Source organism: Pipistrellus hanaki (genome assembly GCF_964339955.1).
Source record: "Pipistrellus hanaki genome assembly, chromosome: 16".
Taxonomy (NCBI): domain Eukaryota; kingdom Metazoa; phylum Chordata; class Mammalia; order Chiroptera; family Vespertilionidae; genus Pipistrellus; species Pipistrellus hanaki.
Genome location: NC_140518.1, coordinates 18,374,671 through 18,489,777, shown reverse-complemented (window position 1 = coordinate 18,489,777; position 115,107 = coordinate 18,374,671). Strand labels below are relative to the sequence as shown.

The following is a 115,107-nucleotide window of genomic DNA, read 5'->3' as shown; positions in this document are numbered from 1 at the left end:
GCAGAACTGTCATTCCTCAGCTCCATTGTTTAGTCCCTTCCCTGCCTGTTTCCTTTTTTATTTTTTAAAAAAATATATTTTATTGATTTTTTTTTACATAGAGGAAGGGAAAAGGATAGAGTCAGAAACATGGGATGAGAGAGAAACATCGATCAGCTGCCTCCTGCACACCCCCTACTGGGGATGTGCCTGCAACCAAGCTACATGCCCTTGACCAGAATCGAACCCGGGACCTTTGAGTCTGCAGGCTGACGCTCTATCCACTGAGCCAAGCCAGTCAGGGCCTGTTTCCTTTTTTAGTTGTTTGCCGTTCTGCTGTGAGCACCAGCCGTTCCTCTGGTGACTGGACCAGAGATTCTTTACCCTGAAGACCCTTGTGGGAACATTTATGCTCTTTTTCCAAGGAGAGGGTTTTCATGTTATTTCCAAAGGGGTCAGAGACTCCACAAAGGGTAAGAACCGCTGTGTCAGAGCCTTTGTGGGATCCTGTTTATCTTTCCCCTGAGAGTTTTGACATTGCATCTGCTGTGGCCAGCCTTCCTTCCGGGCAGCCATGTGCTCTAAGATAGTTCGCCTCCTTCTCCCCGCCCTCTCCTCACTTCCACCTCTCCCCCGGCCATTCCTTGGGTCACACTTAGGTTTAGAGAGGAAGTTCCACCTTTTACTTCTTTCGAGGCCTCGAGGCCTGCTCTTCGCTGAATGAGGATTCCCACCAAGTTCCTCTGATCTTGCCTCAGACTCTGTGGGATCTGCCCCGGGGCATTCCTCCCCTCAGCGAGAGCCCAGCGCCCACAGGCATCCCTGTGGTCACTTTGCTCCTCTGTCCCTTTATCGGGTTTCCACGGCCTCCACCGGGCTTCCTCCCTCAGACATGTGGGCTCCTTGTGGATGTAACTCTTCTTGAAGGTCAGCCCTCACATGCCCACTGTCCCACCCGTTTAATTGTTCTTGTAACAGAGCCCAACGTCCAATGGAGATGCTTCCCACCTCACACACTTTCGGTTATTTTGCATCTGCATAACTCCTGTATGGTGTTACGAGGGATAGACATGCCATTTTGTAACCCAGGGCCATGGTCAGCGTGGGAACAAAGTTAACGATGTCCTTGCCTCGGTGTTCTCTGTGGCGTGTGAGCTCTGCTCTCTGCTTCTGAGGACTGGAAACAGTCTCACAGCGCTGGCCTCAGGGCTCCCTCGACTTCCACCCCCCGGGGTTCACAGCAGAGTCCAAAGGAAGGTTGCCTTGGCCCTACCCTTGTTCCCATTCCATTTCCACCCACACTTCAGCTCTCAGCTCGCCCCCCCTGTGCTTTGCATGCTAAGGAGAAGCCAGAGGTCAAAGACCAAGCATTCAAAAGCTTGGTCACCAGCGAGAATGTGGAGAGAGCTCTTTGGTGTGGCAGTTCGTTTCACAATCGTTTTACTTGCTGCATTTGATGGCTGGCACGGAGAGATTGGGATTTGATTCAGAATCGAGTCTTTGTGATATTTGGTCAGGGTCTAATTTCTTACCATGGCCGCTGGCATTTTGCCAGGCCTTTGGAGTTTATCAAATCACACAGGACCTGGTTCTTGCCCTCAAGGAATAGCAATACTGAGAGGTAAGCTAAGCCATGTACTGGGCACAAATACAGAAACATATCAAGTAGAAGGCAAAGGCTCTCAGTTACTAACAAAGAAGTGGCGGGATTTTAAAGGGAGAAGCAACATTATTTCCTGTTGGGGGATGAGAGAAGGCTCTTTGGAGGAGGAGAAGCTGGCACTGACACGGTAGAGGGTGATTTTGACACACAGAGGCAGTAGGCAGCAGTTAAGAGTGTCTTCTCAGGTCAGGATGGGTCTACAGGAGCTGTGTGAACCTTGGGCAAGTTTCTCAACCTCACCAAACCTCCATTTCCTGGTCTCTAACACCCGGAGAATACCAGTCCTGACCCCATTGGGTTACTATAAACGAGTTAATACCTGTAAAGCACTTAAAACAGTGTCTGTAACATATTACTAAGAACTCAATACATATTAGCTCTGGCGGGGAGAAGGGTATTCTAGGCAGAGGAATAGCTCTAGCGGAAGGAGGAAAAGAAAGCAACTATCATTCTTTTGAGAAACCCTCAAATAATAGAAATACCTGGGGGACAAATGGAGAGAGAATCAGTGCTCATCATTGTTGACCCTTCTGCCTTCATGCATACTTACCCGTGCTTCCGGGGCATTGCCCCAATACTCTTCCTGGGGCAGGTGCAATTACCCGCATTCTACAAGCTAGGAAACTGAGGCTGACAAAGGCTAACTAGCCCTCACAGGGGCACTCAGCGAGTGAGTGTGTTGGAAGCTTCAGGAATCAGACCCAAGTCCTCTCAAGTCCTCTGGCTGCCTAAGCCTGTGTTCTTAGCCCAGCTATAAGCCCTTGCACTGGCTGCCCCTCAGCCCCATGCTGTGCAGTTTGTCATCCTTCAAGCCACTTTCCCATTCCAGGCTTCAGTTTCCTTTTGAAGTAAAAGGAGTCAAAGATGCTCTGGAAGTCCCTTCCAGCTCTAAGGAGTCTGCTTTCTTTTTCTCCCCTCTCCTCAAACCTTGACTTTATTCAGCTCCCGTGGCCCAATGTTTTCAAACTTTTGACATATGTGTACCCCTTCTATAATTTTCGTAACGCTGAGTACCCTTCGTACTCATGAGAACGTAGAATTAGGCGCAGCTAAGCACGGTGCAGTGCATATCCCCACCAAACTCCGGTGCAACGCGTACCCCCACCAAACTCTTCCCGTACCCCTGGGGGTCCGCATACCACACTTTGGGAAACACTGCCTAGCCCAATGGTCGGCAAACTCATTAGTCACCAGAGCCAAATATCAACAGTACAACGATTGACATTTCTTTTGAGAGCCGAATTTTTTAAACGTAAACTTCTCCTAATGCCACTTCTCCAAAATAGACTCGCCCAGGCTGTGGTATTTTGTGGAAGAGCCACACTCAAGGGGCCGAAGAGCCTCAGGTGGCTCGCGAGCCGCAGTTTGCCTACCACGGCTCTAGCCTGATCACAGGCATGCACAGAAACTAGAGGGCAAAGCGCTGTGGTTCCTTTGGTACAAACTTGCCAGGTTAAAAAGAAAATCAGACGGACCTGTAACAAAATCTGAGCAGACGTGCCTAGGTGATTTGGAAAAGAAGGAACCAGCTGTCGGATGTGAGTCAGATCCTTCCCAGGAGCAGGAGTTTAAAAATCCATCTCAAAGGAGAGGGAGGATTCTGCTTTGGGTTCCAGCTGGGAAGGAGGGGCCCGCCTCCCTGGGGACCCATCTCTCTGGTTTCTTCTTTGTGGCATCTAGGCAACTGGTTGAGATGCATCTCGTGGGTCACTGGGTGGGGTTTTGGGGGAGAGGATGGAGCAGGAAGAGTTTTTGAAGTAGAGAGGGGAGGCAGTGAGTCACTTGCTTGATTTGATTTGCTGCTTCGGTGGACATGTTACAGCACTGCTTTTTTCCTGAGCATTTGGATTTGTTGGGTCTTGCTACATAATCACTGCCATATTTTTTACTTTGGCTTTCTAGCTTGATAAAAGACACAACTAAAAAACTACCACAGATAAAAAGGGCTGGGATTATGTCATACCTATGTAGCTAATTTCATGTACTTTCAGCAATTCCATCATGTATATCTCCCATCTTTTAACATGCTACGATTAGTTTTTGTTTTTTTTTAAAATGTATTTCTTTTTGTTGTTGTTAATCCTCACCTGAGGATATTTCCCCATTGATTTTTAGAAAGAGTGGAAGGGAGAATGAGAGACACACAGAGAGGAACATCAATGTGAGAGAGACACATAGATTGGTTGCCTTCTGCACGTGCCCTGACCAGGACCAAGGATGGAGCCTGCAACCGAGGTATGAGGTACGTGCCCTTGATCAGAATCAGGCTGAGGCTCTATCAGCTAGGGCTACCATTCGTTTTTAAGGGATTTTGAGAGTTATGTCCCCCTACCTCAGAGGGTGTCCATGGTCACCTGCTACAGTGTCCCAAGTGCCACTATGAATCCCCTGTTTCGGGGAGGCAGTGAAGGCTCCTGGGTAGGAGAACGCCAGGGTTTGAAACTTAGGACTACGATTTAACAGTGACCTTTGTGGACCTCAGTGTCCTCACCTATGAAACGAGGATAAAAGCAATTTCTATCTTAAGGAAGTCGTGAAGGTTCTTCAAGGTGACGTGTATGAAACATTTAGCACAGTGTCCGGCATATAATAAGCCCTCAGTAAGTGCTAGTTGCAAAGTTGTCACCACTTTGCCAACTTCGATGAAATCTTAGTAGGTTGCCCAGTCAAATTTGGAAGCAAGAGGAAACACCTTCATTTTGAGACCAGGGCAAAGGAAAACTCTAGAAAAATAGGGCGTTTATGAAGTAGGATGACCCCGGTCTGAAGGTTTTACCACATACAAAATCCTCTGTGTAGGGGATGGGTGTGAGGGCTCCTTGGAAAGAACCAAAGACAGAGTGGGTCAGGAAGGTGGATGAATGGCAGTTGCGAGTGACTGCCCAGGTGTAGACACAGGTGTCTGAGGCCCGAGGGAAGGAGAGTGGAGCAAGAGGGTGGAGAAGAGAGAAGGAGAAGGGCCAGCAAGGTGGAGGTGCTCTCGCGCCAGGGTTCCTGGGCGGAGTGAAGTACGTGTGGGTCTTCCACTCCTCCCCGCTCAGTCCTCACTGCCTCCAGGTCAGGGTCAAGGACCGCAGGTCTTCTTGGGTCAGAAACATCCAGAGCCGTGGGGAAGTGAGGCATACTGCCGATCAGGTGCTCAGTTCACAGTCACCCCACTCTTTGTCATTCTTTCGGGGGAAAAACCGAGTCCCAGGGGCCCTTTGTTTGGCCCAGACCTTGGTCTAATGCCCAGGTTTTTCCAGTGTGGCTGTCATATCTCAGGAGTCAGCTGGCTATGGCTGGCAACTTCTTGTCATAGTCAAGACAGGAAGTGGTCAAGACTTGAAAATAGAGCAACTCTGTGGGGGAAAGGGTGGGGGGAAGCTTTTCTTGAGAAAGGGGGCCCCAGGTGCCTTGACCTTGGGTTCTGAAGGGATCAGGGACCTGATGCTTTTAGGTCTTGGCAAGAAAAGGAGTCCATGAACTTCGGACAAGGCGAGACTTGTCCCAGCAGCACTAATCATGCCAAGGATCAGCATGGGTCAGGGAACCTGAGCCAGGAGCTGTCAGAGGGTGGTCAGTTTGACTAGCCAGGACCCTGGCCATTGCCTGTAATATCTTTCTGCCTCAATTTGACCAACATGGCCCAGGGAAGAAGTGGGTATTATGTCTTGTAGGCAGAATTTGGGTATAAACTGAAATCCAGAATAGATGAGTCGATCCTAAAGGGGAGAAATAGCTCACGTTTATTTAATTCTTAGACCCTGTGCTCAATGATGTGCATTAACTTTTCCCATCCAATCCCCATTTTACAGATGGGGAAAACGAAAAGTAGTGCAGTTAAGTAACTTGCCCAGGATCATGGAAATAGCAAATGGTGGATGTAGGATTCAAATCCTGGCCACCTAATGACTGTGCCTACAACCCTTATGTTCCTCTGTCTCTGAGCCCAGCTGCAAATTTGGATCCACAGAAGCAGGGCCCCAAGGAGGGTCACTGGGGATTTAGAAACAACAGGAATCTGGGGCCAGAATCCAAGCAGCAGCTCTGGTATCAGCATGATGCATCTTCCTGGCTTGGGGTTTGGGTGGGGAAAGGGTCTGGTTTGGTCTGACTGGGTGAGAGCAGTCATGTGATACCCTCTGTGGGCACGGAGCTTGAACCCAGGCTGGGCCCTGTGCTGAGCTGGGATGGAAGCCCCTTGGGCTCTCATGTTTTCTTCTCAGCAGAGGAAGGCCTGGCTCACGTGAGGAGGCATCCAAGACAGAACTGGATTGCCTCAGGCCCCTCTCTGGGCTCTGGTTCTCCGAGGGCAGGCTCTGGCATTCTTCACAGTTGTCTCCTCACTATGCTGAGAAGGACCGGCAGACAGGAAGTGCCCACTGAGTGCTTGTGAATGAATGCTAAATGCCAATGCTGAGCTCATCCCTCCACCACTGCCTTGATGGAAATCTAGGATTAGTTGCTAAGAGAGCTCCCCAAAGTACAGGGAAAGAAATTCCAAGTTATGACCCTTTTAGTCCGTGTGAACTCTGAAAAGCCCATTTTCTTCCAAGCCAAAGACACAGCTGGGTCATCCTCTCTCAATGGACAGAAGAGCTTCTGCCAGATGTGTAGGAGGAGGAGATTCTGAGCCAACACACTACTCCACACTCATTTTCCTTAACTGGTGGGATGGATCTGTACTGACAGGGCTACAGTCTCTCCATAAATAATAACAAAAATAATACATCCCTCTGTGCTTTTCAGATTCCAAAGACCTTTCGTATTCACGGTCTCACGGAACCCTATAACCAAGTGTGTTAGGAAGGTAGAGAGTGGGGCCTCACATGGGGAGAAGGGAAGGGAACAGATGATTATGTTTAACAGATAAGGGAAATGAATATGGAGAGGATTTGGAAACTTTTCCAAGACCATTTAACTAGTAAGAGGTAGGGCACGGACCTGAATCCTGAGACCTTCTGACCCTTAGTACAAAGGGGAATGAAGCATGGCCTTGAAGGCAAGAGGTCCAGGAAATGCCCACAAACTGGTTCCTCCAACTTATAGTGGTGACAATGAGGAACTGAGTAAAAGTGGCTTCCCCAAGGAGACAGAGTTAATGAGAGTACAGGGTAAGGATTCCTATTTTGGTGTCAGTCTGGGCAAGATTGGACAAGGAGCCAGAATAATATGACTTTTGCCCCTTAAATGAATCTTGGGAAAGGTTTGTTTTTGTTTTTGTTTTTGTTTTTTTTGTGTTTTTTTTTAACCTGTGATGCATTGGATACCCCTCCATGGTCCTGTTACCTGGAGAGTTTGACACTTGGGCAAACTCTAAAATAGATTTTTAGGTCCCCCAACATTTTTGCTTGATTAACATTTTATTTATTTATTTATTTTTAAAGTTTAAAAAATATATATATTTTATTGATTTTTTACAGAGAGGAAGAAAGAAGGATAGAGAGTTAGAAACATTGATGAGAGAGATACATCGACCAGCTGCCTCTTGCACACCCCCTAACTGGGGATGTGCCCACAACCAATGTACATGCCCTTGACAGGTATCGAACCTGGGACCTTTCAGTCCACAGGCTGACACTCTATCCACTGAGCCAAACCGGTTTTGGCTGATTAACATTTTATTAAAATTAACTATCAAAGTCTGCTAAGAAGGTAAAAAATGGAAAATGATTCTTTTGTTTACTGAGGGTCTATCAGGGATTATAAAGATAATAAGTTGCAGGAAGTAGGGGCCCATAATGTAAAAAGAGAGAAACAGACTCTGAGATGAGTCAGAATGAGCAGACTGGAACTTTATAATAGCTGCTGTGAACATGTTTAAGAACTTGATGGAAAATGTAAACATGATGATGGAACATAAGAGGAATCTCAGCAAAGAAACCGGAACTATGAAAAAGAATGAAGGGAAATTCTAGAATTTAAAAGCACAATGTCCAAAATATTCCCCAGATGGGTTTAACAGCACATTGGAGATTGCAAAAGACAGGATTGGGATATACAGAGAGAGATTAATGAACTACTTAATATGCAAAACCAAGAAATGATTTAAAAAAAAAATAACTAAGCCTCAGTGGCCTGTGTGATAATATGTAAATATTTATATAATTATAAACTTAGATATTTATATGATATCTAAAAACACCTATAATTATAGTTTCAGAGGGTAAGGAGAAAGCTAATGAAAAGAAAAAATATTTGAAGAAATAATGGCTAAACAGTTCCTATATTTGACCCTGTTTGGTGTACTAAGTGGTTGGAGCATTGGCCCTTGCACTGGAGGGTCACTGGTTTGATTCCTGGTCAAGGGCATGTACCTGGAGTGCAGATTCAACCCCCCCGACCCTGGTCAGGATGCATGAGGTTCTCTCACTTCCCCTACCCCCTTCCTTTCACTCTCTCTAAAAATCAATGGGAAAAAATATCCCCAGGTCAAGATTACCAAAAAAATTTCCTGCATTTGGTGAAAAATAAGCTACTTATATATCCAAGAGTCTCATCAACTCCAAGCAGGATAAATACAAAGAAAATAGTACTTATTCACCTTACAAGTCAAGCTGCTGAGAAACCAAAGCTAAAGAGAAAACTTAAAAGCAGAGACAAACCTGGGACAACTCGAGTAACAAAGTAAATAATGATAGTAATGGAATATAACTCAGAGAATAAAGTAAATATCCATGTATTTATACTGATATTTGCATAGAATTGGAGGATCTTGGGGATATCACGCTAAGCAAAATAAGTCAGACGGGAAAAGTTAAGAACCATATTATTTCACTCATATGTGGGTTATAAAAGTGAAAGCAACCAATGAATAAACAAGAAAAACAAACAAACAAAACAAACAAAAACTCATAGACACAGACAACAATATGGTGGTTACCAGAGGGAAGGGGGTGGGGGTAGAAAAAGGTAAAGGAGGTCAAATATATGATGATGGAAAAGGATTTGACTTTGGGTGGTGAGCATATCATGCCAATTACAGATGAATATATCATAGAATTGTGCACCCCAATAAATGTAATTAAAAATTAATTGTCATTCTAATTAATTTGATTAATTCTAATTAAAATGAGGATGAAAGAAAGTTGAACAGTGGATCATCATTACAAAATTTTCTAATGTAATTTCTTCAGATGGAAGGGAAATAATAGTTGGAAACCCAGAACTAGAGGATGAAATGAAGAGCACAAAAAATGATAAATATATGTTAAATTTAAATGTTATTGCTTATATCCTTATTTAATTTATGTAAAAGGCAACTCTTTAAAGCAAAAAATAATATATTGTGAGTTACTATGTATTTAGAAGTGAGATATATGACATTAATAGTACAGAGGATGGGGTTTGGTCAATGGGATTATACTCTTATAAGGTCCTTACATTTTTACATGAGATGGTGTAAAACTAATTCTAAGTAGACTATGCATGTTAAGTTCACGGTGCATATTGTAATCCGCACACACACACACACCACAAAGCAGAGATATAGCTAAAAAGCCAGTAAAAGTATAAAAAGAGAGAATTATCCCAGAAGAAGGCAGAAAGGGAGCAACAGTGAAACCAAAAAGATGGAACAAATAATGGATGGTTTAACAGCCATCAATTATGATACTAAATGCATATGGATATGTAAATGAACTAGCCCATGGTCGGCAAACTGCAGCTCTCGAGCCACATGCGGCTTTTTGGCCCCATGAGTATGGCTCTTCCACAAAATACCACAGCCTGGGCGAGTCTATTTTGAAGAAGTGGCGTTAGAAGTTTAAGTTGGAAAAAATTTGGCTCTCAAAAGAAATTTCAATCGTTGTACTGTTGATATTTGCCGGCCACTGGACTAGCCCCTTTCCTTCCCTGAGCTGGGAACTTGGCAGGACCCACTCGTATGGTCACTGAGGTTGGGAACAGAGCAACAAACTTGCTAGAGTCTTTGCCAGGGCTTAGACTAGGCTGGGGCTTGGGTAGCATGTTTGCTGGACCAGTGCCCACCCCAAGTGGTTGGTGCCAGCAGAGCGAGGTGGAGGAGACACGTAGGTGCCTGGTAGACTGAAAAAAAAAATTTTTTTTTTAATATGTAATAAGCAAATAAGTAAATACTTAGGCAGAGATGTAATCAGCTTGTGTGACTTGGATTTTGGTCCAGGGGCTATGACAATGCTGCTGAAATGGCTTCTGGCCGATGGTCTCTTCTAGTGAGGGGAGGTATATGGAGCTGGAGCCTCAAAGCCCAGGTTAGGAAGCCCAGGTATGCTCTGTGGGCTGGCTCCTCCCCTGTCCCCTTGCAAATTGCTAGTGACACTGCTGCTGACGTGTGTCACCACTATGTGTGTCCTAATGTTTGGGAGGTCTGAGGAGGTAGTGTCCACTTTACAGAGTGTGGGGCTGGAGGAGGGGCAGACAGCAGAGGAGATCACATGAAAGAGAAGGCATGTGAGAGGTTTTGAAAGATAAGTGGAATTTTCCAGGTGGCAAAAAGGAAGTTAAATTAGTCAGATAGAAAGGCAGGGAATGTTTGAGAATATTTAGGAAAGGTACATTCTTGGGGTAGGGCGGAAAATGAGGCAGAAAATTGAGTTAGGGCCAGTTTTTGTTTTTTTAAAAATAATTCTTTATTGTTGAAAGTATTACATATGTCCCCTTTTTTCCCCATTGACTCCCTCCAGCCCACCTCAACCTCCTCCCCCAGGCCTTTACACTCTATTGTCTGTGTCCATGGGTTATAAAGAACCAATTAAAAAAAAAAATCCTATCTAATAAAGGGAATATGCTAATTGACCCTCACACTGTTGCAAAGATGTTGGCACCCACATAGCCAATAAGAAGGAAGTATACCACCGGGACCGGTTTGGCTCAGTGGATAGAGCGTCGGCCTGCAGACTGAAAGGTCCTGGGTTCGATTCCAGTCAAGGGCATGTACCTTGTTGCGGGCACATCCCCAGTGGGGTGTGTGCAAGAGGCAGCTGATCGATGATTCTCTCTCATCGATGTTTCTAACTCTCTATCCCTCTCTCTTCCTCTCTGTGAAAAATCAATAAAATATATTAAAAAAAAGAAAAGAAGGGAGTATACTAATTGATTGCCCCACCCTCAAAGATGGTGACACTACAGCCAATAAGGAGGGAATATGCTAATTGACTGCCACACCCTCAAAGATGACGACACCCACAGCCACAGGATGGCAGTGCCCAGTCCCCTCAGCCCCACTGGGGTGGCAGGTGTGCGGCAAGGCCACTTTGTGCACCTGCCTCCAGAGTCCCCCAGTTCCCTCAGCCCCCCAGCCACCCAGGGCCGGCCCGAGGTGCAGGCAAGCCTTGGATGGCAGCTGCCCAGCCACCCAGGGCTGCTCGAGGCTCAGGTAACCAGGGCCGGCTGAGGCTTGCACTACAGGCAGTGGCAGCAGCAGAGGTGTGATGGGGCATCGCCTTTCCCTGATCATCAGGTCGCCTCCTGCCCCTGAGGGCTCCAGGACTGTAAGAGGGGCCAGGCTTGGCTGAGGGACCTCCCTTCATGCACTGGGCCTCTAGTTATTTCAGAGAGAAAGCAAGAGGGAGAGATAGAAGCATCAATGATGAGAGGGAATCATTGACCAACTGCCTCCTGCACACCATACTCCAGGGAATCTAGCCTGTAATCTAGCCTATAACCAGGGCATGTGTCCTGACTGGAAAATTGAACCGTGACCTCCTGGTTCATAGGTCAAAGTTCAACCACGAGCAAACAACGCCAACTTGGCCAGTCAGGGCCAGTTTTCAGGCATTTTGTGTCTCAGGAGATGGAGTAGGGGAAGCTTGAGGTGAGCCTGAAGGCCCTTAGGGAGCCCAGGAGCTGGAGAGATTTCCGGGTCCTCTCTGAGGCCTGAAGCCTTGTTTCAGAGCTCCCCATGCCACAGCCGGCCCCAGCCCCAGCCACTGCCTGGTGGCCTCCTGCTTCACGGTGCTGCTAACATTTTGCCCCTTTGAGCTTTCTGAGGTTTCTAATCCGGGGAAGACCCAGAGGCCAAAAGGAAAGACTTGAGGGGGAGGCCCTTTGAGGCAAGTACGATAAAACTCCAAAGCCTGTGAGTTTGGTTGGAGAGAGTACACAGTAGACCCTCTTTATCCATGGTTTAGCTTCTCATAGTTTCAGTTACCTGCCATCAAGTGTATAGTCTGATATTAACATTAAATGGGAAACTCAAAAAACAATTAATTTGTAAGTTTTAAATTGGGCTCAGTTTTGTGTAGAAACCCACCCCCTGTCCTGCCAGGAGTGTCAGTCATCCCTTTGTCCAGGTTGTATCGTGCTGTCTGCCCACGCTTGGTTATCAGACAGATGGTGACAGTGCTACAGTGCTTATGTTCAAGAAACCTTTATTTTTCTTCATCATGGTGCCAGCGTGCAAGAGCGGCGATGCTGGCAATTGTGATGTGTCCAAGAGAAGCTGTAAGGCCCTTCCTTTCACTGGAAAGGTGGATGTCTGTATAGGAAAAAGTTTGGTACTCTCTGCAGTTACAGGCATCCCCGTGGGGTCTTGGAAAGTATATCTGGTGGGTAAGTGTGTACGAGTGTGTGGAACTACCAGTCTGTGCCCTGAAATGTTTATCAGATACCTCTATGTGTGAGCAAGCCTTTTTTATTTTATTTTTTTTAATTTATTTTTTTTATTTTTTTAAATGTCTTTATTGATTAAGGTATCACATATTTGTCCTCAACCCCCCATTCCAATCCTCCCCCTCCCCACTCATGCCCTCAACCCCCTATTGTCCTTGACCACTGGTTAGGCTCATATGTGTGCACATAAGTCCTTTGGTTGATCTCTCCCTTTTATCCCCACCCTCCCTTTGAGGTCCAACAGCCTGACCCATGGCTCCTTATCTCTGGGTCTGTTCTTGTTCATCAGTCTATGTTGTTCACCATTTCCCCTAGATGAGTGAGATCATGTCCTACTGGAAATATAAGAATAAAAAAAGAGACAAGCAATAATCATTATGCCGAAAGGCATATGAATCAGTCTGTAGTGAAGCTTCTTTCTGGGCCACCAGGTCTTTCGGTGAGCAAATCTTTGTAGATACTTTATGGACACCATTGCTTATACACGCTTGAGATGTGGTTTTGTCCTCAAGAGACTTATAGTCTATCTGAAAACCAAACTAATTCAAGAGAGAGAGAGAAATAAAAGTGAATATTAAAGGACTAAACCAGTGCCCGACAGAGCAGGCAGTCAACAGATATGTGTCCATTAATTGAATGGAAGTGTGAATGAATGATACTCAAGGCACCGAGGGAGAGGGCAGTGCAGGTGAAAGAGAGAGACCTGTGGGCTGTCTGAGGAGGTGGGACTCCGTGAGGAGCGGGATTCGGTGCTACAGTGCTCCTGGCTCTCCTGAGCGAACCCAGGGCCCCGGTGTGGACGCTGGGACCAGGATGTCTGCGGGGATGTGCCGTGCCCCTGGTCCCCAACCGCGCCCTCGGGTGGAGGTTCTGCGAGGGAAGGCGCGGTTTTCCACCGCCCCCTCTCCGGCTCCCAGACCAGAAAAGGGCCCCAGGGGAGGAAGCGCAAGTCCACGGCCCGCCCCGTTGCGTCCCACCCACGGCGTCCCCTCCCCTCCCCTCCCCTCCGGCTGCGGGGCAAGCCGCCCGGGGCAAGCCGCTCGGTGTGGGGCGGGCGGAGCGGCGGCGGGCGGACGAGATGCGGGCGCAGCGGCTCTGGGCCGCGGTGCGGGTGCTGGTGCTGGGGGCGCTGGCGGGCGTCGGCGCCGCAGGTGAGTGAGCTCCGGCGCCGGACGCCGCTGCCCGGGGACCGCGCCGGGCGCCCCGGAGTCTGCAGCTTTGAGCGGGGAAGCCCGGCGGCTCCCGGCGTGCGCGGGGCCAGGCTGGGGTCGGCGCAGCCCGGAGCCCCCGTGGGGACCGTCCCGGCCGCGGAGGGCCAGGGTGATGGGCTACGTCGGGGACGGTCCTCCGGACGCGGGAGGCTTTAGCCGGGAGAGGCGCCGCTCCGGGCGGCCTCGGGTGCGCGATGCGCGTGGAGCCCCGCGGGCAGCCGGGCCGCGCTCCTCGCAGGTGACCGGCCCGCGGGGCGGGGGCTGCGGCTGCCCCGGCGGTTCCCGCGCGTCGGCGGGTCCGGAGGTTACGGTTTCTCCGAGGAGAGGATGAGCGCGCGGGTTTGCCAGTTACTCGGCATTCCTCTTTTTCCTTGTGTTGGACTTCTCCCAAGTTTTACTTTTCTTTTTTCTTTCTTTCCTTTTTTTTTTTTTTTTTTTTTTTTTAAATTTGGTGGCTCCCCGCGGGAGCGATTCGGAGGGATGAAGACTCTGCCTCCTACAGTTCCCGGGGTGGCAGCGATGGGACAGAACCCGCTGCTCCGGGACAGACCGCGCATCCGAAGTGTCTCCAGTGCAGGCGGGAGCCACGCCAAGGGTCCCTGCCGCTGGCCTGGCTCCCCGGCTTTGTCTCTCCTGCTGCCGCACACACCAAAGGCGGCCAAGGCAGCTGGCATGGGGCGGCATCGGTGCTGGGGAGCCGATGGGGAGGTGCGGAGGGCGGGGGCGGCGAGCACAGCGCAGCCTCCGGTGCTGCCCTCGGTTCTGCCAGAGCCCCGCTGACCTTCACAGAGAAAACTCTGGCTCCTAGTCCTCTGGGTGTTCCCGTGCAGAGGAGTTACAAGTGTTCGTTTATGTGCTTTCAATGAAGGGAGTGGTACTTCTTGTAACAATTTAGATCCTGCAGAAAGTACTGTGTGTTTTTAAATACTCACCCAAGGATATTCCTCTCCCCCCTCCCCCCAATTGATTTTAGAGAGAGTGGAAGGGAGAGGGAAAGTCAGAGAGAAATACTGATGTGAGAGATACACATTACATTAACCTGCATACACATACGCCCTTGACCAGGGCCTGGGCCATTGACCGAAATCAACCCAGGACCCTTTGGTCTGCAGGCCGACCCTCTATCCACTGAGCCAAACGGCTAGGGCAAAAGTACTTATTTTTTTAAGTAAGATTTATTGATAAGTTCATTTAAAAAAATAGCTATTCAAAAATACTTTGATGGAAAAAAAATGCTTTGATGACTACCTTCAAGAAGTGTGTGTATAGCCCTAGCTGGTATGGCTCAGTGGATAGAGCATCAGCCTGCAGGGTCCCAGGTTAGATTCCTGTCAAGGGCATATGCTGGGTTGCAGGTTCGGTCCTCAGTAGGGGGCGTGCAGGAGGAAGCCAATCAATGATTCTCTCATCATTGATGTTTCTCTCTCTCTCTCTCTCTCTCTCTCTCTCTCTCTCTCTCTCTCTTCCTCTCTGAAATCAATACAAATATATTTAAAAAAAAAAAAAAGAGAAGTATGTGTATAAAAGGTTATACAGGACAAGGCATCAATATCTTTTTAAAAAATTACATATGATTGACAGACACAAGTACCTATATCCTATATAATAAAATCCTAATATGCAAATCGACCAAACAGCAGAACAAACTGTCATTATGACACACACTGACCACTGTGGGGCAGGTGCTCAACACAGAAGCTCAGCCAGAAGCCAGGCTCACAGCTGGCGAGCCCAGCGGCAGTGGCAGGAGCCTTTTCTGTCTCTTGGCAGTGCTAAGGACACCTCGGGTTCTGTCGAGGGGAGCAGGCCTAAGCCGGCAATCAGACATCCCGGAGGGGTCCCGGACTGCAAGAGGGCACAGGCCCGGCTGAGGGACCCCCTTTCCCCCAGTGCACGAATGTCGTGCACCAGGCCTCTAGTAACATATAAGACTAGATATGTTTGGAGAAAAGTATACACCCATGACACCATCACCACATTCGGTGAATGATAATCTTCATGGAAGAGTTACAGATAATACAGAGGGGCCTAAGTTGTTACTGCTGAAGCTTCCCATGTGATGGAAGCACAAACAGGTCAACTGATATCTTCAGTCTGCAATGAGCAGCCTGCTGGCCATGGCACAGAGCTGTGATTCTCCAGGCTCTGCCCTGGGAGTTCTGAGAGCCGCTGGGAGTGGCTCAGATGCGGCCTGCTGTTGATGGGAGCAGTGGAGACATACAGAAGGGCAGCTCAGCTGTCTTTTATGGAGAACCTGCTTCTGTGAACTTAAACCATTTTTTCCTTTCTTTTCTTTTCACATCCGCAGCTTTCTGAATTTCTGGATGACTTCTGAGTCTAATCATTATATATATTTTTTAGTTTTAGAAGTAAGGTACCATAAGATAGAGAGAGCCTGGTGTGCTTCTTGGTTCGATGTTAGTGAAGATGAAAAGTGTATATGTTCTTCTGGTGTTTTTCTCTCCACCCCTCAACCTTAGTATGTCTTTTGTTGATCTGGTTTACACATTGTAATGATTCATATAGGATTCCACTGCATTGACATACCTACGTTTGCATTCAATATCCTGTAGGAGATCTGTTCGCAGATTTGTTATAATTTGGGTGATTTCAGCAGTGGTGACTGGTTGTGCCAATATAGTCCCAGACCCCCTTGGAGGCAGAGTAGAATAGTATTTAAAAGCATGGGTTCTAGAAGAAGATCTTCAAGTAATCGGCCCCCAGTGAAAGCAGATATTTTATATTTGGAACCCCTATGCTCTTAGTAGTAAACACTATCTGTGGCCAGGTTGCAGGCATCATCAGATCCTGGGGAAGCAGGTGGTGGGGTGAGAATAGGAGAGTTATGTTGGGACACACATTTTTGAAGGGACACGAAAGAGCTGGGTGTGGGTGGCAAAGAGACGCTCCAGAATAGTAGGGTCTTGTTTGAGGGTAGAATTGAACTTTGGAACTTATGTTCAGAAGTGACCTTTTCAGCATCACCCAAGAAGTATTGGGTTTTGTGGCTTCGCCATATGTAGGTCTTTATTCTAATTTGGGATCCCATGGGTAAGTTTTATTTGCTATCATCATCTAAACTTATTGGTTCTGAGCTGGGGTGCTGATTTCTCCTTCTAATCTTGTATCTTGGAAACTCTACAATGGAGCCCTGTGCAGCAATTCTCAGGGCCCGGAGAGACATGGGAGGAAAGCTTGTTGGCTGCGGAAAGGGACAGCTATGCTTAAAGCCAGTCAGATGTGGGTTTAATTCTTGATTTCAACTCTTGTTGGCTGTGTGACCTTGGGCAAGTCACTTAATCTCTTGAATCCTCAGTTTCCTCATCTGTAAACTGGAGGAAACAGTATTTCTATGATTGTGCCAATTAAATGAGAAAAGGCACAAAATAAGCATTTAATAAATGGCAGCTACTGTTGTCATTGTTCTTGCTATCCATGCTATCTACTATGTACTGGAGGCAAGAGCTGTCACTGCTTCATGAGTGTGTGCAATCCAAGCTCCCAGAATGAGACCGATGGGGTCCTCCCCCCACACTTATGGAGCAAGGGATCCCTTTTGATTTCAACCCATTCGCTGTTGGTGGCTTGGCATATCTCAGCCATTCCGTCTCAACAAGAACCCGCCGAAGAGGCTAAGAAAGAGAGAGGCTTATTCATTTGCTTTGTCCATGAGAAAACCTTAAATTCTGTCTCTGGGTGAAGAGAACAGGAAAGGTTTTCCATGAGATTTCAGGTTCCATGAGGAGGAGGACATGTCTGTTTGGTCAACTTATTTTTGGTCCAATGCCTGGCACTTAGGCAGCAACATAAATACCATGAATGCTAGGAAAAGGCATCTAGTGATGTGCCTCACTTTCAGAAACTCAATATTTGCGTATCTGCATTCGTTCACAGAAGACCCTCAAGTGCTCCATCTGGACATTTGTCGAATACAGCCAAGACCATGAATTCTTGGCACATTTGAACCTTTGCACTCTTGCACCATTTAGACCTCTGATCTGAGGGTGCTGGAAAGTCAGGGGACCCTCTGAGAAGTGTCTGTTTCTCCCCCCAACCCCCACCTCCCTGGAGGAGACACATAAGAGGATGCCACTCTTCTTTATCTTTCTCAAAATTGTGAGTGTGGGTGACAGAGGTCTCCTGGGGACAACATAAGAGAGAGGCAGGGGGCAACAGTGAGGAGGGGAGTCTGGACATGACTTGGGAATTTCCTAATAGAAATTCCTCCTCTGCCACTCCCCATCCCGCTCGGGATCTCTGGTTATCATCCTCTTCAGCCCGAAGCATCTTCCGGGCCTCGCTGGCAGGAATAGTGAGAAAGCATGGCCACAGGAACCACAGCTCATGAATCAGCAGACAGATAATTAACTGGGGGAATGACGGAGCAGCTTTAGGGAGAAACCACTGGACTTGACCCAGCCCCCTCTGCTGCCCACAGAGCTGTCCTGCTGCTTTACCCCTTCACTCCTTCTCCCTTCTGAACCCTAACCCTTCCTGAGCGGGAAGATCACTGTGCCTGATGGAGCTTAGGTCACAAATGGACATGCAGGTGGGAGCAGGGAAATCACACTGACTATTCTCCTGGTGTAAAACGTCAGTATTTGTTTAAATGTGCAACTCTCCATGCACACAGCATCTCCAGGAACACTCATTTGTAAAATTTGAGTTTATTAAGGAATAATTTACATATATTAAAATTTATTCTTTTTAAGGTATAGCGTTCTATGAATTTTGACAAATGCACATTTAGGTAACCATCAGCATCATCGAGATATAGAATATTTCCATCACTCTAAACCAGTGATTTTCAACCTTTTTTATCTCATGGCACATATAAACTAATTATTAAAATTCTGCACCACACACAAAAAAAGTTATGTTTTTTTACCAACCTGAGGGGGGAAAAAAAAAAGGAATACATATTGACTCATTCACACTGAACAGCTGTTGTGTTGGTGGTTGTCATTTTTTTATACCTGAGGATATAAGTCAGTGCTCCTGACTAAGTAGTCAGGTATGGCATGTTTTAACAATTCTTGCGGCACACCAGTGTATCTGCCACAACACACCGGTTGAAAATTGCTGCCCTAAACAGTTCCCTTGAGTCCATTTGTCATCAGTTCCCTTTCCCCATCTTTAGTTCCTGGCAACCACTGATCTGTTTCCTGTCCTTATAATCCTGCTATTTGCAACACACACACACACACACACACACACACACACACACACACACACATATATATGCCTAAGCAACCATTACGACTCGCTGGTAGCTATGAGGTGCACTGACCACCAGGGTGGCAGACATTCAATGCAGGAGCTGCCCCTGGTGGTCCCACAGCCAACCTCCCATGGTCGGCCAACCTCCCACGGTCCCTCCCCACAGCTGGCTGGCCAACCTCCTGAAGTCCCTCCCCCCAGCCAGCCAACCTCCATGGTCCTTTCCCCTGGCCTGCTGGCCAGCCCTGATTGGGACTGGGCAAGATGGCCCCAATCACTGTCTGAGGGACCCCACCCATGCACAAATTCATGCACCGGGCCTCTAGCATCATATAAATGAAATCATACAGTATGTAGCCTTCCAAGTCTGGCTTCCTCGCTTATTAGTAGTGTGATAACATTTGAGTTTTCTTGGTTGGTGTTGCATGTATCAAAATGCTAAGAGTTTATCTGAGGCTACTTCATTTTCCTCAGGTGTTGAGATGGTTACCCTGAAAGCAGGAGAGTATATCCATCAAACCTGGATCCAATTTCCGATTTTTAAATTTTCTAATTGGGTAGATGCGTTTGGGCCATATAGATTAAGCCATTAGATTTCCCAAGTGCTAAGTAGTAATTCTTCAGGATATTGGAGAGAGTTTTGCAGCAACCAGCACTTTTATTATTCTTGGTCCTAAAAGCATTGGATAGTTTATGGCCAAATATGGTATTTCACAATCCTAGGATCCAGAAACTGTTAAGGTAAGCCTGGGGATATTCTACCTTAAAAAAAATTTTTTTTTTTTTTTTTTTGGTAGCATCTTTGAAAAATATTCCACTGTAAGTCTTCCTTCCTGCTTTCTGTCATGTTTCCACAAAAAGACTACTTTCCCTCCCTCTCAGCGTTTCTTAGTTCAGTTAGTAAAGATATTCGAACATTCAAGGAGAGAATGAGAGATATGTCCTCATTATAAGAAAGTCAAACATTGGAGAGTAAAATGGCTGCTTCCCATCTAATTCTATTCTCCCATAATGTCCACTATTTTTTTAAAAATATATTTTATTGATTTTGTACAGAGAGGAAGGGAGAGAGATACAGAGTTAGAAACATCGATGAGAGAGAGTCATCGATCAGCTGCCTCTTGCACACCCCCCACTGGGGACGTGCCCGCAACCAAGGTACATGCCCTTGACCGGAATAGAACCTGGGACCTTTCAGTCCCCAAGCCGAAGCTCTATCCATTGAGCCAAACCGGTTCCGGCCATAATGTCCACTATTGATAAGATGAGGTATTCAATTCAGATCTTTCCCTCTTGCACATATAATTCTCATGTGTATGTGTATTCCTTCATCTAAACTTGTGTTACTTTTTTTTTTTAACTTACAAAAGCTACTTCCTTTCATATAGAAAAAAATAACACTTCCATGTGAAAAGAACTGTGGGTCTGGAATTGAGAAATGTGTATTTGATTTGTGGCTCGGCAGGCTTTTTCATCATTTTGCTGTGTGACTTTGAACAAATCATCTTATCTCTGGGCCTCAGTCTTTTTTTTTTTTTTTTTTTTTTTAATCTTATTGATTTTTTACAGAGAGGAAGAGAGAGGGATAGAGAGTTAGAAACATCGATGAGAGAGAATCATCGATCAGCTGCCTCTTGCACACCCCTACTGGGGATGTGCCCGCAACCAAGGTACATGCCCTTGACCGGAATAGAACCCGGGACCTTTCAGTCCGCAGACCGACGCTCTATCCACTGAGCCAAACCGGTTTTGGCTGGGCCTCAGTCTTTTTGTGTCTCAGGAGCTGAAAAGTTGGCAAAGGAGATGAAGGGAGAGACTTTGGTTTGCTCTTGCCCCTCCCCACCATTAGCTGGAGAAGTTTTCCCTTTAATTGATTAATAATGTGGAATTCCATGTAAGAATTTTTGGAGGGAAAGAAGGAAGGTCTGCAGCTAAAAAACATGCTTGAAAAACTTCATTCTAAAAGAAAGCCGCAGATGTTTAGCAAAAGGCACATTTAGTAGCTATAAAAGTTCATGTGCTCAACTCTAATCCTCTTTGCTAGTGGAAGTCTTGAGTATATATAGTTATTTATCATTAATGTTATTTCTCAAACAGGATTGTCCATAATAGGATCATTGTCACTTAATAATATACACCAGGCATATTTTTATATCAGTTTATGGCTTGCCATTATTTATCCCAAGAGCTAAAATTCTAACCAGAAAGCATACCGTTACAGTGGTGCCTCGCATAAAGAACGCCTCGCACAGCGAACGCTGCACACAACGAACTTCATTTCATGATTCATACAACGAACTTCGTTTCACACAACGAAGTCGTCCGAGCTTCCACGACCGCTTTGCCCGAGCTTCCACGATCGCTGCCGATGTATTGCATCCTTCCGAGCAGGCACTGCAGGCAGTCATTAGTCACTGCGCTTAACTTAAGCACGTATCGCGGCAATCGTTCTTCATTACGAATTAAATCACGCACGTATCACGGCAGTCGTCCTTTTAAGTTAAACTCAATATTTTACCAATGCCCACTATCCGGATTCAGCTGAAGCAAACAGGATCAACGATCTTTACTCCGATACTCTTGTCCGTTATTTGCGGCAGATGTTGGAGAAAAGAGAAAAACAAACGACTTTGGACAGGTTTTTCATGAAACCATCGGCCAAAAAGCAGAAAATGGATGAAGATGTGCAAGATTCGGTAGACTCTACTTAGTCTGTCTTAAAATTAAAAAAATGTTTTTGTTTTTTTTTAAAATTATGTTTTTAGATGTATCTAAATAAAAATAATAACAAAAATTTATCTTTTTTTATGTCATCTTAGCATATTTTATGCTACAGAACGAATTATTTTTTTTAACATGTATTGTTATGGGAAAACGCGTTTCACATAACGAACTTTTCGCATAACAAACTTGCTCCTGGAACGAATTAAGTTCGTTGTGTGAGGCACCACTGTATATGGATATATCTGAATTTTTTTTTAAACCAATTCCCTGTTGGTAGACACTGAGATCATTCCCAATTATCTGCTACAACAAGTAAAACTGCAGGAGATATTCTTGTGCATTATTATGCCTTTTTGTTCATGTTTCTATAGGCTGATTTTTAAAAATAAAATCAATATATTTTATTGAATTTTTACAGAGAGCTAGAGAGAGGGAGAGAGAGCTAGAAACATTGATGAGAGAGAAACATCAATTAGCTGTCTTCTGCACACCCCCTATTGGGGATGTGCCCATAACCAAGGTACATGCCCTTGACTGGAATCGAACCTAGGACCCTTCAGTCTGCAGGCCAGTGCTCTATCCACTGAGCCAAACCAGTTAGGGCGGCTGATTTTCTTTTTTAACTAAAGCTGTTGGATCAAAGGACATGAATATTTTAGATTTTAATAGGTTCTGCCAAATTGTCCTCTCAATTTGCCTTCCTATCAAGACAGATTGGCAGCGAGGACTGGTGACAGCACCATTATCTGCTGTCCATACCCACAGATATGAGCTGGAGGAGAAAAAGTAGCGGAACCCGACAGCTGATTGCCAAGGTCACCAACAGGGCACTGCTGGGCTGGGTCTCAAATAGAGCTTGGTACAGGCTTGCCTCTTCTCTGTGCTGAGTGAATCAGATGGGAGGTGGGGCCTGTACTGATAAAATTTTCCAGAATTTGAGATGCAACATTTGAATCAAATATCAGAGTTAGACCACTGAGCATATGGAGAAAAGATAACCCTCATGCAGATTTGTGCAACCACTATGGGAAACAGTGTGGAGGTTCCTAAAAAAATTAAAAATAGAACGACCCAATGACCCAGTGATTCTACTTCTTGGGTATATATCCAAATAAACCCAAAACTCAAATTTGAAAGAATATATGCACCCCTATGTTCATTGCAGCATTATTACAATAGCCAAGCTATGTAAGAAAACCAAATGCCTACCAATAGACCAGTGAATAAGGAAGATGTGGTACATATATACAATGGAATATTACTAGACCATAAAAAGAACAAAATCTTACCATTTGCAACAGCCTGGATGGACTTAGTGGGTATTATGCTAAGTGAAATAAGTGAGTCAGAGAAAGACAAATACCATGATTTCACTTATTTGTGGAACCCAAAGAACAATATAAGTGAATAAACAAAACAGAAACAGACTCATAGATACAGAGGACAGACTGATGGTTGCCGGACACAGGGAGGATTGGGGGACTGGGTGAAAAAGGTGAAGGTATTGAGAAGTACAGATTGGGAGTTGCAAAATAGTCATGGTGATGAAACGTACAGCAAAGGGAATATAGTCAATAATTGTAATAACTTTATATGATGTCAGTTGGGTACTGGGAATACCAGGGGACCACTTTGTAAAGTATATGATTGTCTAACCACTATTGCTACCCACCTGAAACTAATACAAAATAATATTGAATGTAAACTGTAATTGGAAAAAAAGAAAGAAAAACTACAATCGTTAAGCCAGTAGGAAGAAATGGACACATGTGCATTGTCTGAGGGGTCTTGGGCCCTGGGAGGCTAGACCTCCTAGATTCCTAGTCACCCTGTTGATGCTTTCTGGATGGCAAATAAACTTAAAGAGCTGGCAGGACCTTGAAGATCATTGAATTGAACACCCTTTATTTTACCGAGAGGCAAAAAGGGAGGCCCTGCCCTAGCTGATTTGGCTAGGTGAGTAGAGCATTGGACTGTGGACTGAAGGGTCCCTGGTTCGATTCCAGCCAAGGGCACATGCTTGGGTAGCGAGCTGGATCCCCAGTGTGGGGCGTGCAGGAGGCAAACAATCAATGATTCTCTCTCATAATTGATGTTTCTCTCTCTCTCCCTCTCCCAAATAATTTAAAAAATTTATATATATATATATATATACTTTTTTTAAAGGGAGGCCCTGAGGGTGAAGTGACAATTAATTCAGTGGCATTGGTGTGGTCTATCTCTGGGGACTCCTGTCTTCTGACTAGTGATTTCTCCCCTATATCCTATTACAGACAAAGCACTTTTCTTTTGTCTGACCCTGAGATGGAGGGCAGTGGATGAGCAGGAAGTGATTATCATAAAGGCAAGGAGGAAAGAAACCAACACTTACTGAGCATCCACTTTATGTTATCTCATTTAAACCTAACCACTCATGACAGAAGTATTCTGCCCATATTTGGGAGCGTGGGGGGAAGGAAGCAGAGGCTTAGGGTCTCCAGTGCATTGCTGATATGGTGGGTTAGACTTGTTAAAGTCCAGGGAACAGTGATAAGTTCTTGAATAGGGATGTCACCAAGAATCAGAGCCCCTGGACTAGAGAGAGCGTGAAGGGGTGTGCCTGAGGTCACACAGCTTTCGATGGTAAAAGCGGCTTTAGGTCTGTCCTGCTTGCTGGTCTGCATGCTTTCTGCGCTGTTCCCACTGTCCCATGATAACAGTGTTTATTGTTTTACAACCCCTGCCCTTACAGTGTTTCCCAGAGGTTGGGTGTTAATTTAAATCACAGCCATCCAGAAGACAGGATGCTATCTGGGGGTGGGGTTCATGGAGTGTTAAGGACGATAACCAGACATGACCTGGCTTTACATGGGCAGGGTCTACTGGCTAAAGGGTCAGTGAAAAGGTATGACCAGTGGATCAAAACATTTGAAATTTGTCCAAAGGGAGCAAAATTCTTCCCATCTTTCCATCATGCCCTGCAAGCCATTCATCAGCAAGTCCCCAGAATACAGCTGGGATCTGACCACACTATCGACACCATACCATTCCAATCCAAACCCCTGCCATCTGTTGGCTGGATTATTGTAACAGCTTCCCAATGGTCTCTTTCTGTTCTTGCTCCCTCTCAGTAACCAGGATAATTGTTCTCTGCTCACCTCCTCCAATGGCTTCCCACCACATGGAGCATGAAAGCTGCACTCCCCACCACAGCAATAGTTTCCTGACTGCTTCTCCAACCACCTCTCTGCCTCTCTCCTCCTTCCTCTTTCCTTCTACTATTTCTTTTTGACGTATTCTTATTGATTTCAGAGAGGAAGGGAGAGGGAGAGAGAGAGATAGAAACATCAATGATGAGAGAGAATCATTGATTGGCTGCCTCCTGCACACCCCATACTGGGGATGGAGCCTGCAACCTGGGCATGTGCTTTGGCCGGGAATCGAACCCTGACCTCCTGGTTCATAGGTCGATGCTCAACAAATAAGCCATGCCAGCCAGGCCCTACTATTTCTTTAAGAAGCTGAAGTCCATCTAGCTCTTGTCATAGTTCTTTTTCTGTAATGCTCATCCCCTAGATCAGTGGTCAACAAACTGCAGCTCTTGAGCCACATGTGGCTCGCAAGCCACGGTTTGCCGCTCTGTTGACTAATGAGTTTGCCGACCACTGCCCTAGATTGTTCCATGGCTTCCTTCAGTATATCACCTTGAGATGTTAACTCAGAGAGGCCTTTCCCGACCACATTTTCTGAAGGAGGCTTCCTCCTCTCAATGTCACTGTTCCTCTGTCTGGCCTTATTTTCTAAAGCATTTACCACTGTTTGAAATTGTACTTGTAGTTGTATATGTTTTTTGTTTTCATCTTCCTCACTAAAGTTTACAAGAATAGGAAGTTTGTTTAGTTCATCAATGTATTTTCAATGCCTAGGAGTGTGCTGGGCACAGTTAGATGCTCAATAAAAATTTGTTGAGTAAACAAATGAATGAATGAATGAGTGCTGCCACCATGACATATATGAGAAGAAAGGTGCAAAACTAACCACTTTTCCATTGTCCATAGGTGGGTTCACCATAGCAAAGTTCTCATTCCAGGCTGACTTTTCTCAATTATGCAGAGTATTGCAGGGCAGTGTTCCTCAAAAGCATGTCACATTTGCTATGGAAATGCAAATCCATTTGGCATTAGGTTCTTGGGGCTGCCAAAACTGGGTGGCTTAAGACGACAGAAATATATTCTCTCTGGAATCTGGAAATCTGAAATCAAGGTGTCAGCAAGGCCCCGCTCCCTTTGAGACTCTGGAGAGAATCCTTCTCGCATCTTCCTGTCTCTGGTGGTGGCTGGCAGTCTTTGAGTTCCTTGCCTTCCAGTTGCAACACTCCAATCTCTGCCTCTGCCATCACATGGCCTTCTCTTTTTCTGTCTCTCTCTTCAGGTGGTGTTTTCCTTTTATAAGGACATTAGTCCTGTTGGATTAGGGCCTTCCCCAATGATTTCACCTTGGTTACATCTCCAAGGACCTTATTTCCAAAAAATGTCACAATCATAGGTACTTTCACACATCTTTTTGGGGGATACAGTTCAACCCATAACATATTTTAATATCAGTGAAGGCAAATTATACAAATGCCTTCTAATGTTGAAGACCATATTGAATTGGCTCTGATATACTTAAAAAAGACATTTAAAATCTCTAAAATGGGGACATCCTTCATGGTAGTTTGGATTTCCTACTGCTTTGAGCGATGTTTCCTGGAGAGCTTTCTGCTCAGAGCACGGAGGTCTGTGTCACCTGGAACTCCCCCTGCCTGTCTCCTTCTCCTTCCTTGTGTTACTGAGCTGCTGCTCCATTGAATGAAAGAACCAAAATAAAGTAATCTTTCGTAGCAAATTGCTCTAGAGAAGCCACTTGTGCACCCATAAGGCAGTTAGCATGAGATGCTTTGTTTTTGGATGACTCACCCAGCCAGGTGACTGCCCTGGAAGATCAGGCACTGCCTGAGTCACCCTGTGTCCCCATGGACCTAATCAGTGATGAGCCAAAAGTCAGTGGCAGGGCTGGGGACCCAGGCCAGAACTCTCTGGCAGACAGTAAGAGAGATATCCCTAGTGTTTACAGTACGAATCATCCTCCCTCCCCACTAACACGTCTCCCTCTGGCAGCCCTCTCCTCAAGTCCCTTGGCCCCACGAGGGTGGCCCGTTTCTGCATTCTGACATCCTGTCTGCCTCATTGGACAGCGTGTCCTCAAAATAGCTCTCATTGACGCATTATGACTTCCACCAGTTCCCACTCCCTTCCTTGTTTTTCTTTTTTTCTCCCTTTTTTTATCACCCTTTGTCTCTTCTCTAGTTCTGTGAATGGTGCTGAGGTGCCAAACCATACTTTTCTACTACTTTCCAGGCAAGCTTCTTGGCTTCCCCGAGTCTATTGTTTCTAACTGGCCTGCTCTGCTTGGCCATCTCTCCTAGCTTGGATTTTTGAACACCCAACATTCCTATCTCCATGTAGAAGCCAGATCTGAGGACTGATCATTGTCTTCTAGCCTGAGGCTTTCTGGCTCCATGCCTTCACTACCCCGGTGTTCAGGGTGTCCTGTGGAACTGTCTTTAGGAGAGGAAAAAAGAAAGTAAAACCTTCACCGGCCTGAAACAGCTCGGGCCACAGGATAAAACAGCAACAACAAAAACAATAGCGTCCAGTTGGTGTGGCTCAGTGGTTGAGCGTCAACCTATGAACCAGGAGGTCATGGTTCAATTCCCAGTCAGGGTGGTGTGTAGAGGCAGCTGATCAATAGGTCTCTCTCATCATTGATGTTTCTATCCCTCCCTTCCTTCCTCTCTGAAATAAAAAATATATGTATTTAAAAAAAATAGCAACTGTGAAAGCATTTGTTGAGTGCTTTCTCTGTGCCAGCCATTGTGCTCAGAGTTTGACAGAGATGGGTTCATTGAACCTTTTGATCACCCTGTGAGGACCAGGGCCAGTCCCCCTTGTTTCCCTGCTCTGGCTAACCTGTTAGAGAGGAAAGGGGTAGAAGGAGTTGTTTGTTTTTGGCGATGACAGAGTTCTGATGAAGATTCCCTCTTCTCCAGCAGGGCTGAGTGTGGGCCCCGGAGGCCGAACAGGAACATGGGCCTTATGAATGACTGGAAACAGAGGCCCAAACTCCTTCCACATGTTCAGGAGGGAGGGGCGGCTTCAGAACAGCAGCTCATTGAATCAACATGGCTCAGGCACAGAGAGTCTGATGAGTCAATCACTCTCAGCCACTGCATTCCAGGAACTCGCCCTTGATGGCAGACCTTGGGGGGGGGGGGTATTGGGGGTGGTTGTTATTGGTTCCCATGAAATCAACCTGTGATTCATTAAAAGGAGATATAAAAGGGGAACTGGGCAGCCATCACTCCCAAGACATAACTTCCTAAAGAACAAATCCCAGGAGCACTTCATCCTCCGAGGTCAGGGACTGCCCATGCACAAGGAGGGGTCTCGCTGTTATTTATTTCACATCTGAGGAGGCTTTCCATTGTGGCTGCAAGTCAAAGGCTTATAGGGACATGCTGAGTTGAGAATGAATAGGTAGATGTATAGACTGGGAAAAATTTTTTCAAAAGTAAATTGACAGTGTACTCCACCGTCACGTCCTTTTAACTCTTCACGTGGTCTCCTTTCCCCAGTGAAAACCAATGGCATTTATGTCCAGAATTACCCTTCTGGATGCTAATCCCATTGCAAACTTCAAAACGGGAAGCAGATTCCTAAAATAGTCCAGGCTATGCTCCTCTCAGAACTCTTCCAATAAGCCGGGGCTGGGTTCACATCTGGCTGGAGAAAGAGCAATTGTGACTCAAGATTGGGTAAGGTTCTGCAAGGCAATAAACCCTAACCTTTGCGGATCCTCTTCCCTACCAGGCAGAAATCATTTGCTTTGCTGCTGGGTAAGAATCATATCCCTTGTTCTCATCGAGAATCATTTCCATTGTTATTCATTTTCTATAAGTGAACCTCTACTCTTAAAGAGTTGCATTCTAATTGATCAAAGTCAAATAAAGGTAGAAAGTCAGATAATCCCTAAGCATAACCCTAACCCTAGGTGTATCTATTAGTCAACACCCTGACTTATATTGGAAGGGCACCCAGTATTCCCTTTACCTATTTCCAAATTTTGGATAATTTTTCTTAACACTTCTCTCTCTCTCTCTCTCTCTCTCTCTCTCTCTCTCTCTCTCTCTCTCTCTCTCTGTGTGTGTGTGTGTGTGTGTGTGTGTGTGTATAAAATAGTGTGACTGAGACATTCAGCTTAATGAGAAGTTTTGGAGATAATAGGAAAACATCCCAACTGTCAAAATGGTTTCTCTTCAAGAGATTTGCTAGTCCCACCAGCTCGGGGCAAAGAGGCCACGTTGGCAAACTGGATAAAGGAACAGTCAGGAGAACTGGGGCATGGGGAAGCATGCGTTTTTCTCATTCGCTCCTTATATTGGAAAAGGGCGTTCCTGGGGCCCTGGAGGGTTCACCTGGCTGAGGCCGGGCTTACCTGAGCGAGGGAAGGCAAAGAGGATGGCGGCTTTCTGTCTAAGGAAAAGCCCCAGGTTTTCTTCCAGGCTGTGCTTCTCACAGCTATTTTGGGGCCTCTGTTTGTCCCTGCTCCTCCCTCACCCTGCTTTTCCTCCGTCCTTTAACAGTATGAAGACTGTTGACATTCCTCCTTACCTCAGTGAATTCTTGTACACATCCTGTGAGACAGATATTATCACTTAATAGAGGTTTTTGAGTTGCCCAAAGTCATGACACAGCTAGTTAGAAGAGCATTCAGAATTCAGGTACAGGCTTTTCAACTCCAAAATGCCATGTTCTTTCAGCTTGTATCAGTCAGCTTTTTCTAAAATTTCTGCAGTTCTCCCCAAGGCGTTCTATGCTTGGATCCAAAGATATATGTTTTGGGAAGTTTGATAAGATTCCAGACTTTTTTCTTTTTCCTGGTAGGCCGATGGGGTCTTGTCATGGCCAGCCCAGCCCAGCCCCCCAATATTTAGGTTGCATGTTAATGTTAGTGCATCAGGGCTTTGGAGCCCCTGTGTAACGGCCGTGAATGTATCATCGGGATAATTGGAGAAAGGACACATTGCCGTTGCTCTGGACCTCAGATTTTCATTTGCACAGTGTAGGTGTCAAACCAGTTGCTAATTCAAACCTTTCCATCACTTATGAGCTGACCCTTCGGTCCATGGCTCAGCCTTGCTCCATCACCTGCCATCACTGTGGCCTCATCAGTGGTGGTCAGTGATGAGTTTCTCCTGAACTTCCTCATCCTTCTTCTTATCAAACAGCATATATTTGGTAAATGTCTGTGGCCCGGTTAGGGTGAGTATGTGTGCATCTGAGAGCTGTAAACCTGGGCATCTGGGGAAATTGGGAAGGATGGGGCAGATCCGTTACTTTACCAAGTCAGATCAGGGTTAATGCCTTCGTCTCTCTGTTGCAGGACCGAACATCTGTACCACACGAGGCGTGAGCTCCTGCCAACAATGCCTGGCTGTGAGTCCCATGTGTGCCTGGTGCTCAGACCAGGTAAGGAGCAGACACTTAACCTTGCTTATTTCCCAGACTCAGCTGCTTTTGTGCAAGAACAGACCCACGGGAGACCTCCCTCCTAAATACACAGGCCCTTTGCCCCTTCTGCACAAAACTTGGGCGAAGCCTGCCCATTGATGGATGCTGAAGTGAGCTGTTATGGGGTGTGGCTGGGAAGGCAATCCAGGCTTTACCACATGGCTCGTGGCCTTGGTCAATTTGGTTGGTCCTCCTGGACTTGCTGTAGCCATTGCCACCCTTTACCACACTTTGCTTACTTCTTATCGGGGTGGAATATTCCACAGAAGTAGAGGCTCAGATCTCAAAAGGAAAGGTGGGAGAGGGTTATAGGTTCACCGGGGAAGCTGGCTTATAGATGTCCCATCATTTTTAAAAGGCAAATAAAAAAGGGTCTTATCCTTGTGTGGGGAGATGTTTCATCAGAAGGTATTTTCTTTTCCTCTCTGAGGATTGAGCCCCATGACTTTGCCTTTTCTCTCTCTCTCTCTTCCTTTTCTCCTTTTCCTCTCCCAGGTGTCAACGAGGGAAGGACCACTTTGATGAGGATGAGTGGGTGACAGGAAAGGGTTAGCTGTGTCTAGGCAGAGGGTTTGTTGTGTCTGGGGCCCTAGGGAATGAGTGTGTCTGGGGGAATGGCTGTGTTTGTGGCTGGGACAGGAATTCGGAGCTGGCAAGACCTATTTGATGTGTGTGTGTGTGTGTGTGTGTGTGTGTGTGTGTGTGTCTGTGTGTGTGTGTTTGTGTCTGGAAAGTTTCCAGTGATTACAGAGTTGGAGGCTGAGTCATTGGCCTGGCCCTGGCAGGTGGTTACCTGAACTCCCAGCCTGGCTGTATCTCAGTCATCTGAGGCTTACTCTCTATCACGACAGCATGTTCCTGCCCTTGGCAGTTTTTGGACTGCTCTAACCCAGGCTCTCATTCTATCTGTCTGCTTCTCTTCCCAACCTACTGAGTTTCCTAAAAAGGCAACTTCCTGACAGGCCGGTGGTGGCGGGGGTGGGTGTGTGGGAGTGGGAGGCTGTGTTTATGCCTCTACAAGGGGACTGACTGCCAAAGGCAGAGGCCAGCTCAACACACTGCTTTGGCCTGTGTGCAATTCAGCACGGGAACTGCTTCCAGAGGCAGCTGCCCAACATCTGGGCCACATTGACTTCATTTAGCAAATGAAGCATTCCCTGGGGCTGCGGGTGGGGGTGCAGAGAGGGGTGGGGGAGCTGTTCCCCTCCATTCTAAAGGCTCCCCACCCCTCTGGGCTGAGCTGGCTGCTCAAGTGTGATGTGGTCTCCTCCCTTCTCATTTGCCATATCCTTCTTCCCTCGGTCACCATCCTGACAGCATTACGTTTCCTTTACAAGGAAGTTGGAGTTCTGCAGCTGAATCCCGGAAGATGGGAGAGCTAGATGGGGAGGGTGCCTTATTGGATGGATGGCCTGAAGCTGGTTGGGGCAGTGGGTAGCCACGGGAGCAGTCCAGTTTCTTCCTCCCTTCTCCTCCCGCCCCTCCCCACCCCAAAACAAGAGAAAATGGAGACAACTATGGCCCAGAGGAGTCTGGGGGTAAAGAAAACATAATCTTTTTTTAAAAAAAGAAAGATATTTTTATTGATTTCAGAGAGGAAGAGAAAGATAGAAACATTAATGATGAGAGAGAATCATTGATCGGCTGCCTCCTGCACACCCCACACTGGGGATCCAGCCTACAACCCGGGTATGTGCCCTGACTGGGAATCGAACCCTGACCTCCTGGTTCATAGGTCGACACACAACCACTGAGTCATGCTGGCTGGGCAAGAAAACATATTCTTAGAGTGTCTGTCACCTTTCTTGATCTGCATAGGGACAAGCTGTGTAATTGAGATATGCTGCGGCTTGACCCAATGAAGCCCCTAGGATTCATAACCAGATTTCAGAGATGCAAATGCAGATTATTTATGGATGACCCTGGTGAATTTTGTCCCCTGGGAAAGACCAGGGGAGGGCAGGGTTTGAAGGTATAAGGTAAGATAAAAGCAAAAGGTAGGACCAGCCAAGGAATGGGGTGGGGGGGGTGGGGTGGGGGAGAGGTAATCAAAGAGGAAATGGGTACACTAGGACCAAAAGCAATTAATGAGGGGAGGAAGAAAGTCCAGTAAGATATTCTTTGGGAGAACGCAATATAAACAGGAAAGTGGGGGAGATCAAAGGTTTAGCGAATGACTACAACTATCTCTGAGCAAGAGGGAGAAGGGGAGGAGAGGAAGAGCGAGGGAAGAAGGGAAGAGGAGGGCTTGTGGGGAGGAGGAGAAGGAAGAGGAGGAGGAGGAGGAGGAGGAGGAGGAGGAGGAGGAGGAGGAGGATGATATGGGAGGAACCCCTTGTGAGACAAAACAGGTCAGCCAGGGAGGATTGGGAGGTGGGAATCCCAGGCTGTAACCTGAACATGGCTGTTGGTTTTCCCCTGAGGCTTCCGCTGCACAGGCCGAATTTAACTGCTGAAAGTGTCTTGGCTGTTGACTTAAAAAAAACCGAAAGTGAGCCGCGGGGCCATTTTGTACGTGATTTGTTGATTAGTTGATCCTGGAGAGCCCGCTGCTTCTGCCTCCCTACCTTGGCTGATGTAGGCAGGATTGGCAGAGGCTGAGAAAACAACTGGTTGGGCTCAGCATTCCCTTGGTCCTCGAGGACAGCAGCTCTGGGTGTGTATAGCAAGCCTTGGCCCCACAGTAGGAAAACACAGCTAATGTGGATGAGTGCAGAGTTTTGGGCCCGTCGCATAGGGTGTGTTCTTGAGGGTTGGAAACTGACATGGGTTGGGGTGGTGGACTGTCCTTGGACTGTGAATCTAGCAAAGAGGCCGGCCTCACACAGAGATTCAACTTGTGGTCTTGGCCTCCTTGGTGCCATGTTAGGACCTGAACCCTTTCAAACTTGTCTGGTGGTGAGAATTACCTGGGGTGTTGGTTAAGTATAAAGGTTCCCAGGATGGACCCTGTATGTATTGCATCAGCACGGGTTGTTATGATAGCAAGTTTGGCAAATACTGCTAATCAAAAAGGGTGATCGTTGGGGCCATGATGGGTCAGGTGGAGTTAAAGTTGCCAGATAAAATACAGGACACCCATTTAAGTTTTAATTAAAGAACTAAATAATCCTATATAATAAAGAGGTAATATACAAATTGACCATTACACCCTCACAAGATGGCTGCCTACAACCAGGCCATCAGGGGGTTAGTGAGGGACGACCAAATGACTGAACAAGCAGGCTGTGTGGGGTGACCAGGCTGGCAGGGGGGGCAGTTGGGGGCAATTAGGCTGGCAGGGGGAGCAGTGAGGGGTGACTAGGCCAGTGGGAGGGCAGTTAGGGGTGACCAGGTTGGTGGGGGTGCAGTTAGGGGCAACTAGGTTGGCAGAGGGGGGCAGTTGGGGGTTACCAGGTTGGCGGGTGGGGGGGGGGAGCAATTAGGAGTGACCAGGCTGGCAGGGAGAAGGCAGTTGGGGGTGACCAGGCCAGCAGGGGGGTGAAGTTAGGGGCGACCAGGCAGGCAGACAGGTGAGTGATCAGGAGCCAGGAGTCCAGGATTGTGAGGGGGATGTCTGACTGCCAGTTTAGGCCCAATCCCCAGCATTGGAAAGGGTGCAGGCTGGGCTGAGGGGACCCACCCCATGCATGAATTTCATGCACTGGGTCTCTAAATTTTAGTATAAGAATGTCCCAAGTAGCCCTGGGTGGTTTGGCTTGGTGGATAGAGAATCAGCCTTTGGACTGAGGGCTCTCAGGTTCAATTCCAGTTGAGGTCACATGCCGGGTTATGGGCCCAATCTCCAGTGTGGGCCCAATCCCCAATGGGATGTGCACGAAGCAGTCGATTGATGGGTCTCTCTCATCATTGATATTTCTCTCTCTCCCTCTCCTTCCTCTCTGAAATCAATAAAAATAAATAAATAAATAAATAAATAAATAAATAAATAAATAAATATAAAAAGAATGTCCAAAGTATTTGCTAACTTTAGCAATCCTGAGGTGGAGGGAAATACTAGGAATTTTTCAATAGTCCTGATTGCACATAGGAGTGGACCAGCTCACACTCAGCTTGACATCCAAGGATGAAGAAGAAGAATGGGTTTGGCTCCAGCAAAGTAGAAGAATCCAATAGGAATTACTTATGTTCTTCTCTGCATCCCTGGGGAAGGGCTTAGGCCAGTTTTCAATTCTTTTTATTCACTAACATAATTTCACTCTTCTCTGCTGCTTTTCTTTTCTTTCTGCTTTTTTGTTTGTTTTTAATCTGGAGGATAAATGTTTATCTGGAGAGTTTTGCTCTAACTTGTTACTGCAAAAAAAAAAAAAAGTAAGATATTAAAAGCGCTTCTCTCTCTGTAAAACAATAAGTGTGAATACTAATAATCATGAACTAAAATGCTTTCCTTTTCCCCTCCTCCTTTCTGTCTCCTGCAAACATCTCTTTTTTTGTACATTTGAGTGATTTCTTGTCCTCACTGGGTGTCCATCTAGAGAACAACGTTAATCTATTTGGGTTGGGTGTTTAGTAGCTCACTGGGGGGAAAATGAAGTACCAGCACATATTATGCTTTGTCCTCCAAGAACAGAGTTCACCACCATGGTAGTCGTTATAATGCTAATAGTGGGAAAGAGTCACCTTCTATTTGCATCGATTTGTTTATATATGTCATACCTAAAGGATTTCAGTAGGTTTGACTCATTTTGAGGTTTTTGTATTTTGGAAGCATTTCACATTCACAGCCTCCTTTTAATCTCCTGACCAACCCCGTGAGAGAGGTAGGGAAAGGACAGCTATTCATGCTCTACCTTCCCAATTTCCGAAATGGGATTCATGGAGAACGGGAGCAACAGCATGTGCCGCCCTCCCAGGAGAGGGAGGGAGTGCAGCCCACGCAGCACGTGGGCCAGAACCTCCCACCTCCCTGCTTCCATCTTCCTCTGGGTCCTGGTTATTTTTGTCCTTTTCGCGTCACATCCGGTGTCATTGGGAGCTGGAGCTTTCATAGTCCACCCTTCCTCCTCCTCTCTGAGTAACCTGGAGACATTCCTTCTATCCACTCAGCCTGGACGATTGAGAAAGGGAATGTTGGCCAGGCGTGTTGAGCTCACTGCCTTGGCATTCTTCTGGGCCAAGAGGCTCTCAGGGAGAGCAGAGCGTGGCTGAGGGGCAGGCCTGCTCTGGCCCTGACCTCTGATGTCAGTGACCGCAAAGGGGGAGACGGAGGCAGTCTTTGTTTCTTCGTGTTTACATTTCTAAGGAAAATTCATAACAAACCATAAGGACTGTCAGCAAGGCTTAGCACTTCAAGCCTTCCAGTGAGCACTGTCCCCTTAGAAAGTGGGGGTTCGGAAACCCTCCTCCAAACTCCACACGTTTCCTCTCTTCGCTGCTGCAGCGGGAAGATGCAGGATGGCCTTGCCGCTCGCATTCGGTGTCCTGGTCTCACCCTTCCCGCTCTCCTTCAGCATCTGTCTCAGCCCTGGAAAGGCCCGGCTCCTCCGTGCCTCTTGGTCTATGCAGTCATTGCCTTTTTTGGAAGGGTTTCTCCCTGGGGCTTAGCGGGCAGCTGCAGTCAGAGATAAGGTAGGAAGTTTTCTGAGCATAAAAGAGACTGCTTCCTGAGGGAGAAGCTCCGGGAGAGATGGGCAGGGGCAGCAAGAGGCGTTTGTGCACAAAAATGCGAACTGCTCATGAGCTCTGTCCTCTGTCATCCTGTCCTCGGCCAGAGCTGAGCGCAGGGAGGGGTTTTCTCTCAGACGCTTGGAAGATCTGTGCTGTCCCTGTGGGAACCTTTTGAGGCAGGAAGGTTAAGTCTTCTGCACTGTTTCCCATTGCCGATGTCATTTCTCAACTACATACCTGGGAGGAAGAAGGAAGATGCTGGCTTCTGAAAGCTCTCTTCACTTTTTTGCCTGGGCCAGGGTGGTCCTCATGCTGTTTGTCCTAGTCCTGTGGCCGGCAAACTGCGGCTCGCGAGCCACATGCGGCTCTTTGGCCCCTTGAGTGTGGTTCTTCCACAAAATATCACGGCCTGGGCGAGTCTGTTTTGAAGAAGTGGCGTTAGAAGAAGTTTAAGTTTAAAAAATTTGGCTCTCAAGAGAAATTTCAATCGTTGTACTGTTGATATTTGGCTCTGTTGACTGATGAGTTTGCTGACCACTGTCCTAATCCATTCAGGCTGCTGTAACAAAAATACCATGGCCTGGGTGGCTTACCAACTAACATTAATTTTTACAGTTCTGGAGGCTGAGAAGTCCAAGGTCAAGGTACCGTCTGCGTCATAGATGGCTGTTTTCTTGCTGCGTCTTCACATGGCAGAGGCCAGAGAGCTCTCGGGCTTGTTTTGAAGGGCACTGATCTCAGTCAACAGGGCTCCACCTCATGACCTAATCACCTACCAAAACCCCATCTCCTAATTCCTTCACCTCTAGGGTTAGGGTTTACTGATGAATTCTGGGTGGACACAGACATTCAGTGTGTAGCCCTATGGTGTTGTTCATCTCCCCGCCCACCTTGGGAAGCCATTCAGCCCATCAGAGGAGGGCTGGGCAGGAGAGGGAGGGAGACTTCTAGCATCATGAGGGGTTTTAGGCAATGGAGTCCTGAGTTTTAAAACATGGATAGCCCCTTGTGGCCCAATCCCTCTCCTGGAAATAGGGCCACCAGTCACCTGAGGGGCTGAAGAGGCAGAATGTTATCTATCCTTCCCCCACCTCCCACATCCTCATGTTGCATTCTGTTCCCTAGCTGGAGTGTTCTCTGCTGTGGATCTTCCTGGGCCCATCCTGTCCACAGCCCTGCTTCTCTGCCTGGGTTCTCACTCTCTGCAGAATGTAATGCCATTGATCCTTTTGTGAGGATAATTGCAGTCAGACAATCTCATTAGCGTCTCACTTCTGCCACTTCCTAGCTCTGTCACTTTGGGCAAGTCACTTAATTTCTTAGATTTCTTACTTGGAAGATTGGGTTCCTCATTTGTGAAGTCTCCCAGCCCCAGGTTCCTCACTTGTAACATGAAAATAGTTCCGGCATTACAGAACTGTAACCAGAAGGACCACAGTAACCCATGCAAAGTGCTTATCACAGTACCTGCCAAGCAGCTGGTGCTCAATAAACGTTCACACTAGTTGTTCTGGGATATCAGTATGACTTGTTCTGGGATATCAGTATGACTTCAACTGGAAGTGGTTGTGAGAGCAGTGGGTGGGGATTGAGGTTGGTTTGAGGGCTTGATGCCTAGATATTGTGAAATAGGTCCAGGGTGGGGTTTTCCAGATTTCCTGCCAGTTCCACCAGCCTGCCAAGAAGCCCCCATGGACTTGCGCCCACACAGTGTTGGCTAAATTTATTGAATGGCAGAACAGGAAGGGACTGAAAACACCAAGTCATCTAAGCCCCTTTGGAACAGGTGAGGAAACTGAGGCCAACTGGAGTGAAATGACTTATTTGAGGTCACATGCCTAGTTAGTGGCAGACCCTAGGGTTGAACCTATTTCCTGATTTCCAGTGTTCATTCCAATGCAGATAGATGTCCCCCGTTCAATACTCAGGTGTGTAAACACACACAGAGCTCCAGAGGGTGGGACACACACCAGGGTTTTTGGAAGGGTGATCAATAGGCTCTCTGTCCAGGGGGAGGGAGGAAGCTTAGAGTGATAGGATGGACTCTGGCCAATGGTCTGGCATCATGGGACTTGCCCAAGCTTGTGAAGCTTATTCAAAGTTAATTTATCCTGGGAATATTTACAGAGCATCTCATAATAATAGCTAACCTTCATTGATCACTTACCCTGTGGCAGGCACCATGCCTGCTTTGTCATATTTTGTCCTGCACAACATTCCTGTGAGGCTGGGGCTATTATTACCTGTTGGAAGCTGCCCATTGTCTCCACTAGCAGAGAGGTGTGGACAAGGAACCCGGAAGGCTGGTCAACCTGAAGCTCTGAAAGGTCAGAGCCAACCACCCACTGTCTAGTTGAGACAACGGTAGCTAAAGCAACATCCACCTTTTAGTTTCTTTTAGTTTTTTTCTTTTTAAAAAATATATTTTATTGTTGTTGTTTTTTTACAGAGAGGAAAGGAGTGAGATAGAGAGCTAGAAATGTCGATGAGAGAGAAACATCGACCAGCTGCCTCTTGCACACCCCCTGCCTCTTGCACACCCCCTACCGGGATGTGCCCACAACCAATGTACATGCCCCTGACCGGAATTGTACCCGGGACCCTTCAGTCCGCAGACCAACGCTCTACCGCTGAGCCAAACGGGTTTCAGCCCACCTTTTAGTTTTATGTAAATCCTTGCTGATTGGCTACCCGCCTAAAGGCTATGGGTGTATCCCATAGTTTTAATGAAAGGGATAGCAAGGCCGGAGCAGGGTGGAGTCCTTCCCCTTGAGTTGGGCTCCCACCTGGCCCCCAATATTTCCAAATTAATATTTTCTAGTCTCTTTCATTTGCGTGCGGCCTCCTCCACAGCCCGAACCTTGAACCTGAACCCTGAACCACGCGGGACTTGAAAGGGGCTCACTACAGTTATCTCCACGGCATAGCTGAGGAAACAAGATGTGGAGAGTGTGGGTGACTCATGCTAATAACCAGCGAGTAAGAGGCAATGCTGAGATATAGTCTCAGCCAATCTACTCCTGTGTGCTTAGCCCCTATTCTCTGCTGCTGCCCAGTACCTCTTCCCCCCTCACCTCTGTGGTAAGGCCTGGTTTGGGTGCTGGGAGTAGAAAAGGAACAGCCCCTTCCCTCATAGACCTCAGATCCTAGTCAGCGTCTTAAAGCTTCCAAACTGCTTTGACCTTGACCTCCAGAAAGAAATTGCGTATCATTATTTATTTTACATGTCGCACCCTACTCCCCAACATATAAATGTTTCATAAAACAATATTTACCTTTGCCATTTATGTACTTTCATACTTTCTGTTCTATTCTATTGCATTTTATTTGATAAATAGATGGTTGAGACCCACTCATTGATTTGCGGGACCCGCCGTGGGTTGCATTTCAGATTTTGAAAAGCAGCAGTTTAACAGGCACCATGTATTGGCTCTCTTCCTGGCTCCCAATCCACGAGACAGTACTCACCCAACCTTTCTGTTGCCTCAGTTCTCTCCTTGTATCACACGAGTTCATTTATGCTGGTTCAGCTCCAAAATGCTGGATAAGCTCTAGGCCTTTGGGAGGCAGCAGGGCCTGCTGGAGGCCGAGAGCCACCATGGCTCCAATTACAGGGCTGCTCCTTGGGCTCCTGTTTTACAGACCCTGAAGCAGGGCTCACCCCGCTGTAACCTGAAGGAGAATCTGCTGAAGGATAACTGTGCCCTGGAGTCCATCGAGTTTCCCCTCAGTGAGGTCCGCATCTTGGAGGCCAGGCCTCTTAGCGACAAGGGCTCTGGAGACAGTTCCCAAATCACTCAAGTCAGTCCCCAGAGGATTGCGCTCCGGCTCCGGCCAGGTAGGGATGGGCTCACTGTGGGGAGACACGGGTAGGTGCACACAGGGCACAAGGTGGAGGTCTGATCAGGAAGCCTTGGGGAAGTAACTCACAATGGTAATGAGGCGGGAAGAGAAGGGTGTGCGGAAAGGTGTGGGCAGGAGAATGGAAGAAAATGGAAGATGTTGGGACTTGGAGTCAGAAGATCAGAGTTTGAATCTTGACTCTCCCATATATTAGCTATTTGAACTTGGGCAAGTTATTCAACCCTTCTAACATAGTAGGGACTCAGAAATTGCATATCATTATTTATTTTGTTCCTTCTTTCCCCCAATGTCTATTTTGCCAAGCTTGCAGTTTTGTGTTGAGGCTCAAATGAGATATAAGATGAGAAAGCAATTTATAAACCCCCCTTTCTGGGCAGGGACATGGTGGCAAAGAGAAGCAGGAAACCCTCAGAGGCAGGAAGGATTAAGCTAAGAGACAGGCTTTTTGAACCATTGATTGTGACTTTTCTGACTAAATCAAGACTGTAAGAAAGCGCCTTCCATGCGTAAGTCATGTGGGTGCTATGAGGTTCAGCCCTTTCTAGAGTTTGAAGTGTAGTAACTGCCACAATTTCAATGACTCAAGGTGGTAGACTCTTGAGATCCAGAGGATTAGGCAGATTCGCACTTAGAGAAGGTAGAGCATATTAAAGTGGAAAACGTTAAAAATGGGAGGGTCAAGAGATTGGAAGGGGAAGGGGGAGAGGAGAGGGGACAGGGTTTTCAACTTTGGTTTGGTCAAGAAGTTTCTTAATCCTGTGTCCTTCCAAATCCATTTGTTAAGTCTTCGAGAGAGAAGAGGAGAAAAACTAATATCCTTCTGCCTTCCAGATGATTCGAAGAGTTTCTCCATCCAAGTCCGGCAGGTGGAGGATTACCCTGTGGACATCTACTACTTGATGGACCTGTCTTACTCCATGAAGGATGATCTGTCGAGCATTCAGAACTTGGGTACCAAGCTGGCCTCCCAGATGCGCAAGCTCACCAGTAACCTGCGGATTGGCTTTGGGGCCTTTGTGGACAAGCCTGCCTCACCATACATGTACATCTCCCCACCAGAGGCCCTCAAAAATCCCTGCTATGAGTAAGTCCTTCTGGAGATGCCAAGGCAGGGCATGGAGGCAAAGAATATAGGGCTAAGCGACCTTCAGAGGAAGAAAGGAGTCAGCTATGAGACAGGCTCTTAGAAGCATTGATTGTGACTTTTCTAATTAAAGAAAAATTTAAGGAAATCATAAGTAGATGTTTCTGGCTCTCTGTCCCTCTCTCTTACCCTCTGTAAAAAAATCAATAAAATATATATATTTAAAAAAGAAAAAACAAAAAGAAAAAAACAAAGAAACATCAATGAGAGAGAAACGTCGATCAGCTGTAGGGGATGTGCCTGCAACCAAGGTACATGCCCTTGACCGGAATCGAACCTATGACCTTTCAGTCCACAGGCTGACTGATGCTCTATCCACTGAGCCAAACCGGTTTCGGCTGTGTTATGCCTTTTTAAGCTTCTGCATTGTAAGGTTCCCTAGTTAAGGTATCAGCTATCAATTAAATAAACAACCTATTGGGCTGGGGACAGGAATGCTCATTGTTATTGGTGAAACTTTTATCTTGTGTGTTAAATGTTACTTTAGAGAAATACTAAATATAAGGTGATAGCAACAATAGCCTCTGATCTAAGTGCTTTGTGTTAACTCATTAAGTCTTACAATAACTTATGAAATACATGCTCTCATTTCCCATTTTTATAGGTTAAGTGTAGAGAAACTTGCCTAGGGTTCCATGACTTATAAGTAGAGGAGCTGAGATTTGAACCAAAGCAATGTAGTTTTTCAGCTCGCTCTTTTATCCTCTAGGCTAGCTGGAAGTAAGGTCAGTGTAGTCATTTGAGGGGTTTGGAGTCTAAACTGTCTGGGTAATGGTCTAGGTAATTGCCAGTTCTCTACAAATATGGATAATCCTGTTATCCATACCTTTCCCCCATTTTTCCCGTCCCACTCCCCAGGCAGTCTTTTCCATCAGTCTGTCTGCTTAAATTATCTTCCTCCCTTCCCAGAATGAAGACAACCTGTTTGCCCATGTTTGGCTACAAACATGTGCTGACACTCACTAACCAGGTGAACCGCTTCAATGAGGAGGTGAAGAAGCAGAGTGTGTCACGGAACCGAGACGGCCCAGAGGGCGGCTTTGATGCCATCATGCAGGCTACCGTCTGCGATGTGAGTCTGGAGGGCATGGAGTGCCACGTGTGGTTAGTGCAGATCGAATGGGGAATGAAGTGGTTCAACTGTGGGGATTTCCATGTGAAATAAGAGATAGGAAGTAAACAGAGCTTCATAGGCAAAAAACAAAACAAAACAAAACAAAACAAAAAACCACCAAAAACAAAAAAACAACTGAGTAGAGGCAAAAAAAAATTGCTCCTGATAAGCAACCTCTGCTTATATCTGCTCCCTGGCCAGAGCGGACAATTTTTTGAACCACTTGGTACCAGATGTTCTCTGGGAGAGCATTTTCTCCTCTTCTCTGGAAGTGTATCAGAATCAAGCTGGGTTAGCTGAACCTCGGGTAAGAAGGAAGATGTTAAACAAGGATTTCTTGTAGCCCAGCTCAGCTTTGCAGACGCAGGTGGGTTTCTAGGCGGCCGTATGATTATCACTGTGAAAGGTATATTTGGAATTGAATCGTGTCTCTCGACTGCTTGCACTAATCAGCCATGAGACTGTTTTCCTAAGAAACAGAAACCCGGAGAATCCAAGATGGCTGCTCGGGTAGGCAACTAGCCGCAGCCGCACACAACAATTTTAATAAAATACAACTAAAATATAAAATGGACATTACCCAGAACTACAGGAAAGTCGACTGACTGGAAATCCTACAACAAGAAGCAAGGAGAAAACCAGAAGGAAGCACGGAGGAGCTGTAAAAGCCCAAGGTACGGAGACACGCAGCGCGCGAGAAGAGGACGGAGCCGGAGAGGAGGGAGGCCGAGTGCCTGGCGGGCGTTCCCTAGCGGAAAGGAGATAAAACTCCGACTGTGCTGGGCCCCTGACTGCTCTGAACCCCCGTTCTGGGCCAGACCCCGGGGACTCAGGCTCAGCCATAGGGAGCTGGGCTGTAAGTCGGAACCCCGGGGTAGCGGAGAAAGGAGGTCCCGGAGGCGCGCACACTGCCCCCAGAGAAGGGACGGTCGGCTGTGCCGCGGGATTGCCCTGACGGGAAGGAGACTGGGGCTCCAGACTGCTGTGAACGCCACCTCCAACTCCACTTCCAACTGAACTGAACCCCAATACCGGGCTCATTGTGGGAGAGCATAGACTGTTTGGCAGCAGGCGAAAATCGAGGGCACCTTTCCCTCAGAGGCGCCGGCAGCGAGCACTGAAGGACCCGCATAGGGCGGGGCTGACGGAAGCCAAAGCTGCAGGCTCCACCCTGAAATCCCGTCCCATCTGTAACTGCGACATACGACAACAAAATAGATCACAAACGAAAGAAATGGAGAACAAAAAGCGTCTGGATATAGAGTTCAAATCTACGCTTATAAGGTTTTTCAAGAATTTCCTAGAAAAGATGGATAAGGCCTATGAGGATATGAAAAGAGACCATCAAGAAATGATAAGGGAACAACAAGAAATAAAGAATACATTGTCTGAAATAAAAAATATTCTACAGAGTCCTAAAAACAGAAGGGAAGATCGCAAGAATCAAGTCAAAGATTTGGAACAAAAAGAGCCAGAAGACACTCCTCCATAGAAGCTAGAAGGCAAGAGAATCCAGAAAATTGAAGATAATGTAAGAAACCTCTGGGACAACTTCAAGCGAACCAACATCAGAATTATGGGGGTTCCAGAAGATGAGAGAGAGCAAGATATCGAAAACATACTGAAAGAAATAGTGACAGAAAACTTCCCCCACCTGGTGAAAGAATTTGACCTACAAGTCCAGGAAGTGCACAGAACTCCAAACAAAAGGAATCCAAAGAGGACCACACCGAGACACATCATTATTAAAATTCCAAGAGCAAAAGATAAAGAGAGAATATTAAAAGAAGCAAGAGCAAAGAAGGTAGTAATTTATAAAGGAGCACCTATACGATTGTCAGCTGACTTCTCAACAGAAACCATGCAGGCCAGAAGGGAATGGCAAGAAATATACAAGGTGATGAATAGCAAGAACCTACAGCCAAAAATAAGCTACCCAGCGAAGCTATCACTCAGAATCGAAGGCCAGATAAAGAGCTTCACTAATAAAAAAAAGCTAAAGGAGTTCATCACCACCAAACCAGAATTATATGAATTGCTGAAGGGGGTTCTTTCAGAAGAGAAAGTAAACAAAGATAAAAATTATGAACAACAAATACGTAATTATCAACAAGTGAATCTAAAAACCAAGGAAATTAAAAAAATCTGATGAACAATATTAACTGTTGAATATAATAGAATCAGAGATATGGAAGGGGAGTGAACTGACGATTCTTGGGGAAAAGGGGAGAGGGGGGCGTGGGAAGAGACTGAACATAAACTGTGCACCTATGGTTGAGGACAATGGGGAGAGGGGAAAGGGCAGAGGGTGGGGTGGGAACCTGGTGGAGGAGAGCAATGGGGGGGGGGGGGGAAGGAACATTTGTAATAATATGAAAAATAAAAACTTAAAAAAAAAAAAAAAAAAAAAAGAAACAGAAACCCCTGATGAGGAAGTTTCAGCTTGTGTTCCAAGCACTGGGACTGAGGCCCTTCACCAAGAGAACGTGCTCAGACCTTCAGGCAGGGAGGTCCTTGGGTCTTTGTTTTCTGCCAGTGAGACATCTAAAGTTGTTTTCCTGCCCAGCTGGTTTGGCTCAGTGAATAGACTGAAGGGTCCCGGGTTTAATTCCTTCAAGGGCACATGTTCGGGTTGTGAGCTCGATCCCCAGTGGGGGGTGTGCAGGAGGCAGCAGATCAATGATTCTTGTAATTGAGTTTCTTTATATATATATATTTTATTGATTTTGTACAGAGAGGAAGGGGAAGAGAGAGAGAGCTAGAAATATCGATGAGAGAGTCATCGATCAGCTGCCTCTTGCACACCCCTTACTGGGGATATGCCCGCAACCAAGGTACATGCCCTTGACCGGAATCGAACCCGGGACCCTTCAGTCCCCAAGCTGACGCTCTATCCATTGAGCCAAACCGGTTTCGGCTCGTAATTGAGTTTCTATCTCTCTCTTCCTCTCCCTTCCTCTCTGAAAATCAATAAAAAATATTTTTAAAGTTGCTTTCCCTCTTTTGCCCCCCCCCCCCATTTTTTTTTTTAAACAGGAGAAGATTGGCTGGAGGAATGATGCATCCCACTTGCTGGTGTTTACCACTGATGCCAAGACCCATATAGCACTGGATGGAAGGCTAGCAGGCATTGTCCAGCCCAATGATGGGCAGTGCCATGTTGGCAGTGACAACCATTACTCTGCCTCCACTACCATGGTAAGATTCTTGGTTTTTGTTGTTATTTTAAATATATTTTTATTGATTTCAGAGAGGGAGACACAGTGAGAGATAGAACATCAATGATGAGAGAAAATCATTGATTGGCTGCCTCCTGCACGTCCCACACTGGGGATCGAGCCTACAACCTGGGCATGTGCCCTGACTCGGAATTGAACTGTGACTTCCTGGTTCATAAGTCAATGCTCAACCCTTGAGGATTGAGCCTGCAACAGTTGGGCATATTTCCTTGACTGGAGTTGAACCCAAAACGCCTCTCCCCCTTCTTCTCCCCTCTCCCCCCGGGTCCATAGGCCAATGCTCTATCGCTGAGCCAAACCAGCTTAGGACTCACATCCTCTCTTTTTATAGGATTATCCCTCTTTGGGGCTGATGACGGAGAAGCTGTCCCAGAAAAACATCAATCTGATCTTTGCAGTGACTGAAGCAGTAGTCAATCTCTACCAGGTAACCATGCCGTCAGGGCTTCCTAGAATGGGGGTGGGAGTGGGAGTGAGAGTGGGAGTGGGAATGGGGCTGTTATGGGAGGATTTATCTTAAGGAACCAGCATTGACCATGGTTCCCAACCAGGAAAGACGCTCCTACAACCTGTTCCCAGGGGCTAATGATTTCTTTCCAACTTTGACCAGTAGGGGTGTGTCCATGTTTGCTGTGGGGAAGAGGAGCAAGTCAGTGGGGTAAGGGTTGAGAGAGGTGTTCTCTAATTTTGCTCAGTGCTGAGAAACTGCTAGATTTATTCCTGGGAGTGACAGGACAAATATCCTCTTTTTCTCCTCAATCTTCATTTCAAGACCCTTCATCTGATTAGGGGAGGGCTTTTGGAGACATTCATTCAGTCAGTCTTGGATATTTTTGTCTTCCTTTCTAGAACTATAGTGAGCTCATCCCAGGGACTACAGTGGGGGTTCTGTCTGCTAATTCCAGCAATGTTCTCCAGCTCATTGTGGATGCCTATGGGGTAAGTGTCTTACACTGGGAAAGGGCCTGCTAAGAGTTCACCTCACGTGGCATTTACCCAGGAGGACTCAGATTTGTGAGTCCTGGCTGCTGGTTTACCTAGGATCCTTCCTCTTGTTCATCGAGGGGCCGGGTGATGGCCAGCACTGAGAGGAATGAGGCCTTCTGAGAAAGAAATGGCTCAGAAGGAAAGCCATTAGGAACAGTGGGTGAAGTGCTTAGTTGATGGTAAAAGGGAAAGAGAGGATCAGGGTAAGGATGAGAAAGGAGCAGAGTCCTGAAATTAGAGGAAGAGACTGAGTGAGGGAGAGCTGGGCTCCAGCAAGAGGGAAAAAGAGGGAGCTGAACCACAAGGAAGGTTAGGCTGATTAAAAAAAAAAAAATGAGGTAGAAATTGCTACTGCCCAAGGTGACCAGCATTAGCACGTCCCTTTCGCACATCCAAGAGGCCTACAGGAGGGTGGAGCTGGTATAGATGTTATCCAGACTGACCTAGACACAAGTGAGGAGAGAGGGAGGGAGCAGGGCCTGGGCTGGAAATATAGCAGGTGACAGGCTCCTAGGGGGACTCTGGCAACTTCCAAGTGAACCTCAGCCTCTGGCACTGCAGGGTCAGTCCAGAGTCACCTGGGAGATTCTGCTTGGGATGGAATCGGCACCTGCCCATTTCCTCTCAGTCCATTTCCTTACCTTCTTTTGCTCAGAAAATCCGTTCTAAAGTCGAGCTGGAGGTACGTGACCTCCCCGAGGAGTTGTCTCTATCCTTCAACGCCACTTGTCTCAACAACGAGGTCATCCCAGGCCTTAAGTCTTGTGTTGGACTCAAGATTGGAGACACGGTAAGGAGGTCTGAGCAGGGGCTGACCTTGGCCTGTGCCCTGGAGTATCTGGGGGAGTACCCCACCCCTTCCTTCTTTCCTGCACCTTCTTCCTGCAGGTCATTATCACTTAGATGCAATGGAGCTAAGGCTTCTGTTGCCTAAACTTTCTCCATCTCTTAAGTGAACTTCATTGTCAGGATTTTTAAAAACTTGAGATGAGGTTACCTCTGTTTATTTATACACAGTTGATTGCCAATGAAAATATTTCTTACCTTCAGCCCCTAACCAGTCTCCAACTCTGCCCCACCCCCCAAGGTAAAGCCTTTCTTTCCTCTACAGTGTAAAATAGTGGTGTCTTCTATAAGCATTTATTGAGCACTGACTTTGGGCCAGACATTATTCTAGTTGCTGAAGATTCAATAGCAAATGGAACAGGCAAAAATACCCGCCCTGATGGAATTTCAGAAGGCAAATGTTCATTTTGCCCCTCCCGTCCCTCTACAGCTTTCCTTACTTAGTCATTGGTGCTCCTCTGTTTCTGTCTAAGGGGAGACGGGTTGGTGAAGGCAGATGGAGGAACGGGGGGGGGGGGGGGGGGGGAGGGGGAGGGGGATATTTACATATCCTTTAAAAAAATATATATATATATATTGATTTTTTACAGAGAGGAAGAGAGAGGGATAGAGAGTTAGAAACATCGATGAGAGAGAATCATCGGTCAGCTGCCTCTTGCACACTCCTACTGGGCACCTAGTTTGGGTATTCCTTGGCAGAGCAGAGAACAGCTTATTTTCAGGGCTGGAGTGTTAACAATGTCTTCCTGCATTTGAATACGACCTTCTTTTCCACCCAGGTTAGCTTCAGCATCGAGGCCAAGGTGCGAGGCTGCCCCCAGGAGAAGGAGAAGTCCTTCACCATCAAGCCTGTGGGCTTCAAGGATAGCCTCTCGGTCCAGGTCACCTTCGACTGTGACTGTGCCTGCCAGGCCCACGCCGAGCCCTTCAGCCGCCGCTGCAACAACGGCAACGGGACCTTTGAGTGCGGGGTGTGCCGCTGCGGGCCGGGCTGGCTGGGCTCCCAGTGTGAGTGCTCGGAGGAGGACTACCGCCCCTCCCAGCAGGACGAGTGCAGCCCCCAGGAGGGCCAGCCTGTCTGCAGCCAGCGGGGCGAGTGTCTCTGCGGCCAGTGCGTCTGCCACAGCAGTGACTTTGGCAAGATCTCGGGCAAGTACTGCGAGTGCGATGACTTCTCCTGTGTCCGCTACAAGGGGGAGATGTGCTCGGGTGAGTAGGACTGTGTACCCCTCCCATCCGGACACCCGCACACACTCACACATCTGAGCTCGAGGTGGGCTCGGGAAGGCCCATGGGGCAGAGCTGAGTAGACGGTGTTCTACTCCGGTGGGAGAAGGCAGAAATGAGGTTCTCTCTCATGCCTCTCAGCTCCCTCTGTCCTTGTTCGTGGGGTACAGGGACATTTGCTCAGACGAAGGAGTGGGGAAACCTGAAGGTGAAGATAGTTTTGTCTTTTCTTTCATCTGCCCTCTACCTGATATTGTAAGTCATTGGTTCTTCATTGTTTTGAGGATACAGACCAATCCTTTTTCAAGGGAAAAGAAAAATCACTGACCGATGGTAATTAAGTTTCTAGTATTTATAGATTTGGAAAATACACGATGTCAGAATATACCATGAAGTAGGTAATAATTATCTTACATGGATTTTTTTTTTTAAATCACAAAAATACTTGGGAAATAGTAATGGATACCCAAGGCATTGGAGCACATTTAAGGAGCCAAGTGCACTTGGCACTATGACTGGAAAACAGAAAGCTCTTATTAAATGTTGGCCCTATTTTGTTATCACTATTGGCGTAACTATTACTTTTTGGGTTCTAGATCTGTGCTGATCAAATGGTAGCCACTGGCCACATGTGGTTATATAAATCTAAACTAATCAACTCGGTTAATTAAAATTTAAAATTAGAAACTCAGTTCTTCTGTTGCTCAGGAGTCACATGTGGCCAGTGGCCACCACGATGGACAGCACAGATGTATACTGAATAGCACTGCCGTAGAGAGTCCCGGCCTGCTGACTGGGAATTATAATATTGAGTCCTACCTGCAGGATACTGAGTTGTTGTCCTTCTCATTACAACAATCAGTAAAATCTTGGCCCATTGATCATCTCAAACTGGCTTCTCCTTGTCCCAAAGACCACTCCTGGGGTACTTCCCCGGCTAGAAAAAGTTGAGCTGGTGTTGATGCAGTCTTTATCTGCACTGACAACACTCTGGGAGGCAAATAGGCCGTCTGGATTGTTCCCAGGGCACTGGGAAACGGGTTTGCACTGGGCTGTAACCACTGTGGTTTAATCCTTCTTGTGACAGATTGAAGATGTTTGCAAATTGGTTGGAACTGGTGTATGGGTGTATTGTGTGGCCAAACAGAGATTTTAATTGGCTTCTAGGGTGATCAAATCCATGACCCAAGTTGGCTTCATTTGCATTGTGTTCTAACCATCTGAGCTCATCCACCAGATGTTCACTTTAACATCAGCCTCTAAAAAGACTTGATTACAAAGGTAAATCTGTGTCATTCTAAAGCATGTCCAAGTAATATAAAAATGGCTCCTTTTTGTTATCAATGTTGTTTCCTTTACTCATGCCAACAAAATATGAGAGAGGTTGGAGAAAAGGATATCAGAGCAGTTAATTGAGAGATCAGACACACACACACACACACACACACACACACACACACACACACTGGCAGTTTGAATTTGGAGATGAGGCAGGAGTTTAAGTTCATTTTAGTATTTAATGATATTTACATCATATTCGAAGTACCAAAGGGAATTGGTAAATTAACGTGGGAGATCCCTTGTGGGGGAGGTTGGGGCTGAAGGGGAGAGGGTTGTTGGAGGACAGGCCTACAGATAGCCCACTGTGGGCCCCAGGACAGAGGGGGGTGCACTAGGCTTCCATGGCTTCATTGTTCCTGGCCTGGTGTGAGGTCGTGTGGGAGGGATCTCCGCAGAGTGTTTCCTCTGGCTGCCAGCCCCACTGAAGCCACAGAATGTAGCTGCTGGGGCCGCAGCTCCGGTTCCTGCCTCCCCCCAGGGCTGCAGCCTCACCGTGAGGGAGCCACAGCAGCCGCAGCAGCCTCTCTGAGGCTCCCCTCCCCCACTTCCTGCCAGGGTTCTGGGTGCCCCCTGGTCTTAGGGCTGGACCCTGTGGTGCCGTCATCACATTCCCCAGGGACAGATCCTCGGGGACACACCATCATTGGGCACCTGCCCTGTGCCAGGCGCTCAGTCCATATGGGTGAGCAGGGGTCATGCATGATTCCTACACTCTCTGAGCTTAGAGCCCAGCTGGCTCTTGTCCCTCCCCAGAGCTGCTGGCCTGTCGTCTATTCTTTGTTGCAAACAGGGGCTCATTAGGCAGGAGGGCTATGGCTTGGCCATTTCTCTAACTCCTGGCCTCCCCCCTCCTCTCCTTCCCAATGGAGGCACGCATGGCCTTTGTGGTTGCACCTTGTCAAACACAGGGAGTGCATCTTTGTCCCGGTGAGACCCTCCCACCTACCACATCCCTGAACATAGTATGAGTGCCTCCCCCGCCTCATGAGCCAGGTTCTGGGCTGTGTGCGGTGGTGATGTGGAATAGAGAGGCATGATAAGACATTTGCCCTTCAGTCACTTACCTGAACATAAGTCACAACACAAGGCACCACCTTCCAGATCCGAGAAGAGAGGTCCTTGGGGAGTTCCCCGCAGAGACTCACTATGGACACGCGAGCCTGGGTGGCTTCATGGAGGAGGTGGGATAATATCAAAGGAAGGGCTGGCTCATCAAGGAGAGGCGCAGAGAGATAGTTCATCTCAGAAGGGCAAGCTGCATGGGAAGAGCCACTGCGCTTTCCCTGACCTGAACTAAGGGTCCCTCCTTGTTGCCTTCTGCCCTACTTTCTTCCTCTTTCTCACACTTTCTCTTCATTTACCCGCCCCCACCTTCCTCTGACTTTCCTATGAACCCAGACCCAGCCACCCTGTTGCTGGAGGGGTGCCAGTCCTGTAACATTACTGCACTGTGGCTTCCTTTTCAGGGTTGACCCTGCCAGGGCTGGGGGTCAGCCGGCTGGCTCTGGCCTGCCACTTCCCCTCCAACTCCCTCCCTGGCCGGCCTTTCCTCAAAGATCACTTTGTTTAGCTTCACAAAGGAAACACTCTGGGACAAGGGTTTCTGAGGAGGCTGAGGTCTCTGAGGGCTGCCAGGCCTCTGTGGTGTCCGCCTTTCGCTGTCCGGGAGCCATGGCCAAACGGTGGGTGTAGTGGGTACTGCGGGCCCCCCTCTGCTGGCTGGCACACCCTTTCCCCAGACACTGTCAGGGCTGCTCATAATAGTGCACAGCTGCCCTTCCTCTGGAGAATTATCTTCTGCTGACAGGAGCCCTCAGACATTGGCCAATGACCAACGGATAAAGGGTTACACAAGACCAGGTCCCTTGCCTCAAAGGTGAGCTAGGTCTGTGGTGTCATTCATCTCCGGAGCCCGCCCACCGTGGGATCAGGCCAAAGGGAGTCTCCAACTGAAACCACACTCCTGCCAGCCTTTGACTCCTGCCCTGCCCTGCATCCCTTCTTCCCTTCTACTAAGTCACTTGAACAAGAATTCTCCCCATAAGCTGTACTTCGAGGAAACCCAACCTCTTTCTTCTTTCTCCACCTTCTGCCAGCCCTGTGTCTCTGCTTACATAGACTGGGCAGCTGTGGCAGATGAGGTTGATTCCCCCATCCTTCCTGACAGATACTCAGACATTTCTTTCCAGGGCAGTGAGGGTGTGTGTCTGAGTCTCGAATGCCTGTGTGGTTACTAGAGGATGGTGCTGGGGTCGCTGGCAGAGGCACCTGTAGTGGCCGAGAGACATTAGTAAGACCCACTGGGGAGGGAGAGTGGCGAGCTTACTGCTGTTTGAGCCTGGCCATGGACACCCCTCCTCCGGCAGCATGCAGCCTGTCTATTCTCACAGACCCATTCAGGGTACTTCCCCCCTGATCCCTGCCTTTCCTCTGATTAACAATCAGATTTTTATTAGTCATCCACTTCCTCCTGATTCAGAGTCCTGGGGCATGAGTCATCTTTATGCAGGTTTAGGAACCATGATTTAAAGCTTTTTAAAATGAATATCAGGGGAATATAGCATTGAGAGATATTGTCAGCATTTAAACAGTATAAGTCCCATCCTAGTCTCTCTCCCCTCCCTACACACATGCAGTAAAGGGAATAGGTCTTTTCAACCAGGGCTGATGGCTCTACAATAATGCGATCATACGACACAGAGCACACGTTTCCAGGAATTTAACTGGGATGTAACCTTCATGACAGAAGGGACCCTGCCTGTCTTGTCCACTGCGGAATCTCCAGTGCCCAGCATGTGGTGTGAGCTCAGTAAATATTTGTTGAATGAGTGGATAAATAAACATTAACTGCATGCCTATTCTGTATCAGATGTTATGCTAATCGTCATTGATGCAAACGTGAATATTTGGTGCTGGTTGTGTACTGGAACTACCAGGGGGAACACTTTGTAAAGTACATCTGAAACTAACTCAAAATATTGAACGTCAACTGTGATTGGAAAAAAATGAAAAGTTAATACGATATGTGCTCTCCCATCAAGGAACTCACAATCTAGAAAGAGAAACAGATAGACAAGCAAAAGGGTGACCATAAAGGTTAAAATAGAGGTATATTCTAGTATAAGTGCTGGCAGAACACATGACTGACTATTGATTTGGCCTGCGGAGGTCAGAGAGGGAGGAACATCTGAGTTGAGCCATAAGGGTGAGTGGGAGTTTGGTAGTGGTCACAGGAAGAAGAGGAGTCTAGACAGAGGGAACGGCATGAATAGAGGCATGAGGATATGAAGAGTGTGTGGAAGATGGTGAGCAGTTCCGTGTGGTGGCTAGTGTGCGGCAAGTGAGGCGGGGGCTGAGAGAGAAAGCTGGGAAGCAGGTTGAGCCACTGATGTGGGGTGGGGCCCTCACCCCCTCACCCACTGCTCTGCCCCACTGGGCTGTGTGTTTTCAGGCCACGGCCAGTGCAGCTGTGGGGACTGCCTGTGTGACTCCGACTGGACCGGCTACTACTGTAACTGCACCACGCGCACCGACACCTGCATGTCCAGCAACGGGCTGCTGTGCAGCGGCCGGGGCAAATGCGAGTGCGGCAGCTGCGTCTGCATCCAGCCGGGCTCCTACGGAACCACCTGCGAGAAGTGTCCCACCTGCCCTGATGCCTGTACCTTTAAGAAGTGAGTGAGCAGGGGAGTGAGTTGGAGAGAGTTGGGTGTGAGATTGGGAAGGGGGCGGGTGGAGAGGGTCCCTCAGACTAGAGTCCCCAGGTTCAGTCTCTTACTCACCAAAGCTTTACGGGGAGGAGTCTGCTCCAGCCACATGGCTCGCTTTCCTCTTTCACTGAGAACTTTGGGGAAAGGTGGAGGTGGAGCCAACCATGAAGGAGTCAGTGTGGTACCAGACGGACCCCAGGTGGAGAAACCCCTCTTCTAGGGTAGCATCCTGAATCCCTCCCTGATTGGGAGAAAGGCTACACGGATTACTTCCGGGGAACATTCAAGTGCTGATGTTCTGATTCTGTGGGAGATGTGGGGCTGGAGCTACACTAAGGCAGTGGTCGGCACACTCTTTAGTCAACAGAGCCAAATATCAACAGTACAACGATTGACATTTCTTTTGAGAGCCAAATTTTTTAAACTTAAACTTCTTCTAACTCCATTTCTTTAAAATAGACTCACCCAGGCCGTGGTATTTTGTGGAAGAGCCACACTCAAGGGGCCAAAGAGCTACAAGTGGCTCGTGAGTCACAGTTTGATGACCACTACACTAAGGCAACAGATGTCCACCAATATAATCAATCATCTCTCTTTTGGGGATCAGAGAAAGCTTCTGGCGTCCCAAGTCCATGGCGTTCCCATTTCTCCTTCCACTTAAGAGTGGTAAGAGAAATAGCATCTGTATATAGGGCCGCATGCTTAGAAGGGCCCCCACTGGGTTTAATGCACTGTCACAGACTTGAAATTCTTAGTAATTTTTGAGCAAGGGGCCTGACATTTTCATTTTGCACTGGGTCCCCAAACTATGTTGCTGGTTCTGACTTTAAGGCTCCCAGAAGTGCCATAGGGTTCACCCTCCCGTCATGGCCTTGGATGGAGAAATGTAATGATGTTGCCTGGAGGCCTCTGCCTGCCAGGCCTTGAACTCCAGATTGACTCTCTGGGCCCCTGAAGGGTCTTACAAATGGTTCGGTTTGTGAGTGTGTTTTCTGAGCTGGAGCAGCTTCCTGGGTGTATGGAGGTCAGCCAGACTAAAACACTCTCGGGGTTGCTCCTAGCTTGCTTTAATCCCTGTGCCCTCTTTCCTCCTCCCCTTTCCTTAGGGAGTGTGTCGAGTGTAAGAAGTTCGACCGAGGAACCCTACACATGGAAAACACTTGCAACCGTTACTGTCGTGATGAGATTGAGTCTGTGAAGGAGCTTAGTAAGTTCAGTTTTTCTGATTTAATCTCAGAAACTACCCAACTGTCATCTGTGACATGGGGGAGTAATGGTGACCTCAAAGGCACAGAAGGCACTTCATGAAAGCTGACTCCAGAGTCCTCCTCACTTCTAATTTGTTCAGCAGATCCTCCCCTTTCTACTTCTAGGAACCCACATACTCAGCAAGATCCTGAAAATAGCTTTCAAAGCGTGCATAAATCAGGCAACCAAACTATATCTCCTCAAGGAAAGGAGGAGAAAGCACCCCCATTTTACAGAGGAAGAAACTGAAGCACAGAGTGGGAGAGTAGTTACCCCCGACAGTCTTAGCTCAGTAGGCTAGGAAGCATTTACTTAGAAGTCAGGCATTCAGCTTTTTTGGAGAAGAACCTTCACCCTTATGGATTTGTAGCCAAAATCATATCTGAAGCCTTTTTTGGCTCTCCGGAGCCCCTGATGGAATAGACAAAGTGGGGAGCAACTCGTTTGCAGCTCTTCTGATCTGTACTTCACTTTGACCTAAAGACAACGATCTCTGGTGCTGTCAGCACATCTGCTGCTGTTTTCTGGGCCAGATAGGGTTGGGTGGGGCCAGGGAGATGGCGATCTCTCTGGAGATAGCCATCTCCCACGAAGGCAGGAAACAGGTTTTCAGTGAGAGCTACCAAGAGACACAGCCAATCAGTCAGCTTCTAGGCGCAGGTGTCATGAAAAAGGGTCAGATCTCTGGACCCTTTGGCAAACATCTGAAATGGGGCTGGAGTTAGGGTGATTTGGGGATTGAGTTTAGGGAGGAGGGGCTGCTCAGATATGAGATATTTTTATTATCTAGACCAGATGGGTATTACAGGTTAGTTGATAAGTATTTCTACACCCTACCTGCCATGATAATCATAAAAATAAATATTTGTATGAAAGTTTATAACTTATAAAAGTTATAAAAAATATCTCTTCATGCACATAATTGTCGTCTTTTCCCAACAACCTAGTAAAGTAGAACTCTAGGACTACTGTGATCTTCATTTTGATGAGGAAATTGAATTTCGGGGAAGTTAAGTAACTTGCCCAAGCAAATTAGTGATGGGTTAAGACTAGAAATAAACCCTGAAATTCTTACTCTTTCCAACTGATTCACTAAATTAAAGGCTTATTGAGTTGAAGTTTGTAGGCTGTGCTTTGAGACTCATGCTAGTCACTTACTTGCTGTGTGACCTTGACACATTTGCATAATCTCATTGTGTTCCTTTTTTTTACCTGTCAGTTTCATCAGTGTAGGATTTGGTGCAGCTGGAAGAGGGTAACCCATAGTTTCACTGTCAGAATCACAGGCTTTAGAATGAGAAGGAATGAAACCTACAAAACATGATGGGAATCAGAGAAGAGAGGATGGCTCTGGATAGAAACACTGGGTCAGAAGCAGAAATGAAGGAACTCTGAGAGCTGAATGCACAAACTATTGAGAATCATTGAGCAAGCAGAGAAATGAAAGAGAACGGAACACCGCCCTTAACTTTATGCCATTTCATTTTCAACCACCTCTGTGAGGTGAGGGTATCATTTTCCTTTTATTTATGAAGAAAGAGGAATTCATGAGGTCAGGTAACTTACCCAAGGTCACACAACTGGTAAGTGGTAGAGCCAAGCTTTGAATCAGATTGTGTAATACTATTATATCATGTTCCTTCCTGAGGAAGGACTGAGAACCAAAAAGGGGCGGTGAGGGACAAAGTACACAGACAGGGTCATTTGGAGGCAATTGCCAGGCACAACAGCCATCTCAAATCCAGGCACCTTGCCTAATGTCAAGCGTAGGGTTTTTTGTTGCATAATTTCACAGAAATTCCATGAGTAGGGCTCGGAGATGAACCCATCTTCCAGGAATTGACCAATTTTTCTCATCCTCTCATCTTCCCCCCCTCTTCCAGCGGACACTGGCAAGGATGCAGTGAATTGCACCTACAAGAATGAGGATGACTGTGTCATCAGATTCCAGTACTATGAAGACTCCAGTGGAAAGTCCATCCTGTATGTGGTAGAAGAGCCAGGTGAGTGAACCCCCAGCAGCCCTGGCGCTGCCCCCAGGGAGAGAAAGGACCATGTTAGGCAGTTATTTCATCTATCATGCCTCTGAAATGGAACAGCCAGGTGAAGCCTGACCTTACAAGTGATACGGTAGGGCCTGTCATTTGGGGATGGGGGATATTTAAATACAAATATTAGCAAGAAGGTGATTTTTGCCAAAACTGGTTTGGTTCAGAGGATAGAGCGTCAGCCTGCGGACTAAAGGGTCCCAGGTTCGATTCCAGTCAAGGGCATGTACCTGAGTTGTGGGCTAAGTCACTTGGTCAGTTTACATTCTTTACAGCTGTAGCGAGTTCTTTAAATCATTCTTTTGACCGAGGCGTGCAAACTTCTTCTACAAAGGGCCAGATGTTAAAATATTTTTGGATTTGTGAGCCGTGTGATCTCTGCTGGGACTACTCGGCCACTGTAGCAAGAAAGCAGCCATAGGCAATATGTAAATGAAGGAGTCTGGCTGTATTTACAAAACCAGGTGGCAACCAGCACTTTGTTTGCGGGCCAGTTTGCTGACACCTGCTTTACAGCGGTGGTTATGAAACTTCTGTATGTTTTCTTGTTAAAAATAAATAAATCCAGAGTCCCGAGCCCTGACATATTTTCACAAAATTTTGCCTCTGTGTTCTTCATTAATGCTCTTGGTAATTGTGATGTACCCCAATGTTTTGACGTGATAATGCTTTAGACACATTACTTGCCCCAGTGAGCCTTCTCAGGCCTCCTCTAGCCTCATTCTGCTGACCAGGTTTAGTGCTCCTGTTTGATTCTCTTAGCAGCCTGTTTCCCTTCAAAGACCTTCATCACACGAATTGCTTCTTCAATCACCTGTCTCTCTTAGTAGATTATAAACGCCATAAACCCGGGAACTGTCTTATCAATTGTTATATACCCATACTTGACTCAGTCATCTACAGAGACGATAATAAATGGCTTGTGAATGAATCAATAGGACTAGTTATTCCTAGGAGCAAGCAGGCTTATATACATCTTGATATCTGTTAGGACAGCTTTGGGGGTGAAAGTGGGCAAAGGGCTGCTACATCGATGTCACCCAGCTTGTTGCTGTCGCCATGGGTATAGGAGAGCATGGTGCCCCCATCTGTGATATTGTTCATCTGCTTTTCCCAGAGCTCTCACCCTTCATAAGGGAAAGGGAAGAGAAAGAAAGGGCATCACCTTAGTTTTATTTAGTGACTCAAGGGAAAGCTGACATGGGGAAGGGGAGAGAGAAGTCTGGGTGAGTACCTGTGGAGAGCAGATGTGGATTATTTGGACGTGGTGTTCTCACACTTTCCCATCCACCTGTGTTAAACCATTTTACAGTTTTCCACACCCACCTTATTGGTACCTTTGCCCCTTCTCATTTCAAAAGGATGGTATGTTCTTGCTTTTTTTTTTTTCTTTTTTCTTTTTTTTTGCTTTTATACCCAGCTGTTTTCACGAATTTATTTATCTAACTCTGGATATATAATCTTGCAGATTAATTCATCTCTTTGCTACAATAATCCTTGCTATTGCTTCAAAATCTTTTGGTTGGGTATTCTGAGACTACAACCTTCTACCTGGAATTGTGGAAAACAAAGATGCTGATAATCCAGGATGGTTCGAATAACCCCGGGGGGGGGGGGGGGGGAGAGGTAACTTTTCTGACTTTATTGACAGTATGCCTCTACCCAGACTCAGACTTCCTGTCTTATTGCCTTAAAATTCCAAATTCTGCCTCTCTCTCCTCTCACCCAACCCAAACCATTTTCAGGGGCTCTGGCTTTGAGGTGAGTGTAGCATTCCACTGGAGTATAGGAGGAGATTATTTTAGTTCTCTTCCCTAATTCATGCCCTTGCAGAGGCTCTCTTTGAAAGACCGAGCCACTGCAGGGTAGGAGAGAGAGAATGCCAAAGGGCGTGGCATTGACTAAGTGGTATTAGGCCTTAGCTGAGCCCTCGTTGCTCCTGGATAGGATTGCCTGATAAGATACAGTATGTCATTGCAATATTTAGTACATACTTATGCTAAAAGGTTATGAATTCAAGTTTAATTGGATTTCCTATACTTTTGTCAAATCTGCTAACCCTACCCAGTCTTTCCTGACCCAACCCTGGGTCCTCATCACTGTGGCTGGAAGGACTCTCCAGTGACCCAACATATATCCTCCTGGTGTTCTACTTGTTCTGCCCATATTGAGATACAGAACTGAAGAGGTCTCACCTTGGGATTGGGGGGGCTCGGCCCTCCCTCAGTCTTCCAGAGGATTCGTAATTGTTTTTCCCAGAAGAACTCAGCCTTTCCCCCCTGGGAACTCAGACACTGGGACTCACAGCTTCTCTCCGGGCGCTCCTTTAATTACAGGCAGGGTGTAATTTGGTGGCTTGGAAAAATGCCCGCTTGGGTTTGTGGTGGTGGTTGTTTTTGGGCAGTGTGCGGTGAATACAGGGTGCATGTTTAGAGAGGAAGGTGGGAGACAGTGTGGAAAGTGGGTGTGACCTCCTCTCCAGACCCATCAATAGGCATATATGTAAACACTTAATTACATGACACCTGCGAAGTTGCTGGAGTGAGGTCACCCACCAGACACTTGTGGTTTATGGGCAGCAGAGCTCTGCTGAGCCTACTTATCCTGGCCCTCAGAGCGGGTGACGCACCTCTGCCTGTGTTGGCTGTTGACTGGGGTTGAAGAGGAAGTCGGCTCTCAATAGGGTTAGGATTTTAGATGACTACATATTTTGGGAAGGAACCCAAAATATTGTCTCGGCTGGCAGGCCGCCTGGTCTCTAAGTATGCTGGAAAAGGTCATCAGGTTCCCAGCCCTCGGGGATGTAAATATTTGAACTAGGGTAGCAAACTCAAATACTTACAGGAGCTAAGTAAATAAACTAGTGAAAACAGCCAGGTATAACAAGAATACCACCGACAATGGTAGCTGGTATTGACTGCACACGAATGCTATGCCAGACATTGTTCTGAGTTCTTTAAATTCCTTAATTATTCCTCATGGCAAGTTTTCAAAGTCAGTGCTGCTACTTTCTCCATTTTAAGATGGTAAAACAGGAAACAGACACCCAGAAAGGTTAGTTTATCAAAGGTCACATAGCAATGTAAGTGGTAAACCAGGGTTCAAACCCACGCAGTCTGGTTCCAGAGCCCACATGGTGTAGCACAGATTCAATGACAAGCCATACTTTGCTACTGTAGTTTAGCGGAGAAAAGAGTGAATGGTGAGGACTGTGGCCAACATGTCCCATCCAAAAGAGGCAATTGTGCCTGGCAAATGTGGCTCAGTGGTTGAGTGTCAACCCATGAACCAGGAAGTCATGGTTTGATTCCCGATCAGGGCATATGACCAGGTTGCAGGCTCGGTCCCCAGTAAGGGGCATACAGGAAGCAGCCTATTGATTTTATTCTCTCTCTTCATTGATATTTCTCTTCCTCTCTCCCTCTCTCTTCCTCTTTCTGAAATCAATAACAACATATTTAAATCAGATAAATAAATAAAAGGGGCAGCTGCTCCTCAGCCCTCGCCAGTTGCTGCCCTGTAAAAATATAGGTTCAGTGTTTCTAGATCATTGGATTCTTTAAAAGAAGAATCTGAAATTTCAAGGGGAGATTCCTGATTATCCAATGTTGCCTTTAAAATAAATGTTTAATAAATACTGTGTGAACCCACATGGAATAGACTAGACTCTTAGCAGGCTCACGGCCTGATTTAAACGACTCAACACATGATTACTGTCCTAAAGGTTGTGCCCTCTCCTTTTAAGTAGTAATTGAGCCCAGCCAGGGTGGCTAAGTGGTTGAGCATTGACCTATGAACTCAGGAGATCCCCAATTGGATTCCAGGTCAGGGCACATGCCCAGGTTGTAGCTTAATTCCCAGTGTGAGGCATGCAGGAGGCAGCCAATCAATGATTCTCTCATTGTTGTTTCTATCTCTCTCTCTCCCTCTCCCTTCCTCTCTGAAGTCAATAATATATATTACATATTAATTGATTTTTGGGGGGCTGGGGGCAAGTCCTGTTTCCTTCAGAGAATTTTTTAGTTCTTTATTACTTTGTCAAAAAGATCTTATTTGGCCCTAGCTAATTTAGCTCAATGAATAGAGCATCAGCCTACAGACTGGAGGGTCTTGGGTTCAGTTCCAGTGCAGGGCAGATGCCCAGGTTGCTGGCTTGATCCCCAGTAGGTGGCATGCAGGCGGCAGCTGATCAATGATTCTCTCATCATTGATGTTTTATCTCTCTCTCCCTTTTCCTTCCTCTCTGAAATCAAGAAGAAAAAAAAAAAGATCTTATTTGTAGCCAGTTCAAGTGATTCCTGCTCCAATCACAATCACCCCGCTCTCTGCTATCTCCTGACAGAGTGTCCCAAGGGCCCTGACATCCTGGTGGTCCTGCTGTCAGTGATGGGGGCCATTCTGCTCATTGGCCTTGCTACTCTGCTCATCTGGAAGCTCCTCATCACCATCCATGATCGGAAGGAGTTTGCGAAATTTGAGGAAGAACGAGCCAGAGCAAAATGGGACACGGTAAGAGACTGGGCTGGATTTTCTTAAGCTGTTGGCTTGGAGCCTGAGGTGGTCAGAGCAGATTGCCTATGGTGGCCAGGTTCAGCTAGTAGTTTTCCATTTAGCCTCTTATCTGGAAACTGGGAGATGGTCTAACTGTTCCACTGTTCTTACGCCTCCTGGAAACCACCTGATTCTCTCTCTACCACCACAGGCCACATCAGTGAGTACTGACTGAGCACAGATAGGGCCCGACTCTGCTGTGAACACTATGAAGAGATGAAAAGGAAACAATCTCCAATGGAGGGAGACAGGACAAACTTGAGAATCCTACACAGAGAACATGGCATATACTGTACATAGAATATATACTAACACATTATATACTAATGAGGTTTAACGTGTTAAACACAAACAGGAAAAAAATATTAAAATAGCTAACATTTACTGAGAAGTTACCATGTACCAAGGACTGGTACATGAATTGACTTATTTCACCCTATAACAACCCTATATGACAGGCAACATTTTAAAATATATATATTTTATTGATTTTTTACAGAGAGGAAGGGAGAGAGATAGAGAGTTAGAAACATTGATGAGAGAGAAACATCGATCAGCTGCCTCTTGCACACTCCCCACTGGGGTTGTGCCCACAACCAAGGTACATGCCCTTGACCTGAATCGAACCTGGGACCTTTGAGTCTGTAAGCTGACGCTCTATCCACTGAGCCAAACCGGTTTCGGCGACAGGCAACATTTTTATACTCATTTGTAGATAACGAAACCGAGTACAGAGAAGAGGGAGGGGATTAGGATATCCTTTTTTGGGTCAATTGCTTGGGAATAGTAGCAGGATGTCATCCCATCTTATTCTTTTCTGTTTTCTCAAATGATGATGATAGCTTCTAAATCAGACTCCACTTCTGTGCTTTCTGCAGTTTATCTTAATTGAATCCAAACAAGCATTTTTTGAGAACCTTCCATATACTTAATTAAATTGAATTATCCTTTGGCTCGCCTTCATTTCAGCTTTTTTTCTGCCATTTGACTCCCTGACTGTCCAAATTTAGGCTGTAAGTTTGTTCCCATTGGATGAGGTCCTCAGGCCTTTGTACCCCAGGATCCCAAGAAACTGAGATGTTTCTGTCCAGAAAATGTAGAAATCCTGAGCCCCTTGAGGCACGTGAGAATGTGTTGTGCTTCTCGAAGCTACCACTAAGGGCCACCAGACCTTATGGCATTTGTCACTTTTTACTAGAAAGTAATTTGGGAAATCTAGTGAGGAACTTTTTTCCCCCTGATAACATGACGGTTTATAGGTAGTGCTTGAAGGGATAAGATGAGAACATGTTCAGGATTATCTGTGCAAAAGCTTTCCTCTATGTTCCAAACACCACTTTCTACATCTCTCTTCCCTGCCTACATCCCCAGCACGGTCACAATAAAGGAAAAAGGGCAAAAGAGAGAGTGTTGGAGAGAGGGAGGAACTGATGGTTCAAAGCTACCCTGAAATGTTTGGAATCACCAAAAAGGAATGGGATGGAATTTAACCTCTTAGAAATAGCGCAGAATGGCATTCCATCCTCCTCTCTCTCTCCCCTCCCTCTCTCTCTCTCTCTCTCCCTCTCTCTCCCTCTCTCTCTCTCTCTCTCTCTCTCTCCCTCTCTCTCTCTCTCCTCTCTCTCTCTCTCTCTCTCTCTCTCTCTCTCTTCTCTCTCTCTCTCTCTCTCTCTCTCTCTCTCTCTCTCTCTCTCTCTCTCTCTCTCTCTCTCTCTCTCTCTCTCTCTCTCTCTCTCTCTCTCTCTCTCTCTCCCTCTTCCTCTCTCTCTCTCTCTCTCTCTCTCCCTCTCTCTCTCTCTCTCTCTCTCTCTCTCTCTCTCTCTCTCTCTCTCTCCATTCCCATCTTCAGAGTGAATGTGTGGTACAATGAGCATTAAGCTGTTCACCGATGGTGTATCCCTGAGAAGGGTGTCTTGGGCAAATTTCTCAGAGGAAAGTAAGCCTTGCGGACAGGGTGGAATTGAAGACTCACTGTAAGACCCTCTTCTATTCTCTCCACAGGCCAACAACCCACTGTATAAAGAGGCCACCTCCACCTTCACCAACATCACCTACCGGGGCACTTAATGACAAGCCGTCGTCCTCAGACCACTAGCAGAGTGTCCCAGGACTGTGGGCCTCTCTGCCGTCATGTTTACAGGGGACAGCGTCTGTGGCGCGGGGTTGGGGACTTGGAGTGAGGTGGGGTGGGAGAATGTGCATGCGTGGCAGCGCGGGTCTCTGTGCGTTAGTGTATGTGAGTGGGTTGCGTGGGGGGAATGTGTAATTTAAAACGTGTGGCTTGTCCCGGAGAAGCGGAGCTCCTCAGCCTTTGTCCTCAGAACGCCTCCTTCAGGGATTCTCCTGCTTCACCTGAGGGTGACCTACGGAGTTGAGCAGATGCTCTTCATTACCTCAGAGAGAAGCCAGCCTTCCTTCTCCGGCCCTTCTCCCTGAAGAACAGGCCTCTCGTTCCAGAGAACGGGACTTTGATTCCGCCCTGGGGTTATGGTTCTTGGGCCTGACTCTCAGAGGCTATGGCAGGAACTGTTCCCCTGTCTCCTTTCCCCTCCCTCAGGCTGAAGGAGAATTCGGGGGCAGAGCCGAATCATCAGAGCTGCCTGTGCCTTTTGCTATCGCCTCAGTCCAGCATGGTTCTCTCAGTAGGGGAGTCCTGGCTACCGAATTCTTGGATCTATTGGGAGAAAGGATGGCAGGGCCATCCAGGGGTCATGCATGGCCTGGGGAATGTGCCAGGGTCCTGCAGTTCAAAATGACCCTTCTGATTTGTCCCAATTGGCAGCTCCATCCTAGAAGCTCATTTAGAAGTGTTTCACCCTTGGACCAGCACTGCTTCTTACCTCCTACTTCAACGTTCTCACTGCTGTAGATGTTTGCTGCATACTGGGACTTTCGTGACCAAAAGCTTTTCCTCCCAGAAAGGGTGCTATGGTTAGAGCCAGCGGTCTGGCCCACCCTCAGGCCTTCTGCCCTTGTCCAAGGCACTTCCACACACCCTGCCCTGTGCTTTTATGTGCCAAATCCATCCGCCGGGCTGATCGCCTTTACCTACCTCTGGGGAGTCATTCCCACGGGTCTCTGAGTCTGTGCTGGGCATACGTGCCAGGGTGAAATGCTGGGCCAGTTGAATCCGCGTGTGTGGCCTATTCTCCCTCGGGCTGGGCAACCTCATTTTAACTCAGTCGTTAATCTGAGAGGTCACAAGTGCAATTTTCTTTTTTTCTTTCTTCTCATCAGGGCACCTGAAACCACGATGAGGCTTAAACTAAAGGAACATGTATATAAACACACTTGTATTACATTTGTAATTTTATTTGATGACAAGGAAGGAGAGTATAAAAAAAGCCACATAGACTTGGGCTGGATACAGACAGCACCACGTAGCACCACTCAGAGCGAGTCACCGCCCAGTTGGGGGATCTGTAAAGGCTTTCTTATCCCGGAAGCCTGTGGGGATGGACTCACAGGCATGCTGGACCTTTCCTGAGGAGGAGGGAAACGGGAAACAGCAATAGCATTGCTCCATTGGTGTTTACATGGTGTTTACCACCCGCTCAGTCCCCAAGAAAAAGGGGAAGATCTATAAATAGTGATCTGATGATCAGAAAACCTAAGACCTGGCCTCAGTGTGGCTGTTAAGGAATCTGTAACCGTAATTAAGGCAAGTCACTCTGTTCTCCCTGAGGCTCAGTTTTCTAGTTTGAAAAATGATGGGTTTGGACCAGTCAGTCTAGAAGGTCTCTGTTAGCGTCAGAAATCTAAGATGTCGGGACTTCCTTTGAGATCAAACTCACCATGAAGATTCTGTGGGATGCTGATTGCGTTTATTGTTTTCGTTGGGAAAGAGACCTGGCTTTGGCAAGAGCAGATGTCTTTCCACATCACGTTACTCAATGAAAAGCCTCACTCTATCCTGTCTTGGAGCCTCTTCTCCAACTCTTGTTAGCTGTTACATGTCCTGACACTGTAGTCTTTAAGCTCCACTTAGTTCCTACTTCTTAGTTCACTTTGCACACATTTGCACCCACATATTAGGGAAGAGGCATCCATAAGAAGCAGCTGAAACGGATGGTTTGTATCCAGGTGTTAACCTTGAGAATAAGCCCTGGAATTAGGAATGGGGAAAATGACTGCGCCCTGTCTGAGCCACGGATTACCCTTTACTGTAGGGGATGGTACCATGGTGGAGGGATAAGTGACGGATGGGTAAGGAATCCAAGAAGTTGAGAACCTAACTGTAACCTTCAGCTATGGAGACAAGAGTCCATCAGAGCATTAGTACATTTTCTTTAGGTAAGATGACATATAAAGAAACTATATCAAAGGAGAAAGAATAGCTATCCAATAGACTAAAACCATGGTCAGCAAACTGGCTCATGAGCCACATGCGGCTCTTTGGCCCTTTGAGTGTGGCTCTTTCACAATGTTTTGAACCCCACATGAGTCCAAAACAACCTGGGCGAGTCTGTTTTGAAGAAGTGGCGTTAGAAGAAGTTTAAGTTTAAAAAATTTGGCTCTTGAAAGAAATTTCAGTCGTTTTACTGTTGATATTTGGCTCTGTTGACTAATGAGATTGCTGACCACTGGACTAAAACATCCATGGGAATCTTGTGTGAGCTTCTAGAATGAGGCTCATAGGCCTTGAAACCAGCGCTGTTTGTCTATTTCTGTGGGAACCTGTAGTGTGTTCAGGAGAGAGCATATAGCAGCGAGTTTTGGACTCATGTGGGGTGAACATCTCAATAGTGTTTTGGCATCAGACAACAGCACAAAAAGGCCATTCGTGCTCCGCTCTTTTGGAGATATTTCAGGGTCAGTTTCAGGGTCTGTGGACAGTAACGGGAAACTTTGAACATTCCTGACAAGGTGTCACGTAAGGTGTCAGTTCTTTATCATTCCGATGTTCCTAGTCCACCCATGATTTCAAGATACTTCTCTCCATTAAGTATTTCTGGTCAAAGTGACTTACGAGCTTTCCTGACTTCCTCACCACCTCCTCTGTTTGAGTTGTGCAACAATGAATTAAATGTGTTTTCCAAAAAGAAGTGGCCTAAGGCTCCCCCGTGCTTCCTGTGTTGTTATTTCTGTTTCCTTTGGGTGAAAATAATGATTATTTTAGAACAAGCATGTTTCCAAATGCAACAGAATGATTACTACTGAAACTGCAGTTAGCTTCAGAACCTAGAGCTTTTCTTTAGACTTTAATGACAATCCTGTTCTAAGAGTTACTTTTTTTTCTAGTTGGGGATTTTTAGGAACTTTCGTATCCTCAATAGAATAGTCTGTCACTTTAGGTTCTGTTTACAGGAAGCATGAACTGGTAAAAATAAGGTTTAATGGTAAATTATTTACAGGACCATTTAAATGCCCTTTTATTTACCGCAGTGGGTCTCAAAATGTGCTCTCAGGAACGTCAGCATCAGTATTACCCAAGAACTTGTTAGGAATGAAAATTCGCAGGCCTCACTCAGAACCACTGAATCAGAAAATCTGGGAGTGAACCCAGCATTTTGTGTTTTAATAAGCCCTCTTAGTGATTCTGTTAAACGCTCAAGTTTGAGAATCATCGATTTAAGGATTCATGTCCCTATTGTTCTGGCCTAGAAAGGAATTTCCAGTAAGTCAGTCAGCAAGTTACTAAAAGATTAAGAACATACCTTGGCTGATAGATTAAGAAAACCAAATACTTAGTCACAAAAATGAAAATAAATTTTCCAAGTTAAGTGATCAGAGGCTCTTGGGTTCACTCAGCCACAAATTCCCATGAAAAATTAAAAGAGAGAGAGAGAGAGAGAGAGAGAGAGAGAGAGAGAGAGAGAGAGAGAGGAGAGAGAGATCAGAATCACAGGAAGGAAAGGGCAGCTAACAAAATACTTCGCAGGCATCTAAGAAAACCTTTCATGCCGAAGCCGGTTTGGCTCAGTGGTAGAGCGTCAGTCTGCGGACTGAAGGGTCCCGGGTTCGATTCGGGTCAAGGGCATGTACATTGGTTGTGGGCACATCCCCGATGGGGGGTGTGCAGGAGGCAGCTGGTTGATGTTTCTCTCTCATCGACGTTTCTAGCTCTCTGTCTCTCTCCCTCCCTCTCTGTAAAAAAATCAATAAAATATATTAAAAAAAAAAAAAAGAAAAAAAAGAAAGAAAACCTTTTATGTGTACCAAGCTGAAGCAAGAAAATACTCTCACAACAGGTATTCATGGGAGATGGGGTTGAAATCTTCATCGTTAACATTGTCATCCAGTAGGATGCCAGAATAAGACTTTAAAATATGCAAGTTCACTTTTTGTCATTTTAAATGCATTGAGCACTTAAATGGGATTGAAATATTTTACAGACACTCATAACATAATTGCTGCCTTTGTGTCTTACATTCCTTACAATGTAAATTTTTAAAACAATAGAGTGCATGGCATAAAAAGATTATGTGAGCATAGATTGAGTCCTTTTATGATGACATTTTTTAAGACCCACTGTTTTATTTACATTTTGGTAACTGGTGACTAAATGTCTGGATGAAAATGGAGGGCCTTATGTGAAAACTAACTGAAAAGCTATATGTGAAATCATATTTGTAATCCCTTAACTCTTAGTTTTTGTAATCTGACTCCAGAGTAACAGCCATCTAATAACCACTGGGATCAATTACAAAAAGGTTGTCTCAGAATTTTAGTGCACTCATTTTTCATACTGTTGTGAGGAAGAAATAGCAAATAAGCCATTTAGGCCCTGAACAGTGTTGCTAAGTGTTTAGAGGATTGGCCTGCATACCAAAGGGTCTGCGGTTTGATTCTGGTCAAAGGCATGTACCTGGGTTTCAGGTTTGATCCTTGGCTCTGGTTTGGGCACATGCAGGAGGCAACCAATCGATGTGTCTCTCTCACATCAATGTTTTTCTCTCTCTCTCTATTTCTCCCTCCTTCCTATCCACTCTCTCTAAAAACCAATGGGAAAAAAATGTGTAAGGATTAACAAACAAACAAAAAAGTCATTTAGTATTTGTCCTGGTTTCGGGCTCAAGCCCCAATAGGAGGTGTGCAGGAGGCAGCCAATCAATGATTTTCTCTCATCATTGATGTTTCTCTCTCTTTCCCTCCCCCTTCCTCTTTGAAATAAAAAACCTACACACAATAAATGCTTGTGATCAAGGTTAACCATATTGGTAAATAAAAAAATTAAATCCATTTAATGAGAATGGCTTCTATGTGAAAGGAAAATTATAGGTCAGGAAACATGATTGTGTTCCATGAAGCTGCTGTCATAATGATGTCACTCCAACCTCTTGCATAGAGGAAACATTTTCATCAGTTGTGTATTTTCTGACAAGATACCAAAAAATGTACACAGAATGTAAGTATATAGGAAGCAACATTTAGGATATCTAAGAGCTTTTAAAAGGCAAAACCTCCATTGGTGTCCCTGAAAAGAACTTTGTAAGGAAAAAGTTTCACCATTCATTGTGTTTTACCTAATATATTAATTGGCTTTTCCCATGATCATACACAATTGGGATTATTCTTTGGCAAGGCCAGGGTAATGGGTGTGTAATATCATTGGTGGTCAGTGGAAATACTTTGTTGAGAAAGGAAAAATGTTGCCAAAACCGGTTTGGCTCAGTGGATAGAGCATCAGCCTGAGGACTGAAAGGTCCCAGGTTAGATTCCAGTCAAGGGCTTGTACCTTGGTTGCGGGCACATCCCCAGTAGGAGGTGTGTAGGAGGCAGCTGATCAATGTTCCTCTCTCATCGATGTTTCTAGCTCTCTATCCCTCTCCCTTCCTCTCTGTAAAAAATCAATAAAATATATATTAAAGAAAAAAGAAAGGAAAAATGTTGATGGATGTATGCTGGACTTTTCCTAACCCTTATACTCACCCATTGTGTCCCCATATATGTTTTCCCCTTCTCACATAATATTAAAACTCCTACTTTTTAGTTGGGCACATAGCTGATCAGAATAAATACTATGTTTTCACCCTGGCCTGTTTGGTTCAGTGGTTGAGCATTGACCTATGAACCAAGAGGTCATGGTTCAATTCCTGGTCAAGGCACATGCCCAAGGTTGTGGGCTCAATTTCCAATTGGGGACATGCAGGAGGCAGCCGATCAATGAATCTCTCTCATCATTGATGTTTCTTTCCCTCTCCATTCCTCTCAAAATCAGTAAACATATATTTCTTTGAAAGTACTAAAGAATGCCTACAAAGTAGCATCATTGAAGGAATTAACTATTGTAACATTTATTGGGCGCATATACAATTTTTAATTATCACAATCCTGGAAGAATGAGAAAATTGAGACTGGGAGAGCATAAGTAATTTGCCCCACTGCATTCATTACATAAATAGGATTTGAACTTGGATAGATCTGTCTATAAAGCACATGCTATTTACCACAATGTAAATAATGGAGAGCTTAGGTTGGGTCAATTCATGTGAACAAATTACCTGTATCTTTTTAAAGAAAAGATACTTTAAATTGTGGGCTTTTGGAAGAAAATATTTTCAAAACACTCTTTGCTTGACAGAGCATTTACAACTTTAGTAAATCTTGCAAATGATTAACTTCATCAAATTGGCTTTACACAACCTTTTAACGACATCATAATTAGGGAAAGCCAGAAAAATCACACACGCTTTGTCTTTTACTAGTATCATTCATTTGCAGGAAGCAAGAAAAGAGAATTTGATTAAAAACAAACAGAAAACCCCTTAGTCTGTCTCCCAAAAATAAGGATTAGTCTTCTGAAGCTTGGAACAAATGTCAGCAAAGCAATGGGACAAAGGGCTTCAAGCTGCTGCTCACTTTTGAGCAGAAGAACCAAGAAGGATGGAATGATTTAGAAACAGAGGAAGGTGGGAAGTATTCAAAGATGGACAAGACGAGGCCTAGCCGGTTTGGTTCAGTGGATAGAGCAGCAGCCTGTAGACTGAAGGGTCCCTGGTTCAATTCTGGTCAAGTGCACCCATTGTGTCCCCATATATGTCCACATATATGGCCGGGTTTCCGCCTTGATTCCCCAGTAGGGGACGTGGAGAAGACAGCCAATCAATGATTCTCTCTTATCATTGATGTTTATATCTCTCCCTCTCCCTTTCTCTTTGAAATCAATATATTGGGTCGGCAGCTAAGTAATTGCGGATTTTTAAAAGAAAATCAAAGACAATTTTTTCATGGAACTAAATAACTTTATTCTGTAATGTATTGCCCATTTTGATCAATGACCTTTTGCCATCTTTCAGGCAGCATCATAATCCCACGTTCAAAAAACTTCTGGTTTTTATTAGCAAAAAACTGAATCAGGTACGATTTGACATCATCATCATTATTGAAATTTTTACCATTCAAGGAGTTTTGTAAAGATCGAAACAAAAAGTAATCAGATGGTGCAAGGTCAGGACTATATGGTGGATGTGGCAAAACATCCCAACCAAGCTCCATTAATTTTTGCCGAGTGACCAAAGATGTGTGTGGCCTTGCATTGTCATGATGGAATACAACACCTTTTCGATTTGTCAATTCGGGCCACTTTTCTTCAACTGCATTGTTTAATTTCGTTAGTTGTTCAATGTAGACATCAGAATTGATCGTTCGGTTGGGTGGTAAGAGTTCAAAGTAGACAAATCCTTTGTAATCCCACCAAACTGATAACAAAACCTTCTTTTGATGAATATCAGCTTTTGATGTTGTTTGAGTTGGTTCACCTGGCCTGCTCCACGATCTTTTCCGCTTGATATTGTTGTAAACAACCCATTTTTCATCGCCAGTTATCAGTCGTTTTAAAAATGGATCATTTTCATTATGTTTCTTTAGCAAATCACAGCTGCTAATGCGTTGCATTATCTGTGATTCTTTCAGTTCGTGAGGAACCCATGTATCGAGTTTTTGAACATAGCCAAGTTGTTTTAAGTGATTTTCAATGCATGTATGTGATACATGAAGCTTCTCTGCAATCTCACATGTTGTACTGTGACAGTCCGAATTGATTATTGCTTTGATTAGGGCGTCATCAACTTCAACTGGACGACCAGAGCGTTTTTCATCTTTGAGTGAAAAATCACCAGAACGAAATTTGGCAAACCAATTTTGACACTGCCGTTCTTTTAAGGCTTCGTCACCATAAACAGCACATAACTTTTTATGAGCTTGCGATGCGTTTTTCCCTTTGTGGAAATAAAAAAGCAAAATATGACGAAAATGTTCCTTTTGATTTTCCATTTTTCAACGAACGCCAAACGAAAACTACAAAACAGATCAAAAAACTTTTTTTACTGATTAACAGCTGAATAGCCAACTATCAAATAACAAAATGTGTTTTACATTTGTACTACGTCTGCAAACCTAAAAATTCAACTGAAGCCATATATGTGTGAAACCCGCAATTACTTAGTTGCCGACCCTATATATATATATAATTTCAAGGATGTACAAGAAGTAATATTGAAATGGGGCCAGACTAGGGCGAATCTGAGCGCCAGAGAATGAATAGAGCTGTGTGAAGAATAGGGAGCACGAAGGATGGAGGGCGCAATGGAGGCCCAGGCGCGGGAAGAAAAGCACGCAGAGAGAAGCCCGCCACTAGAGTTGAGATCACAGATTCTTAAAAGGTGGCGCAGACCAGCGCGGACCCAACGCATCCGGCTGCCGTCTGTGCAGAGCTGAGCTCTGGCTCCGGCTCCGGCCCAGGAGCTCCTTGCGGAGGTGCTCAGTGGGCGGGGCCTCAGCTGGGTCAGGGACGGGGGCGGGGCCTCACCTGAGTCAGGTGACCGGGGCGGGACCTCCGCTGGGTCAGGTGACGGGGGCGGGGCATCCCTGAGCGGAGGCGCGTGAAGGCAGCAGAGCGAGGAGCTGAGGGATGGGAGGTGAGGACCAGCAGGCGCCTGGGAACTGGGTTTGGGGCGCTGGTGGCTCCGAGGGAGGATGGAGAGTGGGAGAGAAGGAGGGAACCCGGGGAGCCCAAGGGCCCGAAAGTGGGGCTCTCAGGGGACAGAGGTGGGGAGGCCAGATTGGCAAGGCGAAGGAAAGGAAGAGCTTCCGAGGCCGAGGGAGGCGAATGCAACTTGGTGCGAGGGAGAACGTAGAACGTTTAGGAAGGAGAGAGAAGGTTCCATAAAGGGCCCCAGGTGACTGAGTCGGAGACAGAGTCAGTCAGGGGCCTAGTGAGGGACCACGGGCGGATCCAGCGTCTTTCACCTGTGGTGGTAGCTCTAGGAGGGAGGGGTCGCCACTCCTTGGGCGGACACTTAGGCCCGGAGGGAGAGAGCACAGAGGGAAAGACAGAGAGAAACTTCAATGTGAGAGAAGCTCATTGATTGGTTGCCTCCTACACAAGCCCTCACCAAGGCCCAGGCCAGGGAGGAGCTTGCACCAGAATTGAACCCAGGACACTTTGGTCCGCAGGTGAAGGCTCTATCCACTGAACCAAAATAGGCTCTATCCGCTGAGTTAAACTGGCTAGGGCAAGAGGTTGGTAATTAAAAAAAAATACATTTTATTAATTTTTCACAGAGAGGAAGGGAGAGGATAGAGAGCTAGAAACATCAATGAGAGAGAAACATCGACCAGCTGCCTCCTGCATACCCCCCACCGGGGATATGCCCACAACCAATGTACATGCCTTTGACCAGAGTTGAACCTGTGACCTTTCAGTCTGCAGACCGATGCTCTATCCACTGAGCCAAACTGGTCTCGGTGAGGTTGGTAAGTTTTTAAAAATCAGTAGAGTGCTCTTTATGGAGCAAGCAGGAGAATGAAATGGGAAAAGCACAGAAGCAGATGAGTTCTATAATAATAAAAGCGTAGTATGCTAATTAGACCGGCTGTCCTTCTGGAGGACTTTTCGGACAAAGCCAGGGCTGCGAGGGAAGCCTGGTTCCTGGATGCCTGCTGACAGCCAGCGGAAGGAAGGCCTACTCTTGCACGAATTTCATGCATTGGGCCTCTAGTGGTATTGTAACAATGATTTTCAATGGTGGGTTCACAGGGCTTTGCTGTTTATCGAGCTTCATAACTAATATAGTTTGCAACTATTCTTTTTATGTTTCAAATAGACATTATAAAGAATAAGGAAATGTATTGCTTTAGAAAATTCCATTTTCCTGTTAAGGAGTATAAATCTTCACTAACTCTAACATTCCCATAGAATTTTTCAAGGAATCTCTCTCTCTCTCTCTCTCTCTCTCTCTCTCTCTCTTTTTTTTTTTACAGTCTCCAAAAAATTGGCCTATATAAACTCCTCAAAGTTTCTTGAGCCAAAGTTTCTTGGGACAAATTTGGTCAAAGTATTTAATGGTTTTAATAGTAATATAGTGCCCCTTGAAGTAAACTCAAAGTTCCTTGGAAATAGGGAATATGCTGTGCCTTATCTCACACAGCGCATTAGTTTTTTGTTGTTGTTCAGTGAGGTAGGCAAAGGACTAAGGTTATCAAAAAAGTTCATCATACTGCCTAGCCAGAGTGGCTCAGTGGTTGAGCATTGACCTATGAACCAGAAGGTCACAGTTTGATCCCAGTCAGGGCACATGTCCTAGTTGTGGGCTCAGTCCCCAATGGGGGTGGTGTAGGAAGTAACCAATCAATGATTCTCTCTCATTGATATTTCTATCTCCCTCTCCCTTCCTCTTTGAAACAATAAAAAATAATTTTAAATCATCATATGTACATAAAACCCTTATATATGGCCTTAGAAAATTTTTAACATTGGGTTATTATAGGAATTCTATATACTCAAGACATTTTCCAGGTATAAAATGCTTTTTAAAATATTTAATGCCATCTAGTGACTAAACCTGAGTATGCATATGCAGAATTTCTGGTTTCAGCTATTTGTATTTTCCCCCATCTTCCAATTTTTCAATAACATTTATTGAGCCTTGACCATACCAGGTTTTATGTTAAACTGTAAGTGTGCTAAGATGACAAAGGCAGTCTTTGCCACTAAGTAGCTCACCATAAAGAAATGTAAGGATCTTAGGTGTATACTATATTGACTCTGTAAATCCTCATATTTTTATAGTGATTTGATCCAAACTATACCAATAATTTCCCATTATTCTGCCTCATTAACTAGAGTTTTTCTTTATGTATAAGTACATTTAGAAGGTAGTTTATTGTTACTGTAGCAAGTTTCAAATCTTACTTTTTCTAATAATTAGAAAGAAGCAAATAAAAACTATAATGAGGTATCCCCGCATACCAGTCAGAATGGCGACTATCAATAAATCAACAAACAACAAGTGCTGGTGAGGATGTGGAGAGAAGAGAACCCTAGTGTGCTGTTGGTGGGAATGCAGACTGGTGCAGCCACTGTGGAAAATTATATGGAGTTTCCTTAAAATATTAAAAAATGGAACTTCTTTTTGAACCAGCAATCAAAAGGGCATATATCCTAAGAATCTCAAAACACCAATCAGAAAGCATATATGCACCCCAATGTTCATAGCAGCATTATTTACAATAGCCATGATCTGGAAACATGGAAAAAGACTTAACTGTAAGATGTGAAACCATAAAAGTCCTAGAAGAAACCATAGGCACCAAAATCTCAGACATCTCTCGTAGCAATATGTTTACCAGTACATCTCCCAGGACAGTGGAAACGAGGGACAAAGTAAACAAATGGGACTACATTAAAACACAAAGCTTCTGCACTGCAAAAGAAACCATCCACAAAACAACAAGAGAGCTCACTACGTTGGAGAACATATTTGCCAATGAAACATCTGAAAAGAGGTTAACCTCCAAAATATATAGGGAACTCATACAACTTAAGGTAGACAAACAATCCAATTAAAAAATTTGGGCAAAAGATACCTCCAGCCGAAGCCAGTTTGGCTCAATGGATAGAGCGTCGGCCTGCAGACTGAAAGGTCCTAGGTTCGATTCAGGTCAAGGGCATGTACCTTGGTTGCGGGCACATCCCTAGTAGGGGGTGTGCAAGAGGCAGCTAATTGATGATTCTCTCTTATCGATGTTTCTAACTCTCTATCCCTCTCTCTTCCTCTCTGTAAAAAATCAATAAAATATATATATTTTTAAAAAGATACCTCCAAAGTGAACCTACAGAAAGCCAAGAGACATATGAAAAAAATGCTCAAAGTCTTTAATCATATGAGAGATGCAAATCAAAACGACAGTGATAAAAAATCAATAAAATATATTTAAAAAAAACAAAACAAAACAACAGTGAGATATTACCTCATACCTGCCAGAATGGCTATCATCAGCAAATCAATAAACAAGATGTACATGTGGAGAAAAAGGAACCCTATTACACTGCTGCTGGTGGGAATGTAAACTGGGACAGTCACTGTGGAAAACAGTATGGGGCTTTCTAAAAAAAATAAAAATGGAAGTGCCATTTGACCCAGTGATCCCACTTGTAGGAATATATCCTAAGAGACCCAAAACATTGATAAGAAAGAATATATGCACTCCTGTGTGAGATTCTCCTCTCATTAAGGCTCATATATCTTTAACTGCAAGGATGAACTAGACATTACCTAAGACTGGATTTTCAGAATTCACAAATTATAAACAACATTGAGACATAATCTTTTCCCATAGAACTTCTTTTTCTTGTTTAATAAAAAGTACTGCAGCCCTGGCTGATATTGCTAAGTGTTTAGAGCATCAGCCTACACACTGGAAGGTTGTGGGTTCAATTCCCAGTTGAGGGTACATATGTACCTGGGTTGCAGGTTCCATCCCTGTCCTGGGTCAGGGCACATGTGGGAGGCAACCAATCAATGTCTCTTCTCACATCGATGCTTCTTTCCTCTCTCCCATTCCCCCACTTCTTCCCACTCTCTCTAAAATCAGTGGGAAAAATATCCTTACTCCTCAAGTGAAAAAACATGTGAGAAAAATAAAATAACATGAAAAAGTACTATGTAAGAGCCTAGACAGTCTGCCCATCTAATTCACTTCTTAGGCAATGAGCCTAGGCAATTCTTTGATGAGGTTGAATTAATTCCCATAGAAAGCAGATATATTCATCCAACATCTCTACTTAGATATCTTCAGGATTCCTCAGTACTAATGAAGTCCAGATTTCCTTAGCTCCATGGTCTGCAAACTGCAGCTCACGAGCCACATGCGGCACTTTGGCCCCTTGAGTATGGCCTCTTCCCCAAAATACCATGGCCTGGGCGAGTCTATTTTGAAGAAGTGGTGTTAGAAGAAGTTTAAAAATTTTGGCTCTCAAAAGGCATTTCAATCATCGTACTGTTGATATTTGGCTCTGTTGACTAATGAGTTTGCCGACCACTGCCTTAGCTCAACAATCAAGATGTACATGTGTCTACAAAAACCAAGTTAAATAAGTGACATGCTTGGTAGAAGAGACTAGAAAAAATGACAGGGATTGTGGCAATCAGGAAATCTTAAATTTGATTTAAAGGGGTGACAGTTGCTTTTCCCACCAATTATTGCTAAGCAGGAATGTGGGCCCTATGTTTTCTAATCTTTGGATTTTTTTCATGAAAAGTCATAGTTAATTTAGGCATGTGTTCACTTATGAAATTCAAAAGCTTTTTAGAAGATGTATAAGCCAAATTAAACTTGTGTGGGGATGAAATTTGTCATCTCTGTACTAATAACCAACACTAAACCAATATACTTAATCTTTTTTGCTCCCACTATCTTCATGTAATCCCATGCTCTAATGTGGTTGAATTGTTCCTTGTCTCCTAATCTATGCTTACTCTACATGCTTTTGCTCTTCTTTCATTCTAGACTATTCCTCCCTCAGAGCTACATGCTACATATAAAATTTTACTTCTCCCTACGCATAAGACCTAAAACGATAAAACTTCAAAGCAAACATAGGAGAAAAGCTTTATGACATTGGATTTGGCAGTGATTTTTTACAATAGATGACACCAACTGCACAGGCAATAAAAGTAAAAATAGATAAATTGGACTACATAAAAACCTAAAACTGTGCATCAAAGAACATACACAACAGAATGAAAAGGCAACCTATAGAATGGAAGAAAATATTTGCAAATCACATATCTGATTACAGGTCAATATCCAGAATATATAAAGAACTATACCTCAACAACAACAATAAAAAGCTATTAAAAAGTGGGCAAAAGACATGAATAGACATTTTTCCACAGGAGATATACAAATAGCCAACAATCATGTGAAAAGATACTCAACATCACTAATCATTAGGTACATGCAAACCCAACCACACTGAGGTATCACCTCACACCCATCAACATGGCTACTATAAAAAACAAAACACACTCCTAGTTCCTGTGCTGGGGATTTACAATACCATGAGATATATTAGATCTTGAATATTAAAGCTTCTGATTAAAGCAATCATAATCCTTTCTTTAATTGCTCTTTTTAAAGTTCTCTTTCCAATAATACTATAAACTACAAACCAATAAGAGTTTGATTTTTTTGGTCCCTCTTCCTAGGCTTAATCAATGAAATTGTTCTTAATCACCATTCAGACAAGGTGTTGGGTAAAATTTTTACCTGAACAATTTTCAATTCACTAATGTTTAATGTGAAAATATATTAATACAGTAATTTTTTTTAATTCACCTTCTCAAATCCCAATGGTGTCAACATTCTGATTTTGTAATTTATACCCACACATACCTCAAGGGTGCTGAGTGAACCACATTGAAAACACAGTTGCTCTAAAGCTAGAAGGAGTTTGTGGGTCATTCTCACCCTGAGCTTGTGCCTGAGAAGTGAATGAGGTCACAGTTGTATGATGGAACAAACCCTTTATGGGATTCTTGGACTGAAGCCCAGAAGTGGTAAGTAGCATGTTCTAAAAATAGGTAAATATATGAATTTTGTGGGAATCTACACAGTCCTTTTTTTTTTTTAAGTATAATCTCTATGAGATGTTTGAAAATAGTTTTTTAAAGGAATTATAATTTTGAGCCATGAGGATGACTTCACTGCACCTTTCAAGTGCCTAAATTGTGATCCTCTCCGGAGTGCCAGTTCTGTGGTAGGTTTCCAGATTTTCAGCACGTGTCCTTGAGTTGTTTAGAAACAACTGTTTTCTAGGTTCTGAGATGAAGACCTGGGAAATTGAACTCTGACCAGGGACTTCTTCTTCATGGTTTAATAGTATATAAGCGTCTAATATTCCTAAGTCAGCAACCCAGATTTTCTTCTCAATGAACCACCTAATACACTCTACATTTTGAAAAGATCATTGAAGAGATAAAACCAACAATAAAAGTAGGAAGCCCTACCATCCCAGCTTCTGATTCATAGGCCCTAACTCTAACTATCCAGAGTGGAAAAGAGGGACTATGGATGCCACAGTGGTTGAGTCCACTCAGGAGGATGTAAGGTAGCAAAACAGCATTGTGTCCCACGCCTGTTCCTACTTTTAAGAAAGACGTATGGTTTCATAATAAATCACATGGGTTTCAGAGCGATCTCCAAGAAGGAAACCCAGGAGAAATCTACTTACTACTAAACAGGTCTCCAAAATATAAACAGGTAAGTATTTTGGAAGGGCTATAACATTTTTTTTTCTTTACTATTTTTCCTTTTTTTAATGAATATATTGCATGTGTACATATCTTCCCATTGCCCTCCCTAACCCACTCCCATACATGCCCTCAACCCCCCAGTGTCTTGCGTCCATTGGTTATGCTTATATGCATGTATACAAGTCTTTTGGTTGATCTTTTATCTCCGCCACCTCTCCCTAACCTTCCTGCTGTAATTTAACAGTCTGTTTGATGCTTTACTGCCTCTGTATCTTTTTGTTTATCAGTTTATAATGTTCTTTATTATCCACAAAGGAGTGAGATCATGTGTTTTTTTTTCTCTTTCATTGACTGGCTTATTTCACTTAGCATAATCCTCTCCAGGGCTATAATATTTTATTCTCTGTCAATTATAACATGAAATGTCCCACTGATTGCACAAATAAATTTCATCCTTAAATAATTTTTTCTATATATTCCAAGGGGACCTTCCACATGGCTTTCCAACTTTGCACAAACCTCTAAGTTTAATTTATACATCTTACCATTCCTTAAGGCCCTGGACTTCAAATTTCAGGTCTGGAGCTGAGAACATTGCAAAAGAAAGTTGTACTATAGAGAAATTAATCTGTGAGCCTTAATTGTACCTTCTGAATTCCAGACAGAGTTACTGGCCACATGGCAGTTTCTGACATTAAGCCAAAATTTAAGCTGGATCCTCTAACAAAAGTACCCAGTTCCCCTGGCAAGAGGTAAGTAATGAACATATTAAGGTAATAAATACAATAAGGAGTTATTAAGGTAATGGATATATTAAATACCCATAAAGGCTGTGATGAAACAAGATGGAATGCTCTTCAAATATCTATTCCGTGAGCCCTAGTCAGTTTGGCTGAGTGGATAGAGAATTGGCCTGCAGACTGAAGTGTTCCGGGTTCCATTCTGATCAAGGCACCTACCTTGGTTGCAGGCTTGATATCCTGCAGGAGGCAACCAATGGATGTGTGTCTCTCACATCGATGTTCTCTCTGTGTGTCTCCCTCCCTCTCACTTTCTCTAGAAATCAATGGAAAAAACATCTTCAGGTAAGGATTAACAACAACAACAAATCTATTCTGGGATAAATTGAGTTATGAAACAAATGTGAACTGAAGATAAAGATTTTTATGAAAAGTATACATATCCAGTCAAAACTGGTTTGGCTCAGTGGATAGAGCATCAGCCTGCAAACTGAAGGGTCCCAGGTTCAATTCCGGTCAAGGGCATGTACCTTGGTTGCAGGCACATCCCCAGTGGGGCGTGTGCAGGAGGCAGCTGATCGATGATTCTTTCTCATCGATGTTTCTAACTCTCTATCCCTCTCCCTTCCTCTCAATTTACAAATATATTGTAAAAAATCAATACAATATATTTTTAAAAAAAGAAAAGTATACATATCCGTTTTGATTGGAGAGACAAAGAGTCCTCCTTCCTGTTCCTCCCAAATGAGAGGCTATTTTGGTGTGAGGGGACAGAATACCCTAGAGGGCTTAAGAAGTTGTCAGTTATACATTAAGATGTTTTGAGTGCCAGTTTTATTTTATTTTTTAAAATATATTTTATTGATATTTCACAGAGAGGAGGAAGGGAGAGAGATAGAGAGCTAGAAACATCGATGAGAGAGAAACATTGACCAGCTGCCTCTTGCACACCTCCTACCGGGAAACATCGACCAGCTGCCTCTTGCACACCCCCTACCGGGGATGTGCCCGCAACCAATGTACATGCCCTTGACCGGAATCGAACCTGGGACCTTTCAGTCCACAGACCGACGCTCTACCACTGAGCCAAACCGGCTTCGGCGAGTGCCAGTTTTAAAAAAGAATACATTTAGGGGATCAAGAAGACCTAAGCAAGTAAGAGTGTAAAGAAAAGGTCTGTAGCTCAAATATGGCCAATAAAATGAAATCTAGTTTATGGTGGCAGTGTGGGGAACCTGGGGGCAGCAGGCCTGTGGGAAGAACAATGCTATGGGCTGTCTCGAGCAAGTGGCTGGGCAGGACAACATAAAAAAAGGAAAAAAAAAGAAAATGAAATCTGGTAAGTTAGCAATGACCCAAGCTTGTACTAAAATTAGGAAGTAAGGTTTGCATGTGAGATTAACAATAGCTTTTTTCTTAGTCTGATGGATAAAAAATTCCAATAAACAGTAGCCACCAACAGCTGAAAGTGATCTATTCCTTATCAAATCATAAGAAAAGCCTCTCTCCTCTCTCACAATTAGCCATTTTCTTTGCCACTTTGAGAGTATTTCTCCTATTATCCTTTTTCCCCATTTATTTTCAGAGAGTGGAAGGGAGGGGGAAAGACAGAGAGAGAAACATCTATGTGAGAAACACATCGATTGGTTGCTTCCTGCACCCACCCTGATCAGGACTGGATATTGAGCCTGCAAGCAAGGTATATGCCCTTGACTGGAATCAAACCTGGTATGACTCTAGATATATTGTGATGTTTAGAATCATTCCAGTCAGCAAAAACTGATGAATGAAACAAATACTTTCTGGTTTCAAATATGTATTCAATCTTTTCATATCTTTTCTCAGGGATAAAGATTTACCAGGATCTCTCCCATGCCAATTAGGGTACAAAGAAAGGAAGTTGAGTGCTTCACAAATTCAAGGTAAAGAGAATCATTCCTCCAAATGAAGACATAAACAAAAGCCTCATAATATATCTGACCTATTTTTTTTTTTTGTCTGAGAGATTAGTGATTTCAAGGGTTGTCTACTGTACTCTGTTATTTGAGAGAGACAAAATTTAATTCAATATCTAATTTGTGGGAAAGAAGGGGGATTACTTTCAAGTAAACATCTTCCACCCCAGCCAGGTGGCTCAGTTGGTTGCAGCATCAACCTATGAACCAGGAGGTCATGGTTCGATTCCCAGTCAGAGCACATGCCTGGGTTGTGGGCTAGATCCCCAGTAAGGGAGCGTGCAGGAGGCAGACGATTAATAATTCTCTCTCATCATCGATGCTTCTATCTCTTTCTCTCACTCCCTTCTTCTCTGAAGTCAATAAAAAATTTTCAAATTAAAACCAATATGATGTAAAAGTTAAAATAAAATTTAAAACATATCATGCCTACATGCACATTACCTCTTTGACCTCTCCTACTCGTCCTCTCCTCTTACTCTGCTCCAGCTACACTCACGTCCATGCTGCTCCTGGAACATGCTGGGCCCATCCACCTTAGGGCCTTTGCTCTAGCTCCTTCTTCTCTCAGATATCCACTCCCTCTCACGTATTTAATACAAGCAACCTATCCCTCAATCCCTGGTACTCCCAGTCCCCTGACCTTGCATTACTTTTCCATTTTTCTATAGCACTTACCATCTTCTAACATATCTAATTTACATATTTATGAAAGAGCAGAGATCTTTTTCTGTTGAGTGCACAAAAGTTTCCTCAGCACCTAGAGCAGCACCTGGTACATAGAAGGCATAGAATAAATAATTGTTGATGAAGCTGCACTAATGCCTGAATGCCTACTAACATGCTCAAAATACAAGGAAAAATAGAAACAAGTCAGAGATGGTTCCAGTCCTAGAGAGGCCTTCCTCTCATCAAGGGAGAAAGATGTAAATTTTAGGCACAATTATAAGGCAGGTATCATTATCTCTATTGAATTAATCACTCTTGTACATGAAGATCTGAAACTTGAATGTGATAGAAAATGTTTTATTTTGGTGCCATTTGGGATATACTTTGTTCTGGGCTTATTTCTTCATTTGCTAACTTTAGAAACTACATTCTAATTTTGGCTCCAGTTAACTCATGCATTGAGTATTTCTTTGAAAAAACTTTGTTTCTGTACAACACATGCAGACCTCAGCTTTCTCTGGGTTTGAAGTCAGGTGGGCTGCCTGGTTCCTCTTCTCCAGGCCTGAACACTGAAATGAAGGTGTTGGCCAGCCTGGCCTCTTCTCTGGAGGCTCTGGAGGAGAATCCGCTTCTGAGCTTATTCAGGTTTTTGGCGGAATTCAGTTCGTACAGTTGTAGGGCTGAAGTCCCCATTTCCGTCTGGCTGTCCATCAACAGCCTTTCTCAGCCCCTTAAATCTGTCTGCATTCCACATCACATGGCCCTCCACATCTTCAAACCAGCAACAGCGGGTCAAGCCCTTATTCTGATAATCCAAGATCCTCTATTTTAATTACATCTGCAAAATCCCTTTTGTCATGTAATGTAATATGTTCACAGACTCCAATAATTAGGGTGTGGACATTTTTCAAAGGTCATTCCGCCTACATGTTTGGTTTTCCACCAACTAGTTGATGCCAGTTCAAATCTCATGCAAGGACACTGCCCTTCTTAAGGAATGTCTCATTAAGGACTCATATTTCTCTCAATATATTTTCAGAACAGGAACTCTATTGTCTGTCCTAGTTCCATTAGAATATGTATGTGTTCTTGAATAACTGTCCTAACTTCATTCCACTTCTCCAGCCTTTCAAGATGCCTACAACTTCTTTACCAAGGACAAAACTGGTAGTATTGATTTACATGGAATGGTGTGCACTTTAGCTAAAGTGGGAATGCATCTAACCAAGCATGATGTCTATAATGAATTAAAATATGCTGATATTGATCGTGAGTACTTTAACTTACCATTATTTTTTCTCATAAAAGCTTTCCTTAGGTATATATTTCCTCTCAGGGACTTTATGAACATGAGAAATGAACTTCACTTATTTGCTAAAAGTATATATGTATGTGTTTCTCTTTAAGGAGATCAGTGAGGTATGTGTACAAGTGATGAAATCAATGTAATGCTCCTTTGAAAAATCCTGTGTGGAAAATAAAAGTGGTTGCCATATTTCAATATTGAATTCAGATTGCCTGTGATGGTGTACATTTTGGAGAGTGCCTTACAATAACAGATGCAGAGGCATTGACAATTTCAAAATGCCATGTTGCCAAGGAAATTCAAGCCCTTTGTTTCTATATGAATCAATTCCGACAAATCTTCTTTCCATCATTACAACCCACCTATATTGAATTTCAAATGCCACAGCATGTTTGTTGATATTTTTATAGCATACAGATAATATTTTCTTGGCATATATACTGACCTACTAATTAGTAGCCCAAACTAATATATTTTGTGGGAAATATATTCAGAGAATTATTTTCTCGCACCTCTCCCCACCCGGTTGCCAGTGACCTATTCAATTTGTATCAGTTCCCCACATGGGTCGATGTCACCAGTTTGTTAAAGCTTCACTTGTTTCCACTAACTGCCCAATCTTCCTGTTCTTTCATTGAAACACACACACGACTCTAATAGCATCTAATTTTAGAGGAAACAATGTGCAACTTGGGGATGTTATAATAATAGAAATATTAGAGGTATAGAGTGGAAAGCAGGGGTGGGTTCCTTGCAAAATGGCAAGTCTCTAGGGAAGGAGTGAATGGATAGGACTGAAACGGTTAGGAGCCCCGGGTTTGATGTTTACACCCCACCATTGCTTCGGTGCGCTGTGTGTGACTGGTGTAATGCTGAGACCACTTCAAGAAGACCTGAGCTCATCTCCAACCCTAAAATGCTCTGTTTTTAACTATTAGATGGCCTGTGATGTTTTAATTTTTTTATATTTAGAATATAATTTGATAATTAAAATACATCTTATACCCTTGATCTGAGGATTAGATTTCTGTTGCAGGAGATGGGAAAGTGAATTTCTCAGACTTTATAAAGGTGCTAACAGATAAGGACCGCTTCCTTAGAGCTGTGGGTAAGTAGAGATACTGCTGGGTATATAGCAGTTGGAGTAGTTGCAATTCACTGCATAGTAAATATTATTCATTTCAGCCCCCAGTCAGGAGACAAACCGAGAATGTGTACTCGGGAGTGTGACTGACTTTTGTACCGCTTCTCCAAAACTGTATTTGCTGAGCAAATGGATACAGTTTTAGATTTAACTTAAGTGTATTCAGCCCTTCTGCAAGAGATACTATTTTAAAAAATATATATATTTTATTGGTTTTTTACAGAGAGAATAGAGAGTTAGAAACATCGATGAGAGAGAATCATCGATCAGCTGCCTCTTACACACCCCCTACTGGGGATGTGCCCGCAACCCAGGTACATGCCCTTGACCGGAATCGAACCTGGGACCTTTCAGTCCGAAGGCTGACGCTCTATCCACTGAGCTAAACCAATCAGGGCTTTTTTTATTTTTTTATTTTTTTATCTCTAATGAGAGCACTCAGGCAGTGGTATAGAAAAATTTGTTTACCTTTTATAGTATTTTAATTCTTTACTGACTGAGTACATGTGCTACTTTGGGAGGCACTCCATTTACAAAAGAAAAAAAAATTAGAGAAAAGAAAAATGCTCTGTCTCATGCAAAGGTGGGTGTACACAATTTACTGTTCCCCAAAAATATCCTCCTCCCCCTGAGGAAGCCTCTGCCCTCGGTGCAAGGGCTGTGGAGAGTCTGCTTGAGGTTAGAGAGCATGTTCTCATGTAATGTGATAAACAATGTGAGGGCAAATATTTTTGTTCGTCCTCTAATGGTTTGTTCATGAGTTTAACAGGTGCCTTGGAAAATCTAATCCTATTCATGTCATATTTTCTAGGATAAATACATTCCAAATTCCAGATATTGTATATTGTTTTGATAATATATCCATTCATAGGCTATGCACTGTCCTTGGAGCAAAGAGAACTTATTGCTTCAAGTTCCAGTACAGTAACAAGGATTTGCCTGCAAGCCAGAGATATATTTACCAACAACTCCTTTAACTAGAATGGGACAATTGTCCTTAACATATAATTCATGTTTATATTAAATGTATTACTATATTTACTTAGAGGCCATTGAACTGAAAGTCTTTTGTCAATTCCATGATAATTTTGTTCAGTAATAAAAACGACCTTTCTATAATAGAACTGATGTTGAAAGTTTTTCTAAAATTCTCACCTCTTTGATTTGGTATTAATTTTAGTCATTTTAGTACTTTTTTTGATAGATGATTTTTTTCAGAAAGCATTCTTAATCTTTTTTTTTTCTTTAATAGTTCCAGAAAAAGACAAGTGTTTAGATTTTGCTGGCAACCCAGGGATTCTGTTGTTTGAAATTCTATCAAAGCTTGTAGAGTTGTCAGCCTTACCCAGAAAGACTATAATGGAATTAGTAAGGTAAGTGACAAAGGGGCAAACAGGATCTCCTCAGAAACACCTATAAGGGTGTTAACAAGGCAGTCTTCTCTCACTAACATTCGACTTCACAGGGTCTGCTGCAGAACAAAGATGTGTGGGCAGATGGTCACATGCCACAACATGAGACTTCATGACTTTATCCCCACAGTTCTGACTTCAGACCATCTTGGGTCCACACTAAGTACCTAAGACAGCTAAGAAAGCTCAGCCTTTCCTACCCTAAGCTAGGGAATCCCAGGAAAATCAGACTTTTCCAAGGATGATCTGGGGTGGGCTTGGAAGTCTAGTTTGAATACAAAACATTCCCATTCATGCTGGAACTTCTAAGGGCTTTCAAGAGGTCCTTTGAGTCTGAGAGAAGGCACAGCAAGTTCAGACTTCCCAAAGTAGCCTTTGGAGTGAAGCAGAGCCAGATAAGGAAGCATTCTCATACCCAAATGAGTCTTTTTCCTGGGAGGGAGAAAAGGGGGAGAAGGAGAGGGAGAGGGGGGAAAAGAGAAAAAGAGAGAGAGAGAGAGAGAGAGAGAGAGAGAGAGAGAGAGAGAGAGAGAAATATTGACTTGTTGTTTCACCTATTTGTGCATTTACTGGTTGCTTCTTGTATGTACCCTGATGAGATCCAACCTACAACCTTGGCATATCAGGATGACGCTCTAACCAACTGAGTTACCCAGCCAGGTAACGTGGTTGGTCTTGGGAAAGAGGAAGGAAGCCAGAGCCCAGGAACTACATGTATAAAATAGTCAAATGGGTCCTAATCAGTTTGCCTCAGTGGATAGAACATCAGCTTGCAGAGTGAATGGTCCCAGTTCAGTTCTAGTCAAGGGCACATACCTGGGTTGTGGGCTCGGTGGTCCCCACTGGGGGGTATGTAGGAGGCAGCCAATCAGTGATTCTCTCTCATCATTGATGTTTCTATCTCCTCCCTTCCTCTCTGAAATCAATAATAAATATATTTTTAAAAATCTATATATATAAAAAGCCAGCAACCAGATCGCTTAACAACTGAAATGACTGATCGCTATTGCAGCCAATGAACCAGTCTGATCTGGGGGTGGGGTCGGCTGGCCAACCTCCTGTGGCTCCTCCCACCAGCTGCTCCGCCCCTGATGAGCCCTCATCAACTCATTGGCCTGAAGCCCCTCCCCCCAGCTGGCCCCGCCCCTGACCACCTCCCCACACCAATTGGGGTAGGGCCCGCTGGCCAATCACCCACAGTCTCTCCCTGCACCCAGCCAAGCCATGATTGGCCCAATCAGGGTGGGCTAACCAGCCAATCTCCTGCCATCTCCTCCTCCTGACAGGGCCACCAGACCCCACATGCACAAATTTGTGCAATGGGCCTCTAGTAAATAAAATATTCAGATGCCCTGTGGCAAATATCAGTAGATATTCTATACATGTCACAGAAGCAGGCATTCAGTAAGTAATAGTGAATGACTATACAAATTAAATTTTTAAAAATTTATTTAGCATATATGACCTGTAATTTGACTCGCCCCCTTCTCTACCCCCCCCCCCCCCCCATTTGTCTAGCAGGCACTTTTTCAGTAGAACTATAGCATTTATTTATTTATTTATTTCTGGATTACCTTATTTATTTATTTACTTATTTATTTTAGCTATTTCCAAAGAAAATTCCAAGAAGCCACCTTAGGAATATTGTGGAATTCCTCCCCTATGGATTATGGAAAAAGGAGATTTAAGGCAGACATGTGCACACCTCTGACCTCAAGCACGGCTGCCTTTGCTAATGCTGCCCGGATTACATTAATGAAAGAAAAGGATTTATTCAAATATCTTGAGGAGCTCAGGAGTAAGAGCCATTTATTTCCCCCCTCTATTGTAAAGGATTTATTTAAATTAAATTATTATCTGTGTACATATCTTAGTAAAGTATTTATTTGTATAGTAATGGTCAAAAATAAATATGAGAGGCTAAGTGCTGTAAGAGCAGGACCACAGCCTATCTTGAGTGACTGATCTCTGTTACCCAGATATCATTTGAAAGCAAATGTATATATTACCTGAGTCCTCAGATACCTGGATGAAGCTGAGAGTCTGTGGAGGGGTAGGGGTTGGGGGGCACAGGAGAGTAAAGAAAGTGGGTCATGGCACAGAGAAGTGTAGACAAAGCAAAATAGATGCTATATGTATGTCTTTCAAGTGAATTTCTTCTTATATTATTTGTGATAGCATTTTTGTGTGTGTGATAACATTTTTTATCTTTTTAGGATGCAATCCTCCTTCAGATAACCCATATTCAAAAATACCCATCTTTCCATTGTTTCCTAATGTGGATGGGCTGGTAATGGGAAAGCCATTCAAAGACATGCATAAATTAGAAATGCTTAGGAGAAAGGAGCCTCTGAGTTTCTTTGATGACTACTTTTTCCATAAAAGGGATTGGAAAACACAGGTGAGATTTAGATTTTGTCACATCAGTTAATTTAAATACTTGGGTTGTTTTTCTTAATTGACTTCAGAGAGGACGAGAGAGGAAGAGAGAGAGAGAGAGAAATATCAATGATAAGAGAGAATTATTGATTGGCTGCCTCCTGCATGCCCCACATTGGGGATACAGCTCAATCTAGGCGTGTGCCCTGATTAAAATCAAACCATGAACCCCTGGTTCATAGGTCAATGCTCAACCACTGAGCCGGGCTAACTACTTGCATTTTTAAGTTCTAACTTAACAGAAATAGTTTTTTAATGACATATATTTAGTCATTTTATTTCAAACCAGATTCCCTAGACATAATCCTAAATTTAAGCTCAGGTAGAGATATTTAATTTCAACAAATAGTTAAACTTATTGAAAAATACAATTCTAGGCTTGGGGTTGAGGGTTGGGGAATATAAAAAGAAGAATAAAAAGGCCCTCAGGTCCTGCCTCCAACTGTTCTTCCATCAACTCGGGGACCATAGCTGCACTTTGGTCTCCCTCAACTGGCTCTAGATCATGGTTGAGTCAGACACAACCCAAAGGAACAATGTTGTGATGGAGGGGCCGTCCTGCCCTTGGACTGGAACTCATTTATACTCCCAACTGAACCTTCTGGACCTGCTTCAAGTTCTGTTGCCTTTAATCTATTTGCCTTCTTCTCAAGGTACACTTTCTCATCATGAGTTGTAAGGTCTCAGGCAAGTATCCCCTAGTTTCTGGATATTCTTTCAAGAGTCGCTGGCCTTACCCTGGTTTGTCACAGGCCTTCCAGCCTTAAAAACAAGATCAAGCTTTAACTAGAGACTAGCCCACCCTGTGGAGCATCTCTGGGTTTCAGAGATCCATGTGTGGTTCACATCATTATGAAATCCCTAAAAGGTCCCTGTAGGCATAGGTTTAAGAATCGCAAGATGCCGGGACCGGTTTGGCTCAGTGGATAGAGCATCGGCTTGGGGACTGAAGGGTCCCGGGTTCAATTCCGGTCAAGGGCATGTGCCTTGGTTGTGGGCAGATCCCCAGTGGGGGGTGTGCAAGAGGCAGCTCATCGATGACTCTCTCTCATCGATGTTTCTAACTCTCTATCTCTCTCCCTTCCTCTCTGTACAAAATCAATAAAATATATTAAAAAAAAAAAAAAAAAAGAATTGCAAGAGCAGGAGGAGGGAGAAAAAATAGGGAATTTCTCATCAATAGGCATGAAGTAAAAATTATGCAATATGAATAAATTCTAGAGATCTGCTCTACAACACTGTGTATATAGTCAATGCTGTATCATACACTAAAAATAGTGTTGAGGATAGATCTCTTGTTTAAGAGTTCTTCCCAAAACAAAATAAAAATATATATTTTTTTAATGAGTCCCATGATGATCACAAATGACGTAAAGTCATGACTTGGTCTTTAGCTCTCCAAATGAAGTCACACCCACAGGCAAATATCATTGACCATATGGTTTATCCGTATTTCTTAACGTTCCAACATGCAGCCAACATTGAAAACCATTGCTCAATGAAAAGGGAAACTGAATAAATGAGTGGCAGGGACAGAACTACTTGTAAGGCCTAGTGTAAAATAAAAATGTAAGCCCTTTATCCAAAATTATTAAGACCATAAAGATAGCAACAGTGGAACATGAAACTGAATTCAGGGCCCTTCTAAGTTTGAGGTCCTATGTAATTGCATAGGTCACACCCATGAAGTTGTCCCTGAAAAGAGGATAATTGAGGGGAACAAATAAAGATACAGGGAGAGATTTTGGCCTTGGAAATTAGGAAAAACTCACATATAAGAGGGAAGGAGGAAAAACCAGGTTCAAGGATGGAAAAATCCTAAGGTGGAAAGAAGAGTAGAAAAAGTTCATATTAGATAGCCTTGAAGAGACAATCTGAGGGAGTATGAAGGTCTAGTTTTCTATTGGTTGCTATGAAGATTGCTAACAGTGAATAAAGAAAAGCAATATCAAACAGTCCTGCAGGTCTGAATGAAATTAGGCAATATACATGTTCACAAAAGCAATCAGCATATTCACAAGATTTCTACTGCATTGTGAAGCAGCCCAGGAACAGGGAACATGGATGGCTCTTTCCCATGAGAAGTCTGCGAGCAATAATATAGGTTGTACTCTATGAAAGGCATATTCATTTCAGTGTTGTGTGATGGCTTGAAAAGTTTGAGTAAGGATGGTTTTGGCTCTTCTCTATCCTCTATATCCATTCCATACATCAATCATCTTAAAGTCAATACTTCTCTTATGAGAAGGCTTTATCATTATGAAAGAGAATTTGCTAAATGCCCATCTACACTAGGGACAATACCAGGTACCACAAAACACCTGAGAAATGCTTTAGCAATAACCTTATAAATCATAACAAACCCTTTCATTATATAATATACTTCTGTTTATTATGTCTTTGTTATATAATTCATACTAAAATATATCACTAACCTTCTTTTAAAATGTGCATCAAGGCAGCAGATGTAAAGCCTATCGACTCTTCCTCCAGCTACCCAGCTGAGATCATCACCATTGACCAAATGCTCAAGAAAAAGCAGAAATGGAACGTGGCTGAGACAGCTACTCTTAGACCACATGTGAGTACTCACAGTTGAATGCCTTCCCAGAAAGCATTGACAAAAATATTTTCCACTTCAATACTACAACCATAAAACCAAGAGGGTTTTTTCTACTCTATGTCTTTAAAATAAGACATCATTTCTAAGTTTTACCTGTTCTGATGACTTTTTAAATTTTTTAAAATTTATTTCAGAGAGAGGAAGGGAGAGGGATATAGAGAAACATCGATGAAAATCATTGATTGCCTCCTGCACACCCCTATGTACTGGGGATTGAGCCAACAGCCCAGGCATGTGTCCTGACCAGGAATCAAACCATAACTTCCTGGTTCATGAGTCAAACCTCAACCACTGAGCCACACCAGCTGGGCATAATGACATTTCTTGCTCTTTAATCAAATGTTAACTGTTATAATTTATTCTGCTAATCTCCTATGAGCCATACCCAGCATAATTTCTGGGACATTAATCTGTTTCATGGTGGAAATAGCTACTAGTTAAGATACTAAACCAACAATCACAGTGAGGGATACACTCAAGGAATCATGATGAGTTAAAGCATCATTATTCCAACAGCTAAAAAAATAATAGTAATAATATTTAAGTGAGCTTCTAGGTGGCAGGCATTGTATTCTTCAAGTGCTCTAATTCACATGCAGTAATTCATTTACTTATCACAGTGACCATTTGAGGTAGGCACTGTTATCATTCCTTATCATTTCACAAATATCCGAGGAGAGGTTAAGGGATTTCCCCGAAGGCACACAGCTAGGCAATAGTAGAGCCAGAATTATAAGCACTGTCAGCTTGGCTCCAGAATCCACACTTGTAACCACAAATCAATGCTACCTGCCTGTTTTTGTGACCTGACTGCTTAATTCCTTTTGTAGTTCACAGAGACAGACTGAGGTGTATTTATTTTATGCCGCCTCCCTTCTGTATTTGACACTAATGATAAAACTCTCCTTAATGCTTTCTACTTCTTTGGCCTTTACAATACTGGATCTTCAATTCTCCTTGTAGCTCTGTGTCCTTTTCTCTCTCTTCTCTTTCCTGAATGTTCATCCCTAAGTCTTAATATTTTCTTTTTTTTCCTAGTATCATGCTGGTACTCTTCTCATTATATATGCTAATCCACTCATTTGTTCAATAAATATTTATCAATTATTAACAAAGTTCTGGGATTAGGAGATACCACAGAGGGGGAAAAAAAAAAAAAAAGTTCCTACCCTCACGGGGCTTAGAATAAGGGTGGAAGACAGGGAGAAGGAAACGAGCAGTAGTAATTATTGCGATAAATGGAACTTCAATGAAGGCTACTGAGAGACCAAGGCCTCCAGGCTGGCACACCAGACGTCCCAAGGGCTGAGATGCTTGGGAAGATCAATAACTTGGCATACCTGTAGCCCAGTCCCAGCAGAATATTGGGGATCTCTGCATTAATCAAAGGGAAAGTTGGGATGAGTATTGTTTGGACTATTGATCTACCCTACTTATTTCAACTGCCACCTATACACTAATAATTTATAAGTTTGTCACTAGCCTGGACTTCTTTTCAGTACTTCTGTCTTACCTCGATGACTGCTGGATATTTTTACTTCACTGTCTCATAGCATATCCAACTTGACATGTCCAAAACCAAAATCATTATCTGCATAAATTGGCTATTCCTTGAGTGAATATCTCAGATGGTGATAGCTACCATCTTCCCAGTCACTGAAACTAGAAAGCCAGCAGTCATCCTTAAGTTACACATTTTCCTCATTCCTCGCATCTACCAATCACCAAATCTGGCTACGCTCATTCCCCTGAAGATTTTTGAAATATGTCCTCTTTGCTCCATCCTATCACTGCTGCCTTAAGCCTCTATCAGGTCCAGCCTAGACAACAATCTCCAACTTTGTATCCCTCCCTCTTAGCTGCTCCCCTCTGCCCACTCCACACAGGAGATCCAACTATATCACTGACCTGCTTAAGAATGAATGCTTCCCTCTCCCAGATGACAGGCTTTTCAACTATATGTCATGCTCCACACAACTGAGGAGTTTATCTCACGTCCATCAGAAAGAGTGGCTCACTGCAGCGCGATTCTCACTGAGGACAGGGTTCTCCCCAGCCTAACGGAGACCAAGTCTAAGGGCCAACGACTGGTACAGCAGGCCTTGCCTGCCTTGCCTTCATCCCTCCCTCCCACTTTAAACTTGATGTTTTAGCAATAGCAAGGCGCGTTGCCCCCCTTCCCCACCAATACCAGGATATTTATTTATTGCCTTTGAGCCTTTGCTCATACTAGCCCCTCTCCCTGGAACACCTTCCCGTCACCACTCTCAATTTTACAAAATCCTTAAGGACCTACGCAGCTCAGCATCTTCTTCCTCCCTGACCTAGAGTGGACTGACAGCCATTCTTGGCACTCCTCTTATATTCAGAGCCTATCGCCATCCCACATGTCCTCCTTGTTTTAGTCTATTGTGTTATTTTATTTTATTTTATTTTATTTTTTTTGGATTTTTTTTTTTAATAAGTTTTTATTTTTCATATTATTACAAATGTTCCTTCCCCCCGCCCCCCCACCATTGCTCTCCTCCACCAGGTTCCCACCCCACCCTCTGCCCTTTCCCCTCTCCCCATTGTCCTCATCCATAGGTGCACAGTTTATGTTCAGTCTCTTCCCACGCCCCCCTCTCCCCTTTTCCCCAAGAATCGTCAGTTCACTCCCCTTCCATACCTCTGATTCTATTATATTCAACAGTTAATATTGTTCATCAGATTTTTTTAATTTCCTTGGTTTTTAGATTCACTTGTTGATAATTATGTATTTGTTGTTCATAATTTTTATCTTTGTTTACTTTCTCTTCTGAAAGAACCCCCTTCAGCAATTCATATAATTCTGGTTTGGTGGTGATGAACTCCTTTAGCTTTTTTTTATTAGTGAAGCTCTTTATCTGGCCTTCGATTCTGAGTGATAGCTTTGCTGGGTAGCTTATTTTTGGCTGTAGGTTCTTGCTATTCATCACCTTGAATATTTCTTGCCATTCCCTTCTGGCCTGCATGGTTTCTGTTGAGAAGTCAGCTGACAATCGTATAGGTGCTCCTTTATAAGTTACTACCTTCTTTGCTCTTGCTTCTTTTAATATTCTCTTTTTATCTTTTGCTCTTGGAATTTTAATAATGATGTGTCTCGGTGTGGTCCTCTTTGGATTCCTTTTGTTTGGAGTTCTGTGCGCTTCCTGGACTTGTAAGTCAAATTCTTTCACCAGGTGGGGGAAGTTTTCTGTCACTATTTCTTTCAGTATGTTTTCGATATCTTGCTCTCTCTCATCTTCTGGAACCCCCATAATTCTGATGTTGGTTCGCTTGAAGTTGTCCCAGAGGTTTCTTACATTATCTTCAATTTTCTGGATTCTCTTGCCTTCTAGCTTCTGTGGAGGAGTGTCTTCTGGCTCTTTATGTTCCAAATCTTTGACTTGATTCTTGCGATCTTCCCTTTTGTTTTTAGGACTCTGTAAAATATGTTTTATTTCAGACAATGTATTCTTTATTTCTTGTTGTTCCCTTATCATTTCTTGATGGTCTCTTTTCATATCCTCATAGGTCTTATCCATCTTTTCTAGGAAATTCTTGAAAAACCTTATAAGCGTAGATTTGAACTCTATATCCAGACGCTTTTTGTCCTCCATTTCTTTCGTTTGTGATCTATTTTGTTGTCGCATTTCGCAGTTACAGATGGGACGGGGTTTCAGGGTGGAGCCTGCAGCTTTGGCTTCCGTCAGCCCCGCCCTATGCGGGTCCTTCAGTGCTCGCTGCCGGCGCCTCTGAGGGAAAGGTGCCCTCGATTTTCGCCTGCTGCCAAACAGTCTATGCTCTCCCACAATGAGCCCGGTATTGGGGTTCAGTTCAGTTGGAAGTGGAGTTGGAGGTGGCGTTCACAGCAGTCTGGAGCCCCAGTCTCCTTCCCGTCAGGGCAATCCCGCGGCACAGCCGACCGTCCCTTCTCTGGGGGCAGTGTGCGCGCCTCCGGGACCTCCTTTCTCCGCTACCCCGGGGTTCCGACTTACAGCCCAGCTCCCTATGGCTGAGCCTGGGTCCCCGGGGTCTGGCCCAGAACTGGGGTTCAGAGCAGTCAGGGGCCCAGCACAGTCAGAGTGTTTATCTCCTTTCCGCTAGGGAACGCCCGTCAGGCACTCGGCCTCCCTCCTCTCCGGCTCCGTCCTCTCCGCGCGCCGCGTGTCTCCGTACCTTGGGCTTTTACAGCTCCTCCGCGCTTCCTTCTGGTTTTCTCCTTGCTTCTCGTTGTAGGATTTCCAGTCAGTCGACTTTCCTGTAGTTCTGGGTATTGTCCATTTTATATTTTAGTTGTATTTTATTAAAATTGTTGTGTGCGGCTGCGGCTAGTTGCCTACCCGAGCAGCCATCTTGGATTCTCCTATAAATAGGTCTATTGTGTTATTTTAAAAAATATATATTTTATTGATTTTGTACAGAGAGGAAGGGAGAGAGATAGTTAGAAACATCGATGAGAGAGAGTCATCGATCAGCTGCCTCTTGCACACCCCCTACTGGGGATATGCCCGCAATCAAGGTACATGCCCTTGACCGGAATCGAACCCGGGACCCGTCAGTCCCCAAGCCAATGCTCTATTCATTGAGCCAAACTGGTTTCGGCTAGTCTACTGTGTTATTAACATCCTTATAAAATTTCTTATAATCTCATTATTCCAAAGTAATTTATTTTCATTATCCATCAACTCCTAATTCTTCAAGAGGCACCACCGATATATAAACTCGGTGACTTTCAAATAGACTGAGAACATAACTCTTGGGATATCTAGAATTGTGGTCCACAAATCAAAGATATTTTAAGATAACAACTGTAAACACCTGCTTTCTCATTACAGGTGAAGAGAGCTCTAGATGTCTATCACTTAGGAGTTGCTCTTGAGCACCGAAAAGATATGCTAAATTTCTGGCATGAGATCCGAGGGGATTTGGTTGCAGTAGACACTAAAAATGAGTCCTTTTATGAAACCTTTTCTACTTATACATGGTCCTGGAATGTTTGCCAAGAACTACTTTCCGCAAAGGACTTAAGGTTATACGATGCCTGCATGAATGGAAATTCCTCCCACAGTCCTTCATTCTCTTCCTCTTCGGATACCACTGAATGTGACATAGAAACAGGAAGAAAAAGAAAACGGAAAGGTTCCAAAGGGTTTCGACAATGAAATTTCTACATTTTCTAAGCAGCTCACTTCAATCTACTTTTTCATAGATATCAAAATTATGGTTTCTTAATTTGTCTAGTACATTCTTAGCAGCTGGAAATGTTGATATCTTTTAAATTCTAACCAGTCAAAAAGTTTAAGTCATAATATGGTTTCCCTTTTCAAATTCTTACTATAGTAAATAAATGCCATTCTGTTATCTCCCTAGCAACCAGCTGCGCTCTGCTGCCCCCATCTGGTTCTGGCTCAACACTGCCTGGGCAGGAGAAAAACTGCAAACAGGCACTTACCTGGACCCAGAGCTGCCCTTGTGAGCACCTAAGGGCCCTCCCAGCAATAAGCATCTGAGTTTATGTGACTGTAAATGGCATTAGGTTTTTTTATTATTTGTCAGGGTGGCCAGAGGCAATGGATGACAATGACCTTTCCGTTTCAGGGAATAATATCACCATCTCCCAGGGAGTCTTGATTAAATGTGGGTGTTCCTAAGGCTCCTTTAGCCACATACCTTCAGGCCCTCTTAAAAATAGCCCTTTTCATCCATGTATTTCTTCTTGTTGCCCTTCAATACATTGAATAAAGCAGCACATAATAAATATATTACAAGTTGGGTTGTAATTATTTTATTGTGGAAAATATATAGAAAACTTACTAGTATTTCAGTTATGTTTAAGTGTATATCACCCATTACATTTTGTTCCATTATAGGAAAAGAAATAAAATAACAGAAAAAGGAAAGGACATGTTCCATACTGATGGTGCCAGTGGCTTATAATGTAAAATTATAACATTCCAGGAAAAAGCAATAAAGAGAGTGAAGGCAGCAAAACTGTTTAATGAAATAGCCTTGAAGTAATTTTGTGTTACCAAGAATATTCAAAACTATCTAAATATACTTGCCATTATTCATAATGTCATTTTGGGAAAAATAACTAACTTTATAGATAAGTGACCATGATTTCTAACAAAAAAACCCAAGATTTATGATTTGACAAGAATTGTTTGTTTTTGAATGGCTGCGAGTGTAACAAGCAATCTAAGAGATTTAATTTGGATGTCAAAATATTGGACCAACGGAATAATAAAATAATATTTTAAGTAGATCTGTCCTGGAAAATAAAAAAATGTACACTAATATATATTTTTTAAATATATATTTTACTGATTTTTTACAGAGAGGAAGAGAGAGGGACAGAAAGATAGAAACATCGATGAGAGAGACACATCGATCAGCTGCCTCCTGCACACTCCCTGTGCACATACTGGGTATGTGCCTGCAACCAAAGTACATGACCTTGACCGGAATCGAACCTGGGACCCTTTAGTTTGCAGGTCAACACTCTTATCCACTGAGCCAAACCGGTTAGGGCACTAATTTATTCTTTATATTAAATTGCCACATACTGTTGATGACAGCATAAACTAGCATCTCTCTGATGGAATACAGTAGAGCAATGGGTACTCAGCCATTCACTCTCCAATTATTTATTGAGTTACATACTTTGTATCTGGACCCTGGATCTAGGATCTGGATATATAACAGTAAACAAACAGATAAAATGCCCTGACCTCACAGAGCTTAGTAATGCAGCTAATTATAACCATTGACTCAGTCCTTCCACTTCTAGAAGTTATTCCTAAAGAAATAACCATGAATGTACAAAATGATTTCATTATAAGGATGTTTTTCATGTTGAATTTTTAGGTAAGAAACTTGAAGAAGCCTAAATGTCCAGTAAATTATGCTGCAACTATATAAAACAGTACCAGAATAATTAAAATGTTGTAAAAGAATATGTCAAACAAAATGATAATATGCACACACTATTAAGTTTAAAAGCAGGCTACAATTGCTAAAGAGGCATGAGAGAACTTTAGGGGTTAGTTCTAAGAATTATGATGGTGGTTGCACAAATACAGATTTTTACAAAAAGTCATTGAACTGTACGTGTAAAATGGATTAATTTAATTGTACGTAACCTACATCTCTATGAAGCTGTAAAAACAATACAAAACAGGGCCATGGAACAGTTCTGAAAGTAACTTAAAAGTTATTTCTACAAATAAATTAGAAAAAAAAAAGACAGGGAGGATATAAACCAAAATGTTTAATAGTAGGTTAAATTAAGGATGGGATGGGATATTTTCTTTCTTTTGTCTTACCTATACCTTCTAAATGTTCTATAATTAATACATATTTATGTTGCAATAAGTAAAAAAAACAAAATCTGTTTTTTGGGGTTTTTTTGTTTTTATTTTTTTTAAAATATATTTTATTGATTTTTTACAGAGAGAAGGAAAGAGGGATAGAGAGCTAGAAATGTCGATGAGAGAAACATCGACCAGCCGCCTCTTGAACACCCCCTACCGGGGATATGCCCGCAACCAATGTACATGCCCTTGACCAGAATCGAACCTGGGACCTTTCAGTCCGCAAACCGACACTCTACCATTGAGCAAAACCGGTTTTGGCCCAGAAAATCTGTTTTAAAATTAAAGTTTTAAAACCAGCTTTTCCAATTATCTGGGCTGCTATAAGTGCTGTCCAGGTTCTATGAAACCTTAAGGAGACCAAATTATGACACCAGGGTGCTTTCCCCAAGCCCTTCAGTTCCAGAGCACATGTTACACCAACCAAATTTTCCACTGATTGAAACTGAAAGAAGAGCATGAAACAGTTAACTACCTCTGACCCGGGTTGACACCCAAGGCAATAATCCAAACTGGAGTTCTTAACCTTTACATCCTTTGAACCCATGCCACCCACTGAGCGAGTAGAGTTCTCACTAGTCACCAGCAGAGGGACCCTTAGCTCCTCTGTAACATAGGGTGGTATGAAGTCTGATAACCATAGAGCAGCGTTTTTTGTTTTTTTTGTTTTTTTTTTTACCAAATGCTCTTTATTTAAGTGGAACAGTATTACTGTTAACATAAGAAACATAAAGAAATATATCAAGCATTATAGAAAAAGTATTACTTCATAAAGGCAGTCTTTAGTTTAGAATGGCAATATGTTTTCTAATACATCTGTCAACTAAACAACTACTCCAAATTATTATTATTTTTTTTTAAATCAATCTTTATTGTTCATATTATTACAAAGGTTCCTCATTTCTTCCCCCCTCCACCAGGTTCCCACCCCACCCTCTGCCCCCTCCCCATCCCCCATTGTCCTCATCCATAGGTGCACAGTTTATGTTCAGTCTCTTCCTCCCTCCCTTTCCCCGATAGTAAATCCCTTTTCAGATAGTAAATCTGTTACTTAGCATTTTCTCATATCAATAATACCTCCACATGCCCAATGATACACTTCACACAAAAGACATTTTCAAATAGGTCAACCAGCCTCATCCAGGCCCCACCCAAGGCACTCACAGATCAACACCCCAGCGCTATACTAACTCAACACATCCAGATCTAAGCCTTCATCACTTGATTCAGCAGACCCTCAAGTTCCCGCAAAAGTTTCCAGCCATATCTGAGAGGCAGCCGTGGGCAGGTACAGGCGAGGAGCGAGCTGTTTCGGGCCTGGCTGCTCCGGGCCTGGCCTCTGTTGCTCTGGTTCGTTCCACAACCAGCTGCTCCGGGTCTGGTCACTGCCGCTCCCGACCTAGTTGCTCTGGACTTGGCTGTTGCTGCTACAGGCCTGGCCGCACCCGACCCGGCTGCTCTGGGACCGGTTGCTCCGGTCCCGGCCGCTCCGGGCCTGGCCGCTCCCAGCCTGTCAGCCGCTGCTCCGGGCCTGGCCGCTCCCAGCCTGGCAGCCACTGCTCCTGGCCTGGCCGCACCAGACCCGGCTGCTCCGGGCCTGGCCGCTCCCAGCCTGGCAGCCGCTGCTCCGGGCCTGGCCGCTCCCAGCCTGGCAGCCACTGCTCCTGGCCTGGCCGCACCAGACCCGGCTGCTCCGGGCCTGGCCGCTCCCAGCCTGGCAGCCGCTGCTCCGGGCCTGGCCGCTCCCAGCCTGGCAGCCACTGCTCCTGGCCTGGCCGCACCAGACCCGGCTGCTCCGGGCCTGGCCGCTCCCAGCCTGGCAGCCGCTGCTCCGGGCCTGGCCGCTCCCAGCCTGGCAGCCGCTGCTCCTGGCCTGGCCGCACCAGACCCGGCTGCTCCGGGCCTGGCCGCTCCCAGCCTGGCAGCCGCTGCTCCGGGCCTGGCCGCTCCCAGCCTGGCAGCCGCTGCTCCTGGCCTGGCCGCACAAGACCCGGCTGCTCCGGGCCTGGCCGCTCCCAGCCTGGCAGCCGCTGCTCCGGGCCTGGCCGCTCCCAGCCTGGCAGCCGCTGCTCCTGGCCTGGCCGCACCAGACCCGGCTGCTCCGGGCCTGGCCGCATAGAGCAGCGTTTTTCAACCGCTGTTCCGCGGCACACTAGTGATGTTGCCTGGTGTGCCGTAGGTGCAGACAAGACAAGAATTTTATAATTTTTCACTATTTTGTTTTCTTAATATTTCATAATAAAGTAATTATAAAATACTTTCTTTGTGTTTATTTGATTCCTATTCAAGAGAATTACTTTATATATAGTCAATATAGGCACAGAGTTAAATTTTTTAACATTTTCTAATGGTGGTGTGCCTCGTGATTTTTTTCATGAAACAAGTGTGCCTTTGCCCAAAAAAGGTTGAAAAACACTGCCATAGAGGACTCAGCCATGTCTTCCAAATTTCTTCGGAAGAAAATATTAAAGAGCTTCAAAAGATGAAGAAAAATGAGTTGTAGAGGTCAAAGATAATTATATGAAAGTATTAAGTATTAGGATACTTTAGAATATTCCATAAGTGGAGGTAGGGGTGGAAGAGTACAAGGAGGATAAAGGGTGATGGGGGAAAATAAAATAATTAAAAGTTAAAAAAAAAAAACAACCATATCAATAGGGCCCAAGTTGTTGGACATTTTAAATGACTAATTATTGGAACTAACATAATAACAAAGTCAGCTCTCTGTAAGAAATTAAGTGGGGCAATTGATTAGGAGCCCTAATAGTTTTTGGTGTAGGGAGAAAAAAGTCTGTGGATGAGAGAACAAGATGCCAAGAATAAGCATAAACCAACTATCATATCTGCAAACAGCTAGCCTAGAGAAAAGATAGAAATTCTAGTGTTTATTTGGAAAGAAGATTTTGTTCAAATTGTTTCAAAAGACCATGATAATGGCAAGTCTTTTGTCTTCAAATAAACTACAAGTTCTTTACTATCTTATCTTTTTTATTCACTTGTGTATTTTTCTTGGTGATTAGAGAGAGTCTGGGAATTGTTCCCATTTCTTCGGTGGGAGAGGTATAGAAGAATCTCTCATTGCTCCCCTTAGTGGTTTTTGTTTGTTTTTTTTTAATATATTTTTATTGATTTCAAAGAGGAAGGGGGAGGGGGAGAGAGAAACATCAATGATGAGAATCATTCATTGGCTGCCTCCTGCATGCCCCCTACTGGGGATCAAGTCTGCAACCAGGGCATGTGCCCTTGACGGGAATTGAACCTGGGACCCTTCAGTTCTCAGGCGGATGCTCTACCACTGAGCCAAACAGGCTAGGGCTCCCCTTGGTTTTGACTATGGGAAGAATCTGCAATGGAGTACCGTAAATGATCACTGGTTACTAGTGTAAGTCAAGTACTTCTCTACTCAAATAACTAACCCTTCTCTTCTTCCAAATGGTAATCATCCCTCTTCTGGAAATCTTCTCAACTAACTTTATCTTATATTGACAGCTGGCTCTTGTGAGAATCATTTTGTAGTGATTATCAGATTAGAAATTTATCAATGTCACAAAACTACATCTGTGTATGAATTACAATCTTGACTGTGCAAAATAAGCTTGGATATGAATAATTTAAACAGGTTATAAAAACAGAAAACAAAAAAAAACACTTTTAAAGTTCTCCTCAGGCCGAAACCGGTTTGGCTCAGGGGATAGAAGGGTCCCAGGTTCCATTCCAGTCAAGGGCATGTACCTTGGTTGCAGGCACATTTCGTGTGTGTGTGTGTGTGTGTGTGTGTGTGTGTGTGTGTATGTGTGTGTGTGCACGCGCGCGCGCAGGAGGCAGCTGGTGGATGTTTCTAGTTTTCTATCCCTCTCCCTCTCTGTAAAAAATCAATAAAATATTTTTTAAAAATAAAGTTCTCCTCAGTTATTTATTTCCTTCCCCCAAAAAAATTGTATGGAGATATTTCATAGCTTTTCACACTATGAAAAGCTGATTGGAGAGGCTGGAGAATTGCCCTATTTCCTCACCCTGCGAGCTACTTTTCTCAGTTCTTTTGGCCAATCGGCTCTACCGTGGAACTGCCTTACAACTCGGTGAACCGGGGGACCTGTCAGAGGCTCCCAGCACTGAAGGCAGGCTCCAGTGGGCCGTCTCCCGCTCTCCTGCCGCCACGCGTCTCCACCAGAGCCTTCCATCCCCCCCGAGAGGGGCCAGCGCCACCCAGACGCAGACCACCTGAGCCGCCCGCCCCCGTCTCTTCCCGCCCTTTCCCCGCGCCCCCGGAAGGGGGCGTGGCCCCGCAGGAAGTTCTCGCGTTATGGAGCGGTAGGTATTTCCGGCTCCGGTATCATGGCAGACTCCTGCCCGGAGCCCGGCGGGAGGAGGCAGCAGTTCGGGGGCCGCTTGCTGAGCGATCCGGCGCGGGTCTTCCACCACAATGCCTGGTAACCACCCTGCCCCTGGCGCGGCCTGCGGCCCGCCCTGCGCCCCGCGCCCCGGGCGCCCCGCCGAGCCGCCGGCCGCCCGCCACGGGCCCCGCGGGCTCCGTCCGCGCGCTCTGACCCTGAGGGAGGCGTCCCGAGGCCGGCTACTCGCCCCGGCCGCCGCGGGAGCGCGAGGCCCCTGAGCTGCCTGTTTGATTTCCCCAGGGACAACGTGGAGTGGTCGGCGGAGCAGGCCGCGGCGGCCGAGAGGAAAGTCCGGGAGAACAGCACCCAGCGCGTTTGCCCGGAGAAGCAAGGTGCGCCCCGGGGGCTCTCAGTGGACGCCACAGCCCAGCCTGCTGCTGGGCGCGCGCTCCGGGAGGCGGAGAACCGAGGGCGCCAAGAGCCTTTTGTTCATCTGGGCTCGGGGGTAGAACTGGAGATGTGCAAGGATGGAAATGGGCTACACCGGTAAAGTCTTGTTAGGGCATAGAGGGTGTTTTTCTTTTTAGGAGGGGGGTTTGATATTATTTTCTAGTGCTTAAGTTTTTAATTATGTTTACTAGACCCATATTTTTAAAAATATATTTTATTGGTTTTTTACAGAGAGGAAGAGAGAGAGATAGAGTTAGAAACATCGATGAGAGAGAATCATTGATCAGCTGCTTCTTGCACACCCCCCACTGGAGATGTGCCTGCAACCAATGTACATGCCCTTGACCAGAATCGAACCCGGGACCTTTCAGTCCTCAGGCTGACGCTCTATCCACTGAGCTGAACCGGTTTTCGGCTAGACCCATATTAACCCTTTGCACTCCGCTGTCCCCTCTCAGGGGACAGCGGAATTCTAGCATATCACTCGGATGTCCCCTCTCAGGGGGGACATTGCAGTTTATTAGTGATTACGGGGAATTGAGTTAATTCAACGCATGTTTCCGCCGCAAAGTAGCATCGAGTAGCTGGTAGCCGATGTCCAGAATGGTTCGGAGTGCAAAGGGTTAATATGGCTGGCTTCTGGCAATCGCCATAGATTGTTTTAGAGAGGATGTATATTCTACATGACTTTGCCTGAGGAAATGTCACCACTGAAGCTAGATCCAAGTGGTTGGACTCTTAAATGTTGGAAGCGGGGACTAATGACTGGTGAATTATGTGTGTGTTTTTTTTGTGTACTGGCTGTGAGAATTTGGGGCTCCTGCCAAGGAAAGGTAGGTGAAACAGAATGGAGATAAATCTGGCCAAAGAAAAAGATACTGCTTCTGGAGAGGTGGATGATTTCACTGCAAAATATTCCTAGACACTAAAACTCTATGTTGGGCCTAGGTCCTCAGAGATGATTGAAGGTACTACGACTAGCAGTTAGAGAGTAGTACCCACTGAAAGAGTTCTGTGGCAACCATTAGAAGATTCCAGTTACAAAATATTTACCATGCATAGTTTGACAGACTAGATCAAAGCAAGTTACAGTTGAAAGATAATTTGAAAATCATGTGATCCAATAACCCCTTATTACAATTAAAGAAACTTGGACCCCAGGACATGAAGTGCCTTACCCAGAGGTAAACAGTTAGTAGTAGCAATGGTGAAACTAAAACCCAATTTCTTAGATTTTTATTCTTCTGCTACACTAATCAAGGTCCTGTATTGGCAACAAGCAGAAAACTGAAATCTAGAGCAACCTTGTCCACCTTCAACAACAGCTTTCTTTTCAGCAGTCCACACTTCTTTAGTATATATATCCTGTCCTCTATCATCAAAACTCTTACTCGGCTGAGACATTTTTTCTTTGTCAACAATCTTTATTTTCCTCTTTGGTATCCACACTCTAAAGAACCATCAACAAAGGAACATATTTAAAGAAGAGCTGCCTGTATCACAACCATTGAGTTCACATGGGGAACAAACAGAAGAACTTGGGGTGTTTAGCTTATAAAAGAAGGTCTAGAGGGGGAAATGACTGCCCTCAAACACAAAAGAGTTGTTCTGTATGGTCCTGAGAAATGTAGGACCTTTTGGCCAGGAGGTATTAGACAGATTTTTTTGAACATTAGAATTTTCTAATAGTTAACCCTTTGCACTCCGAACCATTCTGGACATTGGCTACCAGCTACTCGACGCTACTTTGCGGCGGAAACGTGCGTTGAAATAACTCAATTCCCTGTAATCACTAATAAACTGCAGTGTCCCCTGAGAGGGGACATCCGAGTGATATGCTAGAATTCCGATGTCCCCTGAGAGGGGACAGCGGAGTGCAAAGCGTTAAGAGCCATCCAAAGACGTGGGAGAAGAATTGATAGGTAGTAAGAGCCTAGGCAGAAGTTGGACTCCGTAGAAGGGCAATTATGGAGGGAATTCGAGTGTGATAGGTCTAGCACTAAATGATCTCCATCTCTGAGGCTGTGGCTCTAATTGAGGATACTTTTAGTATAAAATGACATTTGATGAAGCAAGGTGACAGTTGACAGTAGATACAAAGTGTTGAGAAATGGTTCTTAAAGTCTTTTTTTAAACATTTACAGTTGATTATGAGACCAATGCCCACAAATACTGGAATGACTTCTACAAAATCCACGAAAATGGATTTTTCAAGGACAGGCATTGGCTTTTCACTGAATTCCCAGAGCTGGCACCTAGTCAGAACCAAAATCACTTGATGGATTGGCTCTCAGAGAAGAAGAGTGAAGTGCCTGAATGTAGGAGCAAGGCGGGTGGACCTGGTTTAATAACAGAAGAACAGCACAAGTGCTCTTCAAACAGCCTGGGGCATAAAGCACAGACTCTTCCTGTGGAAGAGAAGGTAACTCAGAAACTCAGTCACTTGGAAATCTGTGCTGATGAGTTTCCTGGATCCTCAGCCACCTACCGAATACTCGAGGTAATCGTTCTTTATTGTTCTGGTAGTACGTTAGTAAAGTTGTAATGTTGTGCACATGGTCCGAATAGAGAGGCTGACCACAAAGTGACATCTGTCTGATGAAGACTTGACCCTTATGTTGGCCAGGAATCACCTCCATTTAAGTATATATAATTGATTTCAGGGAAAGGAAGGTAGAGGGAGAGAGATAGAAACACCAATGAGAGAGAAACATCCATGGGCTACCTCCTGTGTGCTCCCTTCTGGGGATCGAGCCTAAAACCAGGGCATGTTCCCTGACTAGGAATTGAACCAGCAACTTTCTGGTACGTGGGCTGATGCTCAACCAACTGTGCCACACTGGCCAGGCTCACCTTTATTTTTTAACTGAAATGCCCTAAATGTAGACCAAGATATCTGGTGGTTGTGGCAAACAAAGACAGATCACCTGACGTATACTACCTGGGAGCATCATATATAATAGCATCTGAAAGTTGTAGGTTGTATTGCGCCTGCCATCTGGAAAAGTGTCTAGGTCGGTGCTGTAATGTAAATTCACAAATGATGACTACACACTCCACTGGAAGCCGATTAGCCTTGAGATTGAGTCCTGTGGCATGACCTTTTACCTCTTACCCTCCCCCAAGCAGAATGGGACGTCTGGCTCTCTCTTTCTCCCTGCTCATTTTCTCATAGTTTTTAGAAGATGAACTGAAATGGTGTATATAAAATAGTTAAGAATAGTGTCTGGTACATAGTAAGCGCTTAGTAAATGGCTGCTGTTTTTATTACCACACCCAGTGCTGTATTTAAGGACAGTGTGATCATGGTTCCCTTTTCATGAAAATTTCCCAGTCCATTAGAAATTTTTTTTCTGTGATATAGTAGAGCTCAATATGAAAATATTTCATCTACAGGACCACTCACTAGAATTCAAAAAGTAAAAGCAACCCTGTTAACAATAAATAAATTTTTTTTTAAAGTAAGAGCAACCTGTGCCCTTTTTTTCTAGCCCCTTCCGCTAATGAAAGCCCATGCTATTTCTGTACATGTTCCTGAAGTCAAGGTCAGGGAATGTCATAGGTACTGTTTAGCTCTGGTCACTACATCATCCTTAAAACAAGTGGGCGAGATTATCTGTTGTTGATTATTTATCTTGCTTTGGGTAATTAATTTGGAAAGTTCTGTGATTAATAATTCATTTCTGTCTGCAGGTTGGTTGTGGTGTGGGAAACACAGTTTTTCCGATTTTAGAAACCAACAAGTAAGTATGTTGTAAAGTTTAACTATGACAGCAAAGAGGAGGAAAGTGAGGGGTTGTTTATCAAAAGTTTTACATCAAATGTAGCTGGTTATTGGGAGCCATGGGTTACAGGAGATTTACATTTCTACATTATCCATTTTTGGGTTGTTTTGATTTAATCTGATTTATATGTTAACCTTTGTCATCAAGGAAATTAGTGCGATTTAAACCTTTTACGTTGTTAATATATGCTACTTTTATAGTTTAACCCTGTTACTCAGGAAAGAGCATAGACATACTAATCCAGTTTGTAATGTAATTCTTCTGCTGTTTTGTTTTGTTTTTCCTGCCCATTTCAGTGACCCAAGACTCTTTGTTTACTGTTGTGATTTTTCTTCCACAGCTATACAACTGGTCCAGGTAAGTGCAGTGGCTCCTATCAGTAATTTCCACTGATTAAAGGGAAAGGGTCTTCTAAAAATCATTGTTTCTAGCTATTTCCTTACTGTACTGTGGTCGAAAAGTCAAAGATTTACTGAATAGCCTGAAGGAGAGGAAAGGGTCAAGTACAGAGTACCACTTGCCAGCCAGGGAACTCTGGGCAGGTCTTAGGCCTCGCCAAACTTATTTTTTAAGGATTGAAATGAGATGATTGTTTAGCCAAAGTTCTTTGAGTTACAAGTCGCAGAAACATGTAGACAAACTCAGCCAGTCAAGTGGAATGTCATAGAACCCAAGAGCATCAAGTGTAGCCAGGACTGAAACTCAGCCCTGAAAAGGTGTCAGATACCAACGCAAGTTGGCTGGCCAGTGAGACGTTGCCGTCCCCTCCATCACTACACCTCCCCCGAGTTCATAGAATCTTATCTCTCGTTGCCCAGTGCTAACTTATCTTTTTCAAATTTGTTTTCTCTTTGCAGGCTAACTTTCTGTAGTAGGTTTTCCCTGGTTTTGCACATGCTTACCCCTCCCAGTTTCTTATAAGTCCACCCTGTTTGGGTATTCTCAGCTCCTCACCAGAATGACTGTCCCTGTACCAAAGACTTCAGTCTGGGTTAACCCAGCAGCTGGTAATCTCCTGTTAGCTGGTTTAGCTCAGTGGATAGGTTTGATTCCAGTCAAGGGTACATACCGCTGTTATAGGCTTGATCCCCAACCAGGAGACAACCAATCAATGTGTCTCTCTCAAATTGATATTTCTCTCTGTGTGTCTCTTCCCCTCCCTTCCACTCTCTCAAAAAATCAATGGAAAAATATTGTCGATTGAGTATTGACAACAACAAAAAAAGGAATGTGTATCTTAATGATTACAGCGCCATCCCTCAGAGGGAAGTAACTGCAGTTACACTTAAAGCAAGATTAGTTTATCTGAGACTCTGTGAACATTTTCTCATGTTGTCTCTCTCCAATTATCTGCAGACAAATTCAGCATATGATGCAGCAAGGTGTTTTGCCTTTGTTCATGATTTGTGTGATGAAGATAAGAGTTATCCGATTCCCGGGGAGAGTCTCGATATTATCATCCTCATATTTGTTCTTTCAGCGATTGTTCCAGACAAGTAAGTAGTATAACAAAAACAAAGCTTTAGTCATGGACCTTGATATCGGAGTTGGGCCCTAAATAAAAAGAATGTTCTGATAAGACAGAATGAAACCACTCCATATAAAGTGATAGAAACATCTCGACCGTTTTCCTAAATTTGCCTTGAAGTCCAACTTTTGTTTCAGCCTCTAAAACTGCTTATTGACTTCATTGGTTGGTTCTTTTTTTTCATTTTTATGGTATAATATCCCCAAAGAATGGGAGGACATCTTATTTGGAGAAATTTCATATTGATAATCTCATAGTACGCTGTTTCAACATCTCATTATTAGCCTTTTTAAATGAACCAAGCCTTTTCTCTCTCTCTCTCTCTCTCTCTCTCTCTCTCTCTCTCTCTCTCTCTCTCTTTTTTCTTTTTAATTGATTTTAGAGAGAGGGGAAAGGAAAGAGAAACGTCATTTTATTGTTCCATTTTATTGTTATATACTCATTGGTTGCTGCTTGTATGTGCCCTGACTGGGAATCGAACCCATGACCTTGGCATATTGGGATGTTACATTAACCAACTGAGCTACCCAGCCAGGGCATAAACCAAGCTTATTAACAGCACAGAATGTACAGTGAAGCCTAACTCAGCTATTCTCTGATATTTCAGTTCTGTGGAAAACGAGTTCAGTAGAATTTCATAAAATCAATTTAGATAAAAGACAATTGCTGTACCCTAAAAGATACCATTAAAGGCTCATAGGCATACCGTAGGCAACTTGTCTTCCTAGTAAAATACTGTTTCAAGGAAGCAGTGTTGGTTGGAGACCCGGGGGAGTGATTGATTTTCTCTAGCCCATGTTTCCTCTAGACCAGTGTTTCCCAAAGTGTGGTACGCGTACCCCCAGGGTACGGGAAGAGTTTGGTGGGGGTCCGTGTTGCACCGGAGTTTGGTGGGGACATGCACTGCACCGTGCTTAGCTGCGCCTAATTCTACGTTCTCATGAGTAAGAGGGGTACTCAGCATGACGAAAATGATAGTACAGTAAAGGTAGATGCAGAATAGCCCAAAGTGCCTGCATGGCTCAAAACATTAGTAACTGCAGAAGTTTAAATGCAACAACTTTAAAAATGTTGCATGGAAAAAATAAAAATAAAAAACTTGCATGGGCTGAAACGCAGCATTTAAGTTAAAAATAAGATATTCAGTAGTTAAATAAACTTTCAGATTTTTTTTGTAAGTTTGTAGTGTTTATACTTCTGAAGTTAGAAAAGCAGAATGCTATACCAAGCCTCAATATAAAAAGTGTAATAGGAGCCGAAACCGGTTTGGCTCAGTGGATAGAGCATCGTCTACGGACTGAAAGGTCCCAGGTTTGATTCCAGTCAAGGGCATGTACATTGGTTGCGGGCACATCCCCGGTGGGGGGTGTGCAGGAGGCAGCTGGTCGATGTATCTCTCTCATCCATGTTTCTGGCTCTCTCTATCCCTCTCCCTTCCTCTCTGCGAAAAATCAATAAAAATAAAAAACCTTTCTGTTTAAAAAAAAATTACAAAAAAAAAGTGTAATAGGAAATGTGAAGCACTTCCCTCAGTTACTCATTTGCATACTGACTGTGAGGTTCAGTCTTTATTTAACAAATGGAAAGATCTGCATTCAAAGAACTTGGGCCTAGAGGGGGAGGGAGATGAGTTTACTAGCAGTCCCATTGCAGGTGGTGGGAGCACAGGGCCCGGATGGCTTCCTCCTGAGGCAATCCCAGGAGGAGGAGGAAGTGAGCCAGCAGAGTGTGTCACTTTCCTGTGGTGGAGCCCTAAGACAAGGAGGTTATCCTCAGTTATTAGGCCCCAGAGGGCTCATCAGAAGTTGGATGTGTGCTCCCGTTCTAACTAAAGCAAGGGCAGAGGATCTAAGACTTCAGGGTTAGGAAGACCATGGTCTTTTTAGAATATGCAGCAAGGAAAAGGAATCTTGCCCAGCCTGCTTGAGTGTCCACCTATGAACCAAGAGGTCATGGTTCCATTCCCTGTTGGCACATGCCAGGGTTGTGGGCTCCATCCCAGTACGGGGCGTGCAGGAAGCAGCCTATTGATGATTCTCTTACATTGGTGTTTCTCTCCCTCTCCCTCTCTGAAATCAGTAAAAAAAAAAATATTTTTAGAAAAAAGAAAGGGAATCTTATCCTTAAAGAGGCCTGATCTTCATTCTCTGTCTCCTCCCCCCCCCTCCCCCCCCCCCCCCCCCCCCCCTACAGGATGCAGAATGCTATCACTAGGCTGAGCAGGCTTTTGAAGCCTGGAGGTATGATGCTTCTGCGAGATTATGGCCGCCATGACATGGCTCAGCTTCGGTTTAAAAAAGGTATTTTGCTACTATAATCAAAACAATAGTTTTGCCATCAGAATAGACGTAAAAATCAGTGGAACAGAGTAGACACTAGAATTATAGCTTCATATATAAAACCACTTCATGCATGACAAGGGTGGTCTGTTTTTTTGAAGGTTTGTATAATTAGGTGTTAGGGAGGTCTTTTTAACCAAGACAGCTACTTTTTAAAGAGCTACTTTCAGAAAAAGACATTTGATTATATAAACAATTTTAAATGTGATGTGGCAAATGATGTCATTAAAAAGTTAAAAGACAAGTATTCTTGGTGCATAAAACAGATAAAGACTTAATATCTGTGCTCTTCAAGGGACTCTTGGCAAACTGATAAGGAAAAGATCAGTGACCCACCCAAAAAACAGAAGAAATATTTTAGAGTTGGTTCACAGAAGAACATATTCAAATGGCCAAAAAAAAACTTCAAGGGATAGGGGTGTCGAACTCAATCAGAGAAGGGGCCAAAATCTAAAATCCAGCCTAAATCGCGGGCCGAATGGTTTACTGAACAGTCATAAACTGACAATGTCATAAACTGACAGCGGAGTGCAGTGATGACAGCGCGGTGCGGGCCACATTGCAAGGCCTGGCGGGCTGGATTTGGCCCGCGGGCCTTGTGTTTGACACATGTGGTCAATAAAAGTAACAATGAGATACCAGTTCTTAAACCAATTGCTGGCCAGTTCAAAGAAAGAGAGATGTTTCTCCACTACTGGTAAAACATAAATTGTTATGGCCTTTTTTTATTGATTTCAGAGAAGAAGGGAAAGGGAGAGAGAGATAGAAACATCAATGATAAAAGAGAGTCATTGGTTGGCTATCTCCTGCACACTCTCTGCTGAATTTCGAGCCTGAAACCCCTGCATCTGCCCTGACCGGCAATCCAGGCAATGACCCCCTGGTTCATTGGTCGATACTCAACCACTGAGCCACACTGGCCAGCCTTTTACGGCCTTTTAAAAAGCTACTCTATATTAACTATTCAATCTAACAGTCCTTTTGGGAATTTTTCAAGAACCAGCCATAATATATACATAGCAAAATCTTGGAAACAAGGTGAATGCCTCTGTATAAGGGCATACTGCTGGTTTTGGGGCGGGTGTTCCATTTTATTTCCAAATGAGGACAGTGCACAGATGAGTATTTCAGACTTGAGCCCACATGTAACAGTAGCTTGGGAGAAATACGTAGGTAAGGAAAGCAAGTAAGATTATGTTGACATTTAAAAGGTGAAGGATTACACACCAGGGTGTTAAATTGATGTACAGTCGGGGGTTAGCAGTAGAAGGGTGTGTGTGTCTAAGATAAAAAGAGTATATGTGTGACATATATATGAATATGTGTGTGGACACATGAGAGACATGCGAAATGACACCAAAATAGTATTGGTGGCTTAGACTTAATGGTATACTTAGACTTAGCGATATTGTTTGATATTTATTTACTTTACTTTTCCTTTTTTTTTTTTTTTTTCTTTAAACCAAAAGTAGGTAGTGTTTATTTAAACAGGGAAAAGGCGAAAACACAACCTGTTTCAGAGGAAGCAGAACTGTAGACTGGGAAGCTGAGAGTCACATGTATAAGTTACTTAGCCTGCAGTTTGATCATGCCCCTTTAGCTGTTCTCCAAAACACCATTCCTTTGTAGGAGAAAAATTGCAGTTTCCTGCTAAGTACCAAGTATAACCAAGAGAGAATTTTGTTCTCTACCCAGGAAGATGATCTGTGATGTACCTTTGATTGACAGTGAAATTCAAGAAAGTGCTTTAAAGTTTCTCTATTTTTGCCACATTGCTGTGCAGGTCAGTGTCTGTCTGAAAATTTCTATGTGAGAGGTGATGGCACCAGAGTTTACTTCTTCACCCAAGGTACGGAAACAACACTCATCTTTATATTAATACTTCCAAAGTATATTAAATGTTCCTGGTGGACTTCCAGAAGTCAGGTCATCGGGCCCTCCTACCTTTTACAACCTTTTCCTAGCCTTTCCCGTCCCTCACAGCCAACCTGAACCGCTCACTGTTCTCCAGAACGGCTCAGCTTGTCGTCTGTCCTCCGCCTTGTTCTTCTGCCGTCTGCTCTTCCTCTCTGTCACATTGTTCATAACGGGAAGCCAACCCATTTTGCTAGACTCCAGTGCAGCTTTTTCACCCTCTAAGCTGGGTTGTGCCTTAGATGCATCTTAATTAGGGTGAACTCACCATTCACTGGGTTCCAGGCATCACCTTGAACTGCTCTCCCCTGCTGCTCGCCCAGCTGCAGTTTCCTTCTCCACCAGTGCCATAAGAACACTCCATTGCTGGGACCTTTGTCAGATCACATATTTTTCTGAGCCTCTGGTGAAAGTGATAAGACCTCTCCCCTTAAAAAAAAAAAAAAAAAAGGGGCTTTCACATACATATAGGTAGATCTTTACATATGTAATTTTAAGGTATTCATAGAGCCCTTCATGAAAACTCCTCCCCATCAGCTGACTCTTTAGAGAAGCTTTCCCTCAGGTTCCAGTTCACCCTTCCCACATGGTGTGGCTTCCCCTGCCTGAACATGAGCTTGCTCTTTCCTAGCACTGCTGCATTTTTAACTAAACTGCCTGCTGAATCCACTAAAAATACCTAAGCTCTCAAGGAGCTTCATTTAACATAGAAAGTGGTAGGTACTATACTTTTCTTCTGGGAAAAATACATAAACATCTATTTTCCAAACTAGATGAACTGGACACACTTTTCACGACTGCTGGACTGGAAAAGGTTCAGAACCTGATGGACCGTCGATTGCAAGTGAACCGAGGGAAACAGCTGACAATGTACCGAGTTTGGATTCAGTGCAAATACCGCAAACCTCTTCTGGCCAACACTGGCTCCTGACAGGATGGGGGCTCCGTCGCTTTTTAAAAAACATTCACAACTAGTGTCTTGTTGATGTTGGACAGTCCAAGGAAACTTGAGCCTTGAACCTAGGGAAAATGACTTTTATCAAGATTCTAACAATCATGCTTTCTATTTGTGAAGCCCTTTAATGTATACTTTTTTCCAGCTTTTTCTTACTTTGAGATCTCAAAATACCTTTTTTGTCATTTTATAGTATCTTAATAACTGAAGTATTCATGGGAATTTGGAATTTTAAAGGCATCAAGAAATTTCCATGTGAAAGTATCATGTATGATAAAGTGCCATTTGACTGTATGTTTCATTAAGTTATTTGAAATGCAAATACCTGGTTCCAAGGTGTTTTAAGCATTTTTCCCCTTCTCTAACCTGTGACCAAAAATTAAAAGGATCTTCATTTTTAGAAAAATCATCTTATGTCTTACTGTGTCCTTAAATGTTTGACACAAAAGGAATTGAGAGAACTTTATTTTATCCACACCCCTTCACTTCTGAATGTGATTGTCATTGGTATTACCTTTTTTTATGTTCTGCTTATTTTCAGTTATTATTTTTACATGTTTCTTGTGGTCCATAAGTTATATGATGTTTTCTTTTTTTAAAATATGTTTTTATTGATTTCAAAGGAAGGGAGAGATAAAAACATCAATGATGAGAAAGAATCATCAGCTGCTTACTGAATGCCCCTACTGTGAATTGAGCCCGAAACCTAGGCATGAGACCCCACTGTGAGTTGAACCATGATCTGGTTCACAGGTTGATGCACAACCACTAAGCAACACGAGCTGGGCTGATGTATTCTTTTCTTTTCTTTTTTTTTCATCACCCTGGGATATTTTCCCATTAATATTTAGAGAGAGTGGAAGGAAGGGAGGGAGGGTGAGACACACATTGATTGGTTGCCTCCCGAATGCATCCCGGATCGCACCTGCAACCCAGATAAAGTGCCCGAGCTCACAACCCCTCTGTGCTCCACCCAACGCTCTAACCACTGAGAACACTGGCCAATTATATATTAATTTTACCAAATAAATGTCAATTCCTCATGCCAACATTGTGGAGTTTCAAATTAAACTTGGATATTCTCATAATTGTTATATTCTTTTACATGTGAAAAGATAAGCAATTTTTTAAATAATTCCAAACTTACAGAAAAGTATAGTACCAAGAATGTTACAAGAAGAGTCACTTTTTTCCTGAATCACTTTTTGGAGGATGTAATTCCTGTTATGAGGAGTTCTGTATCACCAAATAAGTCTATCGGAATAAGTTTACATGGAAACACTGTTACCCACAGATAACCAAGTTTTTCCAAGAGTCCCAATATAGCCTTCATCACTTTATTTTTTAAAAAGCTATTTTGTTGTACTTAGTCATGTCTCAGCCTCCTTCAAGCTTGTTTCATGACCTTTACATTTGAAGATTACAGGCTATATTGCAGACTGCCCCACAAATTGGATTTGTTGATATTTCACAATTTGGTTCAAGTTCTACCTTTTTGGCAGGAATTTTAGGTAATGCTGTGCTGCTCCTATTTCTTCCTACTAGGATGTTTGCTTTTTAATTACTCCATTGGTGATGCTAATCTTGATTATTTAATTGAGGTGGTGTCTGTGGAGATTCTCCATGAAAAATCACCAGTAAATATTTTTTAGGGGAGTGTTTTGAGACTACAGATATCCCATTCCTCACCAAACTATCCCCTGGTTTCAGCATTTTGCTGTTTCTTGCCTGATTACTACTCTATGATGGTGGTCATATAGTGTTTTCTAATC

General features: G+C 44.4%; 3 protein-coding genes across 6 annotated transcripts; all 3 read left to right on the top strand.

Annotated features, from left to right (window-relative positions):
• The first annotated feature begins 13,202 nt into the window (after positions 1–13,202).
• On the top strand, positions 13,203–65,931 carry ITGB3 (integrin subunit beta 3). Its single transcript, XM_084861719.1, has 15 exons — positions 13,203–13,365; positions 29,833–29,918; positions 39,210–39,405; positions 40,263–40,515; positions 41,485–41,647; positions 44,726–44,887; positions 45,260–45,355; positions 45,778–45,867; positions 46,571–46,705; positions 47,541–47,970; positions 52,781–53,003; positions 54,146–54,246; positions 56,171–56,290; positions 60,678–60,844; positions 62,888–65,931. Exons 1-15 carry the CDS (start codon positions 13,293–13,295, stop codon positions 62,951–62,953), a joined length of 2,361 nt encoding a protein of 786 aa, XP_084717845.1. The 5' UTR covers positions 13,203–13,292; the 3' UTR covers positions 62,954–65,931.
• Positions 65,932–75,800: 9,869 nt separating this feature from the next.
• On the top strand, positions 75,801–96,630 carry EFCAB3 (EF-hand calcium binding domain 3). Of its 3 annotated transcripts, none has more exons than XM_084861733.1 (10): positions 75,801–78,373; positions 79,028–79,118; positions 80,952–81,028; positions 82,856–82,999; positions 84,073–84,144; positions 85,433–85,553; positions 87,197–87,390; positions 87,809–87,993; positions 90,490–90,612; positions 95,493–96,630. In XM_084861733.1, exons 2-10 carry the CDS (start codon positions 79,045–79,047, stop codon positions 95,817–95,819), a joined length of 1,317 nt encoding a protein of 438 aa, XP_084717859.1. In that variant the 5' UTR covers positions 75,801–78,373; positions 79,028–79,044; the 3' UTR covers positions 95,820–96,630. The 3 variants fall into 3 exon arrangements, with proteins under 3 accessions (XP_084717859.1, XP_084717860.1, XP_084717861.1); XM_084861734.1 differs by having other exon boundaries at positions 78,944–79,118; XM_084861735.1 differs by having other exon boundaries at positions 75,801–79,118; positions 96,028–96,630.
• A 5,688-nt stretch (positions 96,631–102,318) lies between these two features.
• On the top strand, positions 102,319–113,741 carry METTL2A (methyltransferase 2A, tRNA N3-cytidine). Of its 2 annotated transcripts, XM_084861632.1 has the most exons (9): positions 102,319–102,460; positions 102,665–102,756; positions 104,959–105,314; positions 106,508–106,557; positions 106,896–106,956; positions 107,956–108,095; positions 110,321–110,427; positions 112,250–112,315; positions 113,154–113,741. In XM_084861632.1, exons 1-9 carry the CDS (start codon positions 102,366–102,368, stop codon positions 113,309–113,311), a joined length of 1,125 nt encoding a protein of 374 aa, XP_084717758.1. In that variant the 5' UTR covers positions 102,319–102,365; the 3' UTR covers positions 113,312–113,741. The 2 variants fall into 2 exon arrangements, with proteins under 2 accessions (XP_084717758.1, XP_084717759.1); XM_084861633.1 differs by lacking the exon at positions 113,154–113,741 and having other exon boundaries at positions 112,162–112,315.
• Positions 113,742–115,107: the final 1,366 nt, after the last annotated feature.

What these genes read in the sequence shown, in the direction of transcription:
- ITGB3 (XM_084861719.1), top strand. Translation starts at nt 13,293, where the DNA reads ATGCGGGCGCAGCGGCTCTGGGCCGCGGTGCGGGTGCTGGTGCTGGGG. An exon ending in CAGTAGTCAATCTCTACCAG is followed by an intron (nt 45,356 to 45,777) that starts GTAACCATGCCG and finishes CTTCCTTTCTAG; the next exon opens with AACTATAGTGAGCTCATCCC. An exon ending in GACTCAAGATTGGAGACACG is followed by an intron (nt 46,706 to 47,540) that starts GTAAGGAGGTCT and finishes TTTTCCACCCAG; the next exon opens with GTTAGCTTCAGCATCGAGGC.
- EFCAB3 (XM_084861733.1), top strand. Translation starts at nt 79,045, where the DNA reads ATGGCAGTTTCTGACATTAAGCCAAAATTTAAGCTGGATCCTCTAACA. An exon ending in AAAATATGCTGATATTGATC is followed by an intron (nt 83,000 to 84,072) that starts GTGAGTACTTTA and finishes TTTCTGTTGCAG; the next exon opens with GAGATGGGAAAGTGAATTTC. An exon ending in ATATCTTGAGGAGCTCAGGA is followed by an intron (nt 87,391 to 87,808) that starts GTAAGAGCCATT and finishes TTATCTTTTTAG; the next exon opens with GATGCAATCCTCCTTCAGAT.
- METTL2A (XM_084861632.1), top strand. Translation starts at nt 102,366, where the DNA reads ATGGCAGACTCCTGCCCGGAGCCCGGCGGGAGGAGGCAGCAGTTCGGG. An exon ending in TCAGCGATTGTTCCAGACAA is followed by an intron (nt 108,096 to 110,320) that starts GTAAGTAGTATA and finishes CCCCCCCTACAG; the next exon opens with GATGCAGAATGCTATCACTA. An exon ending in AGTTTACTTCTTCACCCAAG is followed by an intron (nt 112,316 to 113,153) that starts GTACGGAAACAA and finishes TTTCCAAACTAG; the next exon opens with ATGAACTGGACACACTTTTC.